The following is a 107,854-nucleotide window of genomic DNA, read 5'->3' on the forward strand; positions in this document are numbered from 1 at the left end:
CTGGCAGGTAGAAATCAGGGGGATAGACGTTGGAACCAAGTGTTAAATCCTGGACCTGCCATTCACAATATAATTTTAGGTGGATTACTCCATTCCTTCTAAACTTCGATTTTCTCATACATAAAATAGTAATAGAGGCTCCTGGCTGGCTCAGTCAGTGGAGCGTGAGACTTTTGATCTTGGGGTTGTGAGTTGGAGCCCCCACTTTGGGCGTAGAGATTACTTTAAAAAACTAGGGACGCCTGGGTCGCTCAGTAGGTTAAGCGTCCAACTCTTGATTTCTGCTCAGGTCATGATCTCTTGGTTCCTTGGGGCTGATCGTGGCAGAGGGCTCTGCGCTGATGGCATGGAGCCTGGTTGGGATTCTCTGTCTCCTTCTCTCTTTGCCCCTCTGTGGCTTGTGCTCTCCCTCTCTCTCAAAATAAACATTAAAAAAAATTTTTTTTTAATCTTAAAAAAACAAAATGGGTATAACAGTAACACTCCCAATTGTCGAGGTTAGTTTCGTGTAAATCATGCGTGGTACTCAGTAATGGGCTATAATAGCGACACGCCGTTAGAATAAATAAATTTAATAGCTTTGGGGCTGCACCAAAGAATCTACAGAGGGCACTTCTTGCAATTTCTTCATAGTCATACTGCTTAAGAGGGACCTTAGCGACCTCTTTATTTTACAGATGAAAGAATTTAAGGTCAGAGAAAATAAATGACTTAAGGTCAAACAGTAAGTGCCGATACTAGATTTTGAATCCAAGTTTTTTTTTTTTTAATTTTTTAACGTTTATTTATTTTTGAGACAGAGGGAGACAGAGCATGAACGGGGGAGGGTCAGAGAGAGAGGGAGACACAGAATCCGAAACAGGCTCCAGGCTCTGAGCTGTCAGCACAGAGCCCAACGCGGGGCTCAAACTCACAGACCGTGAGATCATGACCTGAGCCGAAGTCGGCCGCTTAACCAACTGAGCCACCCAGGTGCCCCTTGAATCCAAGTTTTACACTCTTCTACCACACCATGCTATCTCTGACAATAGAATTTACTTCCAGTATACTCCATCACTTCAGAAAGAGGCACCTGACCCTAGAATCTTAGCTTTCTGTTTCCTATACAAGACCTTGCCTCTCAGTCCCATCCTAGCTCTCCACTTCCTTTAATCTCTTCTTACTCCCTGTGATATCTAGGACAGAGGACTGGGTATATTTGGTTTATTTTATACAGCAAAAATTGAAACACGGTCACATTTGTGGTAAAGTATGAGGGGAAATGGACTTAGGAGCAGCTGTAGGGTTCTCAGTAACTCCCCTTCGTCCCCTCACCTGGGGGTGGGGATGGTTAGATGGTTCTCAATTTTCCAATGGTGATGGAATCAAGGGTTGTGGAGGAAGAGCTGTCAGAGAAAGCTGTTAAATCTAGGTTTCCAGAGGCCAGAGGTTCTTTCTGGGGAAGGCAGCAGTTGATTTGAGTCACAGGCATCACTCTGGATCTTGGCTCCCTCTCCTGGTATGTTAAGACACCCTGAAATAAAAAAAGAAACAGACAAGACTGTGGAACAGGAAAATTACTTGTGTGTGGGAGGGGTGGTGTGGAGGGCTGGGAAAAGGCAGAGGATTTTAAAATGGCATTCAAAAAGTGTGACAAGCAGAACTTTCCCCATGGCTTTGCACCAAAAGGGATAGGAATGTTACATTGCAGGTAACAAAATGATAGGTGCTCAGTATTGAATTAAGAATGTATCAATCACTGTATTGACTTAAAACTCCAAAGGATACATTTACTGACACATACATTCTTTGATCATTGTACCTTGTCCTCTTTTGTCAGATACTAGAGGGATGGTAGAATAAGTAGGCTACACTGTTACGGCAGCTTCCAGCACTCATCCCTCAAACATGCACTGACTTACTGTATGCAATGCCGTGAACTGAGGGCTCATGGGCTACCCATCAATCAACGACTACATCATCACCTATGTAACTTGTGTTGCAGTGGAGGAAGGAAGGAATGTCAGGAGTTATTACATTCTTCTCCTTGTAGCAAACAAGCCAGCCAGCGAGCAAGGAATAGCAAGCTAGTTAAGACCAATGCATTAATCATCTGTTCTTTTACAATTTCTGGTCTGTGACCACCATGTCTCAGCCTTGGGGAATTTTAACCCACTAGTCTGCCTGGGAAACATCTATCCCTAAAACTTCTCTTACCTTCCACCCAGAATATCACCAAACACCCACTATGTGCCAAGTGTGATGCCTTCACTATCTTTTAATTCCAAGAACCCTGACAAGTAATAGCTCTTTTCATGCTCTCTTTAAAACACAGAAAACCCTCAGAGAAGTCAAGCCTCAGCCAATCCGAATCCAAAGCCTGTGTTATACCATGCCGTGCTGCCTTTCAGTGACCAGAACAGTCCTAATGCATTACGTTTGATAGCAGAGTTCCCGTTTTCTCTCCAGGGTACATCACTTGGAGAGCCAAAGAGGCCTTTAATATACAGTGGAGAAAAGGGTCTAATAAAAAGCCAAGAAAAGACCCGTCTTACCAGATTTTCTCTGACCAAAGAAGAAATAACTGTTTAGAAAATAATGCCAGCAGATTTCACAGAAGTCCAGGGAAAAGGCAATCCTCAGTAATGGGTATCCTAGACCATTAATCACATTTTGGGAAATTGTCAGCTTTACTCCACTTTTAAAACATCACCAGTTAGCTAAAGCTTTTGTTGAAGAGGTGTTGTATTTATATTCCTAAACTACATATATGTAAGAATGCTCTCCATAGAAGGTAAAGTACATTTCCACTTGTCACCAGGATCAACACATACCTCCAAATTTATCCCAGCTCTTCACAAAATTTCTCTGTACCCAAGAAGTAGAAAAGATACTGGAGGTAAAAAAGCAAAATTTAAGAGGGTAAAATATATAAAGGTTTGTCATTGTCACCAAATGTTTTTGAGGCCCAGAGAACCAGCCAAGTGGCTAAAAGTGCAGTAGGTGGTGTGGGGAGATTACATTTACTTAAAACAAACACATAAAAAACACCCCAAATCCTTAGTGATGAAGACGCAGGGTGGGGCCAAGGTTTTACTTTAAGATGCCAGAAAAAAGGAGATAAAGTCCTGCCACATTTGCTGATAAATAAAAAGAGGGAAACTTCCTACCAGGGCCTGGGGATGAGTTGTTTTCGGGAAAAAAAGGCCTTCAGCTCACCTAGAATCTCTACTATGATTTCCCTTCCCCAAGACAACTCTTGAGTCTGTAAAAGAGAAACAAAGACAGAGCCATCTCCAAGCCCCCTTCCCCTTTAAGTGACCCTGAGGTGTGAGGTAAGGCCAAGGGAAAAAATGTAGCAAAGTCTCCCAAACACAGGAGCCAGCGCAGGAAGTGTCAGTTTAGGTTGATGTTGGAAGTAAAAAACAAAGGTCAAGAGCAAAGTACTCTCAAAGAAGGTCCTAGGTACAGCTCTAGAAGGCAATGTACAACCAAGCCCACTGTCCAATAATCAAGATCTCAAATTAATCCTTTACTGATCTCTACTGCCCTCGGCGATGGTTGGCTATTTAGCAGACACAGGATCTTATGTGTTGTTTCATACAAGTAGAAAGGATTTCTAGCCATGGGGAGCAAGAAACAGGGAACTGGACGCTGCCATCTCCTCTCTATCCATTCCAACTGAAATACCACAAGGAAAATATACAAAGTTTCAAGTTCTCTTCTCTTCTCTTTCCCACGAATTATGTGGCAAGAATAAAGGAGACATAATGGGGATGAGGAAGGAAGTAAAGTTGCTATGAATCCAACAAATCCAGGGCAGATGGGTTTAGCCAGCACACTTTTGAATCAAACAAAACCCTGCAGCCTGTATGTTTTTTTTTTTTTTTTTTTCTTTTGGCACTGCTCACTAGCCCCTCCACCCATGTCTGTATTTTCAACTTTTGACTCTTGCTACAGTGAGAACAAAGGGTAAGGGCAGAAGAAAAAAAAAATGATGGTGCCATTAGGTAACTACAGTATCAATTCCTAAATAGACCTCAGCGTTATACCCTTTTCCTCAGACTTAACTAAGCATCAAATGCGCTCTTCCCCAGCAGTTAGAAGCAATTTGGCAGTTTTACCTTGCACTTGCTCCTTTCCTTCAAAGCACGCGCTTCTCCTTACTTCTATGGGGGTGGGGGTGAGAAGGGAGAACAGGATGTTTACTTAAGAGCTATCTCACTTGCGTGAACCTCTTGTAGCTTTGTCTATGCAGTCTCAATGAGTTATTACTCAGCAATTGTGAACAGCAGCTGACTGGACATGTCCATAGTTACTCATAAACAAGTATGAGAAACGCCCCAATACCCCAAAACCCATTTGGATGATGTTTGTGTTACTGCCTACATACATGAGTGGGTATCGCATCCCTCTTCTACAGAGTGCCTTAAATAAAACAATTCAGGGGTTTGAAGTTGTGCATTTTCAACATGCCCAGAAAGGCAAATGTGGAAGTCTAAAAGCTGTTGATTCCTTGGGGGTGGAGAAAGAAACCAATTGGGCAAATCAAAGTGCCAAGAGGGGATAAGGAAAAGGGTGAGCCAGATTCCAGAAGCAGCCAATACAACTGTATGCCCTACCTACTGGGTGTATTCCTAGGCTGCTATTTCTGAAGTGTCCAGTGACGTGTGGAACTTCACGTAATGAAGGTTGCTATTTAGAACCTTTTACCCCGCCAGTGACCTAGGTGGGGTCCAGATGTGGTGACTCTCTCTTCACCCCTTAAAGCCAACATTCCTTTTATTAAGCTTCACTGAGGTATGAAAAAGGGATAGGGCAAGAGAGGGTTAAGTGTGGCTTATGTATGACAGACTGCCATTCACAGCAAGAAGGGTAGATGTGGGAAAAGAATGGATCAGAAGGATCCCTACCACCACCACCCCAACTCTAGGCTTGCTTCAAAAATGCTTCTTCACTCACAACTGTACAACTTTTTGAAGACATAACACAAATAGTTATCCATACAGTATATCCCACTTCATTACCAACCACTCCCTTAACATCTTGATTTTACCCCACCCATCATCCCCTTTCCAAAACTGAATTACACAGAGGATCAAACAGAAAACCCACATGGCCATGAAGATCACAGAGGCTCAGACTGCCTTCAGTGACACCGAGCGCTGGAAGTCAAAGGGAACACTTGGATTAAGATCAGTGTGAGAGGGGGAAAGTCAACCACACAACAAAGGAAACCATACTTTATTAAACTGGAAAACAAAAACATAATATTGGGGACAAAGAGATTAAAAAAAAAAGAATGGCTGGAAGACAGGCAAGTGCAAGTGGTCACAAGGAAGGGACAAGACAGGTGGTCTGTGGTATCCGAGAACCTCAAATGTGCAGGCACACACCCCGTCCCCTTGACCCCCGTCGCACTTATACCAAAAGCCAATACAATCAGATCTTCAGAGATACATCCAGGCCTTCTTTCTGCATCCTGTAGCTGGTTTCACCTTCAGCCCTGGACAGTCATGTAGGGTCTTTGCTGGAGAAAATTTAGATTTTCCAACCATAGGTCTGCTCCACAAAGCAGCAGTTTCAGCTCCTGAAGAAGTTTTCTCTCCTAGTTGTGCTCACCACGGAAGCCAGGAGACCTTGGTCAAAGCCCGAAATCTCAAAGAAAAATGTCAAACCTTCAGAACTAGTTATTTTATTAAATGATATTAATACACATTTCAAAAGGATTTCATTGTTGTTGCCTCTAAAGCATGTACTTGTTTTGTTTTCCACACTGAACACGTGAGAATATCATTCAACATATCTAATTTTAATCTTAACAGGCACCCCCACCCATTCAAAAAGGGGGGGGGGGGAAGGGGGAGAAAGCAGTATTTTACAGCGGCTTCAAAACAATTAACAGCTGAAGCTTAATTCTGCATGACCCGATAACTTCAGGACTGATAGTGAATATTCTGCAATTAGGAAGTTTAGCATATTCACATTATCCAGATAGGTTAGCTGTACCATATATATCACAAACGTTGTATTCCTGGGATCAAAAAGGATAAAAGTCCTACTCTCTTATCATTTTACCCTCCCTGGCATCAAACCAAAATCCATTTATGCTCACCTTTTGGGAGGGCAGAGGGAAATAGGGAGGGGGCTGTCATCTAAGCTGACTGGAGAGTAAACTCTCAATACTTAAGGACTTGATTTCTGATACTATCACTGCGTTTTAAGCAGTACCAGCATATTCACGACCCCCCCACCAATTCTCTGTCTGTGATTTTACAGTGAGCACCAAGGACCTTAGTAACAACTTTGCATATTCTGATTTCATATAAATCATGTCCTTGCCAAGACACACTATGTTATGCTTTCTTTAAAAAAATCTTGTTTATTATATTTTTAAACTCAGGTTGAAATACAAAAGTCAGAGCATGGGCGTGGAGTTTTAAATCACAGACACAGAAAGAATAAAACCCCTTTGTTTCATGTTATGAATACCAGAATTGTCTTTTTTGTTTCACTATATCACATATATACATTGTCGTCTTCATTTACTGCTGTAGACAGACTTCCTTAAAGTTAACACCTGACAGTCACACACAAATCCTCCCTCCCGTCCATCCTGAAACAAACTCAATGAGGATTTTGTAGCTTAAAAAACAAAACACCCCACAAAAGAGCCCAACCCTTAAAAGTCCATCTTTTAAACTGTACAAGGTCTTCCTTTCATGTATTAGTCATCATGCTTTTGAGGACAATCACCCTGCCCCAACATTTAGGAAGCCACTTTCCTGACATCTCCACATTTTCTGATAAAATCAAATGGTCAGAGAGCCTTTTCAAGTAAACGTTACTTTTAGCTTAAACAAGAGCAGCAGAAAGAATTCACATTCTTTTATTCTAGAATGAAAAACATCCCACTTAATTTCTGCAAAAAAAAAAAAAAAAAATCCATTTCAGTTCTGAGTCAATTAGAACTCTCTCCCCCCTCCCCCCACCCCTCCCCTTACTCTTGTTTACACTTTTCCCTAAACAAATGTCTCAGGACTCAACGTAACTATATCATTTCTTTGCTTTGCTACACTACACACCCCACCCCACACACAAGGTCATGGCATCATGCATTTTTGTGGGGGAGAGCTACAGGGCAGAGAGTCTCGAGAGGGTCAAAGACACAACAGTTGGCTTAAGACCAGAAATGCATCAGGAAGATGAAGGGCTTGTGGCCTCCTAGCCACAGAGCACATGGCGAGCCCAAATAAATAACATGGAATAAATTACACAAAAACTCCCAAACTATGACGCACACCTGGTTTAAGCTGCTCTTGATCTGAAAAGCAAGTTTATGCTGACACAAAGAGTCATCTTCTGTCACTATGTTGTCCACTCTCCCCCATCTTTAATATTTTACTAGAGGAATCCAAAGCAATCCCTATACTTCCTACAGTTCTATACTCACAGAGAAGAAAATATGAAACTTGCTAGGATTCCCTAAAAAAAGAACACATATTGTTTTACTCATCTAGCTGGATATTACCAGTGTGTATACCTTGGGGTAAGACACTAAATAATATAAAATAATAGTAAAGCAGTATTTGCTTTTCAGTGTTCCTTGATATAAAGTTATAAACACTCAAAGCGTACTGATTGTCTTTTTTCCCAGTACTAGTTGTGGAAATATAAAGAAGCCTTTCAGTTTGGGGAGAAAGAAAGCAAACCATTCTTGTGTAAAATGACTAAGGGCAGAAACATTCTTTATTTCCTAGGGGAAGCAGAAGGTAGGGATAAGGCTTGAGCCTTGAAATGTGACAGGCTGCTAGCTGTAGAATGGGGGAAATTTGGATTTCTCAGGTCCTCCTCTGTAAAGATATGTATACCCACTTGTCACTAAAACACTTCTGAAGAGGTAGAATGTATAGAAAGATGCTATCCAACCTCCTCCTTTGAAATACCAAGAACAGGGGTAAATACAGGACTAGGGCGAAGAGGAAAGAAAGATGCAGGTCAATAGTTCCCTTTCCCTACTACTCCACCTTTGCTGAAAACCATCAAGCATCACTTAACATTTGGGAGGCACCATGGTAAAAACGTCTATCTCTTACACCAAAAAATTCAAAGATAATATTTCAGTTGTGCCTTTATTAGCAATTGTCAACTGTAGTGACTTTTCTTTCTGGCCAAAGCAGACGTGCAAACTGAGGGAGAAAAAGTCAATCAAGAAAGAAAAGCAGGAAGCATGAGCTTGGTTGCAGGACGTGCCAAGCTATAGAAGTCTCCCGTTCTCGTTTATGAGCGATGGGCAGGTCACACGGCACCGTTACTGGTTCCTGTCTCTAACTCTAACATTGGAGGCACACCTTATTTTAACCTGGAGATTATATTTAGCCCCCTCTCTTTCATTCCAAGGATGAAGAGTAATAATTTTTACTAGGATAGAATGACACCTGTATCTCCTCAAAGTTACAGATAGTCCTTTAGAAGAAGAGGTTCTTTTTTTTTTTTTTTTTTTTTTTTTTTGGTAAGATTTTAGGAGAGAGGTAAAGAACCCAACTTCAATAGGTCTTTAAAAAACAAAACAAAACAAAACAAAACTTCAAAGGTCCACGGTCTCCCACCTATTTCCCCTTGCAACATCTCTTGGCTTGTCAGCAGGGCACAGAGCATACAGGAAAGGGAGCCAAGCTGGTCACAGTAGTTACTCAATGGGAGAGAGAAGGGGAAAGGAATCCTTTCATTGACTACTTGATAAGCCAAGCCCAAAGAACATCCCAACATTGCACGTTATTCTCTGTACTGATGGAAGTTTTATTTCAAATGTAATACTCTTCAGTAAATGGGTAAGATTTGTTTTCCTCCCCACCCCCTCAAACCCCCAGCCAAATGAAGTGGCTCTGATTGTGTTTCTTTGCCCCCCAGCCTCTATAAAATACAAGTAGCTTGGGTTAAGTGCAGTGGGAGAGCAGACTGGATGGAATAGTGAAATGCAAGCATGTTTGACTTGTTAATTTCGAAGGGAGGCCCTTTGTCATTAAAAAAAAAGATCAAAGGAAGGAAATCAAATAAAAACAATAATAAATCAAACTCCTACTTCCAATGCTCTCTAGACTGTTCAAAATGCTTTTCCCTTGGTTTCCATCAGTACCTGGGAGGGAAGAATGGGCGTTTTGGTGCAAAGAACGGAGGGCCCCTAGCAAAAGGTGGCCTGGGTCTCTTTAGACTGTGGAATGGGTCTCTGCTGAGAAAAGGTTCCCTAGGCCGAAAGTCTGGCCGGGGATTCCGCAAAATCATACCACTCCGGTTGATGGCGTCTCTGTGTGAGGGACCCAAGTGGGGGCCACTGCTGCTGTTGCTGCCTCCCCCACCTCCTCCTCCATGGGCTGGGCCCAGGTGCTCCAGAGAATGGGAGGGTAGGCTGAGGCTCTCTCGTACACGGCTAAGGCCAGGGCCGTTGAGGTCCCGTTGGGTGGGGCCCCCATGGTCCCTGGGTCCTGGGAGCACCCCAAAATGCTCAGCCAGGGTCCCTTGAAGAAGGGAACTATGGTCCTTGGGAAATACTGCCACAGCTCCCGCCACTCCGTGCTCTGCCAGTGGTGGAGCTGGGAAGGGTACAACCCCAGAGTGGTCAACAGGGGGTGGAGGAGGAGGTGGAGTAGAAAAGGGAACACCACTCCCACCACTGCTGCTATGTTCCCCAGGGGGTGGAGGAGGGGGTGGGGTGGGGAAAGGAACTCCGCTGTGCTCTCCAGGAGGAGGGGGTGGGGCAGCATGGGCCAGGGCTGCCTCCTTTGTGAAGGGGTTCGAAAGATCCACTGTGGGTAGATGAGTGGGTGCATCTCGAGAGAAGATACCCCCATGATCCTTAGGAGGGGCAGGTGGGGCAGATGACGGCCCCACTGGCTCTCTCTGGAAGGGTGTCCCATGTTCCAAGGGGGATGGGGGGAGATGATGCTCAAATGTAGAGTTGAAACTGTTGGAACGGAAGCTGCCGACACTTTCCTGAAATTGGGGTGCCCGTTCCTTGTATGGTGCTGCTTTAAAGCCAGTGAGGCCTCCGCTGCCCCCACCCCCAAGGGATGCCAACTCAGAGGCACTTGTGGGGCCATTGTCAAAGGAGCTGCCTGAGGTGCTCAGATCAAACCAACCCACCCTTGAAGCCTCGCGCCCGTGTCCTCTATTTCCCTTCCCAGGAACTCGGACGGACTCTACGGTCTGTATCGGCTCCCCTGACATCCTCCTATTGGATGCGTTATGATAACCCAAGGTTTCTATAGGGGCCCCCTTCTCTTCGGTGCTGTCAGGCAAGTCTAAGCAGGAGGAGGAGACTCGGGTTTCTATGCGGTAGTGCTCTTCTTGCTGCTGCTGATCGGTGGCTGTCAAGCTGGGCTGGGTGAGGTTTGACAGGCCAACACCATCACTTGAAGTGCCCTTGCTGGGGGCCTGCCCAAAATGCTTATCATCCGAGGGCTTTCGCGAGGCATTTTTAAGCATATTCTTAAACTCAATCGTCGACGTGGTGGAAATGGTGGGGGCCAGGACTTTCTCCACGCCTGGTGTGGGTGGGTGGCCCGTGGGAGCGGCAAGGGTATTCTGCGGAGAGAAAAGGGAACGATGTGGGACTGGGTGAGGAGGCTCTGGGTACTGCTTCTGCGGCAAACCGAGATGCCCAGTGGTAGACTGAGACAAGCTATTGTGGTTGGAGTCAGGGGTGAAAAATGAATCATTCTTACTCGGTGACGGTGACCGGTCAGACCCCGGTTCACTCCCTCTTATGCTGAAGGCACCAAATAGCCCGGGGGAAGAGGAGAGACGGTCACAATTCTCACTAGAGTCCAGGAGAGCCCTTACAGATGGAGGGAAGGCAGACTTTACCCCGAATTCTTGGGCCCTGTGGCTATAACTGGAGAGGATTGGCTGGTATTCGGTGGTATCAGAGAGCTTGCTTGACTTCAGGATAGATTTGGCCGGCTTCTTCTCTAGGTTCATCATGGCAGAGGGTGGAGGCCCTGAGTATTCAAAATCTCGGTAATCCTCATCTTCCTGGAAAGAAGTATCTGGATAGAACTTCTCCTGTGAAGAGTCCATCAGTGAAGATGGCCTCTCCATTCCATCCGAAGGCTGTTTATAGGGTGATTCACTGCCCAGGGCAAAAGGTCGATATGTAGATACAGAATTGGAGAGTTCCCGGGGGTAGCTTTCCTCTCTCCCAGGGGGTGGTGATCTTGTACTGCTGGGTGTTGAGGAACCAGGGCTAATGATCTTAGAAAGCAGGGACATGGTGTCTACACTGCTGGATGTGGGCTTGTCCATCATCTCATCCTGGGTGGGCGTCCCACTCCGTTCGTCCCGCACAGGGGTTCCGTCAATGTTGTCAATTGACGTGCTAGTAGGGCCACGCTGGAAGTCTGAGGGGTGGCTTTCTGCTGGGGCACTGGACCCCAAGCTGCTCAGGATTGGGATGTTTAAGTTTAAGCCACTGAAACCAGGATTACCTTTTAAGAAGTTGTGGATCTTCATTTCCAGGCTTGGAGAGGTGGACTCAGACTCCAGCTTTGGCTTGGAGATCTCTGAAGATTGGCACATGGCAACTTCAGTAGGTGGGGCAGCAGGGCTAGTACTGTGGGTTCCTGTAAACCCCATAGAGTTGGATGGTAGCTTAAAAGTAGTGCTTGGGAGCCCTGGGCTTTGCCCAATTGAGGACTTGCTAGCTGATGTTGAAGAGACTTCAGAAGTTGATGAATTAGGAGAATAGTTGAAGCTTTTAGGAATAAAGGATTGGGTACTGGAGGACAGATTTCTTCCTTTGATGCTAGAGACTGTGGTGTTTGCAGGGGAAGCTGAAGTGCTCTGGGATGCAGCTTCGCTGGCTGGGACTGGGTTCCCAGTAACACTCTGAAGCAAAGATGACAGGCCTGTAGAAACAGAGATTAAAGGAGTTAAAAAGAACAACTGCCTGCCCTACAATTAAAACAATGTAGGCTAATCGGATATTCTCATTCATTCCAGCGGGAACCAGATAGACATTAAAATATGAGGCCAAAGAGAATCCAGACCAAACAAGCAATGGCTAAGTGTCATAGAAAATACTGGACCTATTTCTCAATATAAAGAGAGCAAATTATTGAAATGTTTCTAGTACAGTCATCAAACAAGTCTAACACAGCACAATAAAAGGCAACAGGAAAGGGGAGATTTTAGTGTCAGAATCATTCATAGTTTAAACAAGACAAAGCAGGAAGAGAAAGGAGGCAAATTATCCTTAAAATAACACTTTAAGCCATGATTTCTTAACGTCTGATCTGTGGAACTGTTTCTGTAAATGCAAATAGATATTCCTTTCTAGCCTCTGCAATTGTTTCTAGTAAGTTAACGAACACGGTTATTTATTCTCAAGAGAGAGATCACGTATGCACATTGCTTAAATTTGTTTGAACGGGACACTTTTTTCAAGCATCTCTTGCTAGACTTTGGGGAAACAATGGTTTAGCTATCATTTTTGGTTGTAAAATGTAGCAATAGTAAACATGCAAACACACACCCCAAAGACTTACAAAGCTAGATCATCTTATAGCTTGGAAAATTTAAGAATTATTCATCTACCCAAGTTGACACTGATGAGATTCAACCCTACTCACTGATAGACAAAACCTCAGAAGCTCTGAGAAAGAATTCTTTGGGGTAAAGGCTGAAGTCCACCAAAGCAAACTGCTCCTCCTGTAGAAAATTTTTTAGAAAAATACTTGACAAAGAGATAAAAGGAGGTCCTATAAATTCAATCATATTTTGGCAAATTTACCCAATTTCTGGTCATAAATGAAAACCTTTTGGGCATACTTCACCTGGATTTGTAGCTTTTCATCATATACTAAAAACTGTTCCTTCATAATGGTGTGATGAAAGACACCAGTACTTCATATGGTACTTTACTTAATGATTCTTCAAGATTTCAATTTTAATCCATATTTACCAACAGACTTAAGCTCTGAAGAATTTTGAGATTACTCCATCCTTGGAACATTAAAAAAAAAATTTTTTTTTTAATGTTTTATTTGTTTTTGAGAGACAGAAACAGAGTGAGCAGGAGAGGGGCAGAGAGAGGGTGACACAGAATCCGAAGCAACTCCAGGCTCTGAGCTGTCAGCACAGAGCCCGATGCAGGGCTCAAACTCATGAACCATGAGATCATGACCTACACCAAAGTCGGACACTTAACTGACTGAGCTACCCAGGTGCCTCCATCCTTGGAACATTTTTAACTGCCATAAAGTTATATATATAATGGTGCATGATACCCAATATTCACTAATATCTGAATAACTGAAATATTATTTCAATTATCCTGCTGAAACAAACAAACAAAAAACATGTTTCATTTCCGAAAAGTTCTCTGGCTATATAACTTCCCCCTCCTAACAGTTTGATTTAATTCTTAGCAGCCACTGTTCATACCAAAGTCAGAAGTCCTCAAGCACTAGAACATGACATATGACGTCATGATTTTTAAGATATTTCAGCATATCTTTCAGATACTGTGGGATTTCTTCAAAAGATCATCTTGTTAAGATAGACACTACTCAGATTTCTGATAACAGGTGATATAGTCCCTTACCACTTAATATTAATATTTTTCTTTGATTTTTTTTTTAAAGTTTATTTATTTAAGAGAGAGTGAGAGAGGGAGAGTGAGAGAGAGCACATTGTCAGTGCAAAGCCAGACTCGTGAGGTCATGACCTGGGATGAAATCAAGAATCAGACGCTGAACCGCCTGAGCCACCCAGGCACCGCAACTTTCTTCAATCTTAACGGGCCATACTCTATTGGACTTTTTGCCCATTGAAGTCATTCTTTTGTATTAAAAATCTGTCAATAATGGCTGTGGGTGACACAATCAGAGCAAAGTTCTAAGAGATCCCTTAGAATCTCTATAGGCTTGGGGCGCCTGGGTGGCTCAGTCGGTTAAACGGCCGACTTCGGCTCAGGTCACGATCTCGCGGTCCGTGAGTTCGAGCCCCGCGTCGGGCTCTGTGCTGACAGCTCAGAGCCTGGAGCCTGTTTCGGATTCTGTGTCTCCCTCTCTCTGACCCTCCCTCGTTCATGCTCTGTCTCTCTCTGTCTCAAAAATAAATAAACGTTAAAAAAAAAAATTTTTAAAAAAAGAATCTCTATAGGCTTTTAAAAATGCATCTATTTAAGTTGCTGGATAAAGTTTCTTAAAAGTCAAGCATTCTATTTTCCACAAGGAAATGAAAGGTGATGAACCACCCAGTTACTCCACAAAGATTATCTTCTGGGGTCCCCAAAAACACATTCTGTCAGAACACCTAGTTCTGTTCAAATTTTGCCTGATGAGAAAGTCCATATGATGCTGGTGTCATAATCTACTGAAAGGAAAAGCTGTAAGTATTATTAATGTCCCCTGGAGGCTCCTGGTTGAGAACTTTGATACAGAGTTAAATCACTGTATTGAAGATATTGCTCTGATATTTATAATTCACTGAATAATTATACTGAGGTGCTAAATAACGATTGTGCTTGTATCTGGAGGTTTTGAGAACAGAGAGCAGGTATGTTTTATGAAAAAATATTAAAGCAGTTTTAGACACAAAACAGATAATTAACAAAGTATACTAGGTTCAAATAAGGTAGAGATTACAGGTACAGAGATGTGGTATACCTACAAATAAAGGCCTCTAAATTAGGACATAAAAAAAAGAAAATCATTTCTCATAAGATTTTTGATAGTAGATTGACCTTTCTTACTGTCTTTAGCTTTGGTTAACATTAAAAATATAAGCCTCAACATATACTAACCGGTCCTCAGAGCTGGAATAAATGCAGCCCCTAGAGGGCTCATGGTGTAGGTAAAAGAATACTAGAATCCAGTCAAGCAATCTGGCTTTTAGTCTCAACTCATCACTGAGTAGATAAATTTGTAACCTTAAAGCAGGTCACATCACCTCACTGAGCTTTATTCTCCTCACCTGAAAAGGAGGGGATTAGACCAGATGGTATTTTGTCTCCTTCAGCTTTGACATTTTCTAATTCTATAAATGCCAGCTTGTAGATAAGAAATATAAAGAAGACAATGAACTAACTGTATTATACATTTCATGGCTTTGGATGCTTCAGAACTGGAACCCAGGATTCAAGTCCCTGTGGCACAGGTCAGTTTACCTTGCAGTGCAGGGGCTGACTGTGTCTGGGTTTTGGAAAGAGCAGACAGAATGCTCTCTGGGGTGATCTCCACCTTTGAGAGGATATTTGCCAGAGGATTGTGAGATGTTGTCGGGGCAGGTGCAGGTGTTTTCAGGCCAGTGCTGAGGTTGCTGGGACTTGTAGGAGTTCCTGGAGAAGGTCTTGATGCAGGACTGACCCCTGGTGGCAGAAAGATTAACTCAAGAAAATGCGGTTCAAAATGACCATTAAATTCACAATAACTTTCCACTCACTCAAACCAGTTTGGTTATGTTTAACAGGAATGCTTCTGTGACAGATCCACAAATAGGGCATATCATGGCTTGTACAAAGGAAAAAATGTGAAAATTAGATTAAAATCTGCTCCTGTCTACTTTGAACACCCCTAAAGTAAACAAGTATTTTCAGATGTATTTTTTAGTTTTGAGAGCCAAAAGAGACTTAGGGAACCTACTTCTTTTCTTTCTACCAAATGGCATCAACACCACAGAATCTTGTAGGTGCTCAGTAAATATTGCTGGCTCATTATGATCAGAGACATTCCAATTGTGTAACTCAACCCACTGCATAATTCTATGTGATTAATAAATTATTTGCTTTTGAAAAGGCCTTTAAAGTGAGATTATATAAGCAACTTCCTTTACATCTTTATATTTTATTTATTTTTTTAAGCAAGTTCCATGCCCAACATGGGGCTTGAACACATGACCTTGAGATCAAGAGTCCCATGCTCCACCAACTGAGCCAGCCAGGTGCTCCTACATCTTTATATTTTAAAACACTGTGTTAATTTTTAATTCAGAAAAAAAAAACGGTATATAATAAAAAAATAAAATAATTTTTGAATGACAAAAATATGAATAGGTAGATATTTCACAAAGAAAAATAAAAATGAAAAAGTTTTTATCACATTGTTAATCAAAAAAATGTAAATTAAAACAAGTTACTTTTTTTTTTTTTTTAAGTAATCTCTATACTCAATGTAGGGCTTCAACACATGACCCTGAGATCAAGAGTTGCATGCTTGAGGTACCAGGCTTGATTCAATTGGTGGAGTGTGCGACTCGATCTCAGGGTTGTGGGTTTGAGCCCCACATTGGATGTAGAGATTACTTAAAAGGAGCTGCATGCTCTACTGACTGAGCCAGCCAGGCACCCCAAAACAAATGGCTTTTAAGACTGAATTTGACAAAGATTAAAATAAAACAAAACAGTGCTGGAGAGGCTGAGAAATAAAGGGAACTCTCATGTGCTTGGTACATAAAATAGTACATTTTTGGTGATCATTTTAGAATAACATGAAAAGATTAAAAACCTGTATGTTGGCTGGGGGGGAGAGGGGTAAATGGGTGATGGGCATTGAGGAGGGCACTTGTTGGGATGAGCACTGGGTGTTGTATGTAAGCGATGAATCATGGGAATCTACCCCCAAAACCAAGAGCACACTGTACAAACTGTATGTTAGCCAACTTGACAATAAATTATATTAAAAAAAAAAACAAACCTGTATGGGTTTTTTTGGTCTTTATATGAGAAATATAAATTTAAGTTTTTATAAAGAAATTAAGTAATTGGGATTTTCTTCAAATTTATCAAGATTGGGTAAGGCACAGCAGAAACCAGAGTGGCCATGTGTTTCTACTGTTGAAGATGAATGATGAGTACACAAAGGTGCTCTACTTGTGTGTATTTTCATTAACATTTCCATTAAGGAAAGAAAAAGCCCTATATACTCATCAACCATTTAGGAAGGGTTGTGCATAGATTTTAGCATCAAGGTGGTTCATTATAGTATTCTTTAAAACAGTGAAAAATTACAAAAATATCAGATGTCTAGTAATAAAGGCTTAGATAAGTTCATATACAATATGCTTCAATTGAAAGAAAAATTATTACAAATATTTAATCTACCAAAACATTCACACACACACACACACACACACACACACACACACACACACACACTGGTAAAGTTAGACACAACTGGTGTCTTTCAGGGTAGTAGGGTTGCAGGTTATTTATTTTATTCCCTTATTTTATTTTTCTATAATGACCATGTATTGGTTTTTCGACTTAAAAAAATCACTGTTAATTTAAGGAAAAAAAGCAACAAAAAACCCAGACTGATGATGGTTCAATTGGAAAGATGAAAATAAGCCTTTTATCTTCTTTATGGGGCTTACTTACCAGTATTTTTCATGACTGATGTCAGGCTACTAAGGATGGAACTGATCTTTGCCAGATCCACATTAGCCAGGTTTGGCAAAGCCAGTGCTGGAGAAGGGGACAGAAGAGAAGTATTCACAGGCTTTGGAAGAGGGGGCGTTGCTGTCATGGTCACAGGCACTGGGGTACACGAAGAGGCCTTGGAGATACTTTCTGTTGGCTTTGTGGGTACAGAAGTGGAAGCAGCGGACTTCTCCGCAGGTTTTTCCTTCCTGTCCTCTACTGTTTAAAGAAAAGAGGTGAGACTGCATTACTGCTTTCCAGACTTGACTTCCAGTATGAAATGTGTCCTAATATATCCGGATGTGGGGGTATAAAGCACAATGCTTTAGAGAAAAATCATTCACTCACTTCATGATTTTTACATAAGCCATACTCTTTATGTTGCTTCCCTCCTTCAACACCTGCTTAAAATAAATTTCCCAAATTCATTTTTTATCTTTTTAAAGATTTCTTTGCATTTTCTTAGTATTTATGTATTAAATTTGTACATTTCTGGGATCATGTTATTTGGTACACACGTGTTCTTTTAGTTACAATATTTATAGTCATAAATTACCCTGTCTTTTCTTTTCCATTAACCTGAGAGCTTTCTAAGACATAGAAACTTATGCATTAAATCCAACAAAACTCCAACTGCCTAACAAGAATGATTATAAAAGCTTGGGATGTCAGAGAAACAATGCACCAATCCAGGTTAATTTTGTTTGTGTGTGTGTGTATATATGTTAATTAGAATGTATGTAATCTCTACACCCAACATGGGGCTGGAACTCCAGACCCCAAGATCAAGAGTCACATGCTCTTCTGGCGCCTACTGACTGAGCCACCCAGGGGCATGGCTTTGGAATCTTGGAAGGTCAAGAGTATAAGTGCCCCTCCTTCTAGAACAGTGCTGTTCAACAGAAATGTAATTCAAGCCACACATGTAAGTTTAGCTTTTCTAATGGCCACATTAGAAAAAAAAGTAGAGGGGTGTTGGGGTGGCTCAGTCGGTTAAGCGTCCAACTCTTAGATTTCAGCTCGGGTCATGTTCTCACAGTTTTCAGCTGAGTTCAAGCCCTCCATAGGGATAGGCTCTGAGCATGCTTGGAATTCATTCTTTCTCTCTCAAAATAAATATAAATAGACTTAAAAAAAAGGGAGAAACAAGTAAAATTAACTTTAATTATATATTTTACCTAAGCATCTCTCAAATATTTTCATTCCGTTATAAATATAAAAATTATTGGGGCACCTGGGTGGCTCAGTCGGTTAAGTGTCTGACTTCGGCTCAGGCCATGATCTCACGGTCCGTGAGTTCGAGCCCCGCGTTGGGCTCTGTGCTGACAGCTCAGAGCCTGGAGCCTGCTTCAGATTCTGTGTCTCCCTCTCTCTCTGACCCTCCCCCATTCATGCTCTCTGTCTCAAAAATAAACATTAAAAAAAAATTAAAAAACATAAATATAAAAATTATTGAGATATTTTCACTTTTTTGGGTACTAAGTTTTCAGAATCCAGTGTGTATCTTTAAAAAAAAAAAATATTTATTTTTAGGTGGGGTGGGCAGGGAAGGGCAGAGAGCTACGGTGGACAGAGAATCCAAAGTGGGCTCCACACTGACAGCAGGAGAGCCCAATGCAGGGCTTGAACTCATAAACCACGAGATCATGACCTGAGTCGAAACCAAGAGTTGGATGCTTAACCGACTGAGCCACCCAGGTTCCCCCTTCCCCAGTAAGTACCTTTAAATTACAGTACATCTCAAGTTGGACAAGCCACATTTCAAATGCTCAACAGCCACAAGTAGCTAGTGGCTACCATATTGAACAGAACAGATCTTGAGCAATGATTCTTAGCCCATGTGGCATACCAAATCCTAAACTGGGCTAATGATACCTTGCTGTTCTAATCTAATCTTGCTGTTCTTTTTTTTTTTTTTAATGTTTATTTATTAAAAAAATTTTTTTTAATGTTTATTACTGAGAGAGCATGAAAGGAAGAGGGGCAGAGACAGAGAGGGAGACAGAGAGGGAGACACAGAATCAGAAGCAGGCTCCAGGCTCTGAGCTATCAGCACAGAGCCCAAAGCAGGGCTCGAGATCATGACCTGAGCTGAAGTCTGATGATTAACCGACTGAGCCACCCAGGGGCCCCTAATGTTTATTTATTTTTGAGAGAAGAGAGAGAGAGAGAGAGAGAGAGAGAGAGAGAGAGAGAGCACGCGCGAGCAAGTGGGGGAGGGGCAGAGAGAGAGAGACACACAGAATCCGAAGCAGACTCCAGGCTCTGAGCTGTCAGCACAGAGCCTGATGCAGGGGTAGAACTCACGAACCACAAGATCGTGACCTGAGCCGAAGTTGGCTGCTCAACCGACTGAGCCACCCAGGCACCCCTAATCTTGCTGCTCTTAATACCAGCTTGTGATAGATTCATTGGTGGGAAAAGAAAATACGTAAGGAACAAGGTGCCCTTTAATCACATAAAGGACATACCAATGATTTTTGACCCATCATCTTCCACATCTGAGAGTTCCATGTCTTCCACATCACGATTATCTGTCACAGGCTCAGGTGTGGCAGACTTCTCACTCTCCATGGCTGGTGACTGGGATTCCTCACCTCCCATTCCCTGAAAAGGAGACTCGGAACCAGTCGGAGAAGGAGCATCCATGCTTGGGGAAGGGACTGGTGATTCTTCAGGATCAGGAAGGGTTGACTTCAATTGATCCAGCTTTTTCTTTAAATTGTTCACTCGATTAGCAAAGGTTTTGTATGCCTAAAAGAGAAAAAGAAGTTACTCCTCTGAGAAAAGGACTAAGATATTACTATTTTGACTTTGACCAGATTTCCTCATTATTATTAACTATAGCACTGGTACAAAACAAACAAAAAAAAAAAACCCAGGGCACCTGGGTTGTTCAGTCAGTTAAGTGTTTGACTTCTCAGGTCATGATCTCACGGTTCGGGAGTTTGAGCCCCACATCGGGCTCTCTGCTGTCAGCACAAAACCTGCTTGGGATCTTCTGTACCCCCTCTCTTTACCCTTCCCCTACTCATGCGAATACACGCTCTCAAAAATAAATAAACATTGAAAAACAAAATCAAAAACAAATCTGTCAATCATGGAGTAGTTTCTAGTCTCTGCTTTTTTCCTTAAATGAATATTATCATCCACGTAGTTGCCCAAGCTAGAAACTTTGAGGCTAACTTTGTACTTAATCTTCCCTTGCTTTTTTCTATCCATTTTACCAAACCAATATTTATTGAGAGCCTAAATGTGCTGGCCAATCTTCTAGCTACTGGAGACACAGTAATGACTAAGAAGATAGACAAAAATCAAATCCATAAAGTACTACAGCCTGGGAGGTCAAACAGTGTGGACTTTTTTAAGAAATAAACTTTTGAGAGGTGCCTGGGTGGCTTACTTGGTAACGTGTCTGACTTTGGTTCAGGTCATGATCTCACAGTTTGTGAGTTCGAGCCCCATGTCAGGCTCTGTGCTGACAGCTCAGAGCCTGGAGCCTGGAGCCTGTCTCGAATTCTGTGTCTCCCCCTCTCTCTGCCCTCCCCGCCCCCCCCCCCCCCAATCATGCTGTCTCTCCTTCAAAAATAAACATTAAAAGGCATCGGTGGTATAGTGGTGAGCATAGCTGCCTTACAAAAATAAATAAACATTAAAAAAATTAAAGAAAAAAAGAAACTTTTGATTTTATTATTATTTTTAAGTTTATTTTTATTTATTTTGAGAGAGAGATAGAGAGTAAGCAGGAAAGGGGGAGAGAAAGAGAGAGAATACCAAGCAGGCTCCATGCTGTCAGCGCAGAGCCCAATGTGGGGCTCAAAAATCATGAACCATGAGATTATGACCTCAGACAAAGTCAAGAGTCAGACACTTAACCGACTGAGCCCTAAACTTTTGATTTTAAAAGTTTTAGGTATAAAAAATAACTATAAAGATTATACAGACAGTTCCCAATTTTCCCTTTTACTAACCTCTAATATCAGTATGATACATTTGTCACAATTAATGAACTGATTTTGATAATTATTATTAATTAGGTCCATATACTTCATGCAGATTTCCTCAATTTTTAAATAATTTTTTTAATGTTTATTTATTTTTGAGAGAGAGACAGAGCATGAGTGGGGGGACAGGGGAGGAGCAGAGAGAGGGGAGAGACAGAATCTGAAGCAGGCTCTAGGCCAGGAGCTGTCAGCAGGATGAGAGCCCAGGATGGGGCTTGAACTCACGAATCGTGAGATCATGACCCGAGCTGAAGTTGGATGCTTAACCAACTGAGCCACCCAGGCACCCCTCCTCAGTGTTTATCTAATATCCTTTTCTTGTTCCAAGATCCATGCAGGATACTACAGTACATTTAGTAGTCATGTCTTCTTAGGCTTTTCTGTAAGTTTGTTAGATTTTCCTTGTTTTTGATGACCTTGACGGTTTTGAGGAGTATTGGTCAGGTATTTTGTAGACTGTCCCTCAAATAAGATTTGCCTGATGTTTTCCTTCTGATTAGACTGGGATTATAGGTTTTTGGGAGGAAGACCACAGAGGTAAAGCACTATTATCACTGCGTCATATCAAGGGTACATATAATCAATATGATGTGCCATTGTTGATGTTAACCTTTATCACCTGGCTTAAATTCTATTCCTCTAATTATCTTAATACCAATACCCTAAAATTGTCTGTCTTTTTCTTTTGTTAAGACTCTTGGACCATTAGATTGTGAAATCACTTTGGTAGATTGAACAAGAAGCATTATTTCTTTGAGAGAGAGAGAGAACGCAACCATGTCCATGTGCAAGCAAGGGAGGGGCAGAGGAAGAATCCTAAGCAGGCTCCACACCCAGTGTGGAGCCCGAGGTGCAGACGGGCCTCACAAACCAGGAGATCATGACCTGAACCGAGATCAAGAGTCAGACGTTTAGCTGAGCCACCCAGGTGCCCCAAGGAGCATTATTTAAAAAAAATTTTTTAACGTTGATTTATTTTTGAGAGAGAGACAGAGTGCGAAGGGGGAGGAGCAGAGGGAGAGGGAGACACAGAATCCGAAGCAGGCTCCAGGCTCTGAGCTGTTAACACAGAACCTGATGCAGTGCAGGGCTCGAACTCACAAACCATGAGATCATGACTCGAGCCGCAGTTGGGCACCTGATCAACTGAGCCACCCAGGCTCCCCCCCCTTTTTTTTTTAAAAAAAGAAATGGAACAGAAAAGAATGCTAGAGTTGAGCTTTTGCTTCTGGATATACCTGAGTAGCCTGCAGTGGAGCAGCGCTCCCACCAAGAACAACTAGGACAGCCAGACAGACACATGCATGTGCACACACACATTTCAGTGTGCTGGAGAGTGCTGAGAACACCAAACCTTAAGTGACGAACCCCATCGCATGAATCTGTGAGAAAAGTAAGCTGGCGTTCTGCAGCTGCTTTTCTCTCAGGGTTCCGCTGATTTTGGCGAACCAGGAAAGAATTTGAGAACTCAGGTGAAAGGACAAGGCAGAGGGCCACTATTAAATATGAAGAAAAAAAGCAGAACTTTTAACAGTCTTGTTGATTTGTACACCTAAAAATTAGAGACTTGAAAGGCCAAGATTCTGGTGAAAGAGAAGGGACAGAAATGGCTCAACAATATGCTGTTTTTTCCCCATTAAGATATTTGCTAAATTCTGAAGAAGAGGGAATTAAGAAGCCAAACAGAAAACTTTGAAAAGAGTAGTTTAACACAATCTCATGGTGGTGAGGAGACAAGGATTAGAGTTCAAATCCTGCAACAGAGGAGGGGCCCTAGTGATAATGTCAGCCTCTTAGTGGGGAAACTCTACGTCTGAGAAGCTGGGAAGAACCAGAAGATCACAAAGTTGTGCTCAAACTGCAATTCAGCCCAAGTCAGTTCAGTTTCAGACTGGATTAATATGATCAGTTCTCACAATACCCACCTAGTGAAGGACAGGGTTTATCCTCTCTGGAGAAAGAAAAGTCATCTAGAGACTATAAATACTTTCATATACAATGTTAGCACTCAACACAAAATTAGCCAGCATGCCAAGACATAGGACTAAATGACCTAAAAGAAAAAAGATACTAGAAACAGACTCATAACAGGTGAAGCCAATATTGGAATTATCTGACCAAAACCAAATAGTTGTTTCACATGTTTGAGAAAATAGAGATAAATCCCATCTTGAACACTTTAGTCCAAAATCCGTTAGCTGTAGCTAAAGAGAGAGACTGGGTAGCCTAAAGTAAGATAATGGAGGCAAAATGGGAGAAGAGTACGTGTGCATGGCAGGAAGGCACTGCTTGGGATGCTGAGGCCCAGCCAAGACACAGAGAAAGCTTTGGGCTCAAAGAGGTGGATGAGGAGGGATAGATGTGCTGGAAATCTGGCTACACACAGGGATGGATCAAGTGAGTGATTATGTTGAAAATAAGGGGGATAAGGTTTTGTATTGTTAGAAAAAACAATTATAGGGGCACCTCGGTGGCTCAGTCGGTTAAGCATCCGACTTCAGCTCAGGTCATGATCTCATGGCTTGTGACCATGAGCCCGTGTTTGGGTCTGTGCTGACAGCTTAGAGCCTGGAGCCTGTTTCAGATTCTGTGTCTGCCCCTCTCTCTCCCCCTCCCATGCTCCTACTCTGTCTCTCAAAAATAAATAAACATGAAAAAAAAAAAAAAAAAACCAGAAAGAAAGAAAAAGAAAAAGCAATTACAAATGGGGAAAGGGAGAACACTAGAATGAATCCTGTGGTGTTGGATTGGGATTGGAGAGAGCAATGTGAATTCATGGTTTCCGATATATATAGGCAGATACAGAAATTACATACAAACATTGATTTCCCACCTCTGTAGGAAATGGTCTGGAAGCTGTGATATCCCAACATCAATGAGTACACCTAGTACTCAGATCTTGGTTTCTAAATAGTTTTTCATGAAAAGGAATGCAGGCTCCTTGGTAAATGACTGATTCCAGGGCCTGGCAGAAAATGCAAGATAGGGTGGAACACCTCATTCCAAAAGTAATGAAATGCTCAAAAAAATGATAGGGACATGTAAAAGAACACAGAAAGCAGCCTGAAAGGAGCTCCCACTGGCCAAATCTGGTACAATTTGAACATCACAATAATTATTGGTAGTAATGAATTAAAACATTGAATAAATAAGAGTCTAATAGTCCATAATGACTAAATACATGAATAAATTGAAGGTTTAATGATGAATAAGATATTTATTACATAGTTTCAAAATACCTCCCCATAAAACACTAATTATTACTTTCCCAGGGTTGTGGTAATAAAGTACCACAAATTAGATGGCTTAAAACAACAGAAATTTATTGTCTCCTAATTCTGGTGGGTAGAAGTCCAAAATCAAGCTGTCTGCAGGGCTATCCTTCCTTCGAGACTGGCCAGAATCCTTCCTTACCTTTTCCTTGCTTCTGGTGGTAGCCATCCACCCTTGATGCCCCTTGGCTTGCAGCTGCATCACTACAGTTATCTGTTTTGGTTGTCATATGATGTTCTCTGTGTGTTGTCTGTATCCAAATTTCCTTCTTATAAGGACGCAAGTTATATTGCATTAAGGCCCACCCTAATGACCTCAACTTAATTTGGTTATATCTGCAAAGACCCTATTTCTTTCTTTTTTAAAATTTTTTTCAATGTTTATTTATTTTTGAGAGAGAGAAAGACAGAGCGCAAGCAGGGGAGGGGCAGAAAGAGAAGGAGACACAGAATCTGAAGCAGGCTCCAGGCTCTGAGCTGTCAGCACAGAGCCCGACGTGGGGCTCGAACTCACAGAAGGCAAGATCATGACCTGAGCCAAAGTCGGACGCTCAACCGACTGAGCTACTCAGGCGCCCCTAAAGACCCTACTTCTAAGTAAGGTCACATTCATGTATACTAGGAATTAGGGCTTCAACATCTTTTTGGAGTACACAATTCAATCCATAGCAATTACCAAGTGAAAACTTTTCAATGGACAAGCTGGAAGACACTACATTAACAAGATATCAAAAGAAATATAACAGGTAGTGCAAGACATCAAACTTGTGTGATGAGAAGAATACAATCAATTATGTGATATTCCTATTAAAGATGAGTAACATAAACCTGATCACACACAAAAAAATCACATAAATCCCAACGGGGAAAAATGAACTATTGGGACCTCATCAAAATAAAAAGCATCTGCACAGCGAAAACAATCAGCGAAACTAAAAGGCAACTGATGGAATGGGAGAAGATATTTGCAAATGACATATCAGATAAAGGGTTAGTATCCAAAATCTATATAGAACTTATCAAACTCAACACCCAAAGAACAAATAATCCAGTGAAGAAAATGGGCAAAAGACACTGAATAGACACTTCTCCAAAGAAGACATCCATTTGGCTAACAGACATATGAAAATATGTTCAACATCACTCATTATCAGGGAAATACACATTAAAATGACAATGAGATACCACCTCACACGTGTCAGAATGGCTAACATGAACAACTCAGGCAACAACAGATGTTGGCGAGGATGCAGAGAAAGAGGATCTCTTTTGCACTGCTGGTGGGAATGCAAACTGGTGCAGCCACTCTGGAAAACAGTATGGAGGTTCCTCAAAAAGGTAAAAATAGAACTACTCTACGACCCAGCAATTGCACTACTAGGTATTTATCCAAGGGATACAGGTGTCCTATTTTGAAGGGGCACATGCACCCCAATGTTTATAGCAGCACTATCGACAACAGCCCAAGTGTGGAAAGAGCCCAAATGTCTATCAATGGATGAATGGATAAAGAAGATGTGGTATATATATATACAATGGAGTATTACTCAGCAATCAAAAAGAATGAAATCTTGCCATTTGCAACTATGTGGATGGAACTGGAGGGTATTATGTTAAGTGAAATTAGTCAGAGAAAGACAAATATCATATGACTTCACTCATATGTGGAATTTAAGATTCAAAACAGATGAACGTAAGGGAAGGGAAGCAAAAATAATATAAAAACAAGGAGGGGGACAAAACATAAGACAAATACAGAGAACAAACTGAGGGTTCCTGGAGGGGTTGTGGGTAGGGGGATGGGCTAAATGGTTAAGGGGCATTGAGGAAGACACTTGTTGGGATAAGGACTGGGTGTTACACATAGGGGATGAATCACTGGATTCTACTCCTGAAATCATTATTGCACTCTATGCTAATTAACTTGGATGTAAATTAAAAATCAATCAATCAATCTCAACTGGGGTACACTGTACAAAATATTTTGACTTATAATCTTCAAACATATTTAGAACATGAAAACCAAGGAAAAGAGAAAGGAATTGTTTTAGATCAAAGGAAAATAAAAATGCAATAAATGCAATATTATTCTGGACAGGATCTTTTGCCATAAAAACTGGTCATCTGAATAGGGTTTAAGTATTATATAATAATGGTATGTCAATGTATCAATTAATTTCCTGATTAAATGGCTCTACTTTACAGTTATAAAGGAGAATACAATTGTCTGGCAGGAAAACACAAATGAAAATATTTGGGGGTGATGGGACGCCACCAACTTAGTTTCAAATGATTCTCGAAAAAAAATGTCTTCATAATGTACTTAAGATGTTTACAAGTACGAGAATGTTTCAAAATTTTAAACAGAATGAAAAACTGAAAGATAAAGATGAAGAAAAAAGATCAGCAGAATTTTACCAGAAAATCAAATTCTCTCTAAAAAGAAATGGGGGGGGGGGGGCAGTGATGATGGGAGGAAAAAAAAATCAAATGGTGATTCTAGAACTGAACAAGTCAACTAAATAAAACTAATAGATGGGTTTAACAACAGATAAGATTCAACAGAAGAGAATTAATGAATTAGAAGACTGGTTAATAGAAAATATCTAAAAGGAAGCACTAAAGAGAAAAAGGATGGAAAATACAGAAAGGAACATAAAAAAACACTTGGAACACAGAAAGGAACATAAAAAAGCTCAGTGATGAGATCTAATATACATGTTAATAGAGCTCCAGAAGGAGAGGAGAGAGAACAGAATAGAAACAATACTTGAGCAGATAACAGTCTAGAATTTCCTAAAGTCTGTGAAAAACATCAAGCAGTTTGCTATAGGGGTGTGACCCTCCAGAATCATATGTTGAAGTCCTAACCCTATACACCTCCACATGTGACATTATGTTAAAGTCTTTATAGAGGTAATTAAATTAAAATGAGGTCATTAGCATGGGCCCCAATCCTTATAGAAAGAGGAAATCTGGACACAGACACATACTCAGAAAAGACCATGTGGGGGCGCCTGAGTGGCGCAGTCGGTTAAGCGTCCGACTTCAGCCAGGTCACGATCTCGCGGTCTGTGAGTTCGAGCCCCGCGTCAGGCTCTGGGCTGATGGCTCGGAGCCTGGAGCCTGTTTCCGATTCTGTGTCTCCCTCTCTCTCTGCCCCTCCCCCGTTCATGCTCTGTCTCTCTCTGTCCCAAAAAAAAAAAAAATAAAAAAAAACGTTGAAAAAAAAAAAAAATTAAAAAAAAAAAAAAGAAAAAAAAAAAAAGAAAAGACCATGTGAAGAGATACCGGGAGAAAATGGCCATCTGAGCTGTGCTGACAGCTCAGAGCCTGAAGCCTGTGTTGGATTCTGTGCCTCCCTCTCTCTGACCCTCTTCCACTCATGCTGTCTCTTAAAAAATAAACATTAAAAAAGAAAAAAAAAAGTATAAACTATATAAAATATATGTAAGTAAAATAGATAACAGCACAAAGGCCTGGGGGGAAGGGAACCCTACTATTTTAAGGGTCTTACATTAAGTATGAAACAATAGGATATTAATTTAAGATAATTAAGTTTAAGGAAATGTTAGGAACGTATATTGAATCCCTAGAGCAAACACTGAGAGAGTGAGAGGAAGATAGGGAGGAGAGAGGGAAGGAGGGAGAGAAAAATAAAGAAAAGAGAGAAAGTAAAAGAGATAAACTTAACCTTAAAAATCTCTGAGTAGGGGTGCCTGGGTGGCTCAGTTGGTTAAGTGTCCAACTGCGGCTCAGGTCATGATCTCATGGCTCGATCCTGCATCTGGCTCTATGCTGATAGCTCAGAGCCTAGAGCCTGCTTCAGATTCTGTGTCTCCCTCTCTGTCTGCCCCTCCCCTGTTCACATTCTCTCTCTCAAAAATAAATATTAAAAAAAAAACTTTTTAATTTTTTTGAGTAAAAAAAAAGGTGTAACAAGGAAACAAAGGACAGACAACACAAAAAGAAAGTATCAAGATGGTAGACTTAAATTGAAGCATATCAATAAATGCAATAAACACTCCAATTAAGAGACAAAGATTATTAGATTGGATTAAAAACAACAGTAAAACAAAAACAAGATCTAACTGTACACTGTTTTATTTTTTGGGGGGGCGCCTGGGTGGCTCAGTCGGTTGAGTGTCCGACTTTAGCTCAGGCCATGATCTCGCGGTTCTTGAGTTCGAGCCCTGCGTCGGGCTCTGTACTGACAGCTCAGAGCCTGGAGCTTGTTTCGGATTCTGTGTCTCCCTCTCTCTCTGCCCCTCCCCTGCTCACATTCTGTCTCTCTCTCTCTCTCAAAAATAAATAAAGATTAAAAAAATTTTTTTTTAATACAAAGGTATAAACCAATAATTAGATACCTGGGAAAACATTTCTACAAATTTTTAGAAGACAGAAAGAGAATAGAAGAGTAAGAAAGAAGTGATGACTCAGGGGGAGAGAAAAATGAGGTCAGGAGCACGCAGAGGGAGAAAGGAGCTGATCTGACTTGCAGAATCCCCGAGCAGCTTTTATGTAGGAAATGATGAGTACAGAAGGGTAGAATGAGTAGTGGGGTTGAAATCAGGATAATTAATTAAGAGTGTGACCCCCCAGAGCCTCAGTACTACCTCCCTCGCAATCTCCATAGTCAGCAGCCAAGGCACTAGGCCTTGGGCAAAAACAATTCCAACCTTCTGACACTTAGGGCAACTCTTGCCCCAAGTTAACAGTCAACTCTTCACCTTCAGACTTTACTAGTTAAACCCATGAGTAAATAATCCCTATCTATGTAGAGAAAGCCTCTCAATTTTTTCATACCTCATTTTTTTAAAGTTCACTTACTTATTTTGAGAAGAAAGAGAGAGCATGAGCAGGAGAGGGGTAGAAAGAAGGAGAAAGAAGATCTCAAGCAGGCTCTGCACTGTCAGCATAAAGCCCATTGAGGGGCTCGATCTCACGAACTGTGAGATCATGACCTGAGCTGAAACCAAGAGTCGGATGCTTAACCAACTGGGCCACCCAGGAGCCCCTTTAATACCTCATTCTTAAATATAAGTAGACAGAGATATTATCTGATTTTTGATAAAAGCTAAGATTGTAAAAGAGAAAGGCCAAGATAGCTAGAGAGGAAACACCTTAAGATCTTCCAGAAAGCAGAACAAAAAGATCAAGGTTGAGAAAACATGAGAACATAGAAGAGAAAGAAATTATCCCACAAATGAAGAACACCAATCTTTAGACTGAAAGAACCCTTCAAACAACCCATAATGAATGAAAAACAAAACCTCATATATATATAAATCATTGTAAATGTTTCAGGACACTATGGATGGAGTCCCTGAAAGCTTCCAGACAGGAAAAAATAGTCCCCTACAAAGGGTCTTGCAAAGACTTCATACCACCCAAACTAATAATGTGAAAACAGAATAAAGGCATTTTGAGATCTAAGGACTCAGAAAAATTTATCTCTCACAAGCCTCCTTTTAGGGAAATGAACTGAGAATGTGCTCCACCAAAACAGGACAGAAAACCAAAAAGAAAGATATGGAGGGACGCTTGGGTGGCTTAGTTGGTTAAGTATCCGACTTCGGCTCAGGTGATGATCTCACAGTTCATGATCTCACAGTTCGTGAGTTCAAGCCCTGCGTCAGGCTCTGTGCTGACAGCTGGGAGCCTGGAGCCTGCTTCAGATTCTGTGTCTCCCTCTGTCTCTGTCCCTCCCCTGCTTGTGCTCTCACTCTCTCTCAAAAATAAATAAACATTCAAAAAAAAAAGATGACATGGAATCTGTAAAATAAAGTGCTAAATATATAATCTATATATTATAAATCTATAATATAAAGTGCTAAAATATAAGCGTATCAGTTAAAGAGTAGTCCTAGCATGACATCTAGCCACTTAAAACTGGAGCAGGAGAACAGAAGTTCAGGTAGGGAAGTTTCTGGAGGAAAATGTGAATTGAGAATATTTGATGAGATAGAGAATTTAGAGAAAGACAGAAAAAAAGGCTATGAGAAGGCAAACAATGCAAAAAAAAAAAAATCCTAGGAAAAAATTAAAAATCTCTAATATAACCATAGCTACCACAAGACCTTAATGGTGAACAATGTTTACACAGTTGTACTGTTAAGCTTTGTTTGTATTAATTTTCAGCCCTTAGAGCAAGGAAGTAACAATTATGATTACAGATTGAAATGTAAATATTACCAATGTTGACAGTGTAAAACTAAAGTTTACCGAAGTTGGAAAACTGAAGGGAGGGATGAAAACTAATGGGAAAGGAGAGGGAATAATTACTGCATTTTCAAAGTTGAGACTCTAGAGTTAGTGGTCAAAAACATTAAATATAGTACTACCATTTATGAAGGTAATCAACAGACTTAAAAGAGTTCTATACTAAAATCAACCACTCAGGCAACAACAGATGTTGGCGAGGATGCAGAGAAAGAGGATCTCTTTTGCACTGCTGCTGGGAATGCAAACTGGTGCAGCCACTCTGGAGAACAGTATGGAGGTTCCTCAAAAAATTAAAAACAGAACTACCCTATGACCCAGCAATTGCACTACTATGTATTTATCCAAGAGATACAGGTGTGCTGTTTTGAAGGGGTACATGCACCCCAATGTTTACAGCAGCGCTATGGACAATAGCCCAAGTGTGGAAAGAGCCCAAATGTCCATCAATGGATGAATGGATAAAGAAGATGTGGTATATATATATACACAATGGAGTATTAACTCGGCAATCATAAAGAATGAAATCTTTCTAAAAAAATTTTTTTTTAAAATGTGTATTTATTTTTGAGAGAGACAGAGACAGAATGTGAGTGGGTTAGGGGCAGAGAGAGAGGGAGACACAGAATCTGAAGCAGGCTCCAGGCTCTGTGCTGACAGCTCAGAACTCGAACTCACAAGCTGTGAGATCATGACCTGAGCCGAAGTCGGACACTCAACCGACTGAGCCATCCAGGCGCCCCATACTCGGCAATCACAAAGAATGAAATCTTGCCATTGCCAACTACAAGGATGGAACTAGAGGGTATGATGCTAAGCGAAATCAGTCAGTCAGAGAAAGACAAATATCATATGACTTCACTCGTATGTGGAATTTAAGATTCAAAACAGATGAACATAAGGGAAGGGAAGCAAAAATTATATCAACAAGGGAGGGGGACAAAACATAAGAGACTCATAAATATGGAGAACAAACAGGGTTGCTGGAGGGGTTGTGGGTGGGTGGATGGGCTAAATGGGTAAGGGGCATTAAGGAAGACATTTGTTGGGATGAGCACTGGGTGTTACACATAGGGGATGAATCACTGGAATCTACTCCTGAAATCATTATTGTACTCTATGCTAACTGACTGGGATGTAAATTAAAAAATAAAAATAAATAAAAAATAAAAAAATTAAATATAAGGGTTCTATAATGTTGGGAGAAGGAGGAAGGGGCATATAAGTGAAAGCCTCATTTGTCATACCAAGAAGTTAACAGGTATTTCTTAAATAGGATAACTCAAGAAAGAACAATATAGGCATATTATTCAGAAATATGAAGGTAAATGTCAAAGAAAATTAGCTAAATGAGATAAAAGGGATTGCTTCTAGTAAGTGGGACTGGTGGGATCTACTCTACTGTATGCTTTTATAACCATATATATCAATTAAAACTATTTAAAAAAAATAAGTATAAAACAGATAGGTTCTTTCAGAGGTCACTAGTAACAGAATGTCTCCATCCAGTTTTGTGGTGAAACAAGAAAGTGTATATACTTCTGCCCAATTCTATATCCTGAAACAGTAGCTTGGCACATGCCCTTTGAAATGCTAAAACATAAGGCTTCATAGCAAAGCTCAATGGTCAGGGTATCTGTGAACTTTAGTGTCAGAAAGAACCAGGTCTTAATTTAGACGCTTCCACTTGCTGGCTCTATCACTTTGCACAAGGGTCACTCTTCTTCTTTAAAAGTAACTTCTTCATCCATGAACTGGAGGAAATAATGTTTACCCCTGGAGTTAGAGAACCCTTATAGTTAACAGTCACTGATTTATAGTAAGCAATTGATACATGTTAGGTTTAATTATTACTTACATTGGCCACCACTTTTACTTCTTTGTACTGTGCTTCATAGAAAATTCCAGCATTTTCCAGTGCTTCTGTTAATGAGGGCCCATTTTTCACCTGCTTATCTAAACCATTCACAAATTCCTCGAGCTTGGAACTTGCCTCTTCAAATTCTTTGGAGAACTTCTTTCCCCCTGTCTTATCTAAAATAACAGAGGAAGTATTCGTTTCAGGATAAAACAGAAAACGTAAAAAAATGTAATCTTTTGAAGAAAACCCCTCTTTACATAACTTGTGAACCTCTTCTTGCCGTGTTAGTATGTAATATTCTCAGTCTCAGTTTCACTTAAGGTGAAGCTTCTCCAAATCACAAAACCCACAAAACATATTATTAAAACAATTCATGTGAACCTGCTAGAGTGCAGCCAAGAGTGTATCATGAAGGCTCCTGTAATTAAGGTGAAAAAAAGAAAGTTCAGCTAAAAGGAAGTGTGTTGACTGTTTTTCTTCGAAAATTGGATGCTGAGCTGCTAATTACGAGTATCAGGATGAGGCTCGATTCTGTTCACTTAGATTCACTATGGAATGTGAGAAAATGGGAGGTTCAGAAAAGTAAAGATGAAGACTGAAGATATATCACAGTAAAAATTCTTCCTTCCTACCTGAAGATCCCTGATAATTTGTTATCAGCAGACTACAAATCACGAATTGTTTTTTCAATAATAGTGATAGTACAAAATGTTACTTACTCTCCTAACTATCCCCATCTTTCCCAGTGACTACCAGAACATGGCTTCAGATGTGGGTACAAATTTTGACTTTGCTTTTTATCAGCTGTATAACTTGTGCAAGTTATAATCAGTGTTCAGTTATAACCTGAAGCCTCAGATTTCTCGTGTACAAAATGGAAGTTTTTAATATGCTTCTGGGTTGTTGTGAGTATTAAATTAGATAACAATTGTTAGATTTAAAGTATGGTGCAAAGGGGTGCCTGTGTGGCTCAGTCAGTTAAGAGTCCACCTTCAGCTCACATCACAATCTCATGGTTAGTTAGTGAGTTCGAGCCCCATGTTGGGCTCTGGGCTGACAGCTCAGAGCCTGAAGCCTGCTTCGGATTCTGTGTCTCCCTCTCCCTCCACCCCTCCCCCACTTGTGCTCGGTCTCTCAAAACTAAATAAATGTTAAAAAAAAAAAAAAGTTTTTAAAGTATGGTGCAAGAACAAAACAGGTGCCAAAATGAATAGTTGGCAGCCATTTACTCATGATTTCAAAAATATTTATCAAATGCCTATTATGTAGCAGGCATTACTCTAGGTACTAGGATACTGCATGAACAAATAAGGATAATTTCTACCTTCACGAGATTTACATTCTAACACTTTTTTTTTTTAAGTTTATTTATTTTGAGAGAGAGAGAAAGTGTGAGTCTGGGAAGGGGCAGAGAGAGAGGGAGAAAGAGAAAATCCCAAGCAGGCTCCGTGCTGTCAGCTCAGAGCCTGATGTGGGGGTTTGAACTCACGAACCATGAGATCATGACCTGAACCAAACTCAGACACTTAACTGACTGAGCCACCCACGCAATCCTCTAGTACATTATTAATTTATTATTTATAATTTACAACCCAAGGAAAAGAGACCAACTAACTAGATGTTATGGGGCATTACACTGACCTTACTAAAGAACATACCCAGGGGTACCTGGGTGGTTCAGTCAACTGAGCATCTGACTCTTGAGTTTGGCTCAGGTCACGATCCCAAGGTTGTAGGATCAAATCCCGTGTCGGGCTCTGTGCTGAATGTGGAGCCTGCTCAAAATTCTCTCCCTCCCTGGGGTGCCTGGGTGGCTCAGTCGGTTAAGTGTTCGACTTCAGCTCAGGTCATGATCTAATAGTCCGTGAGTTCAAGCCCCTCGTCGGACTCTGTGCTGTCAGTTCAGAGCCTGGAGCCTGCTTCGGATTCTGTGTCTTCCTCTCTCTCTGCCCTTCCCCCACTCATTCTATGTCTCTATCGAAAAATGAATAAACGTTAAAAAAGAAAAATTAAGAAGATTCTCTCCCTCCTTCCCTCTGTCCCTCTCCCCAGCTCATGCTCGCTCTCTGGAATAGATAAACTTTAAAAAATAAAAAATAAATAAAGAACATACCCAAGCCACATTATCACACATGTGAAATACATTTGTCTATATATAACCTAACACAGCAAGAAAGCACTAGAAGTAAGGAGAGGGAAAGAATTGTTTTATGATTTTTTTTAGATTTCTTTTTTCCCCTGCTTTATTGAGATACAATTAAAATATAACACTGGGTAAGTGTAAGGTATGCAATGTCAAAGACAGGACTTTACTTATGAAATTCATATGCATGAAATCACTACCTGGAAAACCAGAAGTGCCACAACTGGTCTCCAAAATCTAAGGTTCTCTTTAGGGGAGAAGCCAGTCTGATCATTGAAAAATTACAGACCTGGGAACAAAATCTGAGGTATTCTATTTAAAAAGATGTAAGTATTACCTTTTAAACACTTCAGAGTTTCTGTGCTGCACACATCCACCCTCATAGTCGACAGCTGTTTTTCCTTCAACTCTATCTGATCCTCTGAGCGCTTGTACAGTAACAGCTCTTCAATGAGGGCCTGGGACTGAACACAGACCAGAATCATATTCATTTATGAAATCATTCATTTACTCTATCTATTCCCATTAACATAAAACATGTCTAAAACCTAACAAAACCAAGAGGAAAGAGGCTCTTTGCACTTCCTCATAATCAGAGATATTAATACCAATTTTCATAACAAAACTGTATTTTTAGTTGTATAACTTTACAAGATCCTATCCTTGATTATTCAAAGCTAATTGATGCATACAAAGTTAAGGCTAAGACAAAGGTCCATTTATATCTTCCTTAAATTTTAATGAGATACACATAGTGTTATGTTAACTCTAAGCAAGTTCTAATTTAGTAGTACTTCACCAAAGGATGAACCCCTTGTAGGGGGCCTCGGCTGGTAATAGAACCTGGCTGGTCATAGATATTCTGGAAGAAGGTTAATTTTTCCATTAAGGCAACATATAAAACTCTATGTAATATAATCCCAATCTAGATTGCTTCAGAACAGTTGAAACTTGTTTAAAATATAACTGATGTACAACTGAATAAAAATAAATTTTACTGGACCATATAGGGAACTATAACAAAATGGGTGAATAAAGCTTTGGCATGTTAAATGCATTCTTTAACTTACTCGAAATTCGGCAACTATCTTAGACTTGAGAGCAGCTTTTGGATTCGTGGATGCTGTTGAATTAAATAAAAGGTCATTAAGAATACAGACACAAAAAGTTGACAAATAGTGAGGAAGTTTTTCAGGTCTATAATTAAGGGTGTATTTATGAACATATATCAAATATGCACATTTAAGTAATAATATAATTCCTAGAATAAGTATTTCTGTAATATTTCATATTCCTTGAATATTCATATTCCTCAGATATGAAATTTCAACACTTCCACGCATGGCCAATATAAAAATGTACTCTTTATTTATTTAATTTAAAAATGTTTATTTTTGAGAGAATGAACACAAGCAGGGGAGGGGGGGATGAGGGGCGGGGGGGCAGAGGATCCAAAGCAGGCTCTGTGTTGACAGCAGCAAGCTCGGTGCAGGGCTTGAACTCATGAACCGCGAGATCATGACCTGAGCTGAAGTCAGACACTCAACCCACTCAGCCACCCAGGCGCCCCTAAAAATATACTATTTAGGTACATCTAACCTACTTACCTCCAACAGACCCTTTAAATCACAAAGTCCTAGAATTATGGATTTGGAGATTCTGAGATACATGAAGTACCTTGTTTCCTAGTCTAAGAGGATCTCAGTACCTCAAATTAAGAGTGTTCAGGAGCAGGACATCCAATTAATCCTGAGCACTGGCTGAAGAAAATTGCTTACAAACATCAACTCTATTCCTACGATTTAAGCTTTGGATTTCTTTTTCTGCTGACTCAATTCACAGCAAAAACAGGCAGGGAGAGTTCTAAGCACATTACCGCTGTGGTTCAACTTGGGCTGAAATGATGACTCTTGCTCTTCCTAAGCATGCAACTTATGAGCAAAAGGATGTCAGGACTCCCTTAATCATGATGAATATCATATACTTGCTGGAGTGAAACCATCCCAAGTGTCTTGTTTTACCTCCCAATTCTTACTGTCTTCTACCTCGTTCCCTCCACACCAAGTCCTTCTCAATATTCCTCAGTTTGGCCCACAGCAGCCTATCACATGCAGAATTCCACTCCCTTGATCTCATGCTGGGTAAACATGATAAACATAGCAGGAGCTCCTGTTAGAGAGTGGGCTTCTGGCCAGGATTTGAGGCCCATGTCTAATCTGGTAGAGTGTCCCCAAATCTGAAGGATTTCATGGCTCCCACATAAATGCTTCTTAATGCCTAGTCTCCTCTTCAGCTCTGTTGTTTAATGCCAGCTGCCTCTACCTTCATATATCTTTCAGTCTGAGAGTTAGCCTGGGCACTATCAAGCATTTTTCTTCTTTCACTCCCCCAACTACTCTTGAATCTTCACTCATTTAAACCCTTTTTCTGCATTTCCTTTGTTTAAAAGTAGGGGTTTTTTTTGTTTTTGTTTTTTTAAAGAAGTAACTCCATGATGGCTTGTTTAATATAAGTCACTGGGTCACTCTCCCAGGCCTGGAAAACACAGGCTTCCCCATGGTTTATGCCAGGTACGATGTCAAATGGTCTACATTTTCTTCTGCTCCAAAAAGAGGAGGTAATTTTATATTAGTTGAGATTTTGTTCCTTACTTTGTGATTTCTTCCACTGCTTATTCGGTTGTTTGTTCAGATTTTCTTTCAGCTGCTTCTGAGTTTTGAAAGTGGTACCTGGAAAACATTTCAGTTTTTGCAATCTGGCATTATGGGAAGCTGTTCTGTCTGTCCACTTCAGTGTCAAAGTTGTAGCATTGAAAAAAGGCAATCCGAGACTGTGTGTTGTTTCTTTCTTTCTTTTCCTTTCATTTTTATAAAAAAAATAAAAACACCCACCAGATCTAAGAAGCTGTCAAATAAACATGATTTCTATCATCAATAAAGTCACTGATTTTTGAGAAGAATAGGGCAGGAAGCTTAAAAATACTAGTTACCACATTCAAATGAAGAATTTAACAGCTTCTTAGAAGATGCTATTTTTAAAGCAAATTTCTAATCAAATAATGTCAAGGTGTCAGATATCACCAACTTCCATTTAATGACTCAAGTAAATACACCTAATACATCAGAAGTAAGTAACTTCATAAAAATAAATACACAATTTATTGCACATCTAAACCAAAACAGAGACTAAAGAATGCTTAATATATATGCTTAGTATCAAATAGCTTACTGGAAACTGAAACCCCATAAAAAAAAATCCTCCAACAGTAAATGGACAGGGCAGTAATTGTTAAAACACGAACAGTTAAAAATGCTCAAAGTAAAGTAAGTGTAGGAAAATAATCAGCCATCATCACGTAATATGCATGACTTTCTCTAGTCAATACAAACAAAATCCAACCCTCCCCAAACCAATTCTATTTAAATTTTAATTCAAACAGATTTTTGTAAGTATTTAATTTTAAATAAATAGGGCCCAATTCAAAACTTTATTTTTCATTGTTATGCAACAGGCCTACATCTATAAAATATATTTAATTTTAAAGACTCAATGATTTTTTTTTTTTTTTTTAGGAGAGAAAATACACTTACTCAAAGCTTCTCTCAGTGCCATTATCATTTCTTCTGGGTACACATTTCTATCTTCCCAGATTTTGAAGATTCGTTCTATAGACTTAGAGACAGATGGATCCCTGAGAAGAAAAAGTGACACAGACATATAAAAATGTGAATTTATATCTCAAACTAGAAATCTGAAACAAAATTATTTTCCAAATGTCTTCTGATGTTTAAGATATTTTTTTTTTTTTTTCAGGGTGCCTGGGTGGCTCAGTCAGTTGAGTGTCTGACTCTTGACTTCAGCTCGGGTTGATTCCAGGGTTGTGGGATCAAGCCCTACGTTCAGCTCCACACTGAGCATGGAGCCTATTTAAGATATTTTCTCTCTCTCTCTCTCTCCCTCCCCCCCGCTGCCCCCTCCCCTGCTCGCATGCTCTCTTCCTAAATAAATAAATAAATATTTTTCCCTACAGTGTCTAGTAAGCTAAAATCTTCACTCTTTTGCCAAAACATAAGAGACTCTTAAAAACTGAGAACAAACTGAGGGTTGATGGGGGGTGGGAGGGAGGGGAGGGTGAGTAATGGGTTCTGAGGAGGGCACCTGTTGCAATGAGCACTGGGTGTTGTATGGAAACCAATTTGACAATAAATTTCATATTTAAAAAAAATCTTTACTCTTAAAAATTTTTCATTTTCATTTAAATTTTTAAAAATTGAAGTACAGTTGACACATTAAGATCATAAACATTCTTATTTAACACTTTTTATCAATGACGTTTATGAGGTTATGGACAGTGCACTAAGCCTTCTGACGGATATGAAGTTATGAGGGCTGGTCCACGTGCTCACTGATGCAACTGGCATTCCAAAAGAGCAGGTGAATTTAATAAAATGAAATCTAATATAGAAGCATCTGGCCCCCAAACCAACTATACTAGTACAGAATGAGAGTACAGTGTTTGGCAATGCTATAAAGTGTGCTTTTTCTTAAAGGTATAGTTGGAAATAATCATGAATCAATCATGTACTGTAACAAGTTTTTCAGAAGGCTATCCCCTAATACTGTAAGAAAACATATCTAGAATGAGGGAGGGGAGGGTTATCACTTTCCTGTTTGCTTTACAGATGGGAGTTCTGCATCAGCTGGTCATCATACTTTAAGGAGGAATATTGTTAAAGTAGAAGTATTTGATTACTAGGAAGCAAAAATTAAATAATTATCAGGAAGCAAAAATTAAAATCATGTCTTACCTGAAACTGTAGAAGAAAAACAATGCAAAAGAAACAAACCAAAACAAAACAAAAAGACAAAATGGGAACTTAATCTCTTCCCAGGTGAATCCACCAACCCATATGGAGACTGAAGATAAAAAACTGAGTGATACCGGTTTTATGGCTCCTTTCAAGCAGGAGACTCTTTAAATCTGTAACATCATGTATCACAAAAGACTTTTTAACCAAATAACAGCATGTATAGGAAAGAGAAAATTGTATTAAACTTCTACAGATATTTTCTACGGATTTATGAACCAAGGCACTCTATTCTCATTTCTTGTTTTTTATGCTGATAATCTTCCTCTCATATACATTTATATATATATATATTTTTTTATATATATATTACATATAATAGTATATATAGTATTTACACAGTAATATTATAGTAGTATATAGTATATATAAGTATGTTATATTTTATAACCACTATAATATAAATACTATATATAATATATACACATTATACTATACATATTATGTGTATACATAACACTGAAATAATTATGGGAAAGTATAAAGAAAAACTTGACTGATTTTCACCAAATGGAGATTTACAGTCTACCAACTTCAGTATTCTACCTTTAAGTCTTTTTTTCCAATATGGATGCTACTATTGTATATGAAACCAATTTTATATTATGTATGTGTGTGTCCATAACTGTATTCTATTCTTTTCATTTAATGAAACAAGCATTTCCCAATGTTCCAATCAATTCCTTATAAAAATTACTTTTAAATTTTTTATGTTTATTTATTTTTGAGAGAAAAAGAGAGAGAGACAGAGTGTGAGCAGGAGAGGGGCAGAGATAGAGGAAGACACAGAATCTGTAGCAGGTTCCAGGCTCTGAGCTGTCAGCACTGAGCCCAACGCAAGGATCGAACCGAACCCATGGACCGTGAGATCATAACCTGAGATGAAGTTGGACACTCAACCGATTGAGCCACCCTTGCATCCCTAAAAATTACTTTTATAATGACAATACTCTATCATCCAAAATTTATCACCTGCCTACTGTTACGTATACTTAGGGTTATTTCTAGATTTGTTACTTTAATTAATACTGCAATAAGTATTTTTTGATCCAAGTCTTTCTCCTTAATAATGCCAAAATGTTTTTTTCTAAGAGGGTTATACTCCAACCACCAGTGTAAACATACTGTTCACCAAACTTCTGCAGCAATGGTTGGTCTCACTTCAATTTGTATTCCTAATCCCAATTTAACCATTTTACCCTCTTAAAAAATTTTTACTCTCAAAAATGTCATTATACTTAGAATCACCCCAGACCTAAAAAATTTTCAAGATTTTGCCACATTTTCTTCATCTATCTTTTCTTTGTTACAGTATTTTTTCCTTTTCATTTTTTTACACTGAAGATTTATTTTTTAGTTTATTTATTTTTGAGAGAGAGCAAGCAAATACAAGCGGGGGAGGGGCAGAGAGAGGAAAGAGTGAGACACAATCCAAAGCAAGCTCCAGGCTCTGAGCTGACAGCACAGAGCCCAATGTGGGGCTCGAATCCATGAACTGTGAAATCATGACCTGAGCTGAAGTTGGATGCTTAACCAACTGAGCCACCCACATGCCCCAAACTGAAGGCTTATTTATTTATTTTTTATTTTAGAGAAAGAGAGAGAGCATGCATGAGCGGGAGAGAGGGGAAGAGGGAGAGAGAGAATCTTAAGCAGGCTCCACGCTCAGCATGGAGCCAGATGCAGGGCTCGATGTAACTAACCGTGAGATCGTGACCTGAGCTGAAATCAAGAGTCACAGAGGCTTAATTGAGCCACCCAAGCACCCCAAGATTTTATTTTTAAGTAATCTCTACACCCAATGTTGGGCTTGAACTTGTAACCCCAAGATCAAGAGTCACATGCTCCACCAACTAAGCCAGGCAGGTGCCACTTTGTTGCACTACAGTAAAACTTTGGTTTGTGAGCACAGTTCGTTCTAGAAACATGCTTGTAAACCAAAGCACTCGTATATCAAAGTGAATTTCAAGAACCATCGGGTCAGTTGTGATCATGTGACATTCGGCATCATATACTATTCATATTGCGAGACATCACTCATTTATCAAGTTAAAATTTGTTAGAAATGTTTGCTCACTTTGAGGAACAGTCACAATACAAGTTACATTCAAGGTTTTACTGTATTTTATTTTTTTTAATTTTTTTTAATGTTTATTTATTTTTGAGACAGAGAGAGACAGAGTATGAATGGGGGAGGGTCAGAGAGAGAGGGAGACACAGAATCTGAAGCAGGCTCCAGGCTCTGAGCTGTCAGCACAGAGCCCGACGTGGGGCTCGAACTCACGGACCATGAGATCATGACCTGAGCCGAAGTCGGACACTTAACCGACTGAGCCACCCAGGTGCCCCAAGGTTTTACTGTATTTTAAAGCAAATCCCAGTTATCATGTCATTTTGCCCCTACTCTAAAAAAATTCTAACAGTTGGTTATACAACAACAGTGTTACTATCATGCCTAATAAAATTAACAATAATTCACTGGCACCATCTTCATTTGTTCTACAATCAAATTTCCTTGAATGTTTAAAAAATGTCCACTTATGGTTGGTTTGTTTGAATTGGGATTCAAAGAAGGTCAACACATTGCATTTGGTTATGTCTCTTAAATCTTTTTTATTTTATTTATTTATTTATTTATTTATTTTTTAACGTTTATTTATTTTTGAGACAGAGAGAGACAGAGCATGAATGGGGGAAGGTCAGAGAGAGGGAGACAGAATTGAAACAGGCTCTGGGCTGTCAGCACAGGGGCCCGACGCGGGGCTTGAACTCACGGACCATGAGATCGTGACCTGAGCTGAAGTCGGCGCTCAACCGACTGAGCCACCCAGGCGCCCCTCTTAAATCTTTTTTAATCTAGAGCAATTAGATTACATTGTTCTCAGTATTTTTCCCATGCCATTTACTAATGCTAAAGTTGAGGGGTCAGCTCTCCAGCAGAACATTCCACACTCTAGCTTTATTTATTTGCTTCTGTTGGTGTCATTTAACTTGTTCCACTGCCTGAATTTCTTCTAGATGAAAATTATTTGCATTACATACATGCTTAAATTTGGGAGAGTGAATACTTAACTAATGATACTATATACTCTATACTGTATCCTATCAGGACATACACAAATGTCTGGATACCCCACCTTTAATAACACTAAAACTGATCAATGGAATGAGGTAATATTTTCTCTTGTGAACTGTGCCTATCTGATCACTAGCATTTTAGTGTTTATCTAAGGATTAAGTTTTATATATAAAATATTAATTATTTTGCCAACATTACAAATACCTTTGCCCATTCTGCACTTTAAAAAAAATTTTTTTAATGTTTATTTATTTATTTATTATTATTATTTTTTAATGTTTATTTGTTTTTGAGACAGAGAGAGACAGAGCATGAACGGGGGAAGGTCAGAGAGAGGGAGACACAGAATCTGAAACAGGCTCCAGGCTCTGAGCTGTCAGCACAGAGCCCGACGTGGGGCTCAAACTCACGGACCGCGAGATCATGACCTGAGCTGAAGTCGGCCGCCTAACTGACTGAGCCACCCAGGCGCCCCTAGATTTTATTTTTTAAGGGCCACCTGGGTGGCTCGGTCGGCTGAGTGGCCCAACTCTGGATTTCAGCTCAGCTCATGATACCAGGGCTGTGGGATCAAGTCCCGCATGGGGCTCTGTGCTGAGCATGGAGCCTGCTTGGGATTCATATTCTCTCTCTCTCTCTCTCTCTCTCTCTCTCTCTCTCTCCCTCTCTCTCTCTCATCTTCTGCCCCTCCCCACTTTCTCTCTCTCTCTCTAAAGAAAATTAAAAATTAACAACAACAAAAAACTTTCTAAAAGATTTTATTTTTAAAGTAATCTCTATACCTGACATAGGGCTTGAACTTAACCCTGAGACCAAGAGTCCCATGCTCCACCAACTGAGCCAGCAGGTATCTCTAGGTTTCTTCATTTGTAAAAGTGATTTTTAATAATTTGTTGGCTCTAAAATTCCTAAATTTGTTCATTATTTATACAAACACAGAACTCTCAAACTTCTACAATTCAACCATCCCTCTCTCATATTTAGGAATTCTGTGAAAATAAAACCGAAACAAAACCCAGAATGGCAGTTTTATTTACCTTGTTATTCTAGGCCTCTATTTTAGCCATTACTGATCACAATCTCAATTTCTACAGAATGTACAATTATTACCACATACAACACAAGAAATTAATTATAAACTGTGTTGTTTGACTTATAAGTAACAAACAACAAGCTGACCTTATAGAATTGCTAAGATATCCAACAGATGCTTCCTTTGCTAGCACCCCCCATTTCTGACTTTAAAACAGCGAAGTATTGGCAAATTATTTCAAAGCATAAAGTTGATGAAGAGTACAGAAGGATGGGGTGCCTAGGTGGCTCAGTCAGTTGGGTTTCAGATTCTTGGTTTCGGCTCAGGTCATGGTCTTGCGATTTTGTGGATTCAGGCCCTATGTGGGGCTCTGCACTGGCAGTGTGGAGACTGCCTGGAGTTGTCTCTCTCTTCCGCTCTCTCTCTGCCCCTCCCCCACTCACGTTCTTTCAGAATAAATACACTTAAAAAAAAAGAAAAAGAGTACAGGAGGAGGTGCCCAGGAATCACAGTCAAAATAAACAGAGCTAAACAGCACAATCTTGTACCTCACTCAGGGGAGTATTTTTGATCAATATCTTATTTCTGGGATTTCATGTGTCAGGTGCTTAGTGAATATTTGCTAACTGACTGAATGGAAGACTAAATAATAAGTCAACTTAAGGAAATAATCAGTATTTAATCAAAAACCTTGGAGTTTAGAAATTAGATGAAGATAGATTTTACCTCTAAAATCTTTTTTACTTTTTATCTTATCTTTTTTATTTGCCTATAACAAATATTTTCCCTAGTGTGTCACTTGTCATTAATTTTATAGTGTCTTATATAATGCAGAACTCTAATGCTGATGTAATTAAATTCATAAATATTTTATTATCAGTTCTTTGTGTCTTTATAAGAGCTTTTTAACCATTAGAATCATAAAAGTAGATTTGTTTCTAACATTTTTCTAATTATAAATTTTTTTTAATGTTTATTTATTTTTGAGAGAGAGAGAGAGAGAGAGAAGAGAGTGGGAGCAAGTAGGGGAGGGGCAGCAAGAGAGGGGGAAAGAGGATCTATAGCAGAGAGCCTATGGTGGGGCTCAAACTCATGAACTGTGGGATCATGACCTAAATTCAAGTCAGATGCTTAACCAACTGAGCCACCCAGGTGCCCATATTTCTAACATTTTAAAAGTTTTGTTTTATACACTAAGGCAATTTATTTGGAATATATTTGTGTGTAAGGTATAGAAAAACATTTAATATTTAATTTTATTTTTTCTGCACGGAAAGCCTACGTTCCAAACTCACTTATTGAAGAGTTCATTTTTCCCCCAATGATCTGTAATGCACTTCTACTATTACAACTTCTCCCACACATGTATAGTTCCATTTCTGGGCTTTCTGTTTTGTTCCTTAAATCTATCCTTACACTGATACTACATTCATTTATAATTACTATAGTCAAATAATAAATCTTGATGTTTCGTAAGTTAAGTCCTACTCACTGCTAACCAACAGTCTTGGCTACTTCTAGACATTGACTCTTCTTTTTTTTTTTTTTTTTAAAAATTTTTTTTTTTCAACGTTTTATTTATTTTTGGGACAGAGAGAGACAGAGCATGAACGGGGGAGGGGCAGAGAGAGAGGGAGACACAGAATCGGAAACAGGCTCCAGGCTCCGAGCCGTCAGCACAGAGCCTGACGCGGGGCTCGAACTCACGGACCGCGAGATCGTGACCTGGCTGAAGTCGGACGCTTAACCGACTGCGCCACCCAGGCGCCCCTAGACATTGACTCTTCTATATGAACTTTAGAATCAGCATAACAAGTTTCTTTAAATGTCCTATTGGGATTTTTATTAAAGTGTACTATACTTACATGCTATTACCTTTTGTAACAGTTTATAATTTTCTCCAGAGAAGTCTTAACACCCTTTTATTCTAGATACCAAATATGGCTTTATAACTTTTGTTACTGTTATGAATGTTTTTCTATATTTTTTGGTTGGTTATTTCTGACATATTGAAATAACCTATTGATTCCTAGATGTTGATTTGTACCCAGCAACCCTGCTAAATCCTTTTTAGCCCTTGGATTTCCTATGAAGCTAATGGCAAAGTCTCCATATATCTTTTTACAGTTTTATGATCCCATTGGTTACATTCTATAATTCTTTAACAACTACAAATTAGATTTACAAAGTAAGTATAAAGCAAATACCATGGGAACCTGGGTGGGTGGCTCAGTCAATTAGGCTTCTTACTCTTGATTTCGGCTCAGGTCATGATCTCAAGAGTTCTTGGGTTTGAGCCCCATGTGGGGCTCTGTGCTGATAGTGCAGAGCCTGGTTTGGATTCTCTGTCTTCTTCTCTCTTATCTCTCCCCTGCTTGCACTCTCTCTTTTAACAACAAATTACAAATTGCAATGCAAGCATGATAACATATAAATTGTTTTCATTTTATCAAGCCTATAATACTTACTATTCAATTATTTCACCATTTTTCTTCATCTACATTACTGAAAATATTTTTCACAGCGTATGGTGAAATCATTAGTGCCTTCACCTGATGCAAAAATTATGTATATATTAAAGCCATATTTAATCTGTTCTCATTAGCTTCTGATAAAGTAGTATCATCTCATGCCAAAATATGCAATCACCAAAAAAAACAAAAACAAAAAACCCCACACCAAAAAAAAACACACCAAAAAATGCAATCACAAACACATTAACACAGCTACTGAAAATGAGTTACAGAACTGCTATAAAATATTCATACAGGGGCATGGCCAATTTTCTTAAAAAAATTTTTTTTAACATTTATTTTTGAGAGACAGAGACAGAGCACGAGACGGGTAGAAGCAGAGAGAGAGAGAGAGAGAGAGGGAGACACAATCTGAAGCAGGCTCCAGGCTCCAAGCTGCCAGCACAGAGCCCGATGTGGGACTCAAACCCATGAACCACGAGATCATAACCTGGATTGAAGCTGGACACTTAACTGACCGAGCCACCCAGGCACCCCACCAATTTTCTTAATGTTAGGTGCTGACTTCCTTAATGATTTCCTTATATTTCTTCTGTGGGACGGCTTGATAGAATCCATTTTATTAATACCAACAAATAGTTGTTTCATACCCCATGTGTAAGCCAAAAGGGCATGCTCATAGGTCTGACCATTCTTGGAGTTACTTTCTTCAAATTCACCAAACACCAGCAGCAACAATCAGGACAGCACAGCCTGAGATGTACCTGTAATCGTGTTTTCTATAAAGTCTGTGTCCTGGAGCATACTGAGGGTCACATAAGACTTGCTGTCTTTAATTTTCACAGGGAGGTATCAATGGTGATGCCATGGTCACATTCAGCTTTCAATTTATCGAAGATCCAGGAGTACTTGAAGGAGCCCATTCCCATAAAAGCAGCTGCTTTCTCTTATTTTTCATCCCATCACATTTGTGATCAAGTGGCCAGCAGTGGCAGACTTGTTTTCCAACAACAACCAGTGTTGATATAAATCCTCTCCTTTACCATTCTGGCTTGGCTTTAGCGGTGGTTTTCATGACACTTGTGTTCGGGTGGCAAACCCATTGCAAAACAGGGGGATGTTCTTATGGAAAGATTTCTGACTGCTGATCGAATTTATTCGGTGGTTATAGGATTATTAAGTCCTCAATTTTTTCTTTGAGCCATTTTAGTTACTTGTATTTTTGATGAACTTAACCATACTGTCTAAATTTCCAAATTCACTGGAATAAAGCCGTTCCTATTATTCTTTTATGGTCTGGAACATCTGTAATCATACCCACCTTCTACATTCTTTTTTCAAAGTTTTATTTATTTAAGTATTTACTCTACACCCCACATGGGGCTCAAACTCATGACCCCAAGATCAAGAGTCATATGCTCAAGCGACTGAGCCACCCAGGTGCCCCAAGAACAGAGCCACCCAGGTGTCCCCAATTTCCTATCTTAAAGTAGTTTTGTATCATTTATTATCAGTATTCTCATCTGCAAAATGAAGATAATACTTTTTGCCTCTAATTATATTATATAATTGGTTTGAGAGTCAAAGAATAACAAACATGGAAAGGAATGTGTTAAATTATATACTAATGTAAAAATATTTTTAAAAGAAGGGTCACAACAGTGATTTGGTAACATTAATTTGTTAATAATAATCACAGGAGTAATCGTTATTGTCAACCTCAACATCACAGCAGCAACTAACACTTATTAAGTGTTCATTATATGCCAGTGGCTTTTCTAAGCACTCTCTCTATATAATATTAACTCATTTAGTTCCCACACTCTATGGGGTGGGTACTATTATTGGCAGATTTATACAGATAAGAATATACAGATAAAAAAACTGATGCTAATTTATTTTTTTTATGGGTTTGATGTGGACACCCACTAGTTTTATTTACTTTTCTTTTTCAAGTTTTTATTTAAATTCCAGTTAGTTGGGGCGCCTGGGTGGCGCAGTCGGTTAAGCGTCCGACTTTAGCCAGGTCACGATCTCACGGTCCATGAGTTCGAGCCCCGCGTCAGGCTCTGGGCTGATGGCTCAGAGCCTGGAGCCTGTTTCCGATTCTGTGTCTCCCTCTCTCTCTGTCCCTCCCCCGTTCATGCTCTGTCTCTCTCTGTCCCAAAAATAAATAAACGTTGAAAAAAAAAAATTAAAAATAAATTCCAGTTAGTTAACATTTAGTATAATATTGGTTTCAGTAGTAGAGTTTTGTGATTCATTCACTTACATACAACACCCAGTGCTCACCACAAGTACCCTCCTTAATACCCATTTAGCTTACCCCCTTCCCACCTCCCTTAAATTGAGGCTAATTTATATTGCCTAAAGTTATATAGCTGGAAGGTGGCAGAACCAGGATTCAAACCCATGTACACTGGTTCCAGAGCCTATAGTGTTAAATCATCATAGCCTGAAGTGAATGAAAAGGATATCAGACACTGAGAAAGTAGTTAGAAGAATATCATAATAATATAAATACATCAAATAGAGATGATAATGGGAAATTTAAAGGCAGAGAGAAAAGGAGGGAGAAATAGGAAAATAATCAGCCTCTGGTAACTAAGAAATGTAGAGACAAGAATTTAAATTACTAAGGGGCCATTATAAGATGAAAAACTGTAAGTAAGACATTTTAAAAAAATGAAAAAAAGGGGCGCCTGGGTGCTGGTTAAGCATCTGACTCTTGATCTCAGGTTGTGATCTCACAGTTTGTGAGATCAAGCCCCCTGTGGGGCTCATGCCGACAGTATGGAGCCTGCTTGGGATTCTCTCTGCCCTGCCCCCTCCCCTGCTGGTGCTCTTTCTCTCTCTCTCTCAAATAATCACTTAAAAAAATGAAAAAATGTAAGTTAAGTTTAGGCGGACTATACCGTAAAATAGAAGTAACAGGTGGCTGGGTGTCTGGGTGGCTTAGTCTATTAAGTGTCCAGCTTTAGTCCAGGTCATGATCTTGCGGTTCATGAGTTTGAGCCTCATATCGGGCTCTGTGCTGACAGCTCAGAGCCTGGAGCCTGCTTCGGATTCTGTGTCTCCCTCTCTCTCTGCCCTCCCCCCACTCACACTCTATCTCAGTCTCAAAAATAAATAATATTAAAAAAATTAACAACAACAAAAACAAATAATCCAGTGAAGAAATGGGCAAAAGACATGAATAGACACTTCTCTGAAGAAGACATCCGATGGCCAACTGACACGTGAAAAAATGCTCAACATCACTCATCATCAGGGAAATACAAATCAAAACCACAATGAGATACCACCTCACACCAGTCAGAATGGCTAACATTAACAACTCAGGCAACAACAGATGTGGGTGAGGAGGCAGAGAAAGAGGATCTCTTTTGCATTGCTGGTGGGAATGCAAGCTGGTGCAGCCACTCTGGAAAACAGTATGGAACTTCCTCAAAAAATTAAAAATAGAACTACCCTATGACCCAGCAATTACACTATTAGGTATTTATCCAAGGGATACAGGTGTGTTGTTTCGAAGGGGCACATGCAGCCCAATGTTTATAGCAGTGCTATCAACAATAGCCCAAGTGTGGAAAGAGCCTAAACATCCATTCATCCGTCGATGGATGTTTAGGCTAAGAAGATGTGGTATATATATACAATGGAGTATTACTCAGCAATCAAAAAGAATGAAATCTTGCCTGTGCAACTACGTGGATGGAACTGGAGGTTATCATGCTAAGAGAAAATAGTCAGAGAAAGACACGTATCATATGACTTCACTCATATGAGGACTTTAAGAGACAAAACAAATGAACATAAGGGAAGGGAAGCAAAATTAATATAAAAACAGGAAGGGGGACAAAGCATAAGAGACTCATAAATATGGAGAACACAGGGTTACTGGAGGGAGTGTGGGAGGGGGGATGGGCTAAATGGGTAAGGGGCATCAAGGAATCTACTCCTGAAATCATTGTTGCACTATATGCTAACTAATTTGGATGTAAATTAAAAAAAAGAAAATTAACAACAAAAAAAGAAATAGGGGACTCAGAGTCAGAAAAAAATCTCAATTCTATTCTCACCTCTTTTACTAAATTGACATTTTACTTTTGGGCAATTTCTTAACTGCACTGGGCTTCAGTTTTCTCATTTTGTAAAAAGAAATAATAAAATTCAATATGCTTCCCTGAAAAGTTAGTCACCGTGAGTTGCAAATAATATTTGCATAACAATTTTGAATTTATAACCTATTTTCACACAAACTGTGGGAGATCAAGAATCACACACTCTACTGACTGAGCCAGCCAGGCACCTCTATTTTATGTACTCTGACGTGGGTATAAACCTGTATTACATAGCACATTCAAGTAGGACCAAAATAAACACCTCAACTTAATAATCCAAAGGAAGGAAAAGGGATCGTTCTGTTTTTAATGGGTTAATACTAACAAATGGATCGGTAATATGCAATAGTCACATTATTTATACAAGTATATAATACTATGCTAGTCAATATATAATTTGAGTTAATATTTAACTATTTTGATTGTTCCATATAATTGTTTACCCTCCAGTTGGGTGTGTATGCCTCTTAAACCAAATAAACAACTTGCAAATATGGGTGAAACACCAGGAAAACACTATTAATACAGAGTAAAAGTAAGATCAAATGTTAAGTATTCCATACTTTGGGAAACACTGCATACAATTTCACTAAGGATGGAATAAATCAATATGAGGTTGGGAATAAATATTTCCATCTCTCTTTAATTACACAGATGTCATAGAGGGTGCAAGATTTCAAAAAGACTGAAAGAAGAAAGGAAATGTGTAAAAGAATATGGAAACAGAAGAAACAGTTGGAAAGTACTCCCAACCAAAGAATATGACCAAGAGATATATATGGTCAAGGTAGTAAAGAGGGAGAGAGTAAGTAACAAACAAGCTTTCAAAAAGGGAAGAAAGAAGGGCACCTAGATGGCTCAGTTGGTTAAGTGTCTGGCTTCGGCTCAGGTCAAGATCTCAGGGTTCGAAAGTTTAAGCCCTGCATCAGGCTCTTAGCTGTTGGTGGAGAGCCTACTTCAGATCCTCTGTCTCCCTCTCTCTATGCCCCTCTCCAACTTGTTCTCTCTCTCTCAAAAATAAATAAAAACATTAAAAAAAAAAAAAAAAGAGAGAGAGAAGAAAGAATGTTTAAAAGAAAAATATGTGTATTAGTGGGAAAGTTATATGAACAATTTGAGCAAAATATCCTTCGGTCTTTAAGCATGTAGAATTATTAACAATTCTTACTAACAGGTAAAAAGGCGAACGAAAATTCGTAATTTTCTAAGCTTAGATCCCAAAAAGCAGTAAGAATTTACTTACTTCACTAGAGCAGCTGCTTCAGGAAGGACATCAGCAAATGATTCACGGAAAATGATTGCGTTTTTCCTTTTGCAGTTCTGGATGACATCATTAGCAAGGTAGAAGAGATTCAAACGGTGGGGATAGGCAGCTAGAAATGACAAAAGACAATAAATTAAACCAAATGAGTCAAATTACACTTAGTTCAATTATTCTAAATACAGTGTGTAAACTGTGTAACTATTATATGGGTATATAACAGATAAACAGAAAAATGAACTAATGGATCAATTTATTGAAACTGGTACCTAAAAACCTTGACTACTTCAGGTCAATTTTCTGTTCAAGGTGCTCCTTGGGTAGATTTCCATTTCACTTTGTAGATGTTTGGCACTAAAAACCTCATTATCTCTGGAGAAGCTAAAATGAAATTGTTCTCCGGAAGCTCAGCTTACTGCAAATACACCAGGGTTAATGGAAAGAGTATGGGCTTTAGAACCACCCGGAATGTGACCTTAGGCAAACTGCTTAACCTCCTCTACATTATTATTGTAGATAGACTCTTTTTTTTTTTTTAATCAACTAGTCCACATACTACTCATACACCTAAATCCTGCTATCTGCTACTTACAGCACTAGGTCCTAGGACAAGTAATTTGACCACACACCTAGATTAAGTTTTTCAAAGGCCAAATCAATCTGCCTTCTAGAACCTCAAGCAAAACCACCCCAAGTTTCATTATATCCTAGACAAGTTTAATATCCTTTTGGATGATCCATCACATTTTCTAGTCTCTCAATATCTTATCTTAAATTCAGTGACCTCCAAGAACCACTCTTCTGTGCATTTTAAAATCCCCTTTTCTGACCATAGCCTCCCACTCCCCTTCTATCTGTTCATCAAGATCTAAGTTCTATATTTTCTCTAACTTTAGTCACTTTTTTTTACTCAATTTTTTCTCTATCAATTCCACAGTCTTTGATCTATTATTTAAACCATTCTTTTATTAAAATGTTCATTTTCGGGGCACCTGGGTGGCTCAGTCGGTTAAGCGGCCGACTTCGGCTCAGGTCACGATCTCGCGGTCCGTGAGTTCGAGCCCCGCGTCGGGCTCTGTGCTGACTGCTCAGAGCCTGGAGCCTGTTTCAGATTCTGTGTCTCCCTCTCTCTCTGACCCTCCCCCGTTCATGCTCTGTCTCTCTCTGTCTCAAAAATAAATAAACGTTAAAAAAAATAAAAAAAATAAAAAAACATTCATTTTCTTTTCCTTTTCTTCCCTAATCTAGCCTTTCCATCACATGCATTCAACAAAATCCTAAATCTGGATCAATCTAAATCCCTTTACTGCACCTTTATTTCTGCTCCTGGATTGTGCTGGAGAAAAATCATACCACCAGGAGGACTGAAACCATATAAATCTAGTCTCCTTCAACTGGGCCCTTGCCACTACAATGCTACAGTGCTCCCACATGTTCTTTTTTTTTTTTTTTGGTAATCTTTATTTTTGAGATTGAGAGTATGAGCAGGGGAGGAACAGACATAAATAAAGGGAGACACAGAATCTGAAGACGCTCCAGGCTCTGAGCTGTCAGCACAAAGCCCAACATGGGGCTCGAACTCAAGAACAGTGAGATCATGACCTGAGCCAAAGTCGGGCACTTAACCGACTAAACCACCCAGGTGCCCCCCCTTCCACATGTTCTTAATCAGCATCCTCTTTCATCTGCTGTAAGAGTGATTTCAAATTTTTACCACTCTTCTCAAGCCCCCTGTTTCACCACATTCCTTCTCACTCTCAACAGATAAGTTTATACGCTACTCTACAGAGAAAGCAGAAGTCATTGGATGGAAATTCTGTTTTCTCAAAAAAATGTATCCATATTTAAACCCAACCAAATCAACTTACCTGAGTCAGTTAAGATCTTTTAGATTCAGGTATCTAAAAGAGTCCTCACTGTCTCCACTTTAACTCCTGTAACTATACGAGAGACTTTTTTTTTTTTTGCTGTGCTTAAAATATGCAATCTACTATGCTTAAGAATTTTACACAAATTATGCTATTTCATTTATGTTGCCACCAAACAGCAATTACCAAGGTTACCAGTAAATTCCAAATTATTAAACCCAATGAAAAAATTTAAAATGTTACTTCATTGTGGCTTCTGGCACAATGTTATGGTAATGTTATGGTAATTCCTCTTTCCATTTCTGTCACAGCCACCTTCCTGGTTTTCCTACCTCTCTGGTTCCTTCTCCATATATGCAAATATCTACATATATGTGCAGATAGACTGCTCCATCCATGACCATCCTCCTTTAAATGTTGAAGCTCCCCAGGGTTCTCTCCTGAGCACTCTTCTCAATTCACCCATGGCACGATGTTTAAGATTTCAGGTTTTAAGTCAGATAGTTTGCTCCATTCCTGACTTTGTCGCTTATCAGCCTTGGGGTTTTTTATACTACTTAACTCTCCTATATTACACTTTCTTTTTCTTTGTAAAATGACAACTTCATAGAGTTGTTATAAGAATTAAATGAAGGGGCGCCTGGGTGGCTCAGTTGGTTGAGCATCCGACTTTGGATCAGGTCATGATCTCATGGTTGAGTTCAAGCCCTGTGTCGGGCTCTGTGCTGACAGCTCAGAGCCTGGAGCCTGCTTTGGATCCGGTGTCTCTGTCTCTCTCTGCCTCTCCCTGATTGATGCTCTGTCTCTCTCTCTCTCTCTCTCTCTCTCTCTCAAAAATAAAAAAAAAAAGAATTAAATGGAACAATGTATGTAAAGCATTCAGGACAGTGCTTAGCACACAGAAAATGGAATGCTACCTGCAAAACCATCCACTTGTACCACTTTAACTCCCACCACTTATGCATCAATGACTCCCATGTCCATAGATACCAACCCTGGATTTCCCTTTATCAGTCAATGCACACACCCACGTCCATGTCTCAGAGGCACCTTGAGCTTGATTTTTCAATATTTTATTACTAATCTTCCTCCTCTTCTGGTACTGCTCTTGTATTTAGCCAGAATTTTAGCAACATTTTTGGACTCTTCCTACTCCATAGGAGACCCTCACCATATTTGATAAGTCTCCAAGTCCAGCCAATTTTTACTCCAGTAATATTTGTCAAAGCTTTCCCCTCTTTTCCTTCTCTTCTTCCTGTTGCTCTTTGCTGGCTTCATCACCTTTTACCTGGACTACTACTGCAGTACCCTCCTAACTGGTACCTTGCCTCTAAGTCCCCTCAAGTTCACTCTCTCAATTGCTAAATTTGCTTCTCATTATCTAATTGTTTCCCATATCGAATGTGTCAACGACTTCCAACTGCTCACTGGAAAATGCCTAAACACCGTGGTCTTCATTTATGATCTGGATCTTACCTTCTCTTTCAGTCTCATCTCTTCCCCTTCAAAGTTCTATCTTTAAGGAAGAACTCACAGTTCCCAGAAACCTTGCACATGCGCTCAATCTCTCTCTCTGAATTTTCCTTTTCTAGGAGAACCCATCCTAAATATCTTGTGTTTTCTACTCATCCATGGGAAAAAGTTCAAAATTTTAAATTTAATTCATGACAGATTCTGGTCTCCCCCCATCTTATCTCTACTTCTTCCCCAAACAAACCTCCCCAAACTATTTTAGTGCAATTTCTTCTCAATGTAAAACCTACACTCTATAGTCAAATCACTATTGAAAGTCAGAAGAGTGAGAAAAATTGGCTGAGGTAGCCTGAGAAGATGCCTAAAGGCAGTGGGATTTGAGAAGACCAATCCTGAATGCTTTCCAAACCCTCCGCACAGAGTTCTTGCTTACTTGATTTCTTTAGGTGCAGTTTACTGACCTTAAAGGTGCAGTTTACTGACCTACAATTTGTTCTCATCATCAAGCCCCACCTCCTACCCTTGCCTTACCACCCATTTCAACAGGTTAATTCCTTTCCCTCCTTCAACTCTCAGCTTACATATGACATCTTCCATGAAGCTTCCCCTGACTCCGTAAGATAAGGCCTTTAGTACATCCTGAACCCATACCTGTCATGCATTTATCACATTGTAGTGTACTTCTCTGCAATTTCCACTAGAGTATAAGCTCCCCAAAGGCTGGAATTCTGTCTTGTTTATTGCTAAGTCCTCAATGACTAATAGAGTGTGTGGCAGGTGCTTAAATAATATATGTTAAATGTCTGATGAGGAAGTTGTATTTTTGTAGGCAGGAAGCGTTTTCTATGTGCTAGACATTTTTAAAGATGATACAAATATTTACTTAATTTATTTTTAGAGAGAGTGAGTGTGAGCAGGAGACAGGGGCAGAGGGAGAGAAATAGAGAATATTAAGTAGGTTCCATGCTTAGCACAGAGCCCGATGCAGGACTCAGTCCCTCAACTCTGGGATCATGACCTGAACTGAAATCGAGAATCAGACACTCAACAACCTAAGCCACTCAGGCACTTCAAGATGACACATATATTAACTGATATCCTTACAACAACCCTATGAGGTTGGTACTATTATCTGCATTTAACAGATGGAATGGCACGAACTGTCCAAAGTATGAAGTATGAAGTAAGTAAGTACTGAAGCTGGAATTTAAATTCAGACAGTCTGGGGGCACCTTGGTGGCTTAGTCAGTTGAGCATCTGACTTCGGCTCAGGTCATGATCTCACAGCTCATGGGTTTGAGCCCCGCGTCGGGCTCTGTGCTGACAGCTCAGAGCCTGGAGCCTGCTTCGGATTCTGTGTCTCCGTATCTCTCTTTGCCTCTCCCCCTCCCCCTGCCGCCGCACTCTGTCTCTCTCTCTCTCTCTCTCTCTCTCTCTCTCTCAAAAAGTAAGTATTGGGGCGCCTGGGTGTCTCAGTCGGTTAAGCGTCCGACTTCGGCTCAGGTCATGATCTCACAGTCCGTGAGTTCGAGCCCCGCGTCAGGCTCTGTGCTGACAGCTCAGATCCTGGAGCCTGCTTCCAATTCTGTGTCTCCCTCTCTCTCTGACCCTCCCCCATTCATGCTCTCTCTGTCGCAAAAATAAATAAACATTAAAAAAAATTAAAAAAAAAAAGTATTAAAAAAAATTAAATAGAGGGGCACCTGAGTGGCTCAGTCAGTTAAGCACCCGACTTCAGTTCAGGTCATGATCTCACGGTCCATGAGTTTGAGTCCCACGTCAGGCTCTGTGCTGACAGCTCAGAGCCTGGAGCCTGCTTCAGATTCTGTTTCCCCCTCTCTCTGCCCCTTCCCTGCTCATGCTCTGTCTTTATCTCTCAAAAACAGGTAAACATTAAAAATAAAAATTAAAAAAAATAATAATATTTTTAAATACACACAATCTGGTTCCAAAGTCTATATTCTTAATCACTACTGATTTCTTTTTTTTTTAATTTTTTTATTTTGGGGGGGGGGGAAGTACGAGCTGGGGAAAGAGGCAGAGGGAGAGAGAAAGAATCTCAAGCAGGCTCCATGCCCAACTCAGAGCCTGACATGGGGCTTGATCCCATGACGGAGAGATCATGACCTGAGCCAAAACCAAGAGTCAGACGCTCAATCAACTGAGCCACCTAGGCGCACCAATCACTACCTACTTCTATTTGTGTCTCAGACCAGGACATGGGTTTGGCTGGAAGAACAGTGGGAGAACAGGCAGAGATGACAAATTCTGATGGTTACTATATATTGAGCTAAGAAAGTTTTAACCCTTATTTTGTGGCTAACAAAGACCATGACGTTTTTATAAAAAAGGGTGTGTTAGAAAAAGCTGCAGGTAATTTTATTGTTTGAAATAATAAAAAGAGCTAATAACACAGCAAGAAAGCAACCAGACAAATCTATAAAGTGAGATATTCTACAGGGCAACTGGCCCAATCCATTAACAATTCGGTGGCATATGGACTTCAAGCTGTATTACAAAGCTGTATGTAATCATTAAGACAGTATGGTATTGGCACAAAAACAGACACTGATCAATGGAACAGAAGAGAGAACCCAGAAATGGACCCACAAATGTATGGCCAATTAATCTTTGACAAAGCAGTAAAGAATATTCAATGGAATAAAGACAGTTTCTTCAGCAAGTGGTGCTGGGAAAACCGGACAGCAACATGCAGAAGAATGAATCTGGACCACTTTCTTACACCATTCACAAAAAGAAACTCAAAATGGATGAAAGACCTCAATGTAAGACAGGAAGCCATCAAAATCCTCGAGGAGAAAGCAGGCAAAAACCTCTTTGATCTTGGCCACAGCAACTTCTTACTCAACATGTCTCTGGAGGCAAGGGAAACAAAAGCAAAAATGAACTATTGGGACCTCATCAAGATAAAAAGCTTCTGCACAGTGAAGGAAACAATCAGCAAAACTAAAAGGCAACCGACAGAATGGGAGAAGATATATGCAAACGACATATCGGATAAAGGGTTAGTATCCAAAATCTATAAAGAATTTATCAAACTCAACACCCAAAAAACAAATAATCCAGTGAAGAAATGGGCAAAAGGCATGAATAGACACTTCTCCAGAGAAGACATCCAGATGGCCAACCGACACGTGAAAAAATGCTCCACATCACTCATCATCAGGGAAATACAAATCAAAACCACAATGAGATACCACCTCACATGTGTCAGAATGGCTAACATTAGCAACTCAGGCAACAATAGATGTTGGCGAGGATGCAGAGAAAGAGGATCTCTTTTTGCATTGCTGGTGGGAATGCAAATTGGTGCAGCCACTCTGGAAAACAGTATGGAGGTTCCTCAAAAAATTGAAAATAGAACGACCCTATGGCCCAGCAATTGTACTACTGGATATTTATCCAAGGGACACAGGTGTGTTGTTTCGCAGGGGCATATGCACCCCAATGTTCATAGCAGCACTATCAATGATAGCCAAAGTATGGAAAGAGCCCAAATGTCTATCAATGGATGAATGGATAAAGAAGATGTGGTGTGTGTGTGTATATATATATATACATACACACACACACACACACACACACACACACACACACACAATGGAGTATTACTCAGCAATCAAAAAGAATGAAATCTTGCCATGTGCAACTACGTGGATGGAACTGTAGGTTCCATGCTAAGTGAAATTAGTCAGAGAAAGACAAATATCATATGACTTCACTCATACGAGGACTTTAAGACACAGAACAGATGAACACAAGGGAAGAGAAGCAAAAACAATATAAAAACAGGGAGGATGGCAAAATATAAGAAACTCTTAAATATGGAGAACAAACAGAGGGTTACTGGAGGGATTGTGAGAGGGGGGATGGGCTAAATGGGTAAGGGGCACTAAGGAATCTACTCTTGAAATCACTGTTGCACTATATGCTAACTTGGATGTAAATTTTTAAAAATTAAAAAAAGTAAATAGAAAAGGCAAAACAAAACAAAAACAAATCAGTGGCATAAAACGTAGTGGAGAGATGAAGGGTCTCAAGAGACAAAATAATCTGATGTAATTAATTTGTGTTCCTGAACTGCACAAAGGTTTGGACTAATCATCTATAAATGACATTTCTGGATAAACTAAAGAAATCTGAATTCTGGCATTAGATAAAACGAAAATTTACTGAAAAGGAAATTAGAAAAAAAAAAAACCATCAACTGCTCAATACCTAGCAGGCTATGGATGAAATAAGAACTCTGGTAATTAAAACTTTTTTATAATAAAGAGTCAACCTTTAAAAAAACAAAAACAAAAACAAAAACAAAAACAGGGGTTCCTAAGTGGCTCAGTCGGTTAAGCGTCTGACTTCGGCTCAGGTCATGATCTCACAGTTTGTGGATAAGAGTCCTGCATCGGGCTCTGTGCTGACAGCTCAGAGCCTGGAGCCTGTTTCAGATTCTGTGTCTCCCTCTCTCTCTGCCCCTCCCCAACTCGCGCTCTGTCTCTGTCTCAAAAATAAACATTAAAAAAAATTAAAAAATTAAAAAAACCCAGTAATTACAGTGATTTCATGTTAGAAAAAAAAAATCAGTGAAAGAGATCAGAAAGGATATGGAATTAAGGTTTTTAAAAATTTTTTTAATCTTTATTTTTTATTTTTGAGAGAGAGAACAAAGAGAGAGACAGAGTGCGAGTGGGGGAGGAACAGAAAGATACAGAGAGGAACAGGGAGATACAATATGCGAAGCAGGCTCCAGGCTCCCAGCTGTCAGCACAGAGCCAGATGTGGGGCTCCAACTCACGAACCGTGAAATCATGAACTGAGCTGAGGTCGGACGCCCAACCGACTGAGCCACCCAGGCGCCCCAACTAGTTGTCTTGAAGTAATCTGCATTTCAGCCTGGACCTTTCTTTGAATTGCAGACTCAAATACCCAACTGCCTCCCCAACACCTCACCTTGCATGTCTAATTCACAGTTTAGCCTCAACATGTGACCTTCCAATCTCTTCCTCTGAACTGTCTCCTCCTATGGTCTTCTCATCTCAGTAAATGGCATTTCTTCTGGTGGCTTTTTTCAGCCAAAAATCTTGAGTCACTCTTGACTCCTCTTTCTTTTTAAAAATGAATATTTATTTTGAGAGAGAGAGAGCGCACGCTCCCAACACGAGAGTGGGTGGCGGGGGGGGGGGGGGGGGGCAGATAGAGAGAGAGGGAGAGAGAGAGAATCTCAAGCAGGCTCCACGCTGTCAGCACAGGGCCCAATGAGGGGCCCAATCCCACAAACCAGTGAGATCATGACCTGAGCCAAAATCGAGTCAGATGCTTAACTGTCTGAGCCACCCAGGATCCCTTCTTTCTCTTTCATATTCTACATCCAAAGTCACAATTCAGATCTCATTAATGCTATCTTTAGGAAGTTACAAATGTGGAAAGGGGGAAGATTAGAATAAACCCTGTTACGTTGGGACTGTAACTGGAGTCTTGGTATAAACCTCATAGTTATATACAGAACTATACAGGGAAGAAATGTCTGTGTATACATGTGTGTGTGTATACATACAACTATTTCCTAAATCTTTCCACTGAAAGGCCTAGAAGTGATAATATCCCAGTATCTAATATCTAGATCTTGGTTTCAGAGAACCAGAGCTTCCTGGAGAAATGGCTGATTGGAGGCCAGGAAAGAAGAAGGTTCAAGAGCTTGGAACACCTTGAACCAAAGTAAAAAAGTGCTCAAAGAATGATGTCAAAGGACACAGGCTCTACCTTCAAGGGGTTCCTGCTGGCCAACTCTATGCAATGAACAAGTGCCAAGTGCCAAAATCAGTAATAGTAAAGGATTATAACCACTGAATAAAACAGCAATCCATGAATACATATTGAAATAAACAGATGAAGGGGGAAAGCCCTGCTTTATAATCAAATGCCAACTAACCAATATATAAGGATTGATGGCATTAAAAAAAACCAGCATCTCACAACCATCACTGTAAGAACTGACACAAGCAACAATAATCATGGATGTTAAAGCTAGAGAGAGAAAGTTTAATGCAGAACAGGAGATTTATAAAGTCTCAAACTACTTCTCCACAAAACACTCACTTTACAGTGGAGAAACCTTATAGGCAAAAACCATCTTAACCAAGTGACAGAAGTTAACATCACTATTAACAGGGCAGATCATGGGGCGCCTGGGTGGCTCAGTCAGTTAAGTGTCTGACTTTGGCTCAGGTCATGACCTCGCGGTTCGTGGCTTCAAGCCCCGCATTGGGCTCTGTGCTGACAGCTCAGAGCCTGGAGCCTGCTTCAGATTCTGTGTCTCCCCCTCTCTCTGCCCCTCCCCTGCTCACGCTCTGTGTCTCTCTGTCTCTCAATAATAAATAAATGTTTAAAAAAAAAAAAAAGAATTTTAAAACAGGGCAGATCAACAGTATGTTCCTCCAAATATAACAAGTTAAGAACACAGCATCACTTCTGCAGTATGTTTGTCCAAAACTGTATAACCTGAACCTAATCATAAGGAAACATCAAACACAAATTTTTGGATAGTTTACAAGTTACTGGTCCAAGTCCTTCAAAAATGGAAAGGTCATAAAAGATAAGGAAAGACTGTTCGGACTGAAGAAAAATAAGAAGATGTGACAACTAACTGCTACACAAGACCCTGTACCTTTAACCATTATTGGGGTAACTAGCAAAATTCAACCGGTCTGTAGAGTCCATGGCAGTACTGTATCAGTGTTCATTCCCTGATCTTGATGGTTGTGCAGATATCACACAACAATCATTGCAATGTACTGAACTGTGTCTCCCCAAAATTCGTATGGTGAAGTCCTAAACCGCAGTGGGGGAGGAGGTAATTAAGGTTAAACAAGGTCATGAGGGTGGGGCCTTATAGGAAGATAAGAGTGTTTCTATAGGAAGAGACAGACACCAGAGAGCCCTCCTACTCCCAACACCCCTGCCCACCATGAGAGGACACAGTAAGGAGGAGGCTGTCTATAAATCAGGAAGACAGCTTTCACCAGAAGCCAAACCTTGATCTTGGGATTGAACTTTGATCTTGGGCTTTCCATGTTCCACCTCAGAAATGTGAGAAAACAGCGGCACCTGGATGGCTCAGTCGGTTGAGTATCCAACTCTTGATTTCAGCTCAGGTCATGATCTCAGAGTCATGAGATTGAACCCCAAATCAGGCTCGATGCTGAGTGTGGAGCCTGCTTAAGATTCTTTCCCTCCCTCTCTCTCTCTCTGTCCCTCCCCTGCTTGTTTGCTTGCACAATCTCTAAAATAAAAAATAAATAAAAAAAGAAATGTGAGAAAATAAATTTATGTTGTTTAACAACTTGTGGTATTTTGTTATGGCAACCCAAGCTTATTAATGCAACAACAGAAGGAGAATATCTTTGTTTTTAGGAAACAGACAATGAAGTATTAAATAGGGCATCATGGCTGCCTTATACTTTCAAATAGTTCAGCAGAAAGAAGTGTGTGTGTATATGGAGAGAGCAGTAAGAGATAAGGAGATACATGTTATTACTAGGGAATTTGGGTGAAACGTACAGGAGGTCTTCGCATTATACCACAACTTTAAATTTGAAATTATTTAAAACAAATTTTAAAAAAATGTTAAACTTTTATTATTGAGAGAGAGAAACAGAGCATGAGCAGGGGAGGGACAGAGAAAGGGAAAGACACAGAATCTGAAACAGGCTCCAGGCTCTGAGCTGTCAGCACAGCGCCCAACGCGGGGCTCGAACCCACGAACCGTGAGATTGTGACCTGAGCTGAAGTCACTCACCCAGGTGCCCCTTAAAACAAATTTTTAAAAATTCATAGATTTCAACTACTACTTACCACTTTGTTGGTCTAAGTCATAATCATCTTTTGCTTTAATTATTGTAGTAGCCTCCTAACTGGTCTCCCTGCTTCTACCTTGCCTCACTTCAGTCTAACCTCATCTCAGAAGAATGATCCTTTTAAAATATAAATCTGATCATATTACTCCACTATTTAAATCCCCTCCAATAACGTTCCCCTCCTTCAAGATCAAAATCTTACAATGTCTTGTAAGTCCTAAACAATCTGACACCACATTATTTCTGATCTTCTGTCCTGATCACCATTCATCCCATTCCAGGCACCTTACTGATAAAAGGCCTGCAGCACACCTGGCCTATGCAGGGTCACACCCACCTCAGGGTCCTTTAAGCAGCCTGCTCCCTCTGCTTGGCACATTCTTTTCCCATAGAGTCTCATGGTTTACTCTCTCATCTCATTCCCCCCGCCCCCCGCCATTGCCTTTAAATATTTGCCTAATTTAAAAAAAATATTTACTTGGGGCGCCTGGGTGGCTTAGTCAGTTGGGTGTCCGACTTCGGCTTAGGTCATGATCTCGCGGTCTGTGAGTTCGAGCCCCGCATCGGGCTCTGGGCTGACAGCTCAGAGCCTGGAGCCTGTTTCGGATTCTGTGTCTCCCTCTCTCTCTGACCCTCCCCTGCTCATGCTCTGTCTCTCCCTGTCTCAAAAATAAATAAATGTTAAAAAAAATTTTTTTTAAAATTAAAAAAAAATTTACTTGTAAGGATATTTAGTACAAATAATGACAGTGCCACAGAAATACTTAAAGAAAATTACACCTTTTCACAAAGAATCCATATCTTCTCTTTAAAAAAGATAAATCCTGGGGTGGTTCAGTAGGTTAAGCACTTGACTCTTGATTTTAGCTCATCTCATGGTTCAAGAGTTAGAGCTCCAAGTTAAGTTGGGTTCTGCGCTGACAGCATGGAGCCTGCTTGGGATTCTTGGTCTCCATTCTCTGCCCCTCCCCAGCATGTGTACATGATTTCTCTCAAAAATAAGCAAATGTTAAAAAAGAGAGAAATGTTTAAAAATATAAATCCTCCAACTTCCTTAAAATCACTAGGTAGATTTGTTGAGAGTTAACAAGAAAAAAATAATTATCTGGAAGAGCATCAAGGTGGTAGAGAGAATACTGAACTACAGAGAATCATTGGGAGTGCCACAATGATCCACAACTGTGTAAGGACAATCATCTATATCTAAACTGCGACACAATGAGAGTGAAAGGGTGCTAATGCCATCAGGATGTGTGGTCACCTATGTGTAGGGCTGAGCCAAGAACTAGCTTCTGTAAAATGAAGGCATTCAAACAGTTTCTAAGACTTTTTTAAAAAGCTAAAATACCATTTTCTTTCTCTTTTGTGAACTAAAGATAATGAACAGTGCTGTACTCTTTAGAAGTCAGACCTGGTGGCTCAGTCGGTTGAGTGCCGGACTCCTGATTTTGCCTCAGGTCATGATCCCAAACTCATGGGATGGAGCCCAGCACTGGACTTTGCACTGAGCATGGAGCCTGCTTGAGATATTCATTCATTCATTCATTCATTCATTCATTCATTCATTCTCTCTCTCTCTCCCTCTGTTCCTCTCCCCAGGTCTAATTTAAAAAAAAAAAAAAAAGTCAGAGACACTTTGTTTACTAGGCCTTTAAAAAAAAAAAAAAAGGGGGGGGCATCTGGGTGGTTCAGTTGGTTAAAAGCATCCAACTCCTGATTTCAGGACAGATCATGATCTCACTGTTCATGAGATTAAGCCCCACACTGGGCTCCTGCTGACAGCATGGAACCTGCTTAGGATTCTCTCCCTCTGCCCCTCCCCATGCACATGCATTCTTTCTCTATTTCAAAAATAAATAAACATTAAAAAAAGAGAGTGCTTTGATATTTTGCTTGGGGGCTCAGATTTACAATGAAGCTTATCTGGAACAGATTTATCAACGAACTTAAAATCTACCTTAACCTCTCCCTTAATGAGATGTTCTTGTTGGGACTGGGGAAACATGTACTAACTCAGTTATACTATTGTTATATAAGAACCCTGGCAATCTATGTGCCATCCCAACAAACTAAGTCTTACACTAATATCACACAAATGAATGTGATATCCTAATACAGAAATTACAGATCTCAAGAGCTATACATTACTGGAGGTCACACTGTATTCGCATTTAACTTAGAATTCCTCTGCTTCTAGTTTTACTGCTTTACAGTGCATTCTCCAGACTACTGGGAATTCATCCTACAGATATGCCTGCTCCTATGTACAAATCTATGTATAAAAAATACTCTCTGCAGCACTATTTCCAACAAAAGCCTAGAAATATCCTGAAAGTCCATTAATAGGAGATTGGCCAAATAAATCATCTACACTCAACTGAACAGCACATAACTATTAAACAGAGGACATTCAATAGTTCATTTACAACCTTCTCCAAGATATAAAGGGAAAAGCACAATGACGTAGTATGTCACTATATAGGTGCACAAAAAATACAAATAAGCATACATTTTATATTCACAGAGAACACCTCTGAGAAGATAACAAGAAACTGTTAATAGTAATGCCTCTGCAGAAAGAAGAAACCAAGGATCAAGAGAAGCAGGGGCTGTCATGATAAAGGAATTCATTTTTTTTACTGTATACTTTTTGGAATTTCATTTGGGCACGTACATTACTTACGTGGGCACGTACATTAAAACGACCACTACAAGAGCACCTGGGTCTCTCAGTCGGCTGAGCACCCGACTTCGGCTCAGGTCACGATCTCACAGTTTGTGGGTTCAAGCTGCTCATCAGGCTCCATGCTGACGGCTTGCTCAGAGCCTGGAGCCTGCTTCAGATTCTGTGTCTCCTTCTCTCTCTGACCCTCCCCCGCTCACGCTTTGTCTCACTCTGTTTCTCAAAAATAAATAAATGTAAAAAAAAAAATTTTTTAAAAAGACCACTATACTGCTACATTTTAAGCCCTTTCTTAATACTGCTAAAACACTTTGTGCATAGATACTGTTCACTTGGAGTTGAAAATATCCATTAACAAATGTCTCCCTAGCAGACCATGAGCTCCTTGAGCACAGTGGCTTTGTATCCCAATGTCAATCAACTATTTAGCAGGTATACAATAACTTCTATCGGATAAACAGATACTAACCAAAGCCTCACTTCTAAAATCACCCCCCATCCAGACCTCATCTTCCCCTACGCTCCAAACTATCTGCTTCTCTCTCCTATCAATTAACCCCAAATGTTCTGGGTTCTCCTAGATAACACCATGCAATAATCTAAGAGGAGAAGAAATCTTTTACTCCTGTCCCTTGTTAACCAAGTCCATCTTCTATAAATCTATTATTACAGAGTCTTAAACAATCTGCACCATTGCACTTTTATAACATTTATACTCTTTTGAAGTTTGACCTAATTTCACCATTATTGGTGAAAATGCTGACGAAAAGAGGAAGATCAAATAAGCAATGTAATCTGTTCTACCTTGGGTGCTAAGGATAGTCCTGTCTCAAATCCACGTATCAGAATTCTCACTCCTTTCAGAGGTTGGTATTGTATAAAGAAAACAGAGGGGCACCTGGGTGGCTTGGTAAGTTAAGCATCCGACTCTTGATTTCAGCTCAGGTCAAGATCTCACAGGTCATGAGTTCGAGGCCTGCATTGGGCTCTGTGCTGACAGTATGGAACCTGCATGGGATTCTCTGTCTCCCTCTCTCTGTCTGCCCCTCTCCCGCTAGCATGCACATTGTCTCAAAATAAACAAACTTAAAAACTTTTCATTTAGGAAACAGAAATTGGACCCAGAAAGAGATCAAATTCTACCTTACTTACTAACTGGGTTATTATCTTGACAAAAATTACATGTCTCCAAACCTTGATTTCCGCATCTTAAAATGAACATAATAGTTCAAAAGGCTTTTGGAAGGAATAAATAATGTATGTAAAATACATTTGTCGTATATACTACTGTTGCAGAATATTTCAAATATTTCACTAAGAGTACTTGTTTTTTCCCAGTTTTCTTTTTTTTCTAAGCTAGTATATATGAGGTAAGTACAGGAAAAAGTACCATCTAATTAAACTAAATTAAGGTATGTATGGCAATAGTTTCTTCCTTTTTAACTTTGGCCTCTGAAAATGGAAAGAAAACAAGCTTTGTGTTTTTTAGCTCCTCCAATCCTAGGACTCCCTTGCTCTGCTCTGGCTGCTAACATCTAGGAGGCTCATGAAACATCTAAGCTGCCAAAAAAACAGAGGCCTGATCACCGGGAACTCTCATCTTCAAAGAAGTCTTTGAGCTTCAAGTCAACTGTTTTCTTCTCAGCTGACCTCAGAAACATTTGTTCTGATTGCAGTAACACTAAGTATAGAGATTCATCTTAATTGTCTAATTGCTTCTATCTAATAACTATGCAGAATAACTATGTACATATCATTTCATCAGCAAAATGTTTTAAAAAGTTGATTATAACCCAAATTCTGCTACTACATGACTCAGCACTGGCTAATCACATGGCCAAGCTGTTTGCTCATAGATTTAAAAATTGTTGGGGTGCCTAGTTGGCTCATTGGCTCAGTTTGTTGAACGGCCAACTTTGGCTCGGGTCGTGATCTCACAGTTCATGAGTTCAAGCCCCACATCAAGCTTGCTGCTGTCAGCCTCTCAGCATGGAGCCTGCTTTGGTTCCCCTGTCCCCCCTCCCGCCCCCCACCCCCACCCCTTCACCACTCGTGCTCACTCTCAAATAAATAAATAAAAACATTAAACAAAAATCTGTTCTGGAGCGCATGGCTGGCTCAGTCAGAAGAGCATAAAACTCTTATCTCAAGGTTGTGAGTTTGAGCCCCATGTTGTGAGTAGAGATTACTTAAAAAAATTTTTTTTTTACATTTATTTATTTTTGAGAGACAGAGTACAAGTGAGGGAGGGGCAGACAGAGAAGGAGGCACAGAATCCAAAGCAGGCTGTAGGCTCGGAGCTGTTAGCACAGAGCCCGACACGGGGCTCGAACTCACAAACCGTGAGATCATGACCTGAGCCAAAGTCAGACGCTTAACCGACTGAGCCACCCAGGCGCCCCTAAAATAAATAAAACTTAAAAAAAAAAATTTGTTCATGCTATTCCTTCCATCTAAAATGACCTTATTTTGGGGCGCCTGGATGGCGCAGTCGGTTAAGCGTCCGACTTCAGCCAGGTCACGATCTCGCGGTCTGTGAGTTCGAGCCCCGCGTCAGGCTCTGGGCTGATGGCTCGGAGCCTGGAGCCTGTTTCCGATTCTGTGTCTCCCTCTCTCTCTGCCCCTCCCCCGTTCATGCTCTGTCTCTCTCTGTCCCAAAAATAAATAAAAAACGATGAAAAAAAATTAAAAAAAAAATAAAATAAAATAAAATGACCTTATTTTTCTCTTTTCATTTACTTGACTTCTCATCTCAAATCCCAAGTCAAATCTCTGGTCCTCAATGAAAGAAAGCTCCTGAAACCACTTCCATCTTTCTTCGCTCTGAACACATACTGTTCTTAGATTTAATATGCAGTGTTTCACGAATTAGCTTTTCCTTGGCTACACTGTAAACTCTTTGAAAACAGAATTATACCTTTTACTTCTTTTCTATCTTCCGTAGTGCTGAGTATGAACTAGCCTTTTAATATGTATTTGTTGACCACCTGCCCGTCTGGCTTAGTCTAACTTGAGCCCAAGGAAAGATTATTCCTATTCCTTCAATGAGTACTAGTACAACTATTATTCATATCAATGAAAGGAAATACCAGTGTGGCTGATCCAAACAACTTAACTTTCCAAACATTTCCATTGTGTGTTTAGAACAGATCATATCAATTATTCAAACAAACTTACCTTGGTAATTACATGCTTAAGCTTACATCACAACAACCTATCACTCTCCATACCTTATTCTTCTCTAGAAGGTAGGGAAGAGAGATGCTGCCAGGAGTAGGAAAGGATAACTTACCAGAAACAATGTATTCACCAGGGTATCATTTCAACATTAATATCACCGCTACATAGAACATGTATGAAACAGGGAGTTGTAAAATTACACATGTACAAAAAAACTTAGAGGGGTGCCTGGGTGGCTCAGTAAGTTGAGCGTCTCACTCTTGGTTTCGGCTCAGGTCATGATCTCACAGTTTGTGAGTTCGAGCCCCACATTGGGCTCTGCTCTGACAGCACGGAGCCTGCTTGGGATTCTGTCTCTCCCTCTACCCCTTCCCCTTCCCCACTCACTCTCTGTCTCTCTTAGAATAAAGAAACTTAAAAAACAAAACAAAACAAAAAAAAACAAACACCTTAGAAGAATTAGTTTCCATAAAACTTTCATAATCTCATGTCTGCCAATCAGTTGTCACAGTTAGGTACTGTGCCCTGACTTTTTTTTCTCCATCTATTTAAAGAACAGTTCCAAGAAGCAGTCTAGTATGGCCTGATGCACCAGTTCCCAAATTCTGGCATTAGCCCCTGTGAAACTTCCACTGGTTTACAGAGAAATAAGAAAAATAAGGATATACCAGCACATTTTTCCTAAAGCAAGATGTATCCAAGTTAAGGATTATTCTTTATTCTCCCTTCCTACTTTTCTGGTAATTAAAATTTGTTTTTGGGGTGCCTAGGTGGCTCAGTTGGTTAAGACTCTTGCGATTCCTGATTTCGGCTCAGATCGTGATCTCAGGGTTTGTGAGTTCAAGCCCCGCATCAGGCTCTGTGCTGTCACTGGGATTCTCTCTCTGCCCACCCCCCTTCTCTCAAAATAAATAAATAAACTTAAAAAAAATATTTTTAAATATAAAATATCTTATGAAATGATGGTAACAATTTTAATGTCTTTAACTGGCAATATAAACAATCCTATTTCAGCACCCTTAGTTTTTTACTTTCTTAAATTGATTGGCCCATGTCTAGAAACTAGTAGTCGAATGGTTCTTCTCTGACTCTGACTCAACATGAGCTACAAAAATAAATGCATGCTTAAATACTTCATCTCCGGGGCGCCTGGGTGGCACAATCGGTTGAGAGTCCAACTTCGGCTCAAGTCATGGTCTTGTGTTCCATGGGTTCGAGCCCCACATGGGGCTCTGTGCTGACAGCTCAGAGCCTGGAGCCTGCTTCGGATTCTGTGTCTCCCTCTCTATCTACCCCTCCCCCACTCACACTCTGTCTCTCTCAAAAATAAATAAACATTAAAAAAATTTTAAATACTTCATCTGCTTAATCTGCTTTTTACAATCAATAATTGACTTCTCTTGTAACTGTGCTGGGAAAATTTCTTTCTTGAGATTGTATGAACCCATGGTCTGAAGATCACAGAAATGCAAGAAGCCACAGTAATACATAAAAACTATATTTTAAAGGGGCACTTGGGTGGCTCAGTCAGTTAAGCGTCTGACTTCAGCTCAGGTCATGATCTCGTGGTCCATGAGTTCGAGCCCCACATTGGGCTCTGTGCTGACAGCTCAGACTGAACCTGCTTTGGATTCTGTGTCTCCCTCTCTCTCTGCCCCTCCCCTGCTTGCACTCTCTGTCTCAAAAATAAACATTAGAAAATTTAAAATAAATAATAATAAAGACTATGCTTTATTTATCCCATGAATGCAATGGTGGCTTAACCTTTAAAAACTTATAAGTATCATTCACTACATTTACAGAAAAACTCTTGATAAAATTCAGTGTCCATTTAAATGGATATTGCTAGCAAATAACAATTCCTTGTTGGAAATAAAAAGGAGTCACATAACCTCATAAAATCCTAAATACAAAGAGTGAGAAACCATAAGGGGAAGACTATCATATATATCAGATCAGTTCTTCCAGACTGATCACTAGATTCAATACAATTCCCACCCAAATCCTAATAAAATATATTGAGGAATCTGACAAAGCTGATCCTCTGTTGTATATGGATATGCAAAGGGCTCAGAATAACAAAGACATAAGGGAGAAGAATCTGGTCTTCCAGATACCACAACATCATATAACAGACTATGGAGTTTGCAAAAAATAGACAAATGGACTGGTGAAACTGAACGGAGAGCCCATAAACAGACCTGTGTTTAACTGATATTTACAACAGGGCAGTATTGCAGATCAGTGGAGAAAAGGAGAAAACTATTCAATAAATCGAACAGGGTCAATTGTCTTTATATTTGGGAAAAACTGAAAATGAATTCTATCGTGTCATACATAAAAATTAATTCTGAGTGGAATAAAGACAAATACAAAAGGCTAACAAACAAAAACGTTGTAACACAAAATACAGAACAACATCTCTATGACCATAAAGTAGGGAGAGTTCCTAAGCCAGACAGTGTGCTATACCATAACAAATATAAACAAGTATGCTTACCACAATACATACAAAAATTCAGTATTATTAAAATTAAGAACCTCTCTTCATCAAAAAGACACCACAAAGACAGTACCAAGACAAACCTTGAATTGGGAGAAGCCCTTTGTAATTTCTAATGTGGGCAAAAGACATAACAGGCATTTCACAGACAGGAATCTTGAATAGTGAATAATCAAAAATGAACTCCATTTATAATCAGGAAAATGTACATGATCACAATGAGATAGCATCTACCTCCCTTTAGTGACAAAAAATTAAGAGAGCTGACAAGATGTTATGATGAAGATATTATAAAATAGAACAGTTACTGACTTACTATTTTTTAAGTTAAGTTTATTGAGGTATGATTTACATATGGCAAAATTCACCCTTTTTAATGCACAGTTCTATGAATTTTGACAAGTTTATAGTCGTATAACCACCACAGTTAAGATACAGTTCTATTACCCCAAAAAACCTTCAAGCCCATTTTTAGTGAACCCCACTCCCACCCTCCAACTCCTATAGTCATATAAATGAAAGTATATAATATGTAACCTTTTGAGTCTGACTTCTTTCACTTAGCAAAATACGTGACATACATCTATGCTGTGCATACCAATACTTTATTCTTTTAGTCATTATTTTAAAAATTGTGATAAAATACAGGTAACATTTCTTTTTATTGTCATTTGTCAGTTTTTCTTGTTGAAGGATATTTGTGTGGGTTTTGTCTGGTTTTGTTTTAGGTAATGCCAATGAAAATCACTACAAACATTTCTTAATAGTATCTTTAAAAGAGCAAAATTTCTTGATTTTGATGAAGTCCAATTAAGCAAAAGAATTTTCAATGGATTGTGTTGTTAGTATCCTAAGAAATCTTTGTCTAACCCAAGGTCACAAAGACTTTCTCATACTTAACGCTGAAAGACTGAAAGGGGAACAGAATAAGGATGTTTCCTCTACAACCAGAAGTTCTAGCCAAGTACAGTAATACAACGAAAAAGAAATAAAAGGCATACAGATTAGAAAGAAAGAAATCAGGGGCACCTGGGTGGCTCAGTCAGTTAGGCATCCAACCCTCTGTTTCGGCTCAGGTCATGATCTTGTGGTTTGTGAGTCTGAGCCCTGCGTTGGGCTCTCTACCGTCAGCTCAGAGCCTGCTTCAGATCCTCTGTCCCCCCTCTCTGTCTCTCCACAACTTGTGTGCTCTCTCAAAAAGAAATAAACATTTAAAAAAAAAAAAAGAAAGAAATTAAACTGTCTCTATTTGCAACCAACATGATTTGTCTAATTAGAAAATCATGGGCACCTGGGTGGCTCAGTTGGTTAAGCATCTGACTTCGGCTCAGGTCATGATCTCACAGTTTGTGAGTTCAAGCTCTGCATCAGGCTCTGTGCTGACAGCTCAGAGCCTGGAACCTGCTTCAGATTCCGTGTCTCCCTCTGTCTCTGCCCCTCTCCCACTTATGCTCTATCTGTCTCTCCAAAATGAATAAACATTTAAAAAAATAAAAAATAAATCACAAAGAATCTACAAAATAGATACTAGAAGTAATGTGAGTTCAGTAATTACAGGATACATAATGGCAAGGCTAAATAAATAAATAAATAAAAACAAGACAGTACCTTTTTTTATTTTTATTTTTTGGCAGTACCACTAATAGACTCATATAGTTGGGGAGCCTGAATGGCTCAGTTGTTTGGGCGTCTGACTTCGGCTCAGGTCATGATCTCACGATTCATGAGTTCGAGCCTTGTGTGGGGCTCTGTGCTGACAGCTCAGAGCCTGGAGCCTGCTTTGGTTTCTGTGTCTCCCTCTCTCTCTCTGCCCCACTCCTGCTCATGCTCTCTTTCTCCTTCAAAAATAAACATTAATAAAAACAAAATCTTTTCTAAAAGTTTCCCTTAAGTATAGCTTTACTGCAACCCAACCCAGAACTTTTCCTTTAACTCAAGACCCGTATCTATCTACCTGTCTATTGGACATCTCCACTTAAGTATCTGAAAGACATCTCAAACTTAACCTGTTAAAAACTAACCTCTTGATGTCCCCCAAATCTTGTCCACTCAAGGTCTTCATCACTTAGCTAATGACAACATCATCACTCAGGGCACAAACCTTGGAATTATTGGAAACACACACACACACACACACACACACACACACACACACACACGATTGGCTATTTGTTCTATCTTCAAAATATATCCAGAAATCATTTCCTTTTTATCACCTTTATTCCTGTCACTGCAGTCTAAACCACCATCATCTCTCACCTGGACTGTATACTCTACTTATAATAGATCTCTCTACTTCTGACCTTTCCTCGACCTTTCCTCTTTATTGTCTGTTCTTACATGGCAGTGGAGGACCCTTTTATTTTTTTTTTTTTTTTTACTTTTTTTTTTTTTTAATGTTTATTTTTTTTTTGAGAGCCAGAGAGAGAGAGAGAGAGACAGAGTATGAGCAGGGGAGCGGCACAGAGAGGGAGACACAGAATCCAAAGCAGGCTCCAGACTCTGAGCTGTCAGCACAGAGCCTGATGCAGGGCTCGAACTCACGAACCGTGAGATCATGACCTGAGCCAAAGTCGGACACTTAACCAACTGAGCCATCCAGGTGCCCCTTTGGGGGACCCTTTTATTTTATTTTTTTATATATTTTTTTAATTTTATTTTTTATGTTTTTAAATTCACATCCAAGTTAGTTAGCATGTAGTGCAACAATGATTTCAGGAATAGATTCCTTAGTGCCCCTTACACATTTAGCCCATCGCCCCTCCCACACCCCCTCCAGTAACCCTCTGTTTGCTTTCCATATTTATGAGTCTCTTTTGTCTCCCTCCCTGTTTTTATATATTTTTGTTTCCCTTCCCTTATGTTCATCTGTTTTGTCTCTTAAAGTCCTCATATGAGTGAAGTCATATGATATGTCTTTCTCTGACTGATTTTGCTTAGCATAATACCCTCCAGTTCCATCCACGTAGTTGCAAATGGCAAGATTTCATTCTTTTTGATTGCCAAGTAATACTCCATTGTGTATATATACCACATTTTCTTTGTCCATTCATCTATCGATGGACACCTAGGCTCTTTCCATACTTTGGCTATTGTTGATAGTGCGGCTATAAACATGGGGTGCATGTGTCCCTTCAAAACAGCACACCTGTATCCCTTGGATAAATGCCTAGTAGTGCAATTGCTGGGACGTAGGGTAGTTCTATTTTTAGTCTTTTGAAGAACCTCCATACTGTTTTCCAGAGTGGCTGCACCAGCTTGCATTCCCATGGGGGACCCTTTTAAAATGTAAATCAGTGCATGTAACTCTCTGCTAAAATCCTCCCAATAGTTCCTCCTTTCACTCTGAGAAAAGCCAAAGACTGCCTGACATGATCTGCTGTCTCTCTTCTCTCACTGACCTTACCTACCTTGCCCCCTCTCACTCCGTTCCAGCCAGTGTTCTTAAACACTTTTCCTTGAACATATCAGATATGCTCACACCTTAGGGTCTTAGTTAGAACTGTGCCCTCTACCTAGAATCCTCTGCCTCCAGATACCACTGCGCTGACTCAGTATTTTCAGGTCTTTACTCAATTCTCACTCTCAAACCTTGAATACTACAACCTGTCCCCCCCAATCTCCATCATTAATTCCAAAGCCCTTTGCACTATTTTTACTTTTTCCCAAGAAGACTTTATCATCTTCCATCAAACTAGATCATTTACTTTTTCCTTATGTTCACTGGCTGTCCATTTCCCCACCAAACGTTGGCTCCACAAGATCAGAAATCTTAATGTATTCCCAAATGGCACATACACAGTAAGCACTCAATAAAAGAGTCACACTAGTTTTGACATGTAGTATTATTACTGCTCATTGCTACATACTGCACTGATTTCTTCTTCGACCTGTGAATTATTTGGAAATGTACATTTTAATTTCCTTTTTTTTAACGTTTATTTATTTTTGAAACAGAGAGAGACAGAGCATGAATGAGGGAGGGGCAGAGAGAGAGGGAGACACAGAATCGGAAGCAGGCTCCAGGCTCTGAGCCATCAGCCCAGAGCCCGACGCAGGGCTTGAACTCACGGACCGTGAGATTGTGACCTGAGCTGAAGTCAGAGGATTAACTGACTGAGCCACCCAGGTGCCCCTACATTTTAATTTCCAACAAAGTGAAACCTTTTGTTTTTGTTGACTTCTATGTTAATAGCACTATGATTAAAGAGCATGAATTTGTATGATACAGAGCATGTGAAAATTAATCTTGCATTAGGGGCCAGTACACATCCGAACTGTTTAAAGGGGGCAGGGTGCTGGATGGTACAATTGGTTTAAAGATTCCACATATGAGTTTTTGGAAGACAGAGGCAGCTGCACCCCACTCCTGCTCCTGACTCCCCACTGTTCACTCTCCTGAGGAACAAGTTGTTCAGGAAGCCAAGCTGTGTCCTTGGCCTTTAAAGATACTGAAAGACACTTGTGGAACCAGAGGTGGCAATTCACTGAATTAAAATTAGTCTAGGGGCACCTGGGTGGCTCAGTTGGTTGAGCGTCCGGCTTCCGCTCAGGTCATGATCTCGCGGTTTGTGAGTTTGAGCCCTGCGTCGGGCCCTATGCTAACAACTCGGAGCCTGGAGCCGGTTTCAGATTCTGTGTCTCCCTCTCTCTCTGTTCCTCCCCAGCTCTGTCTCTCTCTCTCAAAAATAAATAAACATTTAAAAAAATTTTTTTTTTAAATAAATAAATAAAATTAGTCTAATCAATCACAATGCAAAGATATTTGGAGGAGTTATGTACTGGCTTGATCAGAGGTGCAAAGGAAAACAATCTCAAAGTCAAAGGACCAGTTTGGATGCCTCCCAAAACTCTGAGAATCACTGCAAGAAAAACTCCTTGTGGTGAAGGTTCTAAGACTTCAGATCAGGGCACTTAGCTGGCTCAGTTGGTAGAGCATGCAACTCTTGATCTTAGGGTCATGAGTTTTAGCCCCATGTTGGGCCTTATAGCTTACTTAAAACAAACAAACAAATATTAAAAAACACTCAGGATCATTTTCAAATGAGGATCCACAAGTGACTCATTGATTTGCACAGTCCTTCTGAGATTGTTAATCAGATTACTTCTATCAGAACTGAGCTGAGCTTGAAATCACCATTGCAGATTTAAGTATCAACCTTTTAATAAATTATCAGTTGTTTAAATAAATATTCCTCATTTGTCCAAAAAGCGTGCATATTTTCTAATTTTAGAGCACAGGGTTCTCTATGTCAGTCCATTATATCAGATGCCGTAGTACAAATTTTGTATATTTTTACATATTTTGTATCTGCTTAAACTACCAGTAATTAAGAGCTGTTTTAACTCTCCTATGAGGATAATGGAGTTGATAAAATCTCCTTTTAGTATACTAATGTTTGCTTTACTTATTGATATTATTTTATTAGGTGCATACAAATTTAGAACAGATATATCTTTCTGGTCATTGAACTTTTTGTCATTTTAGGGACCCTCTTTATCCCTAATGTTTTTTGTTATTCAATCAGCTACCACAGTGATGTTTTTTATTGTTTTTGGTCAGCAACTGCCTTCTACCTTTAACATCTTTTTGGGGGAGGGGGGGTAAACTTTTCCATTTTAGATAAGTCTCTTAAAAAAAAATCCAAACCAGTCATCTCTGTCTTTAAACTGCTGGGATCATTTTAGTTACATTTAATTGTGACTGATATATTTGGACTTGTTTTTATTTGCCTTGCTTTTTCTGTGTGTCATGTTTTGCTATTCTCTTTCCTGCCTCTCTGGCAAGTTCTTTCTTTTTTTTTTTTTTAATTAATTTATCTATTTTTTAATTTACATCCAAGTTAGTTAGCATATAGTGCCACAATGATTTCAGGGGTAGATTCCTTAATGCCCCTTACCCATTTAGCCCATCCCCCCTCCCACAACCCCTCCAGTAACCCTGTTTGTTCTCCATATTTAAGAGTCTCTTATGTTTTGTCCCCCTCCCTGTTTTTATATTATTTTTGCTTCCCTTATGTTCATCTGTCTTGTATCTTAAATTCCTCATATGAGTAAAGTCATAATATATTTGTCTTTCTCTAATTTCATTTAGCATACTACTCTCTAATTCCATCCATGTAGCTGCAAATGGCAAGATTTCATTCTTTTTGATTGCTGAGTAATACTCCATTGTATATATATACCACATCTTCTTTGTCCAATCATCCATCGATGGACATTTGGGCTCTTTCCATACTTTGACTATTGTCAATAGTGCTGCTATGAACATTGGGGTGCATGTGCCCCTTCGAAACAACACACCTGTATCCCTTGGATGAATACCTAGTAGTGCAATTGCTGGGCCATAGGGCCATTCTATTTTCAATTTTTTGAGGAACCTCCATACTGTTTTCTAGAGTGGCTGCACTGGTTTGCATTCCCACCAGCAGTGCAAAAGAGATCCTCTTTCTCCGAATCCTCACCAACGTCTGTTGTTGCCTGAGTTGTTAACGTTAGCCATTCTAACACATGTGAGGTGGTATCTCATTGTGGTTTTGATTTGTATTTCCCTGATGATGAGTGATGTGGAGTATATTTTCATGTGTCAGTTGACCATCTGGATGTCTTCTTTGGAGAAGTGTCTATTCATGCCTTTTGCCCATTTCTCACTGGATTATTTGTTTTTTTGGGTGTTGAGTTTGACAAATTCTTTACAGATTTTGGATACTAAGCGTTTATCGGATATGTCATTTGCAAATATCTTCTCCCATTCTGTTGGCGGCCTTTTAGTTTTGTTGTTTCCTTCGCTGTGCAGAAGGTTTTATTTTGATGAGGTCCCAATAGTTCATTTTTGCTTTTGTTTCCCTTGCCTCTGGAGATGTGTTAAGAAGTTGCTGTGGCCAACATCAAAGAGGTTTTAGCCTGCTTTCTCCTCGAAGATTTTTTTTTTTAATTTTTTTAATGTTTATTTATTTATTTATTTATTTATTTATTTTTAATTTTTTTTTTTTTAGCGTTTATTTATTTTTGAGACAGAGAGAGACAGAGCATGAACGGGGGAGGGGCAGAGAGAGAGGGAGACACAGAATCGGAAACAGGCTCCAGGCTCTGAGCGGTCAGCACAGAGCCCGGTGCGGGGCTCGAACTCACGGACCGTGAGATCATGACCTGAGCCGAAGTCGGATGCTTAACTGACCGAGCCACCCAGGCACCCCTCTCCTCGAAGATTTTGATAGCTTCCTGTCTTATATTGAGGTCTTTCATCCATTTTGAGTTTATTTTTGTGAATGGTGTAAGAAAATGGTCCAGGTTCATTTTTCTGCACGTCTCTGTCCAGTTTTCCCAACACTATTTGCTGAAGAGACTGTCTTTATTCCATTGGATATTCTTTCCTGCTTTGTCAAAGATTAGGTGGCCATACATTTGTGGATCCATTTCTGGGTTCTCTATTCTGTTCCATTGATCTGAGTGTCTGTTTTTGTGCCAGTACCATACTGTCTTGATGATTACAGCTTTGTAATACAGCTTGAAGTCTGGGATTGTGATCCTTCCAGCTTTGGTTTTCTCTTTCCAGATTGCTTTGGCTATTTGGGGTCTTTTCTGGTTCCGTACAAATTTTAGGATTGTTTGTTCTAGCTCTGTGAAAAATGCTGGTGTTATTTGATAGGGATTGCAGCAAGTTTTTATTCCTTAATTCTGTTTTCCCCCTTGTAGTGGCTGGAAGTTACATATTCTATTTCCAGTCATTTAGTAGCTACTTTCAACAGATACAAGGCTCTTAGAATACTCTTATCTCAAATTAACCTCTTCTTGACCTATGTTAACAAGTATTTTAATTCTGACTTTTTAAAAAACTCCACACATTAAACATTACTTTATACAGATAATGTTAATTTAGATTTACTCTCATGGTTACCTATTTGTTAAGCACTGCATTGTGTCTCTCAGACCATCTTTCTGGGATTACTTTTCTTCTTCCATATTTAAATTATGTCCTTCAATGGTGCCTGGGTGGCTCAGTCAGTTGAATGTCCAACTCTTGATTTTGCTGATTTTGCCTCAGGTCACAATCTCACAGTTCATGGAATTGAGCCCCACATGGTGCTCTGTGCTGACGGCAAAGAGCCTGCTTGGGATTCTCTCTCCCCCCCACCCCCGCCCCGCCCCTTCACTGCTCCTGCTCTCTCTCTCTCTCTCTCTCTCTCAAAAATAAATGTTGAAAAAAAGTATATATCCTTTAGAAGGTCCCAAAGTGAGACATGTTGGTTTCCAGCTTTTGTCTTTCTGGAAGTGTTATCGTTTAGCCCTTGTTCTTAAAAAAAAAAATAGCTTTGCTAGGTATACAATTCCAGGTTAATAGTTGTTTGCTCTCTGTACTTAGTTTTTTTAAATTCTTTTTATTTATTTATTTATAAATATTCTTTATTTATTTTTGAGAGCGAGAGAAACAGAGCACAAGTGGGAGAGGGGCAGAGAGAGACAGAGGCACAGAATCCAAAGCAGGCTCCAGGCTCCGAGCTGTCAGCACAGAGCCCGACAGCAAGTCCCGAACCCACAAATCGTGAGACCATGACCCAAGCTAAAGTCAGATACTCAACCAACTGAGACACCCAGGCATCCCTATTTATTTTTGAGAGACAGAGATGGCGTGCGAGTGTGCACAAGTGAGGGAGGGACAGAGAAAAGGAAGAGACAATCCCAAGCAGGCTTTGTGCCATCAGTGCACAGCCTGATGCGGGGCTCGAATTCATGAACCATGAGATCATGACCTGAGCCAACATCAAGAGCCAGGCGTTTAAATGACTGTGCCATCCAGGCGCCCCCTCTCTGCACTTTAAAAATTTTATTCTTGGGGCGCCTGGGTGGCTTGGTCGGCTAAGCGTCTGACTTGGGCTCAGGTCATGATCTCACGGTCCGTGAGTTCGAGCCCTGCGTCAGGCTCTGTGCTGACCGCTCAGAGCCTGGAGCCTATTTCAGATTCTGTGTCTCCCTCTCTCTCTCTGCCCCTCCCCTGTTCATGCTCTGTCTCTCTCTGTCTCAAAAATAAATAAACGTTAAAAAAAATTAAAAAAAAAAATTTTATTCTTAAATCTTCTGACTTCCACTGTTGCTATCAATCTGTCATTCCTTTGCAAGCTACCTATTTGCTCTCTCTGGCTATTTTTAAGGGCTTTTCTTTGTCTTTGGTAGTCTTCAGTGTAACTACAAAGTGTGCAGTTATAGATTTCTTCTTATTTAAACTCCTTCATACCTGTTCTGCTTCCTGTACATTCATGTCTTTCACTAATTCTTCAAATCTCTCAGCCATTATTCTTTCAAATATCACCTGCTCTCCAGTCTCTCCTTCTGGGACTTCAATCACACATATGTTAGATTCATTACCATTCCCAGCAACTTATCTCTCAGCATGATATTCTGGGAAATTACTTTAGATCTTTCTTTCAATTAATCCATCCACTGAGCTTTTAATTTCAAAAATTATATTTTTCATTTCTAATTTCACTTGGTTCTTTTACAAATCGAAGTAACTATGTCTGAGAGTCTTTCATTTCTTGTTGTATTTTAGATTCCACTGGCTTGGTAATTTTTTTTATTGTGAGTTTATATTTGAATTTTATCTCTGGGAATTCAGAGAGCTTAATCAGAAAAGGCATTCTCTCAAAACGTATTTGCATTTGCTCTGGTGAGGGCAGGGGCAGAAATCAGACCTTGGTCCAATTTAGCATCCTTCTCAGATGGCTATTCCATTTGCTGTAGGCCAAAGACACAGTCTTCCATTAGTACAAATATGAGCATTTGCCCTTAGGGCAATCTTGCCATTTCTGTCTGCTCACAGCTCATTGTCTTGTTTCAGCTAACTCTTCCCTTTTGTAAGTGAGAACAGACCCTTACAGAGCATCCTTGCTTTTTAGCATATACAATAATGCATTAAAAATTATGCTTGCACAGGCGCCTGGGTGGCTCAGTCGGTTAAGCGTCTGACTTTGGCTTAGGTCATGATCTCGCGGTTTGTGAGTTCGAGCCCTGTGTCAGGCTCTGTGCTGACAGCTCAGAGCCTGGAGCCTGCTTCAGATTCTGTGTCTCCCTCTCTATGTGCCCCTCCCCTGCTCATACTGTCTCTCTCTGTCTCTCAAAAGTAATTAAATGAAAAAAAAAATTATGCTTGCAGGGTGCTTGCATGGCTCAGTTGGTTAAGTGTCTGACTTTGATTTTGGCTCAAGTTATGTTCTCATGGTTTGTGGGGCTAAGCCCCGCATTGGGGTTCTCTCCCTCCCTCTCTTTCTGCCCCCCCCTCCGTTCATTCACCCTCTCTCTCAAAATAAGTAAACTTTAAAATAACTAACTAAATAAATAACATGCTTGCAACCTTCTCTACAGAAGAATTCCAAATAATTTACATAGATACTACCTCCTAAAGGAGATAGAGTATAACTCCCTACTCCCTTAAATGTGAACTGTGTATAGTGACTTCTTTGCAAAGTATACAGTATGATAAGAGGGGAAAGAGTAACTTTACAGGGAAGAAACTGGACAAACATGGCCTCAGCCAGGTGATCAAGGTCAGCATCATCAGTGAGAAGTCATGTTGTAGGATACCCTTGATATGATGTGATGAGAATAGCACTTTACCTCTGCATACTTCTTCCCAAGCACCTATAACCTCCACTAATCATGAGAAAAAAACACCAGACAAAGCCATAATTGGGGATATTCTACAAAATAGCTGAACAGTACTCCTTAAAACTGTTGGAAGGGGTTTTTAAAAATTTTTTTTAACATTTACTTATTTTTGAGAGACTGAGAGAGACAGAACACAAGCAGGAGAGGGGCAGAGAGAGAGGGAGACACAGAATCTGAAGCAGGCTCCAGGCTCTGAGCTGTCAGCACAGAGGCCGACACGGGACTCAAAGCACAGAGGCTGAAACCCACGGGGCTCAAACCCACGATCCGTGAGATCATGACCTGAGCTGAAGTCAGACACTTAACCAACTGAACCACCCAGGCACCCCAAAACTGTTGGAAGTTTAAAGGAGCCTAAAGAAACATGATGACTAAATAATGTGGAACTTTGCATGGGATCCTAGGACAGAAAAAGACATTAGGCAAAAACTAAGCAAATCCACAAATAAAGTATAGACTCCAGTAAATAATTATGTATCAGTATTCTTCCGTTAATTGTAACATATGCACCATACTAAAGTAAGATGTTAACCGGAAAGGAAACTGGGAACTACAACCTTTGTAACTTTTCTGTAAATCTAAAGCTACCCTACAACATTTATTTTTTAAAACTCTATTTGTTGCAATTTCTGCCCATTTAGTTGTTTTTTTAGTGAAAGGATCCTGCAAAATCCAGTCTGTCATATCACCGAAACAGAAGTCCTTCTATTTACTCTTCTGCCCAATATAATCATGCTCCTTCCCAGAACTACACTCCAAAGAAATTCCTCTGGCAAGCTTTCTTTCCTTGATTTCTGAAAAATCACTTTGCTCTGATCCTCTCATCTACCTATGACACCTTTTCTTCTCCTAACCCCTGAAACTCTAGTGTTTCCCAAGATTCTTTCATTGGCCCTATTCTCTTCTCAAACACTGTCTCTTGAAGTGTTCGTTCATCCATTACCTACTACCAATATGCTTACAATTGCCAAGTCTACACCTCTACTTCAAAGCTCCCTCCCAAATACAATAGAGTGGTTATGAACATCTTTCTTAAGTGAGTCAAACCTAGTTTTAAAGCCCAGCCCTGTTTCCAACTGCATGACCCTTTCTAAACACTGCTTTGCTCATTTATACAATTGGGATAATAATAGTCCTACCCATTCAAAGGTTGTCAAAATTACATGACATAATACACATAAAATTCCTAGGACAGCATGAAGTCAACTGTCAATAAATATTAACAAATATTAGGATTATAAGCACCATCTATATGGCTAATTATCTACCAAGCAACTCTTCTCAGATGCTCTCCAGACACTCCAACTTCGTATGTTCAAGCCTGCTTTCATCATCTACTTCTTCCTCCTAAATTCCCTGCCACCCAAGACAGAATCCACAGAATATGTCTTTCAATCTTTCCTCTTATCCCCAACATCCAACTCTTTAATAAGTTCTATCAAATTCCACTTTCTAAATACCTCTTTAGATCTCTTCTGCTTTCTCCACTACCACTATATTAATTCAAATCTTGGTCATTTGTTGGATTATTATGATGGCCTCCTGACATTTCCCCAAATATATTTATTTTTAGTAACTGTAATATCAGTTTTACATATTACAGTTTACTGTCCTATTTTAAATATCAAAATACAACATTTTGGTTGGCATTATACAAAAGCAGCTCCATTTGTCTTTCTTGGTTATCTTTAGCTCTTCCTCCCCCAACCCACTCATTTTCACCACAAACTCCTTACCCTGTTTACTACCATTTACTACTCAGCTCAGGAAACTCCCCTGACTCAGTCCCCTCTCCTCTTGTCACCACCCACTTATAGGGTGAGTCTGCATCTGAGGGCAAGAACCCAAAGGATCTTTCCTTGGGGAAAGAAAGGATTTAGATCTCCAGTAGTGTAATCTTAACCTAGTTGGCCAAGAAAAAAACCCCCAAAACTTCAGCAATTTTGAACTACTTTTGCCATATGGCAAAAAGATACTTAAGTCCAACCCAACCAGCTACAGCCACAGGGCAATTATAAAGATGCCTCAGGCCAAAAGACCAAAGTCAAAAAAGGAAGCAGCAGAGCCAGCAGCAGCTGATGACTTATATTAGAAAGATTACCTACATTTAATATTTTATAAATATTAAAATATATATTAAAAATAGAAATATATAAAAATATAAATTTTAAAATCAGCTTTGTGTTAGATGATTTTTCCAACTGAAAGTTAATATGTTCTTTTTTTTTAAGTTTATTTATTTTGAGAGAGCAAGAGAGAGAGTGCAATAGTGAGTGGGAGAGGAGCAGAGAGAGTGGGAGAGAGAATCCCAAGCAGGCTCTGCACTGCCAGTACAGAGCCTGATGTGGGGTTCAATCCCACAACCATGAGATCATGACCTGAGCCAAAATCGAGTTTGATGCTTCGGTGCCTGGGTGGCTCAGTTGGTTAGGTGTCCAATTTCAGCTCTCACATTTTGTAGGTTCAGGCCCCACGTCGAGCTCTCTGCTGTCAGTGTGGAGCCTGCTTTGGAGCCTCTGTCTCCCTCTCTCTGCCCCTCTGCGCATGTATGTCTGTGTTCTCTCTCTCCCTCTCGAAAATAAACGAACATTTAAAAAAAAAAAAAAAAAAAAAAGAGTTGGATGCTTAACTGATTGAGCTGCCCAGACACCCCCCCTTTTTTTTTGCTATATGAAACAATGAGTAAATGAACCTTTTTTTTTTTTTTTTAAGAGTTAAGTAAAAGATTTAATTTGATTCTTCTATGGGGAGAGGAGTTGAAAATAGGTCTTCACTTTGCAGTCATCATCTGGAAGAAATCTTCAGTTGACTTGTCCATCTCCATATTTTTACTTTATGTTTTAATAATAATTTTCAAAATATGATGGGGCACCTGGGTGGCTCAGCCAGTCAGGTGTCCAACTCTTGGTTTCAGCTCAGGTCATGATCTCACAGCTTTGTGGGTTCAAGCCCCGCATCAGGCTCTGTGCTGGCAGCATGGAGCCTGCTTGGGACTCTCTCTCTCTCTCTCTCCTACTCTCTGCACCCCCCCCAAAAAAAAAAACTTTAAAAAATAATTTTCAAAATATGCAATATATTAAATTTCTGGCTTCACTGATTGCAGTGTTACAATCACTATCTAATGTAGCTTTTGTGCCCATACATAGTTACTTTCTTTTTTGACATATTTTACTCCCCTTTATTTCAAAAAATCATGACTTTTATTCCTTCTCTTTGTCTTTTCCATCCTAACTTATTGTCACTCCCAGCTTCTGATTCTTTCACACCTTTGTATATATATGGAATTCCTTCTTTCACCTGCTTTACATCTTTTTTGAGCACCTGAATCCTCCATGAAGACTTTCTTATTACACACAAATATAAATTGGTTCTCTCTGTTCTTTAATATATGGAGTTTCATAGAAAAACTTCCATAACAAAGTTTCACAAAGTGTGTTCCAAGGAACACTAATTACATAAGATGGCTAGAAAAGAAAGAGATTCCGTGGTCAAGTAAGTTTGGAAAATACTGAATGTTCTATCCCCCACACCTCTTGGAAATTCATGAAACTAAAGGTTCAGCAGCATGAAAAGGTTTAACTTTAATTGGGTAGTTCCTAAACTTTGACATTGACATTTAAACATGACTTCTGCGGAAATGCTATACTTTGTACTAAGTACAAATTCATAGTTATTTTTGACAGGTTATTTAAAAAGATTTTTTTTTTTTTTTTTTAACTAAGTAATCCCTATGCCCAATGTGGGGCTTGAACTCACAAGTCCAGGATCAAGAGGTGCATGTTCTACAGACTGAGCCAGCCAAGTGCCCAACAGTAGGTTATTTTTTTAAGATCCAGCAACACTAAAGAGATGGCTGTCACTTTGAAATCCCTTCCTTTGAGATGCATTTTCATGATAGCACAACAGCTATAAAAACATATGAAAGATTCTTAAAGTCTATGAATTCCTGGAACTATAAGATGTTCCTATATGAATAGCCACTTGAAATAAAGCAGGTAAACAGTTTCTAAATTATGTGTTCTCTGGGCATTCGCTAGTTTATTTTTTGTTTTTTAGAGAGAGTACAAGCAGGGGAGAAGGGCAGGGAGAGGGAGGGGGAAGGAGGGGGGGGGGGAGAGAGAGAGAGAGAGAGAGAGAGAGAGAGAAAGTCAGTCTTAAGTGGGCTCCACGCCCAGTGCACAGACCAACACAGAGGGCTTGATCCCACGACCTCAGGTCATCTGAGCCAAAATCAGGAGTCAGGAGCTCAACCTACTGAACCATGCAGACTCCCCATGGGCATTCACTAGCATTAATAAGAAAGAACTAAAAAATTCACATTCATTCCTTTGAATTAACTTTAAATTTTCACCTAGGGAAGGGCACCTGGGTGGCTCAGTTGGTTGAGGGTCTGACTCTTGGTCTCAGCCAGCTTGGGTCATGGTCTCGCGGTTCATGAAATCAACCACTGCATTGGGCTCTATGCTGACAGTGCAGAGCCTGCTTGGGACTCTCCCTCTCCCTCTCTGTCGCTCCCCTGCACTCTCTCTCTCAAAATAAATAAACTTAAAAAAAAATTTCAGCTAGGAAGAATTAAAATTAACTAAAATTAACTGGAAGAATTTAAAGCTTAAGCAGACAGGCTTGCATGAAACATGGTATAAAAAATGTATACATAGCATAGTTGCGTTTAAAAATGACAATAGTGGGCCGTGCCTGGCTGGCTCAGCTGTGGAGCCTGACTCTTGATCTTGGGGTTGTGTGAGCCCCCCATGGTATAGAGATTATTTAAAAATAATTTTAAAAAAATAATAAAATAAAAAAATAATTTTTAAAAATCTTTAACAAAATGACAACAGTGGGAGCTAAGACAGAGGCATAGTAGGAGTACCCTAGGCTCATCTCATCCCTCAAACACAACTAGAGAACTATCAAAAATGACAATAGTTACCATCTGTTGAGCTCTCAAAATGTCAGGTAGTTTGCAAAGTACTTTATATGAATCATCTTTTTTAATAATGCCAATAATCATGTAAGGGAAGCTATACTATTATCCTCCATTTATTAAAGGCTTTAAAAAGTAGCAACTATAATGCCTACTGGAGTCCCAAACCCATGTTCTTTGCCAATTAACCACTATACGATATTCCTATATATGTAAATCTAACAAAATTGTGTGTAACCTACATAGCAGCAATTCTCATCTGGGATCAGATTTAAGGAAGATTGATTAGTTAAGCATGTTCTATATTCTACACCCTCTTCAAGGTGCTGAGGATGTAGTGGTGGACAAAACCAATTTCCTGCTGTCAGGTTCAGGGGCTTACATTCTAGTGGGGGGGGGGGGCGGGTGGGGAGATGGGAAGGACAACACACACTTCCCAGCAAGTAGTATCTTATATAGTAACGAGAAAAACTGAAGAAAATTTAAAAGGTGATGTGATAACAGAATGATGGGGGAAAAGAGGGTAGGCTCTTGGCTATGGTAAAGGGTCAACCTCTAAGGAGATGACATTTGAGCTAAGACCTGAAAGACAAAGATATCAGCGCAAAATTTTCATATAAGCAGTAATTTATAAAATGATAGTGATAATATAAATGGTAGTATATTTCTATATACTTATTTGGCAAAATAAAAAGTTGGCAAATTTATGACCTCACAAATTAGAATAATGGTTATAATTAAATGATTGATAAAGTCTGGAAACCACTGGGCAATATGCAGTATTCAGATGAGAGACAATGGATGTGTACTTTGCAGAAACTTAATAAAGGTCATTCTATATTGTAAAGCAGTAGTTCTCAAACCTTTTGGTTTCAGGATCCTTTTACACTTTTTTTAAAACGTCTATTTATTTATTTTGAGGAGAGAGAGCACAAACGCACGCAAGCACGCGCACATGAGCAGGGGAGGGGCAGAAAGAGGGAGAGAGATTCCCAAACAGGCTCCACACTGTCAGCACAGAGCCCAATGCAGGGCTCAACCCCATGAACCATGAGATCATGACCTAAGCCAAAACCAAGAGTTGGAGGCTTAAACGACTGAGCTACCCAGGCACCCCTACTCTCTTAAAAATTACTGAAGATCCCAGAGCTTTTGTTTATGTGGGTTAAATCTATGCCATTTACTGTATTAGAAATTAAAACTAAGAATTTTTAAAATCCACTAATTCATTAAAAGCAAAACTAAACAATTATTATATATAATTATTAAAAATAACTACACTTAGGGGCATCTGGGTGGCTCAGTTGGTTGAACATCCAACTTACGCTCAGGTCAAATCATCTTGCGGTTCCTGAGTTCGAGCCCCACATTGGGCTCTGTGTTGACAGCTCAGAGCCTGGAGCCTGCTTCGGATTCTGTATCTCTCTCTCTCTGTCCCTCCCCTGCTTGCACCGTCTCTCTCGCTTCCAAAAATAAATAAACATTAAAAAAAAAATTAAATGTTTATTTTTGAGAGAGAGAGAGTGCAAGCCCGAGTGGTGGAGATGCAGAGAAAGGGGGACAGAGGATCCAAAGTGGGCTCCATGCTGACAGCAGAGAGCCCAATGTGGGGCTCAAACTCATGAAGTGCAAGATCACAACCTGAGCTGAAGTCGGATGCTCAACTGACTGAGCCACCCAGTCACCCCTTTTGGTTTTTGCTTTTTTTAAAGATTTTATTTTTAAGCAACCTCCACACCCAATGTGGAGCTCAAACTCACAACCCTGAAGATCAAGAGTTGCACACTCCACCAAATGAGCCAGCCAAGCACCCCACATTTTTGAAAATCTATTTAAAATCTGGTTTAATAGAAAACAACTAGGGTCTCACATCTGCTCTTATATTCAATTTATTGAATTAATGAGTTGTTTTCAACTTTGCAATTCAGTGAAATCATCAAAATAGGTACATGAACTCACAGAAACAATAGAATGGTGGTTGCCAGGGGTTAGGGAGTTGAGGAAATGGGGAGATGTTGGTCAAAGGGTATAAACTTCCAATTATAAGATGAATAAATTCTGGGGATCTAATGTACAGCTTTAGACTACTGTTACCAATATGGTATTATATATGGGCGCCTAGTGGCTCAGTCAGTCGGTTAAGCATTCAACTTCGGCTCAGGTCATGGTCTCACAGTTCGTGAGTTTGAGCCTCACATCAGGCTTTCTGCTTTCAGCACAGAGCCTGCTTTGGATCCTCTGTCCCCCCTCTCTGCCCCTCTGTAGCTCGCACTCTATCTCTCTCTCTCTCTCTCTCTCTCTCTCTCAAAAATAAACACTAAAAATATATATATGGTATTATATACCTGAAAGATGCTGAGAGTAAATTTTTTTTATTTTTTTAAATGTTTATTTGCGGGGGGAGAGAGAGCGAGTGAGCAAGCGTTAAGCAGGAGAGGGGCAGAGAGAGGGGGAGACACACAGAATCCGAAGTAGGTTCCAGGCTCTGAGCTGTCTGCACAGAACCCGACATGAGGCTCGAACTCCTGAACCACAAGATCATGACCTAAGCCGAGGTCAGATGCCCCAGAGAGTTAATCTTAAATGTTCTCACAACAACAACAAAAAGGGTAATTATGTGAGGTAACAGAAATGTTAACTAACCTTATTGTGGAAATTATCTTGCAATACACTGTATATGTGTATCAAATCATCACCTTGTACACCTTAAACTTACACAATGTTGTATGTCAAATATATCTCAATAAAGCTGGAAAAAAATAAGCGGAAGGCTGTTTGGAAACCTTCTGCCTATGGAACACTACAAAATACCAGTAAATTTGGTTCCTGAGTTCGAGACCCACATCAGGCTCTGTGCTGACAGCTCAGAGTCTGAGCCTGCTTCAGATTCGGTCTCCCTCTCTCTCTCTCTCTCTGCCCCTCCCCCGCTTGCATGTGCTCTCTCTCCCCCCAAAATAAACATCACAAAATAAATAAATAAATAAATAAACAGTTAACAGCATATAAAAACTCATTACTATCATACTTCCCAGAACCAGCTGTTTTTGTTCAATTTCTATCTTAATTACTAAGAGTTAAGTTCCTATACTTCCACCTCTTTCAGCATCCAATACAGAGTTTTACATAGAACAAGTACTCAGTATTTCTAATTTTATTTTCTAAATTCTCAATCTTTGAACATAGCAACACACTCTAAAAGAAATTTTAATAATTTTAGTACTATTGACTTCCCCCTGCACACAGATCATCATTTTAAAATAATGTGTTATGTTACAGTTTTCAAATCATCTTCATGGTAAAAGGAACACAGAAACAGCACAGGATTCATTCCGTTCTTTTTTTTTTTTTTTTTAAGTTTATTTATTTTGAGACAAAGACAGCGTGAGTGGGGAAGAAGCAGAGAGAGAGATTTAGAGAGAGAGAGAGAGAGGAGAGAGCTAGAGAGAGAGGAGAGAGAGAGAGAGAGAGAGAGAGAGAGAGAGAGAATTTTCCAAGCAGGCTCTGTGCTGGCAGCTCAGAGCCCAACACTGGGCTCGAACTCCTGAAACTCTGAGACACTGACCTGAGCTGAAACCAAGAGTCGGACACCCAACCAACTGAGCCACTCTGGTGCCTCTATTCTGGTGTTTTTAAAATAAAAATGGTAAATTATAATTCCTAACATTGAAAGATATTTTCCCCTATAGCAGTGAAAATTTTATTAAAGGGTAATAAAGAAACACACTCTCTCTGTTGGTGGGTACCAAAGAATCATAAAGTGAAAGTAAGTGAAACTAACCACTAAAGAGTAAAATGGAAGGGGGAAGAGATGAGGGAAAGATAAAGGCTACAACCAAAATTTAAACCCAGCATACTGAACACTTCATTTCTTTCATCAGAGACTCAATTTCAAGGTTTCTAAGAGAAGAATAAAAATAAAGTTTTTTTGTAAACTCTTAGTTAGAAAAACTTTACTGTTCCGAAGCACAGATGGAAATGTTGCCTTTTTCTAAAAAGAGTAACTAGGTTCTATTACTTTCTCCACAAGATGTGCATTTTCCCCAGTGTTCTAGAATTAAAATCTGTGGGGGCAGTGGGAACTGAAAGCACTACAAAACACCAACTACTTTTTGTTTCCTTGACAAACAGATGAGAAACTCAGTCTAGCTGATTTGTACAACAGTGTAAAGTTCTGGAGTAATTTTTACTAAGGTCTCTGAGCTTCGTCTACACATTAAAAAACCTCCTGTATCCTTACTTTCCAGATAATTGAAATTATAAAACAAATACTGACTGACAAAAGCTTAGGAGGAGGAGTTTGGATGCATCTATTATTTATTAGTTTATGAAAAGCAGAAAGCCAAATCACTAAGAATAAAATCAGCAACCCTCTACTCCCTAAGAAATTATACACATAGATACACTCACCTCTCCTCTGCAGACAAAACTGTAATTTCAGGGTGGCCTATTTGAGCAAATTTTAATATTAGTATTTTTCCACTGCCAATGAAATTTTCCTTTCCATACCAAAGAACCATTTGACATTCCTCAATATAACTTTTTATTATTGTCATTTTTTATTTTAGAGAGAGAGAGTATGGGGGGGAGGGAGGAGGGGCAGAGGGAGAGAGGGAGAGAGAGGTGAGGGGGAGAATCCTAAGCAGACTCCATGCAGCACAGAGCCCAGTGTGGGCTCAATCTCACAACCCTGGGATCATGACCTGAGCCGAAATCAAGTCAGACACTCAACCAACTGAGCCACCCAAGCGCCCCAACGTTTCTCAGTATTATTTCATTTCACACTCTTAGTTATGGGAAGGTTTACTTGCTACATAATTTAACAGTTAGCTTACCACAGAATGTATAACAAAATTATATCATACATAATGCTTCAAATCCACCCAGGGCTGTGTTTATAATATCACCTTTCTGCATTTGAGAGACAAAGCAGCTAAATGAAGAACATAATGACTGAGTGTAAAGTCTCATAATCCAAGTAAGAGACCTTGTTTACTACACACCATTACAATAATTAGATATCCTAATTAGGTAGTTCATGTTTTGAAATAGTGTCAGGAAACACGGAAAATATTATCTATATCTCTCTGAATTTAGGGCCATGGAATGAAGAAAAAGTGACCTAGGCATCCAAAGGGGAAGGAGAAAGGCAGTTATGCAATAATTTTAGAGTTGGTAATTATGACACAGCTACTGTCTAATTCAGAACTGTCATTTAGCCTAAACCAAGAGTAGAAACATTGAAGAGCTCAAAATAGATTTATTACTTCTTTAGGACACTGAAATAAAGTTTACCTTGAACCACAAAAAGAACCTAAGCCAAGAACACATTAGACCAAATAAGCAGAAAGAGGTATCTAAAATACTGAGTGCTCCAGAGCCACCTTCTCTACTGGCTTCTTCTCTATCTACACTTTACCTTACTACACCTACCTCTCTATCTACACTTAACTCCCATGTAGATCTCTTCCAGTCTCATGGCTCCAAAGACAGTCTACACACTAAACAGCCTCCATGTGGTAACTGCTGCACAACTCTGAATATACTGAAAGAAGGAGACAGAGTCTGAAGCAGGTTCCAGGCTCTGAGCTGTCAGCACAGAGTCCGATGAGGGGCTCGAACTCACAAGCTGTGAGATCACAACCTAAGCCGAAGCCAGACACTCAACTGACTGAGCCACCGAGGTGCCCCAATAAAGATATTTTAAAATGTGGACACCTGAAACCTAACACTCAAAACTAAGTTTCTGATCTTCCTCCCAAAATCTGCTCCACTTGAGCCTTCCCCATATTAATAAATACCAACTCCTTCTAGTCAGGCAAAAACCCAGAGTCATTTTTGATTATTTTCCTCTCTTACTCTACATTTAATTCATCTAGAAATCTAGTTAGATCTACATTCAAAATAGATCCAGAATTCAATTACTTCTTATCATTTCCACAGGCCATAACCTGGTCCAAGCCACCAACATCTTACCCCAGGTAAGTACAATAGTCACCTAACTAGTGCCCCTTGTTTCTGCAACAACCAGAATGACCTTTTAAAAACATAAATCATGGGGTGCCTGGCTGGCTCGGTCAGTAACGCATGCAACTCTTGACCTCACAGGGTCTTGAGTTCAAGCCTGACATCAGGCCTAGAGCTTACTTAAAAAAAAAAAAAAAAAAAAAAAAATCAAGTCACAATACTCCTCTGCTCAAATAGCTCCCCATCTCCTTCAGAAAGAAAGCCAAATCCTTACAGTAGCTATAAAACTTTGTGATATGCCCCGTCTCCCACCACCACCCACCATAATCTCTGAGTTCATCTGCTACTACTCCTTGCCAGCTACAAAAGCTTTCTTGTCTTCCTTAAACTTGCCAGGCACACTCTAACCTCAGGACCTTTGTATTTGTCTGCACTCTGTGTTGGAACATCCTCCCCTCACACTTTATCTATGTTGCTTAATACCTCATCTCTCTGCTCAAATGTCACTTTCCCAGGGAGGCCTTCTCTTACCACTTAATTTAAAACTGCAAACTCCTATAACACTCTGTATTTCTCTTCCCTGCTTTACATTTCTCTGCAGCACTAATATTTTTACCTTCTAATACATTTAATATTTTACTTATTTTGTTTGTTTCTCCCCTTAATGGAGTATAAGCTCTGTGAGGGCAAAATTTTTTCTCCATTCTGTTCACCGGCTGAATCCCCAGTGCCTGGTACAACAGGTATTCCACAAATACTTCTTAAAAGAACTATGAATCTAGGGGCGCCTGAGTGGCTCAGTCGGTTAAGTGTCTGACTTCGGCTCAGGTCATGATGTCACGGTTTGTAGGTTCAAGCCCACATCGGGCTCTCTGCTGCCAGCACAGAGTCCACTTCAGACCCTCCCTGCCCGGCTCGTGCTGTCTCTCTCAAAATAAACTTAAAAAAATAATAATAATAGTAACTGAATGGAAACTAGGGACTTATAAGCAAAATTCATCTTGATGCTCAAAGTCAGAATCTGTATCTAGTCCACCTGCATTACTCTTTTGTATATATACGATAGGTAATTAAAAAGGCTTTCAGAAGCCAAACCTGCAGAAATGGCCCCAGACCTTTAAATTTGTGCAATTATTAAAGATAAGACAGCAGACTACACTCCCCACTGACCAGTACTGCACCCCAAACTTTTTGTCAAGAAAAGTCTTTTATGGGGCACATGGCTGGCTCAGTCAGTACAGCATGAGACTCTTGATCTTGGGGCTGTGAATTCAAGCCCCACACTGGGCATAGAGATTACTTTAAAAAAACAAAACAAAACAAAACAACAACAACAAAAAACCCCTGCTTTATTATTTAATCCAAATGCACCTCACATTTAGAGATTTTTAGCCAGTAGTCAGCTTTCACAGCTAACATGTTCAACTTGTCTTTCCATTCTATATTAAATGAAAACATAAATGCCTATCAGAACTCAAAATCCACATAAGGTTATCAGTTTTGGGGTGCCTGGGTGGCTCAGTCAGTTAAGCATCTGACTTTTTTTGTCTCAGGTCATGATCTCCCAGTTTGTGAGTTTGAGCCCTGTGTTGGGCTCCACACTGACAGTGCAGAGCCTGCTTGGGATTTTCTCTCTCTCTCTCTCTCCCTCTCTCTGCCCCTCCCCCGCACACATGCGTGCTCTCTTTCTTTTAAAATAAATAAACAGGGGCGCCTGGGTGGCTCAGTCGGTTAAGCGGCCGACTTCGGCTCAGGTCATGATCTCACGGTCCGTGAGCTCGAGCCCCGCGTCGGGCTCTGTGCTGACAGCTCAGACAGAGCCTGGAGCCTGTTTCGGATTCTATGTCTCCCTCTTTCTGACCCTCCCCCATTCATGCTCTGTCTCTCTCTGTCTCAAAAATAAATGTTAAAAAAATATATATATTTAAAATAAATAAACAAACTTAAAAAAAAAACACACAGAGACTTAAAATCTAAACATTCTGGTTAATCTATATTGCCTAATATTGAATAAATAAGCAAGTAATCAAAAGTTTTCTTCATGGTAGAGAATATTTTATAAATCAGAAAGGCTGTATAGTACAGTGGCTAAGAGTGTATATTCTAAAACCCTGAATGCCTGGAATCCTGGCTCCACCACTTACTAGGTCTGTTAAATTACTCGATCTCTTAGTGTCTCCGTTTTCTCATCTGTAAAATGGGATCATAACAATACCTACTTCAAAGCGTTGTGAGGACTGAATTAATTAATATGTGTAAAATGCTAGGAAAGGTGCCTAGCACATAGTAAGCACTTGATAAAAGTACAAAATTACCACCACTTTCATGGTCCATCTAAGGATCCTGAGACCCAAACTGACAAACCATTGCCATAAATCAAAAATGGTAACTGCACTTTGCAAATTCTCTGCAACAACTTAATCCTGTAGAAAGAGATTTTTTTTTTTTTTTGCTAGCCCATGTTTATACAACAGCTTCTCCTGGCGGGGGGACGGGCGCTGGAAAGGACTATATTGTACTGAGAGTTCCTTCAAATGAAGTGGAGGGGGAAAAAGAGGGGTAGAAGAAAAAAAGACTGGCCATTAAGTTGATAACTACTGAAGTATATTAATTAGTAGAAGGTTAGGAGTGGGGTGTAAATATTTAAAGTTTATATCAAAAATAGCTGAAGGGAGGGGCGCCTGGGTGGCTTGGTCGGTGAAGTGTCCTACTTCAGCTCAGGTCCTGATCTCACCTTTCCTGAGTTCAAGCCCTACCTCAGGCTCTGGGCTGACAGCTCAGAATCTGGAGCCTGCTTGGGATTCTGTGTTTCCCTCTCTCTCTGCCCCTCCCCCACTCACACTGGGTCTCTCTCAAAAATAAACATTAAAAAATTAAAAATAAAATTAGCTGGGGGCGCCTGGGTGGCTCAGTCGGTTTAGCCTCCGACTTCAGCTCAGGTCACGATCTCACAGTCTGTGAGTTCGAGCCCCGCGTCGGGCTCTGGGCTGATGGCTCGGAGCCTGGAGCCTGCTTCCTGCTTCCGATTCTGTGTCTCCCTCTCTCTCTGCCCCTCCCCCGTTCATGCTCTGTCTCTCTCTGTCTCAAAAATAAATAAACGTTAAAAAAAAAAAATTAAAAAAAATAAAAATAAAAATAAAATTAGCTGAAGGTTATTCTTAACAGATTTTCTGCTCTACAACCGATTCTACTTTCCTATATCCACCTTTTCTTCAAAACAGACCAACCCATTCAATGGTTAAAAACAAGACAATATGGGGGTGACTGAATGGCTCAATCTATTAAGCATCTGACTTCAGCTCAGGTCACGATCTCTGGGTTTGTGAGTTCAAGCCTGGCATCAGGCTCTGTGCTCCTAGCCTCCGTCTCAAAAATAAATAAACATGAAAAAACAAAAACAAAAACAAAACAATATGGAACTATCATGAACATAATAATTTCCACTAGTTCTTCAGAGCACTTGCTAATACACTACAGAGTCCAATCCATTTGGCTTTAACTGGGAATGTAATTTCCAGGACCATACCCAAAACAAAACTCTGCTGTAATTATTCTGAATACTCAGGATTTTAAGACCATCTGCACCATTATTATCATAATAAATAATTTGGATTTTTTTTACCTATGCTAAAATACATATATTACCTTCTAAAACCTAGATAGCAATTCTATGAGACATAGTTACTACCTCTACTTACAGATCACAAATTGGGGCTCACAATTTAAGTGTGGAGTCAGGTATTAAGTGAAGGAATTAAGATATGAATCTAGGTCTAATTCTAAAGTATGCCTTTTTCTACTTTTCCACATTGATTCCTATTTAATATTAAAAACAGGAGGGACAAATGAAGTAAAGAAATGGTAATCTGGTCAACTGCACATCAAGTCCAAAAAGAGCTATTATCTTGAACCTGCTGACAACCATATCTATCCTTTCTTTCACTAAGTTATAAATATTTCTTTCTGATAAACAGAAATTAAAACAATTCAAGTTCTTGATTTATTAGTACACAAAATTACGTTGGCAAATATTTACTGATTGCTTACTTTGTGCCAAACACTGTTCTAGTTGCTTGGGGATACAGCAGCAAAGACCTAGCCCTGTCATCTGGTGGGAGAAGAGAAACAATAAGCATGTAAACAAATAAACATGGTAATTTCATATACTGAAAATAATGTGAAGTGATAGAAAGCAACTGAAGGGACCCCCTGAAATAAGGTCATTTAGGAAAGGCCTTTCTGAAAAAGTAATATATGAGGTTGAATCTAAATGATGAGGAAACAGAACTGGAAGAAGCCTGAAAGGTAGTAGACAGGACAGATGTTGTAGGAACTTTGAAGACCATAGTAAAAGTAGTTTAGATCTTAACCTGTTGCAATGGGATATCACTGGAGGATTCTGAAGCACAGGAATGACATCTGTTTATACTATAGAAAGACCACTTTTAAAAATGACAGCAATGGCAGTGCCTGGCTGGCTCAGTCAGTGAAGCATGTGACTCTTGATCTTGGGATTCTAAGTTCGAGCCCAGCAGTGGGTATAAAGATTACTTAAAAATAAAAAAATAAAAAAATCTTTTAAAAAATATGATGACAATGAATATTTCAGCCAGACAAATTAAAATAAGCCTGAATAAAATCAGTTAGAACCCATCTTCAAGAAGCCTGCTTGCGGGGCAAATGGGTGACTCAGTCAGTTGAGCATCCGACTTTGGCTCAGGTCATGATCTCACAGCTTGTGAGTTTGAGCCCGGCGTCGGGCTCTGTGCTGACACCTCAGAGCCTGGAGCCTGCTTCTGCTTCTGTGTCTCCCTCTCTCTCTGCCCCTAACCCACTCACATTCTGTCTCTGTCTCTCTCAAAAATAAACATTAAAAAAAATTTTTTTTAATAAAAAAATAAAAAAAAGAAGCCTGCTTGCTTTCTCTGAATTAGTTCCTTTAAAATGAACAAAAGCCTGTCAATACGTTATGAAACACAGGATCAAATGAAAATATCTTTGGAAGATCTAACAGTTCCTTAAATTCACACTGAAGACTAAACACAAATTACTAAATAATGAATGGATGCCAGAACAAAAAAGAGAAGCGAAAGTGACATCAGGAAAACAGACAGAAAGGCCGGGAATGCCAGGTACCTACTTCACAAATTTGCCGAAAGTAAAGTTAGAAACCAAACTCTGAAAGAATCTCAACTGTAAAGAAGTATGAAACTAAACGAGGCCCAATGCATAAACTATTTTCACTGGGCCCTTCATCACTCTCCTGAATATTTCTCTCAAAAGGCTTTACTTACATTGAGATGAATGATGTTCATTAAATGTAAACACAAAAGGACTATATATACCCTTAACCATTTTAGAAAGTTCCATTCCACTAGGAAAAAAAAAATCAAGTTGTTAGAAAGCCAAAAGCATTTAACTGTATAAACTATATATAATACACTTCAAATGAAGTGTTGTTTTCCTAGAGCAATCATTTTTTTTCACTCAAGACATCAACTAGGGAAATAAGCTTAGGCAAAATATCAACAAAGTAGAGGCAGAAAAATTCTGGCTTCATTATATCTTATTATTGCTAACTAGGAAAAAAATTCTAATTGTCATTTGAAATCCCACAAGGCAGGGATGGGAGTCAACCTATTCTTGCAAATGATGTAACCATACAGTTAAAGCACCAGAGCTCAAAGGTAGGGAATGTTAAATGCTTGTATAACTTAGTAAAAATGGTTTAAAACAAGAGAGAATATATTCTCAAACTCATGTGAGCACTTGCTACCACTGGTGAACCAAGTACATGAAAGACTAATTTTTTTTTTTTAATCTCGAAAACATTATTTTACAAAGTTAAATGTGGCCATTGTCATCTGGTACTTGTAGAGTAAAATCCTAACTCCACCCTTTTTCTGTGTAACGTTAAGGAATTTACTTGCTGAGCCTTAAGTTTCCCTACCTGAAATCAATGATTGAAAAAAAAAATCTACCTCTTAGGGTTATTGTTTTTAAATTTTTTTTTAATGTTTATTTATTTTTGACAAAGAGAGAGACCAAGCATGATCGGGGGAGGGTCAGAGAGAGAGGGAGACACAGAATCCGAAGCAGGCTCCAGGCTCTGAGCTGTCAGCCTAGAGACCGATGCAGGGCTCGAACTCACAGACCATGAGATTATGACCTGAGCCAAAGTCGGAAGCTCAACCGACTGAGCCACCCAGGTGCCCCTCTTAGGATTATTTTAAGGTATAATGAGATATTGTAAATATTTTAAAGTATTGTAGATATTTTAAAGTATAATGAGATATTGTAAATGACAATGGACTGGGCAGATAGCAGATGAGAGTCTTTGATGATGCCTGTTATCGTATGTTCTAACTTTACTTCTTGGAAAGAAAGTAACTTTGCTCTATTAGTAAATCTAGGTAATCCTGTCTTGGTTCTACAACCTTTCTGGCATATGTTATTCAAAGAACCACAAGACATCTCTACCAACAATAACTTTATATACACAAATGGTCTGAAGACTGGGGCCTATGATTTCATAAGTTTTATCCATCTGTTCCCTAAAAGGTAAATACAAGTCCAAACATTACAGGGGCAATGGCAGAAGTGGAATAAGAAGAGTAACTAGAAGATGGGTCTCACTGGTGACATGCCACAGACAAGAAGCAACAAAAGACCTAAAAGTCAAATAGATATATATGGCATTAGGGTTAACCCTCTCTCTCTTCTCAGCCTGAAGCAACAGTGACTTCACACTTACTCCTAAAAGATTTGAAATGTTTTGCTGACAATCCATGCTTCCTGCCAGTTTAATATACTTCTTTTCTGTAGTAAAGCAGCAAAGTGGGAAAAAATCCCCCGAAGAGACAAAAAAGCAGTCACTGGAAAAAAAAAAAAAAAAAGTACTACATATTTAAAAAGCACATTTCTTGATTTCCTGTTTTGATTACCTAGGACACCAAACTCATTTCTTTAAAAAGGCATTACAGGTGCTGAAAAATAGCCGGACATTTTTTATATTTTAAGGCATCAGTGATGACACTGACTACAGTTATTTCTGGTATCAAGAAGCCCGTATTTTATTTGCAGCTAACACGGGTGCAGGGAACCCTCCCAGGTGGTCCTCTCAGCTCTACGTGGAGCTCGTGTTACTTCTCAACATTCACCCAAGTAAGGCCCTTCTTATTACACATCACGAATTTAGGTCAACGTAAAATAGAGTGGTCCAACACATGCCAACCAAGTACGTGGGTTTGCTACTGCTTAAACCAAAGCTTGTCTATCATCAGGAAAACCATTTGCACGTCAAGGCCTATGAGAAACAAACGGACGCGACAATTTCCGCGAAGGTTCAGTAAAGCTAACAGCACCTCACAAGGCTCCGAAAAGAAGTAATACCTACATCCCGAAAGATCCAGGCCCAAGGGCCCAAGGTCACACACACCAAGCCAGCAGCTAGTAAAAAAATCCAAGAAATGATGAGCTTCCTGCAGTTCTGGGCAACCCTGGCTGGGAATGGAGTCTGGGCTTGGGAACACTCGCGTCAAAGCTTGAACGTGAATAACGCCAACCGAATGCAGTGACTCCGTGGGAAAACCCCAGGCGTTTAGGGAAGGATTTCCTTCCATTTCCCCAATCTTCCCTTCCCTAGGCACCCCCAACACTCACATCTCCGGAGCCACTTCATCCAATGGTAGACGATAGTAGTGTGGTGTTTCTTGTTCTCTATACACCAAGACGACAGGCCTTGAATAGATTCCATGGTGTTGGTTACCGACTGGAATTTTCGATCCAACGAGGACTCCAGAGCCCCTGCCGAAGAGGCCGACGAGGAGGAGGCCTTACTGCTGCCTCCGCCGCCGCCGGCCGCCATCTTCCCGGTTTGCACAAGCGCTGCTGCTCCTCTGGCGGCCGCGCCGGCGGCGGCGGGAGCGGGCAAAACAATCACTGCGAGTGCGTGAAGGCCGTAGGTGGGGAGGGAGGCCAGGGGGTGGGGATGGTGCACGCGCTAGGCTCTTCGAGAGGTAGGACGGGAGGACCCGCTGCCGGGCACGCTGGCGGCTCCTACACGCTGGAAGGAGGGGCTGCGGGTATCAAAGGTTTATCAGAATTGTTCAAGGGGTTGTGTTTGAACCAGTCAATAATAACGGAAGAATTACGCAGAAAACAAGGTCCTGCGAAGCCTTTCAAAACGCCTGGCCCCGAAATTAATGGTTTTACACTCTTCGGCTCTCAAAGCTAAGGCTCTTCCCCACTCCAACGCCACACACACTCCTGTAAGGGTAGGCGTTAATATCTCAAATTTAATACTACCCGATTGCCCCTTCAGTTGCAGAAATCTTTCTCCTTTAGATCTTCTAGCACAGAAAAGGCCCAAGGCTACCTAGTCAGGATTTTTTTTTGCAACGCAATAGCAGCAAAGGGACAGCAACAGTATCGCGCACGCGCTGCTTAGCCCCGCCTCCCCGCTTCCTTCTCAACCTAGAAAGCAGAGGGAGGCGTGATGGCGGGGCAATCTGACCAATCCAAGGGCAAGAACGAGAAGCGCGCGCAGAAGCCCGCAAGCCCCAAGGGCCAAGAAGGCTCTTCGATTATTTGTGCGCTTGCGCAGCAGATCAGCGTGTAGCGGGCTAGAAGGAAGAACGCAGGAGGGTGAGGGAGTTGGTCAAACTAAGGAGAGGTTGGGGGAGGGGCTTCACCGCTCCGCCCCGCCTTTTGCTTCCTAGCAAAGTCTCCCTCCTGGGGCTGTCCAGCTCACACAGCAGGCTGTAAAATTCCCACCGGTCAAAGGCCACTGTTACTGTCTGGCAGCTGCTGCTGCCGCCGCCGCCAACTCCTCGGGGCACCGACGCGCGACAAAGTGGCTGGCAGCCATCTTGCCGGGCCTTGGAAGATGCGCATGCGCCAGCCCCAGCGAGCCCTTCGCTACGCAGACTCCCAGACCAAACAATATTTTACACTCCCTTTGGACGATACCATTCACAGCCAGTAAGGTTTTTGGATTAAAGAGGAAGTGAATGAAGTAAATCCCCCGTAAATTTTTCGAGACGAGGAAGTAATAATAGGGAAGATGTGATCTCACCTTTGCCAATTATAATAATCTCACAATTGCCTAATACATTATAGTTTATAAGAGCCTTGGCTGTCTATTGTATTATAAATTAGCACAACCTCGATTAACCATTCCATCGTATCTGCGTACGTAAATCCTCTGGGCAGATTTGGAGGCTCCTGTGTCCCACTGAGCACATGCAGTTATTGTATTTTATGTCTTTTACCTCTACCCAGTGGACTCAACGTTTCTTGAGGCAGGGAACCTGTTTTGTGAAGCTCGTATTGATTAAATATATTGATTCAAGCTCATACTGATTGAACAAAAAGTTGAACGTTTTGTGCCAAGTACAGTTCTAGATATGGAGGAGTAAAACAGCAAAACAGAAAAAAAAATCCCCTCCCTGTGGGACTTAGTAGCAGGAGACCATAAACAAATATATATCAGGAAGTAATAACTTCTATGAAGACGTATGAAGCAGTAAGGAAGAGAGGATATTGTGTGTGTGATCCTATAGGGGAAGGGAAATGGTTTGGTGATCCAGGAAGGCTTCTGGAAGGAAGAGACACTATCTGAATGCTGAAAATAAGGCAACCAAGCAGGTATGGGGAAGGTAGAGAAGAACATACTGGCAGAGGTAACACCCAAGTGCAAAGGACCTAAAATTATAAATGTCTCGACATATTCGAGGAAGAATAAGGAGGCCAGTGTGGCTGGAGAAGAGCAAGAGAGGTAGAACATGAGGTCTGAGGTGAAGGGAGAGAGTTCATATACGGCTTTGCAGGCCATTGTAAGGATTTTGGCTTTTAACTTTGAGTTGGGGAGCGGTTCTATGCAGAGGAGTTTTAAACAGAAAAGTTACACGGCAATCTTTTTAACTGGTTGCTATGTTGATAATAGATTTAAGGGCCACGAGTCAAGGAGGCTGTTGAAATAATCCAGACAAGGAAACGATGGCTTGCACAAAAGTGGTAGCAAAAAGATAATGAGAAGTGGTGTCAGATCGTGGACATATTTTGAAGGTAGAGCCAAAAGAATTGCTCATTGGATTTAAGGAGAGTATGAGAAAAACGAGTCAAGTATGGCAGGCACTGGGGGTCGTGAGCTGAGCAACTACAACTGTGTTTCTCAGCCTTTTGCATTATCGTTGCCCCTAAAGATCCTTTTTACATTTTTTCCCCTAATCTCTCAGTCCCCATTGAATTTTAATGCCCAGATGCACTGTATATATGTTTGTGTGCTGCATGTTTTATTCAATACAGAGTTAGGAAGTACTAAAATCTTTGAGGTGCCTGGCTTGCCTCAGTTGGAAGAGTGTGCAACTCTTGAATTAAGGGTCATGAGTTTGAGCCCCACATTGGGTGTAGAGATTACTTAAATGAATAAAAACTTAAAAAAAAAAAAAGAATATGTTGTGTATGTTTGGATTTTACGGATTTACAAACCACTGTAGTATCTAAGAATTCCTCATTGCCCAAGAACTGCATTCCTCCCTTTTGTGGGGTGACATTGCCCCCATTGAAAATACATGAAATATGGGGCAGCTGGTTGGCTCAGTTGGTTCAGCATCCAGCTCTTGGTTTCAGCTCAGGTCATGATCTCACAGTTAGTGAGATTGAGCAAAGCCTGCTTAGGATTCTCTCTATCCCTCTCTCTCTGCCCCTCTTCCCCCCCCCCCCCCAATAAATAAATATTAAAAAAAAAAAAAAAAAAAAAGAACCTTGAAAATGCATGAACTAGAAGAATGGAGTTGCCACTTTCTCAGATGGACCAGAAGAAGAAAGCGGGAGAAGCAGTCCTGTGAGAAATGAGTAGGAATCAGGATTTCAGTTATGGAAGCTTGAGTTTGAGATATCAGATACATAAATGGCACTAGACATGTGAGTCTGAAGTTCACAAGGAAGATCTGGGTAGGAAACATAAATTTAAGAATTTTCAGTATTGGAGCTTCTGGGTTGGTGAGCTCATAATTTGGAGACAGGCACCCAGAGAGGTCCTAGAAGCTCCATGCCCTTCCCCATAGCTGGCCCTGTGCATCTCTTCATCTGGCTGTTCCTGAGTTGTATTCTTCTATGATAAAGTAGTGACCTAGCATGTCATGCTACCCAGGGAACTTTCCAAACAAGTACTAAACATCCATCTGATTTCAGAAAAGGAGTAGATGAGACTTGGGTGACCAACAGAGTATAGGCTGGCTTCATTACATGATTCATGAGCCAGAATATTTTCTTCTCTTTAGACGACCTCTTCCAAAAGATTAATAAAAATTATGAAGTATATCTGGGGACCATCCAATAAATCTTTTTCCAATGTAATATATCTGTGTACATAAGGTAGTGTTCAGTGAATACTTGAAAAATGTACAAATTGTTCTTTCATATATGTTCATGAGCTGTATTCTTCACAGCAACAGAGCTCAGTTAAATCCAACTGCAAGTAGGTTACTGTAAGGTGTTTAAGATACACTTTTTTCTAGTCAGCTTTTCTCTTAATATTTTACTTTTGTTTAATAAAGCTTGCATGTTGCCCTAAAAAAAATAGGCAGTATTTAGGGCTGACTGGCAAGAAGAGCATGTAACTCTTAATCTCAAGGTTGTGAGTGTGAGCCCCATGTTGAGGGTAGCAATTACTAAAATAAGTAAACAAGCAAACAAACAAAACTTTAGAGAAATGTCAGTATTAAAAAGAAAAAAGTAAAGAATTGTGAGTATTAAAGCCGTGAGATGGGTAAGGTTGCCTAGGAAATGAATAAGTATAGATAAGAAAAGAAGTCCAAGGACTAAGATATAAGGAACAACTTGCAAAGGATATTGAAAAGGAATGACTAGTGAAAGGAGAACTCAGAGAATAATGTTCTGAAAGAAGTAATGAAAGTTTGTCAAGAAGGAAGGACTAATCAATTGTGTCAGATGTCGCTGTGTAGGTTGCCTGAAGACTGAGATAACCACGGGATTTGGCAACAGAGTGATCTTTTTTTTAGTTTTTTTTTTTTTTTTAATGTTTATTTTTGAGAGAGAGAGAAAATGTGTGAGCAGGGGAAGGGTGGAGAGAGGGAGACAGAGACTACAAAGCAGGCTGTCAGCACAAAGCCTGACATGGGTTCCAATCCATAAACTGTGAGATCATGACCTGAGCCAAAGTCAGACACTCAACTGACTGAGACACCCAGGTGCCCTGGCATCATAGTCATCTTGACAAGGGCTGTTTCCAGGAAGTGAAGTGATAGAAGGTTCTAGAGAGAATGGGAGAAGTAGAAATATCCTGTATAGACAGCTCTTTCAAGAAATAAAATGGGGGGGGGGGGGAGTGCCTGGCTGGTTCAGTTAGTGGAGCATGTGACTCTTGATCTCAAGGTGTAAGTTCAAATCCCACGTTAGGTATGGAGCCTACTTAAAAAAAATAAAATATTTAAAAAATATAAAAAATATGAAAGCAGAGAAATGGAGCTGAAGCTGCAGGGAAATGTGAAATCAAGGGGTTCTTTTTCTTTTTTTTTTTTATTTTATTTTTTTTTTTTTTTTAAATTTTTTTTTTTTTTATTTATTTTTGGGACAGAGAGAGACAGAGCATGAACGGGGGAGGGGCAGAGAGAGAGGGAGACACAGAATGGGAAACAGGCTCCAGGCTCTGAGCCATCAGCCCAGAGCCTGACGCGGGGCTCGAACTCACAGACCGCGAGATCGTGACCTGGCTGAAGTCGGAAGCTTAACCGACTGCGCCACCCAGGCGCCCCAAGGGGTTCTTTTTCTAAGATGGGAAATAATTGTAGCCAATGCAAATGAAAAATTGAGGATTAATTATTGAAACAGGATAGAGATGGGACAATTACTGGATTGGTTTCCTTGAGTAGATAGTTCTACAGACAGTTCCTTTCTTGTAATAGGAACATAAGTAATCTAGTAGAGATTTTGGTAGACTTGTTGGTGAGAATGTACAGAAATTCTCTTCAGTTGCTTCTTTTCTCAGTGACATAGGTGTGTACTATAGTAAGTCCTGAGGAAACACCCTCTTAAAAAGCTAATAATCTGTTAACTGCCAATTCTGGTGCATTATTTATAGGCTTCACCTTTCACTTTTCTCTTAGAAAGTGTAATAGTTGAGAGCAAGACCTCTAGGGGCGCCTCGGTGGCTCAGTCGGTTGGGTGTTCGACTTCGGCTCAGGTCATGATCTCACGGTTTGGGAGTTTGAGGCCGGCATTGAGCTTTGTGCTGACAGCTTGGAGCCTGGAACTTGCTTCAGATTCTGTGTCTCTCTCTGCCCCTCCCCTGCTTGTGCTCTGTGTCTCTCTCTCAAAAATAAACAAACATTAAAAAAAGCCCCCAAAATCTAAAAGAACAAGACCTCTAGAACCAGACTGCTGAAATTCAGGCTATGCCACTTACCAGCAGGAATTTTAGATAAATTTAACCTCTGTGATGCTATAATTATTAAATATGTTAACGCATGTAGAGTGCTTAGAGTAGTGCCTGGGTTAGTAAAAGTTTGATGATTATGTCATCTGTTATTACACTTAAACATTTTTTTAAGTTTATTTATTTTGAGAGAATGAGTGCAAGTGGGGGAGGGGCAGAAAGGGAGGGTAAGAGAGAATCTCAAGCAGTCTCTGCACTGCTGGCACAGAGCCTGATGTGGGGCTGGAACTCATAACTGTGAGATCACAACCTGAGCTGAAGTCAGACCTTAACCAATTGAGCCACCCAGGCACCCCAAACATTTCTTTTTTTTAATTTTAATTTTTTAATGTTTGTTTATTTTTGAGAGACAGAGTGTGAGCAGAGGGAGGAGCAGAGAGAGAGGGAGACACAGAATCCAAAGCAGGCTCCAGGCTCCGAGCTGTCAGCACAATGTCGGATGCAGGGCTCAACCTCAGAACCGTGAGATCGTGACCTGAGCTGAAGTCAGACGCTTAACCGACTGGGCCACCCAAGTGCTCCTGAAACTTTCTTGTTTTTAAAAAATGTTTACTTATTTTGAGAGAGAGTGAGAGAGCGAGGTAGTGAGCATGGGGAGGGGCAGAGTGAGGAAGAATGAGAATCCCAATGGGCTCTGAGCTAACAGCACAGGGCTCAATCCCATGAACTGCAAGATCGTGACCTGAGCTGAAATCAAGAGTCCGACACTTAACTGATTGAGCCACCCCAGTGCCCCAACACTTAAACCTTTCTTAAAATGAATTTCCTTTTGCTTTTGTTACATGTACAATCCTTAATCAGACTCTACTAAACTGATGGCTTTCTCTGCCCATTGCTAGTTTTCTCATCCCGTGTTTACCAAAGTTCCATTTTTAGCCCTTTTGTCATTTCTCCTTATCCTCTCCTAAAGATTAAATTTTATAACCTGCATTCAGACATATTTTAGCTGGATATCCTACTTATCTTTGATTCCACCCCTTCCATCTAGTTATCAATCCAATAGACTTTTACATAGAAATCTCTTGAATGAGTTCCTTTTCCATTCCCTTGGCCTTCTTCCTAACAGTTATCATTACCATCCTAATAAATTATACATCAATAGCATTGCAGTAAGTTTTCCAGTCTAGCTCTTCAGCTTATGTACTATTACCAGATGAACATCTTAATTTCCCTCCGCTCAAAACAAAGTGTTCCTTGTTACTTATCAAGTAAGAGCCGTGACTTTTAAGACGCTCTACAATGGTTCCAATCTAACGTCCCAGTATTATCTCAAATGCCTTCCCTCCGTGGCTCCTTGGGCTCCAAACTGTTCTTTGCCTTAAATATAGCCTGTCATTTTCTATTTATAATTAATTCTGTTCTTTATGCCTAAAGTGTCCTCTTCTGTTATCAAAATCCTACCCATCTTTCAAGAGCTATTTTAAATTGCCTCTTTCGTGAAAACTTCCCTGATCATTCCAACTGGATGGAATTTCTCTTTTGTGCAGTAACATTTTCTGCCCTGAAATTATCTGTGTTTTCTTACTTCCAG

General features: G+C 40.0%; 1 protein-coding gene across 7 annotated transcripts; it reads right to left on the minus strand.

Moving 5' to 3' along the window:
* Positions 1-5,208: 5,208 nt before the first annotated feature.
* On the minus strand, positions 5,209-101,733 carry RPRD2 (regulation of nuclear pre-mRNA domain containing 2). Of its 7 annotated transcripts, none has more exons than XM_078451465.2 (12): positions 100,527-101,732; positions 51,719-51,848; positions 38,488-38,588; positions 37,549-37,626; positions 35,968-36,020; positions 35,235-35,361; positions 32,752-32,927; positions 19,867-20,149; positions 17,354-17,614; positions 15,146-15,346; positions 10,843-11,882; positions 5,209-10,560 (listed from the first exon to the last, which is right to left on the minus strand). In XM_078451465.2, exons 1-12 carry the CDS (start codon positions 100,729-100,731, stop codon positions 9,109-9,111), a joined length of 4,107 nt encoding a protein of 1,368 aa, XP_078307591.1. In that variant the 5' UTR covers positions 100,732-101,732; the 3' UTR covers positions 5,209-9,108. The 7 variants fall into 7 exon arrangements, with proteins under 7 accessions (XP_078307591.1, XP_060478537.1, XP_060478540.1 ...); XM_060622561.3 differs by having other exon boundaries at positions 10,365-10,560; positions 11,463-11,882; XM_060622559.3 differs by having other exon boundaries at positions 10,365-10,560; positions 10,701-11,882.
* Between the last annotated feature and the right edge of the window lie 6,121 nt (positions 101,734-107,854).

Source organism: Panthera onca, chromosome C1, assembly GCF_046562875.1.
Source record: "Panthera onca isolate mPanOnc1 chromosome C1, mPanOnc1 haplotype 2, whole genome shotgun sequence".
In the NCBI taxonomy this organism is placed as follows: Eukaryota; Metazoa; Chordata; class Mammalia; order Carnivora; family Felidae; genus Panthera; species Panthera onca.

What these genes read in the sequence shown, in the direction of transcription:
- RPRD2 (XM_060622554.3), bottom strand. Translation starts at nt 100,731, where the DNA reads ATGGCGGCCGGCGGCGGCGGAGGCAGCAGTAAGGCCTCCTCCTCGTCG. An exon ending in GATGAAGTGGCTCCGGAGAT is followed by an intron (nt 51,849 to 100,526) that starts GTGAGTGTTGGG and finishes TGTCATTTCTAG; the next exon opens with CTGCCTATCCCCACCGTTTG. An exon ending in TGATGGGTCAAAAATCATTG is followed by an intron (nt 17,615 to 19,866) that starts GTATGTCCTTTA and finishes TTCTTTAAACAG; the next exon opens with TAGAGGACAGGAAGGAAAAA.